The 144,179-nt window shown below is 39.7% G+C and overlaps 1 protein-coding gene across 1 annotated transcript; it reads left to right on the top strand.

Moving 5' to 3' along the window:
* The first annotated feature begins 27,813 nt into the window (after window positions 1-27,813).
* Window positions 27,814-131,702, top strand: Eea1 (early endosome antigen 1). Its single transcript, XM_013111903.3, has 29 exons — window positions 27,814-28,039; window positions 59,612-59,704; window positions 66,967-67,094; window positions 68,205-68,259; window positions 68,344-68,409; window positions 71,227-71,266; window positions 72,125-72,238; window positions 72,799-72,920; window positions 74,014-74,169; window positions 88,131-88,247; window positions 96,578-96,916; window positions 97,872-98,021; window positions 98,981-99,100; window positions 103,610-103,813; window positions 106,142-106,342; window positions 107,968-108,081; window positions 108,824-108,979; window positions 110,941-111,080; window positions 112,899-113,229; window positions 113,385-113,486; window positions 114,410-114,604; window positions 116,048-116,230; window positions 122,453-122,638; window positions 123,333-123,464; window positions 124,699-124,884; window positions 125,654-125,892; window positions 126,300-126,420; window positions 127,258-127,356; window positions 128,315-131,702. The coding sequence occupies exons 1-29, from the start codon at window positions 28,016-28,018 to the stop codon at window positions 128,435-128,437; spliced, it is 4,236 nt and encodes a 1,411-aa protein (XP_012967357.1). The 5' UTR covers window positions 27,814-28,015; the 3' UTR covers window positions 128,438-131,702.
* The last annotated feature ends 12,477 nt before the right edge of the window (window positions 131,703-144,179 follow it).

The following is a 144,179-nucleotide window of genomic DNA, read 5'->3' as shown; positions in this document are numbered from 1 at the left end:
ACTTTCAAGAATATGTTGGTCAGTTGCTTAGCACAGCTCTTTCATCTCTTCAAAAACAGCCTCCAATTGTTTAGAATGTAAGAAAGGGACAATCGATGAGCTGATATGACAGAAATATGCTCAAGTTCAACCAAAGGAGGATCTGATGAGATGGGATGGTAAAGCAGTCCCTCTGTGACCAGTGTCCATATGCAGAATGCCACCACTGAGGTAAACATAACAAATATTACCCCACAGATCACATCCACCTAGCAATTAAAACGGGAGTGCTAAGCAGCTAATAATTAACAGAAAGGGGATTGTTTCTCACTAACTCATGGCTGCTGATTTTTAGAACTGTTGATTGCTTTCTTGATGACTTGAAGTGGCTACGGACATGACTAAGCGGAACTCAAGGGATCTTTTGTCTGACATTTCTTCTTGGTCTCTCATCCTGAACTGGTCCCACTCCTTTCCTGCATCTTTAGGGACCAGAGATGGCTAGCCGGTGACCTCCAGTTCCACCTGCTTCCTTGACCTGGGTGGGGCTCAGGTCACTCTTCATAGCTGCAATCAGTAACCCAGCCCCACCTTTGAGTTCCCAGATCAGCCCAGACCTTCTCCCCAGGAAACCAGACCATGCTGGCTTCTTTGCTTCTCTTTCCACCCATGTAAGCCTCAGCATCTCAGTTTTATGTTTTTGAGTGTGTGTGTATGTGTGTGTGTGTGTGTGTGTGTGTGTTCCTGGTTAAGAAAAACCCACAACCCCCTTGTGTTCCGGAAGATTCCTCATATGATTTAATGCCCCAGTATACTGATTATTATGGCCAGATCAAGACTGCTAAACACCAATTCTTGGCCCTCTGCGAGATTATCTGAGCAGCTTGTTCTAAATGATCAAACAAAATATCTGTCAGTCATATTAGTCAGCTTCCCGATTCCCCGGGGAGCCTTCAGCTTGGGCACACCCTGAGCCAGCGTGCAGCCTTTAAGGACCCTCCCTGTAAACAAGCTGACTTTCAGTAAAACATCCTCTGACCGTCCTCCCATCAGGTTGCTCTCCCATCCTACCTCTCCACACCCATTTCTTGTGTATTCTGAAAGAAAGAAGAAAGTTCTTCTCCCCTTCCTCTCTCTCTCCCTCTCTCTGTCTCTCTCTCTGTCTCTCTCTCTGTATCTCTCTCTGTCTCTCTCTCTCTCTATCTATCTATCTCTCATGTGTGATATGCATGTGTATGTATATTGAGACATATATATTGAGACCAGAGGTCAATGGTGAGTGTCTTCCTTTAGCACACTCTCCATCTTATTTTTTGAAATAGAGTCTTTCACTGTGTCAGAGTTCATTGTTTATACTATACTGACCTCCCAGCAAGCTCCCAGGATCTGCCTATCTCCACCCCTTGTATGGGGTTTCAGATGTGCACTCAGCTTTTACCTGGGTGCTGGAACTCAGCTCCTCATACAGACACAGCAAGCAGTTTATCCATCGAGCCCCCTCTAAAGCTCCTGCTCTGTTTTTTGTTTTGTTTTTGTTTTTATTTTTGAAGGTCTTTTGGTTTAGTAGTTTTTGAGACAGAGTCTAAACTCTGTACCCAAGTTGGCAGAGAACTCACTGTGTAATCCAGCCTGGCTTCAAACTCATGTTTATGTTCCTGCCTCAAGTTAATGGATGTTGAGATTACAGGTACAACATGCCCAGCCAAGAATCCTGTTTGCTTTATTTTTAAATGCTTATAGACTCAGATGACAAAGCTTCCACCATGTCGAGGGAGTACCATCTTACCTTTGGTGACCTTTCTGCCCCTTTGTGACCATCCTTTTGGGTGGTTTGGAGTTTGTGTTGGACAGTTCCTTCAGGTATTGTCGAGGACCCCTTGAAGGACTGCAGCCCGTGTCTTGCAGAAAGTGGCACTTTTGTGCCTGCTCCATACTGTTACAACAATGAGACTTAATTTTTAAGATAAAAAAGAATATGCCTACATTTGCATACATCAAAAGTACCTATAGACGTCTTCATTAGCAGCACGTAACAGCATGTAAGAACAGTGACAGCGTGACAGCTAAATTCTGGGGAGTATGTGCTTTCTGTTAGCCAACAGCCATGCAGCATGATGCTGTCACCTTGTTGAGCCTTCACTCTCAGAACATGGGAAGCACAGGCAGGGGATCTCAGTGAGCTTAAGGGAAGCCTGGACTACAAAGTGAGTTCCAGGACTATTACACAGAGAAACCCTGTCTTAAAAAACCCACAAGAAAACAAAAACAAGGGGGCCTTCAGAACTGAAGATCCAAGGCCTAGAGAAAATTGCTTCTGTACCTTGATTATACATACTTGCACACACACACACACACACACACACACACATACACACACACACGTTTAGTGCAGAATTGACAGCAGTATTGGTCTCACCTGGAGGAAACCTAGGAAGGTCTGTCCACTCTGACCCTTCTTGGTTCCTTTGGGAGGCATTCCTTCCTCCTGGGTGCAGGGCAGGACCCCCTGGGACCCACTCTCAGACAAGATAGGTTGGAGAATTCCTATATTCAGCTTCTATGCAGGAAGGTGGAGGAAGGCCTGAGTTGTACTTCTGTGTTTTGCGGCTGCCTTGGGGGAGAGGCTTCTTCCAGTGCCCATGGCCTGCATTAGAAGGAGAAAGGAAAGATGAGGGGGAAGTCTTTGAGGCCTTTGGAGGGGGTGGCAAAATTCCAGACACTCAGCAAGCCAAACCAAGGGCCTTACTCTGAGGACCTAGTTTTTGTTTTATGAGTATTAATGTTATTCAAAGACAGAAAAGTGCAAAGTGGCTCCCAACAGATCTGGATGATTCTACTTGTGGATATTTGGGTTTGTGGGCTTCCATGAACTCAAGCATTTCAGTGTAATGTTTTGAGTGCTTTGAAAGATAGTGGATTAAAATACAAAAGGAAAACTAGCTGAATACCCAAAATGAAGTGATTCCTTAAGGGAAAGAAGCAGAGAAGTCTTGAGAAGAATGAATCTTGAAAACATGTTGGAAAGATAAATCCTGGTGTGTGTGGGGTGGGGCATATATCCTTGTGTGCACTAGACAAAGAAGAACTTATGTCTTGCTCTGCCTCCTGATTCCTTTGGTACAGGATCTCTCACTGTAGCTAGGCTAGAAGTCTGCAAGCCTGGCAGTTCTTTCTCTGTCATCCAGAGTGCTGGAATTACAGGTATGCACAGTTACACTTGGCCTTTTATGTTAATGCTGGGATATGAACCTAGGTACTTAGGCTTCTATAACAATACTTTGGAGGAGTAAAATTTTAGGCTATTACTTTATCTTCAAACAATCGGTTTAATCAAGGCAATTCATTGGGAAAATAGATATGTAACAAAAGATGTGTTTTGTTGATTTTACAGGTAGTTGCCTGATAGTTTAAAAGAAAAGATTCTTTTATCTTTATTGAGTTTTTACATATTCATCTATTAATTCTTGGGGTGGGGTGGGGTGTCAGGGTGGGTGTGCATGCCTGTGGAAGCCAGGGGACAACTTGTGAGCATTGCTCCCCTCCATCTACCCGTGCATTCCAGGGATTCAACTCAAGTTGTCAGGTTTGGCAGCAAATCCCTTTACCTGTGAAGCCATTCCGTTTTTTTCAACCACAATTTACTAATTTCTGTTTAAAGTTTAGCCACTGAGCATTACAACAAAATGACTGCCACCTTGAATTGACAAGGAGGTTAGCAAGTAACAGTTCTGTGTGATGATATGTCACAGCTTTAGGAATATTTGCCTTGAACTCTCCCTTGAGAGGTGTGAACATCACCCTGCACTGTGATGTCTGGAGTACATGTCCCGGTAACTCACTTGCTTCATTGCCTCTCTGAGAGGTGTTTCTCCCCACCCCTGTAGATCCAGATGTTATAGAACCAGCTTGTCCGTGATCACAAGCTCTGTTGTCCCTTCTGTGGCAAACTGCTCAACTAATCATCTCTCTCTGCCCCAACTGTGGGCTAGGCATGAACCCTAGCAGAACACGAAAGCCAAGAGTTGATTTCAGGGATAATATGCCTGCCTGAGCAGCACTTGGGGCACTCCCTGTTTACAGAGTCCACAGGCATCTCACACTTGGGTTTGAAGTTCCCAAGGTACTCATTTCCCAGGGTGACATAAGGATGGAATGTCAACCTTCTCTCCCTGCAGAACCTGCAACGTCTCAAGCCTCAGTCTTCATGTTCACAGAGCACCTCCCTCCTCTCCTGCATCTTCTCCTCTTCTGGCTTCTCCTTGCACTGAAAGACTCAGACCCGATGTCATTGCTTTTCCTCAGAAGAGGACTGCGTGCGTTTCTAACTTCACAAATAGCTTTATTATTTTACTCTTTCATTCACTTTGGTTTTAAAGCAAAATGTGAAGCTATAAACCTCCCTTCAGTTGTTACAGCTCTCTGATTGCCTTGCTCTTTCTTCCCAGCCTCCAGGGACAGTGCCTCAGCTTCTAATTGTTTTGAAGTGAGCTAGCACCCTCTGTAGGCCAATCTTTACAGAACACCTCAACTAAGTCGGGGATGGTGTTTCTAATGCCAAGAGTCTACAGCCAATCAATCCCATTTATCAAAACTCTCCAGGAGAATCCACTTAATTACTGAGGGTCTTAAAAGTTGAGAATTAGAGAATTAGCTGTTTTGGTTCAGTTGCTGCATCCTTCTTGAGGCAGTGGACTACTAACGGGAAAGAAGATTGAATAAAGGAGTAGTGTCTCTCTGCTACCACTCTGTTTCTGCTCACACCCACGTTAATTCTCTTCACTCCACCTGTGACAAATTCATTCATCCAGCAGAACTTGTTTGTACTAGGGTGCCAGTCTCCACCATAAGCTCCGCAATGGAGAGAGAGATCCTGTTTGCATTCTAATGAACAGGTGAGAACACTGACCTCTATCTAGTTTAAAAAAAAAAAAAAAAGCAATGCTTGGTTGGAGACAGTTTCACATGAAAATTCCTAGCATGTTTGAGGCCCTAGATTTGGTAGGTAGTTCCACAGAATAAATAAATAAATAAATAAATAAATAAATAAATAAAATTAAGAAGTACTCTGAAAATATGAAGCAGGTGATGTGGAGAGAGTGAGTCATCAGAGTAGTCGGGAGGGACTCGAGAGGGTGATACTGAACAGCGATCTGGATGAAGGCGGAACAAAGTTATCAGCAACATGCAATCCTGTGACCATGAGGAGTCCCATCACCCCCAACTCCTAATCTCTGTGCTTACTTAGTTGAACGCCACATGCTGTGTGTTGAGCCACCCCCAAGGACTCTAAAGAAGGAGTAAGCTGTTGCAGCTGCCCACCCTAGCCTTCTGGAGACGGCAGGCTGGAAGTCTGATGATCTGGAGGACATGTGGTATTACACAGTGGCAGGGTGTTGTATTGTTGTTGTTGTTATTATTATTATTATTATTATTATTGTGTAGAAGAGTTCCTGCTGTTCACAGCCAACTATAGAAGCAAGGCAATGGATTCTACTGTGTGAACAGATCTGGGAGTGAGGATCAAACCCAGGACTTTGCACATGCTAAGAGATACTCTGTCACTGAGCTGCATCCTCCCTGATCATGGTTGAGTGATGGATTCTGGGTTTATTCCTTGTATTGTGAAAGGAATTTGGATTATATATTTATATATAGGAACATACCTTTAAACTTATTTATTTCTTCTATTGCTTAATCTTTTCTTTTGTTCTGAGACAGTATCTTATATTGTAGCTCAGGCTTGAAACTCTCTATGCAATGTAGGGTGGTCTTGAAATAAAAATGCAATCCTCCTACTTTAGCCTCCCAAGGGACTTGGATGATAAGTATTAGCAATCATGTATATCTATCATCTGTCTACCTGCCTGTCTGACTGTTGATGCATCTACCCATTGATCTCTTCACCCATAATATCTCTCTCTCTCTCTCTCTCTCTCTCTCTCTCTCTCTCTCTCTCTCTCTCTCTCTCTCTCTCTCTCATCTATCTATCTAGCCCTAGTAGCCCAAGCCAGCCTCAGTCATGATCATCTATCCTCAGCCTCCCAAGTGCTGGGATTACATATATGTACTACCATGCTTAGCTAGGTTAAATTTGGGATAAAATGAATTGCTTTGACTATTAGGAAAGACTCAGAATATTAGTCCCTACAGTCTCATTCTGCTTGAACTGCTGGTTGAAAAATCCTACTATGCTACTGGACAACAAATGGTGCTGGGCAGTGTGGAGAACACTTCAAACCAGGTTCCTCCAAGATACTGCTAGTCCTATGGCAGTAGATGGGAGCAGTATTTCAAAGAGACATTGCTATCGGTTGGATGTTGAATGTCCCCAAGAGTGTCTACATGTTAAAGACTTGATCCCTACAGTGACACCAATGGGAGGTGGGATCTGGTAGGAAATTTGTAGGTCATCATGAACTTGAAGAGGATTGTGCGACCCCAGCTGCTTCCTGTTTTTCTGGCTTCCAGAGAGAAAGTTTGCTGTTCCACACATTCTCTACCATACCATCCATCAAACCCAATGGATCTGCCAGACTTTGTACTGGAACCTTAATATGAGCTTTACTAGTTAATTGTCTCTTCTCACTTATTATAGCAATGGAAAGCTGAGTAACATTAGGGTCATTATTTGGGCATAAGGAGTACAGAGAGAGCAAAGAGAGAAAGCACTTGGCAGATCAAATGTCTTTGAGAGCTTATTTACATACTCAGACTTGCCCATTGATGTTATGTGATAACATAATTGACTGTTGTCTGCAGTCTGAAAAGGGAGTGATAGAGCAATGCTAGATACATCATAGATGACTAACAAATGACAAACTAAAATGATGGAAAGCAATGGGGTTAGAAATAGTATCTGAGTCATTCTAGGCCATGCATCCCCATTTCCAAAGGGTGTTTTGAAGTTGTCCTTTAATGTTCATCAAAGCAAGAGCATTGTAGCGGGTTGAAATTGTGTTTCTAGGGGGCAGAACGCTACCCAGAGAGCATCTTCAAAGCATCATCTATGCCTAGAAGCTGTTTTCGGTATTTTTCCATACTTCCCCACACATTTTTGAGATTATTTTTATCTGAGGATTTCTTGAACTTTTGGTGACTATATTCCAAATGACCCCTGCCCTTATGTGAATCAGCATAACTGATTTCAGCTAATGATTAATAAATTCTAAGTTTTGGAACAAACTATATTGTAGCACTTAACTATAGCACCTAAATTATCCATTATCCATCTGTCTATCTATGTATCTATCTTCTATCTAACTACCCTTCTCTCTAGTCCTTGATGTCACTGATCAGGCATGTTTTCCTGATTTGATCATTCTGCTTTTGTACAATCTTTTCCTGAGAATAGTTGATCTCTATTTTTCCAGCAGCTGAACTGAACTTGAAACCCTGCTTGTCTAGAATGAGCATTGTGATTAGTATTCATAAGATGACCATATTATTGCTGACTGTATGAAAAAATATAGGTAGGATTGTCAGCATGGCAAATTGGCATATCTTGAAATTGTTATCCCTTATAGATTAATAAAGGGGGTTGGTAGTATTTATTTATTTGCTTACTGTTCTGTTTATTGGTTCTGGAGATTAAATTTAGGGCCTTACCTGTGCTAGGCAAGCTGTCTACCACATTTACAACCCTAACTATTCAGCTATTAGCAAAAAACTAAAGTATGCCATTGAGTCAACTAAGAATGTCCTTACCTGTCTTTTTTTTTTCTGAGACAGGTTTTCTCTGTGTTATTTTGGAGCCTGTCCTGGAACCCGCTCTGTAGACCAGGCTGATCTGGAACGAACAGAGATCCACCTGCCTCTGCCTCCTAGAGTGCTGGGATTAAAGGCGTGTGCCACCAACACCCGGTTGTCATTTTTTAAAAAATTTACAATTTGCTTAAAACTGGATTTCTATAAATGATAAAACACTAAATCCCAGTTGAATTTTAATTTCAAAAGAAATATGTGAGAGGTATTTATGCAAAACATTTAGTTGTTGTTAGCTGAATTAACTGTTATCCAGTTGGTGGTATGTTGCTCATGATTTCTAACTTAGCAACTCTACCTTAAAACTACTTGGTTATTGAAGTCAGTGAGGTGACTCAGTGGGTAAAGACACTTGCCACCAAGTCTGATGACCTGAGTTGACCAACAAGTTGTCTTCTGACTTCTGCATACACCATGGCACATATGTGCCTTACTCTTCACATACATAAACAAATATCAAAACCTAGGATGCAGAAGCAGGCTAATTGGTCTATATAGTGAATCCCAGATTATGTTAGTTAGAATTTCTATTGCTGGGAGGAGATAACATTTAATTAGTGCTAGCTTATAGTTTCAGAGGTTTAGCCCATTGTCATCATGGCAGGAAGCATGGCAGCATGGCAGCATGGCAGGCAGACATGGTGCTGGAGAAGGAGCTGAGAGTTCTACATCTTGATCTGCAGGCACCAGAAGCAACTGTGTCAAGCTATTCTGAGTGCAGCTTGAGTAAAGGAGACCTCAAAGCCTGTCCTCATATAGTGACACACTTCCCCCAACAAGACCACACCTATTCCAACAAAGTCACACATCCTAACTGTACCATTGTCTATGGGGGGCCATATTCTTTCAAACCACCACATCCCACTCCCTGGGCGCCATAGGCTTATAGCCATATCACAATTCAAAAATGCATTCAGTTCATCTTCAAAAGACCTCATAGTCTATAGCAGTCTCAAACTTATTTAAAAGTCAAAAGTTCCAAGTCTCTTCTGAGATTCATGCAATCTCTTAACTGTAATCTCCTGTAAAATCAACATCAAAAAGAAGATCATATACCTCCAACATATAATGGCACAGGATATACATTATCATTCCAAAACACAGGGAAGGGAGCATAGTGAGGAAATGCTGTACCAAAGCAAGACCAATAACCAGCTGGGAAAACTCCAGACTCTGTGTCTTCATGCTGATGTCAAAGTACTCTTCAGATCTCCAACTCTGCTCAGTTTTGCTGACTGCAACCCACATCTCTCTCTTGGGCTGGTTCAACTCCCTGTTAGCAGCTCTCCTCCCCAACTAATCCATGACTCTGGCCTCTCTAATGTCTTTGGTTCTCCAACTTCCCAGCTTCACTCAATGGTCTCTCTAGGCCTCCATTCAGGGACACCCCTGACACATGCCTGGCCTCAACTGCCACTGAATCTGAAGCAGGGTCATCTGTGGCTACGCATGGTAGGCTAGCTATCTCATTGAACTCTGGGGATCTTCTTGCTTCTGCCTCCCATCTAGGAGCACAGGCACTACAGACTCATGCCGCTGCATCTAACCTTCAGTGGGTGGGGATCCGAACGCATGTCCTCATGCTTGCATGGTAAGCACTCCATCCTATGAGACATTTTCTAGCCCGGCTTCTTTTTCATTAAACATTATTCTTAGCATTCAGGTGCTCCTTCCAGTGTATGGCTCTGGATATTCACCCTTGTTTACCTTATTTTTAGAAGGTCAGGCCTTTTGTGAGAAAGAGCGCTATAATATAAACTATACTGCAAGTTGTTACAGCCTTGTTGAGTTTGTCAAAAACAGCTTCCGAGATGGGCCCCCTTGTCCTGCACTTCATCATGTTTATGTAAAATGTCCTCCAAAACACCCTGTTCTAGATCAGTCCTGCCTCTGTAACTGAGAGAAAGGAGAACAAATGCTGCACCTTGAGAACTCAGAGAAACCATTTCAGCTACCCCAGTCATTTCTGCTAGACCGTGTGAGCCCATGATTGATGATATTAGCTTTGCTTGCTCTCTCATTCTGGTTATTGGAGTTGTTTCTGATGGCATTCTAAGCTCCTGGTTTGGTGGTTTGCTATCTGTTGCTTCGGTCTATCTGGTATTTGCTCTTTGTCCTTTCACTTTTGCTTTCTATATACTTAATAGATTCATCCACTTGAAATAGAAAACCAGTTATTATAGATCATTCTCCATACAGAAGTGTGTGCCTGCTGTCCTCCACCTAGGAAGGAAAAAATCCCATATGCCCTTTAGGAATGGCCCTCCATAGCTCATACATACTTTGAAAATACATAGATTTTGTTTTCAGTCAGGCATCTGGTCATCTAGAACATTTAAAAGTCCGCAACACACTTCTTCCAACACAGCCAAATAAAAAGCATATGCCACAAGCTGGATGTATGAATAGAACATAAAGATACACGGAGCTAAGGGCTGGGCTGAGTCACTCACTGGAAGCCGCTGAAGTATGTGTACCAATCCAGGAATTCCCAGTACTGAGATCCCTGGAGATTCTCTAGCATGGTTCTTCCTGGGATGAGTTAATTCATTTATTTCTTTTCAGTTTTGCATTTTGAGTGTCATTCCAATCAATTCTTTGAAAACAAAATCCTTATATTAGTTCTTTGAAAATTTCTCACAATGTATTTTGGTCAAATTCTCTCCCAATTCCCCCAAACCCCCAACTCCTTCCAGATCCTCCCCCAACACCACAGTCCCCTAATTGCATGCCCTCTGTCTCTCAACGCTTTCCCTCCCCTCCCCAGTCTACCTGGTGCTTCCTGTGTATACATGGCTTTGGTGCCATCCACTGGAGTATGTTCAGTCAATACGGGGCCACACCCTTAAAGAAAACTGACTCTCCCTCCCTGGAAGCCATCAATTGTTGATAATAGCTCCTGGGGTCTTGTTCTTGATTGGTGGGATTAACAGTGTGTGTGTGTGTGTGTGTGTGTGTGTGAGAGAGAGAGAGAGAGAGAGAGAGAGAGAGAGAGAGAGAGAGAGAATATCACGTGGTGTGATGTTTAACATTATTAGTGTGACAGGATCTTGAATCATCTAGGAGATTAACCTCTGGGCGCGTCTGTGATGGGGCTTTTGCTTTGGGTTAACTGGGGTACGAAGACCCACTCAAACTTGGGAAGGACCAGTCTATGGGCAGGTATAGCAGCTTGATAAAAGGAAAAGGCAAGCGGAGCACCAGAGTTCCCCCACTCTGCTTCCTGACTGCGGATGTAGCATGAGCACAGTGTCAAGCTCCTGCTGCCATGCCGTCCTCATTGGTGTGCGTTTCAATTGTGAGCCAAGGGAAACCCCTCCTTCTCAAAGTTATTTATTTTTGGTATGTTGTAATGGCAACAAGAAAAGCAACAGATACGAGGGGCAGAAGCACAGCAGGTTGGTAATGGCCCCCTGCACAGGTGGGTGGACCTAGCCTCTAGGTGACCGCAGGACCATAGCTGTGACCTCTTCTCAGCATTTTCCCCCAAGTCTCACCTGAAGACAGGGAGGGTTTTTTTTCCAAGACAGTGTTTCTCTTGTATAACTCTGGAGCCTATCCTGGAACTAGCTCTTTAGACCAGGCTGGCCTCGAACTCACAGAGATCCACCCGCCTCTGCATCCTAAGTGCCGGGATTAAAGGCGTGCGCCACTGCCACCCAGCCAGGGAATGATTTTAAAGCATACATGGATAATTATTAAGGATGATATTCTGTCTTGGGAAATTCTGTTTCATGAAGTTTCTTTTAAACACCTATTATATATTTTATTTATTGATGGGATGTCTGTGGTCTATACAAATGAATGTAGTTGTGGTTAAACACATTTATAATTAAATCCAAATAACTTGATGTCTTAGTTAGGGTTTCTATTGATGTGATGACAGTATGACCAAAAAGCAAGTTAGGGAGGAAGGGGTTTATTTGAGCTACACTTCCATATAGCTGTTCATCACTGAAGGAAGTCAGGATAGGACCTCAAGCAGGGTAGGAACTTGGACGTAGGAGCAGAGGCCATGGAGGGGAGCTTGCTCCCCATGGTTGCTCAATCTGCTCTCTTGTAGAGCCCAGGACCACCAGCCCAGGGGTGGTACCATCCACAGTGGACTGGCTCATCTTCCATTAGTTACGAATTAAGAAATGCCTTACAGCTGAATCTTATGGAGGTACTTCTCCATTGAGGTTCCCTCCTCTCAGATAACTCTGTGTGTCAAGTTGACATAGACTAGCCAGCACACTTGGAAAATAGGAGTTTTATGAAAAAGAATCAAGGGTCTGCTATTCTGCAATGTTACATTAATTCATAATGCCATCATTGAAGAAAAAAATCAACACTAAATCCTCAGCGTTCCTTTTCAAACACTTATTATGCTGCTATCTTTTCAGCTATTACCATAACATGTTTTTCTAAATTAAATGCTTATTTTTACTTAATTTGCACAATTAGGCTGAAAAATCAATGCTTTAGCCACACCATGAAAAGATTATTAGGCAGTTTATACTTACTCAGCTGTTGAAATTCAAATTAAAACCAATCTCTCTATTTCTTCCTTATTTCTCTTTTTTCCACTTTTTCTCTCCTTCTCTTTCTTCATTTCTTCCAAGATTATATGGTGTGAACTAGAAGCTCTAATTAATGTGCACACAGTTTGAATGTATAACCCCTAAATTCAGGCTTATACAACCAGCCACGTGCATGGTGAGTTCCATGTGACCCAGGTGACTCGTGATCACACATGGCTGGAAGAAGCAGCCAACACATTTCAAACATGTGGTGTGTGTGTGTGTGTGTGAGCACATTTGTGGGTATGAGTGTGTGAGTGTGGGCGCATAGATGCTGCAGGACACGTGTGTAGAGGTCAGAGGAACCTCTGCAGCCAGCTCTCACCTTGCTTCTTGTTGAGCGAGGTCTTCCTTGTTTCTGGTTTGCTGTAAGGGCCAGGCTACCTGGCTGCCAAGCTTCCAGTCAGTCTCCTGTCTCTGCTTCCCATTTTACCATAGGAGTTCTGGGCTTACTGATGTTTGTCATTGTATCTGGCTTTAAAAGAAAAACCAAAAAAAAAAAAAAAAAAAAAAAAACAAACCAACAAATACAACAAAGCAAAACAAGACAAAAGAAAATCATCATCATCATCTGGTCTGGTCTGACCCGTGAGTCACGTATTTCACTCTTGTCTTTTTGTCTTCACTTACAAGTGTTCTTTGCCATGGATCTATCGGTGTGGTTTGAAGCCTCTGCCACACCATCGACAATGGGCTCATACCGGGGCTGGCCCCACACATCCCACCACCGTTGTCCTGCGGTTTGGCCCCTTTTCGTACTCTAACAGGTAGATCATAGACGAGGTGAATGTTGGGGTGTGCCTGGGTGGCAGCTGAACTGCTCAGCCTCCAGTTTCCCCGTTGTCACCACCCAGGTGCAGTCCCCAGCACTGCCGTGGTCGCCTGCCCAACACAGCCAGGAGAGGGGCCCGGCCTCCTGCCCTTGCTCAGCTCGCTCACACGCCCAGGCAAGGGACAAGAGGTGCATGAACCTCTCTCCCCCAGTTGTAGGGAGCACAGCGGGGAGGGGCAGCTCTCCCGTTCTCATGCCCTCAGGCAGGCTTACCTTCGCCCCAGACAACAGGGTACTTAACTGCCCAGGCTGGATGCAGGGTCTGTTCTCAGGTGTGCTGCAGCCAGAGGGGGACGGGGCTAGTTCTCCAACTCCTATGATCCCAGGGCCAGCTCTCTCATCCGAAGCAGGTAGCAAGGGGCAGGGGTGAGGTGGGGAGGGCATGGCCAAAGAGGAGGGGTGGGGTCAGCTCTACTGCTCTCACTCCCTCAGGCCAGTTCACTGTGTCCCCGACTACAGGCACAGCTCTAGTGTGCTGCCCAGGTGAGTTGCATGCCGGTCGTGAGGGGTGGGGCCATCCTTTCCGAGTTCGTGGGTCAGCTTCTCCTGGTGCAGTACCCAGTGAGGGGCAGTACCCAGTGAGGGGCAGTACCCAGTGAGGGGCAAGTCCAGCTCAGCACCGCCCTTGGATTTCAACACGTGTGGTCCCTACAACCCCTTGTGGTACCACGGGCCATGGACATCAACACAGACCCCAGCTGAAGCAGGACCGTGGACCCAGACATTGCCCTCAACAACAGCTCATCCCAGATGCCTCCACGGTCCCCGCAGCAGCCCAGGCCACCTAGATCAGTGTGGCCTGGTGACAGGATGGCGATCAGATACCAACATGGTCTCAGGTGGCTGACTAGACCCTGGGCATCTGCAGAGCCCTTGGTGATGACAGGAGTCTTGGACATCACCCCAGACCCTGGCCACTGCAGGGCCACAGACCCAGTCACGGTTCTAGACAGCATCCTGGATCCAGATGTCACCATGGCCCCAGGTGACAGCTCAGGTCCCCCAGATCAGTATGGCACTAGCAGTAGCATGGCCCTTGGACACAAACATGGTCTCAGGTGACTGATCAGATCCCAGGCATCTGTATAGCCCTTGGTGGCAACAAGAGCCATGATGTCAACTTAGACCCTGGCTGCTGTAGTGCCATGGACCCAGACATGATCCTCTGCAGCAGGGCTGGAATGGACAACAACATGGCCCCAAGTGACAGTACAGCCATTCAGATCAGCATGGCACCAGTAACAGCACAGCCCTCCAACACCACCATGTTCACAGGTTGTAGCCTAGATCCTGGGCTTCTGTGGGGGCTTTGGTGGCAACATTGGCCATTGGACATCAATACATACCCCAGCTGTGGTAGGACCACTAACCCAGACATGGTCCTTTGTGGGTAACTACACAGGCCCAGATATCATCATGGCTCAGGTGGCAGTGCATGCCACTCAGATTGGCATGGCCCCCATAGCAGTGTGGCCCTTGGACACCAACATGGCCATAGATGGTGGCACAGACTACAGGCCTCTGCTTGTCCCTCAGAGTTGACAGGAGCCATAGACTTTATTTTAGGCCCCCTTGGCTCTTGGCTATAATCACCTTGGACTTGGGTAGCAAGCAGGCCATTCATGCTGGCCCATCCTAAACACCATCAACTCTTCAGATATGTCTCTCTTCCCAGCCCATGAACTCTCTCTCTCTCTCTGCCTCTCTCTCTCTCTCTCTCTGTCTCTCTCTGTCTCTCCCTCCTCTCTCTCCTCTTCTCTCTCTCTCTCTCTGTCTCTCTCTCCTCTCTCTCCTCTACTCTTCTCTCTCTCTCTCTCTCTCTCTCTCTCTCTCTTTCTCTCTCTCTCTCTCTCTCTCTCTCTGTCTCTTACCCTCTGGCCCTATACTCACTTGCCATAAGGGGCCTAACTGCTAACTGACTGGCATCAGGCACTATATGAGCTCCTGGCTGCAATAGGACTGTAGCCACAATCTTCTCACAGACCTGAGGCAGCAAGTGTCCTTAACCATTGAACCAATTCTCCAGTCCTCCACACATTTTTAAATTCTTCCCTTTGTCCCAGTTTGCTGTAATAAACTCAACTCTTCATCCACATCAACGGTCATTTATCCAAGCTTACTGTTTCATCACCTGTAGTTCTTGACTTACTGATTCTTCTCTCTTGGGCTAAGAACCAGATAAAAATGTTTCCTGACAACTCTTCAGCAAGTCCGCTTGTCATTTCCTTACTCTGGCTCTCCTTACAACCCCAGCAAGCAGGTAATTTTAGTTAAAACCATTAATTACAGAACACACACACAGATCTTAACACATCAATTACAATTCTTTCAGGTTGCATCCAATAGAACACACACAAATCTGGAATGTTAAAGAACACAGTGATCATCTCATTTCACCTGCATTTGTTAAGTGTTTATAAAGTTGCTATGTCACTGTGGCCTGCTTCTTTATCTTGTTTTGGTAAATGTTTTCTACTTCTTGCTTCTGTTGGTAGAATGTGCTAGGCTAGGTAGTACTTTCTGAGGAGAAACAGAAGATGAGAATCTGTTAGCTAACACCCCACTGATACCTGGCAAAGTCACCTAGGGAGTTTTGTGTCAGTTGGACTTTGTCTACACTCTTTGCTTGAAAACAAACCAGGAAATTCTGTATAATTTTCCAAACCACGAGGTGAAGTCAGGATCACTGTTGGTTGGTTTACCTTCTGTGATTCTGTGGTGCTGGGGATTGAAGGCAGGTCCTTGCCCACGCTATACCTTCTTTCTATCTACAATAATTAGATCTAGCTACACCCAGAGCCCCCAGATCTTACTAGACTTATGTGGATATAGATCAGAATTTTGCTGTTGTTCAAGAATTTAGACTCCATATCTGGTGGTGACAAAAATGTGTAAGAATTAACCCATGTTTCAAAGAGGGGCTTCCAACACATGCACAGGCCTTACTGCAATAGAGAGAGGGGCTTTCAAAACATGTACACATCTTAATACACGTTTTCTCTTGTTTTCATTTTCAAGACAGGGTTTCTCTGCGTAGCCTTGGCTGTCCTGGAATTCCCTCTGTAGACCTGGCTGGCCTGGAACTCACAGAGATCCGACTGCTTCTGCCTCCCAACTGCTGGGATTAAAGGCATGCACCACTACTGCCTGGCTAACAACGCAACTTTGATGACCACGTATTGATTAGTTTTATGTCAACTTGACACAAGCTAGTCATTAGGGAAGAGGGACTCAGTTGGGAAATTGCCTTCATAAGATTGACCAAGTCTGCTGGGTATTGTCTTGATGAGTGATTGATGTGAGAGGGTCCATTCCACTGTTCAACCCTCAGAGTCCAGGGGATCCCCTTCAAACTCACATGCCTCCTGTAGTAATCCAAATGCAGACCAGAAGGCATCTCATGAGGAGGAAAAGTCCGGCATCTGATACAGGAGTGCCACCTGTGGTCAGGTCCCTGGGTGCCTGAGAAAGCAAAGCAAGCCAGGAGGAGCAACATTCCTTTGTAGCCTTTGCTTCAGTTCCTGATCCCAGGTTCCTGCCATGACTTCCCTCAGAGATGGGGTGTGACCTGAGAGCTTTAAGGTAAACTAAACCCTTTCTTCCCCAAGTTGCTTCTTGTTATGGTGTTTTTATAACCACAACAATAGAAACCTAAGACAGAAGGCAACCACCATTCCAAACAACACACAGCAGGCAAGACTGAAATTCATTAGGGCAGATACATTTAAAAAAATTTTAAATCTTATTTTACAATACCGATCCCAGTTCCCTCTCCCTCCTGCCTTTCCCTCCCCCTCCCTTTGCCCCACTCACCATGGGGGTGAGGCCTCCCATGGGGAGTCAGCAAAGTCTGTCACTTGAGGCAGGACCAAGGTCCTCCCCCCTGTATCTAGGCTGAGCAAGTTATCCCTCCCTAGGGCATGGGCTCCAAAAAGTCAGTTCATGCATTAGGTATAAATACTGCTTCACTGTGAGCAGCCCCACAAACTGCCCAAGCCACTCACGTGTCACCCACATTCACAGGACCTAGTGCAGTTTTCCGAAGGTTCCCCAGCTGTCAGCTCTCATTCTGGAGTCAGCGAGGGCCCACTGGGCAGATGCATTTTCAAGGGTACTTTGCTGAAAGAGTATGTGGGGACATTCCTTATCTGTCTAGATAGAACAGAGACTAGTGAAAGCAGTTGAACATTTTGTTTTGTTTTTCAAGACAGTGTTTCTTTGTGTTAATAGTCCTGGCTGTCCTGGAACTTGCTTTGTGGACCATGCTGGCCTTGAACTCATAGAGATCTGCCTGCCTCTGCCTCCCGAGTGCTGGGATTAAAGCCATGCTTGACCTGCGCCACACTACCTGGCTGGCTGGCACTGAGCATTTGGAAGCACACAGGGAACTGTCTAAAATGGGATGCTGGACTTTTCCTCCTATTGGGATACCTTTTGGGCTGCATTTGGGTTACTATAGGAGGAAAGGGAGCTTAGAAAGATGTAAAGGGTCTCCTGGACTTTAAAGCCTCCAAAGAAAGCTGAAGAACAGGCTGGAACTTCTCCTGCTGCAGGGGTGGAACAAAGGATTGACATAAGGGCAGGTTATTCCACCTCTGGGCAGAACAGACACAGTTTTCCCTGTGGATCAAGAAGACACCATAGAGACTGCCCAGTAACTGGAATAAATGCAGGTGGGTCCCCTTTCCTCCATATTGACCCCTGCCTACCAAATGCAGTAGGAGACCGGGAGAGAGGACAGATAATCTGAGTTGGATGACAAATTAAAACTTAATTTGAACGGAACAGAAATGTTCCACAGTTGAAAGTGAGAGTCTTCTTACATTCGAGGGTGACACCTCAGAGGAAGGATGGATCTGAAACACCATCCAGGAGGTATTTTGTTTGTTTTTGGTTTTTGAGGAAGGATTTCTCTGTGGCTTTGGAGGCTGTCCTGGAACTAGCTCTTGTAGACCAGGTTGGTCTTGAACTCACAGAGATCTGCCTGCCTCTGCCTCCCGAGTGCTGGGATTAAAGGTGTGTGCCACCACTGCCCATCCCATCCAGGAGTTTTAAAAGGGAAATCTGCTTGTTAGAAGGCAGGTGGAGAGAAGAAAAACAATGTAGTGTCTGCACAGATTCAGCATGTCTAACAAACCAGTTATAGTTTCCCTTAATAAACTAAGCTGTAGTACCAGATCTACCTATACTTGTCCTTCCCCAAATTTATTTAATCAGAACCTGAATCAAATGATGCCTCATAATCCACTCATCAGCATATAGGAATGTATGAGCAGGAGGAAGAACTTGTTAATAATCCCAAGGAGATTGTTAGAACAATCCAGACTGTGAGACATTTCACAGAGACACAACTCTACTTCTTCAAAAGATGAGGTTTGTCATGAAGTTAATTCATGACTCCAGATTTAAAAATAAAAGGGAGAGGATGAGCAAATGAGAAGTGCTGTTCCTTCTCCCAAAAGTGCAATTCTGTTCCCATGATGACATATCTGACAAAACCTATTTATTTGGCTCATGGTTTGAGAAGGGACCGTGGTCCATCATAAGGGGAATGGGTGGCAATAGCTTGAGGCAGCAGTCACACTGTTGTATGCAGACAAGATGCAAATATACAAAGAAACTGGAAATAGAGCCAGGGCCAGGCTCTAAACCTGTGGTTCTCAACCTTCCTAATGCTGTGACTCTTTAATACAGCTCCTCATGTTGTGGTGACCCCAACCATACAATTATTTTCATTGCTACTTTTTAACTGTAGTTTTGCTACTCTCATGGATCATATGTAAATATCTGATATGCAGATGGTCTTAGGCAACCCTTGTAAAAGGTCACTTGATCTCCCAGGTGGTCAGACCCACAGGTTGAGAATCAATGTTCTAAATCCTCATGGGTCACCCTGCTTCCTCACATAAGGTTTCACTCCTAAAGGTTCCATAGTTTTCCAAAGCAGTGCCACCTTCTGGGAAACAAGTGTTCAAGTACGGGAGCCTATTGGGGATATTTTACATTCAAGTCACAACTGATAAATTGAGAGACTTCTATGAACTATATTTTGGAACATATCTATCATTTTTTTATTTGAAAAACTCTAAAATGATACATTTGCAATAACCAAGGAAAGTTGAAAGTCAAGTGTATACCTTTAATTACAGCATTGGAGGCAAGCCTGGACCACATAGTGAGATCTTGTCTCATGCAATTAAAAATTGAAATTCATAAAAAGGAAAGTTGATTCCATTGTCCCCCTCCCCCCCCATGAGTAGTACTCCATTGTGTAAACATACCACATTTTCTCTATCCACTCTTCAGTTGAGGGGCATCTAGGTTGCTTCCAGGTTCTGACTATTACAAATAGTGCTGCTATAAACATAGTGGAACAGACGTCCTCAATATGGACACTTGGGGGAGAAGAGGAGGGGAGAGAAGGACATGGGGGAGCAGGAAGGTTGAGTTGGGGGAAGAATAGAGGAGAGCAAGATGAGAGATACCATAATACATGGAGCCATTCTAGGTTTGAGGGGAGATCTGGCACTAGTGAGATCTCCAGAGATCTATAAGGATGACACCAACTGGCAAACTAAGCAGTAGTGGAGATGCTACCTTAAATGCCCCTCCCCGATAATGATTTTGATGACTATCTTACATACCATCCTAGAACCTCCATCCAATGACAGATGGAAGCAGAGGCAGACACCTACAGCTAAACACTGAACTGAACTCCTGGAACCCAGTGACAGAGAGGGAGGAGTGATGAGCAAAGGGGTCAAGACTGGGTTGGTGAAACCCAGAGAAACAGCTGACCTGAACAAGGGGGGAGATCTTGGACCCCAGAATGATGGCTGAGAAACCATCATGGGACTGATCCAGACCCCCTGAATGTAGGTGTCTGTGAGGAGACCTAGGAAATCTATGGGGCTTTGGGGAGTAGATCAGGATTTATCCCTGATACACAAATGGACTGTGGGTGCCCATCCCACAATGAGAGATAATCTCTCAATCTGGACCCTCCCTAGAATGAAATGACAGACTCTAGAGATCCCCCATGGAGGGCCTTATCCTCCCTGGGGAATGGAGTGGGGATTAGGGGGGTGTTGGGGGGGTGAGGGGAGTGGGCATGGAGGGGAGAGAGAAGAAACTGGGACTGACATGGGAAGCAAGCTTGTTTCTAATTTAAATATATAATAAAAAGTGTTTTAAAAAAGTAAAATTGAACTTGAATTGAATATATTTTAGGGGCATATTATTATTATCGTGTTTTCTTTAAATTTGCATTAGAGAAACATTGATTCTTTAAAAAGTTGTAACTAGCAAAAATACATCTGGCTTAAAAAAAAACTCCAGGAAAAAATATTATAAATTTCAGGGAAGAATTTTTTTTCGAGACAGAGTTTCTCTGTATTGTTTTGGAGGCTGTACTGGAACTCGCTCTGTAGACCAGGCTGGCCTTGAACTCACAAAGATCCACTTGCCTCTGCCTCCTGAGTGCTGGGATTAAAGGTGTGCGCCACCAACACCGGGATTCAGGGAAGAATTAATGAAAATAAAATAGCAAAATATAAATAATTATTGAAGCAAGGTTGTAGGTATGTGAGTTTTCATTTTATAATTTTTCTATTTTTCCATGTGAAAATTTTCACAATAAAAAGTTAAAGATGCATAAAAATGGAGAAAGTTGTTCAGATACAGATGTCTTTATTTACTTTTTAAGAGGGTAGATATGATGCTGTATGATGGCATCAAACTTAGTCAGAATGCTGTCTCCACCATTTGCCATTTATGTAGCCTTAGGAAACTCACTCAATTCCATATCTGAGCTAGTAATAAGAACACTTCTACTGTTACAAAGAGGGATTCGTGACATAGGTGGAGATACTCAGCAAGGCCTATGGCTCAAATAAGTGAGACAGCCTATTTGAATCCAACTTTTTTTTTCTGTTTCCATTTCAAGTAATTTTTTTTAATGTTAGTTTCCCTTATGTTAAGCTTGAAATCTGTAATTCAGAAGTGGAAATAAACTGTATTAAGAATATTACCATTTTGTCTAGCCCATATTTTATAGCTATTCCTCATATTTGCATGCATTTATCTTTTGTCTTTTCATAGTTCTTTTAAATACACTGAATTTTTTCCTATTCCTGGAAAAGGCAAATATACCAGCTTTTCCTATGAACATATTTCAATAATATATGATTAAGATAAAAATCTCAATTTTTTTTAGCCTTTCTCCCTTTGAAAATAGCTGATAACAATTTGATGTGTCATTACACAAGTGTATCAATGGTCACTGTATCTTCTGTTGCCTACTGTTGTCATTACACAAGTGTATCAATGGTCACTGTATCTTCTGTTGCCTACTGTTGTCATTACACAAGTGTATCAATGGTCACTGTATCTTCTGTTGCCTACTGTTGTCATTACACAAGTGTATCAATGGTCACTGTATCTTCTGTTGCCTACTGTTGTCATTACACAAGTGTATCAATGGTCACTGTATCTTCTGTTGCCTACTGTTGTCATTACACAAGTGTATCAATGGTCACTGTATCTTCTGTTGCCTACTGTTGTCATTACACAAGTGTATCAATGGTCACTGTATCTTCTGTTGCCTACTGTTGTCAGTCTTAATTCTCATTTTGGTTTGTTTTTGGCCCAGTTTGGTGGTTTGAATGAGGTAGCCCACATATTCTCAGGCATATGAATACTTGGTTTCTGGTCAGTAGAGGTCTCTCAACCAAACCAAGGTGTCTGGGTAGGTTTAGGAGGTATGGCCTTGCTGGAGGAAATATGTCATTGGGGGTAGGCTTCGAAGATTCAAAAAACTGGCCATTCCCAGTTAACTCTCCTGGTGTCTTGCTTGTGGCTCAAGATAGGAATTCTCAGCTTGCTATTCCTGTCACCTGGCTGCCCATTGCCATGCCTCCCCCTCTCTACTGTGATGATGACAGACTCCTATCCCTCTGGAACTGTAAGTCCAAATAAAACCTTCTGAAGTTTCCTTGATCATAGTGTTTTATTACAACAATAGAAAAGCAATACACCCAGGTTAGTCTCAAATACGATCTCTTCCATAGCTTGAGCTTAACGAATTTATTTACTTATTGATCTGGGGTTTTTGAGACAGGTTTTACTATGCAGCTCTGGCTTTCCTGGAAAATGCTATGTAGGCCAGGCTGCCCTAGAACCTACAGAGATCTTCTTGCCACTGCCTCCTGAGTGCTGGGACTAAAGGCATTTAGCACCATGCTCCACACCCCATTCTTTTTGAAACATAGTCCCATGTAGCCCAGGCTGGCTTAAACTCTTTAGGTAGCAGAGAAAGACTTTGAACTCCTGATCCTCCTGCCTCCACCTTCCAAGTGTTGGGATTGCAGGCTTGAATCACTATACTGGGCTAATTTAAGTATTTTAATTGCTAACCTAACAGAAACAACAGCACAAAAGATAATATTTAAAAAATGTGTGTGCTTATAGAAAACCCCGAGTTACAGTGAGTGGCGGGATTTACCATATTGAGACAGCTGATGCTTCTTATTTTGGGTTCCTGTCTTACACTAAGGATGGAGTGAACAGACAGTAAAAGAAAAACAATGGGAACGTTTTTCCCCACGCAGGAGAAATTTTAATGGGGAAGTACAAACTTTAACAGGAAAGTAGAAATGGGCTGTCAACTGACTGGGAGATGGGGAGTGTTACAGACCTACATTCTTGGTGGGCTTTGGGTTGCCTAGGCAAGAGACCATCAAGAGGTGTTACAGCTCTATGCTCTGAGGATACTGCAGAGCAACTCTGTTGATAGCAACTCACCAATAAAGGCAGGGAGTGGGTGGTGGTGGTGGGATGTCTCCTGTCCTGGTAGGTCTCAAAGGCCAAGGCAGGAATGGTACATACCGAAGCAGAGGTAGCCATCCTTTGAGGCCTAGGTAAATTCTCTGCCTGGAAGGAAGCAGTGTCTCCTGGGGCAGGAGCTGTGGACGCTGGAATGCATTCCTCTGCTGGTGGACAGGGTACAGAGGGTCTGTCTTGGGGGGGGGTGTCTCAGGAGCAGCCTTCTTTCTCCTAGGAACACCTAGAACCGACCTGGCCAGAGCTAGGTGCTAGCTGGGAGTACCATTCTGTCTAGGAGGCTGACTGAAATCTTCAAGCATCTTCCTCTGAAGACACAATGAGCACCAGGAGGCCTGATAAGAGTGGTTCCTGGGATGTTTGAAACCTTGATGGTAGATCTAGACATACCATAGCTCTTTGAATAAAAGCAGGTTCTTTCACTGTGGATCAAATCTAGGTCAAGGGATTTGATAGTTGAGTGAACTAGTTCCCACAGGCAATTTGCCCAGGCTGAGGGAATGATGGAGGTTGGGTCCCTATGTACACAGTGTTTTCTTTCTTTCTTTCTTTCTTTCTTTCTTTCTTTCTTTCTTTCTTTCTTTCTTTCTTTCTTTCTTTCTTTCTTTCTTTCTTGTGGTGGAGGGTGATATATAGAACCAGCAGCCAAGTGTAATATTTGGGTTAGTAGTATTTATAGGTTGGTATTCCAATCCTATCATGGTCACTAGGAATTGTAGGGAGGTCAGAAGAGTGGGGTTAGAAGAAGAGGGAGAGAAGGTGCAGTGGTCGGAAGTTGCTCAAACTGGTGAGTTCTGCTGATGGGGCAGAGGTAGGAATAATGGCAGCAGGGGTGCAAAGCAGGTCTGGGGTAGAAGAGTTCTGGTGGGTGGAATTGTGAGTGAGATGGGCTGGGGAGGAAAAAGTGCCAAGTAGTCTCAGGCCTTTTTCTTGGGGGATAGAATCAAAGAAAGGCATATATTTAGCAGATTCTAAAGACCAGTATTTTGGGCCCACCAGAGGCATCAACCTATCACCATCTAAAGGAAGCACTAAGGATCCATTTCCCATCTGTTGTCCTACGGGTCAAGAACTTCATAGGTAACTCTACTACACCCATCTCCAAATCGAGGATGGACTTCTGTGGTACTTGCAAGGCCCAGTGTGGACAACCCTTGTAATTAGGGTCCTTTTAGTCTGGGTGGGTTTGTTCATACATGACACTGACACACATAAACTAAGTCTCAGTACTTTAAGTTTGGGGGTCAGATATACATTTCTCTGGACAGTGTCCCTGATATTAAAAGTGAGGTGTTGAGCCGGGTGGTGGTGGTGTATGCCTTTAATCCCAGCACTCAGGAGGCAGAGGCAGGTGGACCTCTGTGAGTTCAAGACCAACCTGGTCTACAAGAGCTAGTTCCAGGACAGCCTCCAAAACCACAGAGAAACCCTGTCTTTGAAAAACCAAAAAAAAAAAAAAAAAAAGTGTACAACTTCCACACAGCTTGCTACAGGGCAGAAGGCATAACAATAGTCTTGTGGTTTCCTACAGCATTTAGATGAAACTTCAATGCTGTAGGGGTCAGCTTTGTTGGTATAGGGTCCAGGGATGGTTATTCGGATCCCAGGAAAAAACAGGAGGGAATATAGTCAGATAAAACAACATCATTAGCGTAAAACCCATGTCGGTCTTATCTTTAGTGGATCCTCACAGGTCTTGCTGACCATTTCTTAGGAGCTGTGTCATCATTTCCTGTGACAGGCTTGACCTGGGAGTGATGTATCCAGGTATGGATGCTACCTACTTTGACAGCAATGAGGGTGGTCAGGATGACCAGATGTGTCCCCTCAGCTTGATGTCTCTTGATCCACACTTTACGGCTTGGCCGAAAGGGGTGTGGATGAGGCAGTGGAGTCTGGAAAGCAGTTTTAAATGGAGGCAGCCATGGTTTGCTAATTTCAGTAGCAAGTTCTAACCCTATTAGAGAGAGAATGGGAGGAGGTCTCCCCAAAATAAAATTTTATGTAAGGTGTACATCAAGCCCTATAAAGGGCAAATGGAAGGAGGCCCACCCATTCTTCTCCAGATTCCGAGGTTAATTCAGTCAAGGTGACATGGAGACCATATTCTTGCTTCAGCCGCCAGCAGGTCAGCCACATATTGCAGGAGAGTTACAATTTCAGTGAACGCCTGCAAATCTCTGTGGAGCATCCCATCAAAGTTGGGAGGTTTTGCAACCTGTCTCTATGTCCATGTCCACCTACTCAAAACTGACTATCAGTAGACTTGATCTGGCCAGCAGCATGCTGAAGAAAGCATCTTTTAGATCTAGCACAGTATGAATCAGCTTCTTGGGAGGGACTGAACTCAGGAGTCTATGTATATTGACTGGTTTTGTGCATCAACTCGGTAAAAGCTACAGCTATTAGAAATGAAGGAGCCTCAGGTGAGGAAATGCCTCCATAAGACCAGACCCAGCTGTAAGGCATTTTCTCAAACAGTGATCAATGGGTAAGGACCCAACCCATGGTGGGTGGTGCCATCCTTGGGTTGTTGGTTCTGGATTCTTTAAGCCAGCAGGCTGAGCAAGACAGGAGGAGCAAGCTAATAAGCAGCATCCTCCATGGCTTCTGTATCAGTTCCTACTTCCATGATCCTGCCCTGTTTGGGTTCCTGTCCTGACTTCCTTTGGCGATGAACAGCAATGCTGACGTGTAAGCCAAATAAACCCATTTCTCCCCAATTTGTTTTTGATCATGGTGTTTCATCACAGCAATAGAAACCCTAGCTAAGAAAACATGGGTTTCGAACTGTTGGGTGGGTGTCCTGTTCTCTTCTGCTCACTCCCTGGAGTTCCTGGACTGGCCTATAATCACCTGTTCCCAGTTTTTTTAAAGAGGTAATAATGGAGTGGCAGGGACTAACATACCAGCTTCAAGTTTCTATCAGTTCACACTTCAATTTCATTTTGCCTCTAATGTCATAACATATTCCTTTACCTTGACAGGAATAGCATTGCTTTTTAGTTCCATTATCACTGGGGGGATTAGTGGGCTGCAAGTCCTGGGGTAGGTTTGTCTCTGCCCAAACAAAGGATTGTAGGTCTTATAAAAGTTCTGATTTTTTTTCTCCAAAGGATAACAGTTTGATAGGATATATTCTTCCCCAATGGAACATTTAGTAAAATTTTGTCTATAATTTTAGGGCTTTTAAAGTCCAATTTAGTGTCATCCTTTTGAAAACATATTTCTGTTCTTAGTTTGTGTGGAAGGTTTTCAAACAAAAACAAAAACAAACCGTAGGATTTGGACTCCTCTACCAGAACCCTCCAGGCCAGGATGTAGGGGAGCTGGTCTGGGTGCCTGGTTAAAGACCACATGCTACACTTTGCTTAAGCAGAAGGTTTAAGGATGCTTCTGTTTGCCAGTCCATCTGAAATGACGAGCAATCAAGGGGAAAAAAAAGTAGTTTTTTTTTTCCTATATGGGCCCATTCTCTGGACTCCTGGGTTTTTCTCTGGAAATTCTTAAAATGAGACTTCATCAGGTTCAGGAGGGTTGTTTGGGTAGAATTTTGAGCCATCGTTTCACTTTTCTCAAGAATGATAAACTATGCAACAAACAACCTACACACTATAAAAAAGACTATGTTCTACGACCTGGTAGGCACCCAGAATCCTGAGCAAGGGCTAGTATTGTCTAGGCGGTCCCTCTGATTCAGAAATTGACACTGTATTCAGCTTTTCCACAAGTTTCCAGTATTGTGAGCTACAGAGAAAACTTACCCCCGGGTTGTTAAAAAGTGCCCCTATTTGCACAATCTAGGCTTTGGGAACCTGCCATAGGCATCCCCCAAACCTGGGTCTATCACAGTTCCCAGGTCACCAGGCACTCTTAGGATCCCAAGTCTCCCTTGTGTAGTCTAGGCACTGAGAACCTGTCAAGAAGCCTCCCTAGCTCTGGGATTGCCTGGACTTATCAGAACAACCTTGAATGTATATTACTGGGAGTTTTTGAGAGACAATACAGAGAACTCACATCTCAGTTGACAGTTACAAGGGGGAAGCAAGCAAGCAGCTTAACAGGAGCCAAGAAAACGAAGTTAGCTGGGGCATTTGGACCACAAATTCCTACAACATGGTTGGGCTCTTTCCTACGGGCAAGGGTAGAAAAGCGGAGGCTCACTTTCAGTTTAAACCAAAGACGGCCCTAGCTGAAATAAGATGCAGAAACCTTTGCCCTCTCACAAGAGGATGAACCCAAACTCTAGCTAATTCAAAACCCAGCCTCCTCCCATGCTTTACTGTGGCTGTGGCTGCCATCAGGAAGGCAGCGGATAACCTGGGACTGAAAAAGCAGAGGGAAGCCTAGCACAGTGAAGGTGATCTCGGATTCTCTGGCCCACGTTGGCCTGGCGCTTGGCGGTCGCAATCAGCCTTTCCAGCCCAGATAAAGATTCGGCTCCGGGTCAGCGCGGTGTCTAGAGCGCTAGCAAACTTCCATCTCAGGCTGGCGCTCGTCCAGGAACGCGGCTTTGGGGCCAGTTTCTCCAGCCCCGGGTAAGGACACCTCCAGGAGTGACCCACAGGTCGCGACCCAGCTTCTCTGTCCGGACGCAGCCCTCTGAAAGTGCCAAGCGCGGTCCAGCGCCCGGGCGTCCACGCGCACGCCGGAAGAAGCCGAGCTACCAGCTTCCTGTCTGTCACGCTAGCCCCGCTTTCGATTGGTCGGAGCTTCGGGCCCGGCCCTCCTCCGGCCCCGCCCTCCCCGCGGACGGACAGGCCGAGGAGGCGGGGCGGCAGCGACTCCGCCCCTCGGCTACGGGCGGGCCCGCCCAGCTGTCAGTTACGGGGGCGGCCCGGCAGGCGGGCGCTCGCTGCCTCGGTGCTCGCTGGCTCGTGCTCGCTCGCTGCCTCTCCGTCCGTGTGGGCAAGTCGGGGCCGCCCAAGCAGCGTCCACCGCCGCCTCGCCCCCGCCCTCCTCCCGGCTCGCCCGCCGGCTCCCGGTCGTGAGTAACCAGCATAGGGCGCGGAGAGTCCCCGCGGCGGCGGCCGGCCAAACCATGTTCAGGAGGATCTTGCAGAGGGTGAGTGTGGAAGCGTCCTTCCGGCAGCACGTGAGTGCGAGCGTCTCCGAGCCCGACCCCGGGCAGCCGAGGCGGGCTTGGGCTCCGGGCTCCGCTAGGCCCGGCAGTGGCGGCCGCCGAGGCCTGCTGGTCCTGCCGGAGCCGGGCGGCGGGTGGGGCGGGGCGCAGACTGGAGCCCGGAGGCCCCGGGGCCGGCTCCCGCGCCCGGCTGTCACCGCGGGCTGGAGGGTGTGGTGCCCGCGCGTCCCTCCCTGCTCCCCGCCTGTGGGTGCGCGGCTGCGGGGGGCTGTGGGGGGCTGCGGGGCCCCTCCCTGTCCCCTCGTGCCTCCACCTCCCCACGACACGCACCTGCCTCAAGCCCTTACTCCCCTGCACCGGGCCAGAGGGTAGTGGGAGACCCGGCCTAGCGCGGGCCCGAGTCCTGGGACTGAAGACGCTTAACTGGCAAAGTCAGCAGACAAGGAAGATATTACTCACTGTTGGAAACTTTGAAAGAATTACAAGTGCGTTTTCCTCTCCAAGCCCCAGAAAAACCTTATTTTAGTTTTCCAAGAACACATGGATCGAACGGCAAACGCACTCCAGTTTAGTTTCTACCAGGGCTATCTCAATTTAAAATCCGGAAAGTCACGAGGGTAAAAAAGGTTAAGAGCTCTGGAAAGCTGTAGGTGTTTTGTTTAGGTATCAGTTCCTAGAATAACATAATTAAAATCTCTTCTAATAAGAGTTGCCTACTCAAGTTTTTTTGTTTTGGATAGCTTCCCTTCGCTGCCTTCTGAGACTGGTAAATGTGAAGAGATGTTATACCCAGAAGGTAGGAGAATTAGTTCAAAGGACAAGAACTTAGTGAATTTGTAGTATTTAGTCAAGGAATGTGCCAAGCAGAGTTGAGTCACCCAGGGAAGATTGCTGCTAAGCCCGCTGCTGTGAAAGGCCTTCAGCATCTGAAACTTGGTCCTACATCAGAGGAGAAATAGTTAACTCATGTCTCTAGCCCTCTGTATTGACATTTGATTTTCTTTCCCTTTTGCAGTTGTTTTGTCAATTTTCCTTCTGTCCTTCCTTCCTTCCTTCCTTCCTTCCTTCCTTCCTTCCTTCCTTCCTTCCTTCTTTCCTTCCTTCTTTCTTCTTTTTTTTTTTTTATGCAGCAGTGATTTGGCAGCAAGGGCATGCATGCCCTGTTACTCTGGCTCTTACAGTTGCTTTGTTCATAGGAGCTTCTGTGTGTGATGATCCCTCGATTTACTTAAGGGACTTTTTTTTCACTTTTTAAAATTTAGATTAGAAACAAGCTTGCTTCACATGTCAATCCCAGCCCCCCCCCCAGCCTCCAATCCAATCCCCACTCAGATCCCTAGGGAGGGTGAGGCCCTCCGTAGAGTCTGTCATTTCATTCAGGGCAGGGCCTAGGCCCTCCTGCTTAAGGGATTTTCATTAGTCCTGGTGTCACTGACTATCTCGTGCCTCAGATTGTATTTTTGTCATAGTTACACAAGAGGAAAGGAGTCTGCCCATGGTTTGCTTTAAAGCAAACAGCGTCTTCTGATTTAGGAGTTGTTCCTGGTAGCTACAATTTGGCTTTGAAAAAACATGGGATGCTTTGCAGTACTGTAGCAGATGCTATGAAGCACTAGGATTATGTGAAGGTTGTTTTTAGTGTTGTTATGTATCTATCTGTTCAAAAATGGCATTTAATGGTTATTGCTGAGATGTGTAATTGAATCATCATATTTGAATAAATCAGATGACAACTGGGCTTCCTAACATTGGAATGAGATATTTTTTTTTGTGAACAAGTGACTATTTGTTGTAAGGGTGCATTTGTCAATGGCTAACCTCATCCCTGACTTCTATTTCGTAAATGGCAGCCACATTCTTTCCTATACTGTACCTGCTTTGAGGCAACCAAATACATCTCCAGACTTTACTGAATGTCCTCTAGGGGCTAACTTGCTACTGGTTGAGATCCACAGTGCTATTAACTGTGCTTATTCTCCAGTAGAAAAACTTGGATTAGTTCTCATAGTTAACTTTGTCTTCTGCAGTGTATATGTTGAGCGTCACTAGAATTCAGGCCTTGTGCTAGGAGCTAGGATGTGGTTTAATAAGATGTGGCCCTCCCTTTAGAACTCGGCCCCTGGTTGGGGGGGTGAACATCAAAAGGTGATTCCAGTGGTGTGAACTGGAAGACTGAGGAATGCTGTGGGAGCCACTTTGGAGGGGGTGTTAGGCAGTGATGATAAGCTTCAGGAAGGAGGGCGTACTTATAGCTTGAGAGGGAAGGACATATCAGGCGGAGGGAATAGCCTTTATAAAAGTGTGGAGTCATACAAGGAACAAATGGCCCTGGGGGAGCTGAACAGTTGAGTGTAAGTAGCGAGACGGGAGTCAGGGATGGGTGGAAGATGAGACTACTCTAGTGGGCAGTGTCCATGTTATGAGAGGCTCTTGAATCTCTTTGAAGGAGTTGAAATTTGCCTTGTAGAGGTGTCTATTTTAATGCTTAGCATTTAATAGTGGTATTATGATGAATCTTAAAGCTTGTTATTTATATTACTAATTTATATCCTAGAATGGGTTTTTTAAAATTAACTCTACAGGTGGTTTTTGCTAACAGGCATAACATGAAACTTTAAATTATGTAAATATCAGTTCTTTTATTTCCCTTACCCTGTCAACGTTTTTCTCAGCACTAAAATTAAGATATAAAATTAAAACTACACCTACTGATTTAGAGGTTTGTTTGAAATGGTCTCCATGCCATTGAGTTATATTTTACTTCTGTAACATCTGTTTTTAGATGATCTTTCATTTTGACTATTATAGTTTTCTTCTGATTGGATTTAGATCACATTTGAAGAAAGAAGAAAAGGACATTGCATGTATAATCAGTTGTAACTCAGTCTTTGAACATTGCCAGTAAGGCCTTGGGTTCCTTCAAGAAAGTTTACTCCTCCTCTTCCCCCTCTCTTCTTTCTTATCTTCCATTAGATTACTAAAAGAAAGGTGTTGTTGAGGCTTAGAAAGGTCTGGGAAAGCAATAGTTGTGATGGAGGCATTCAATATGTATGTATTGAATATTTTGATTAATGGCATTAGCCTAGTTACATTTGTAGTGCTGAGATAAAACACCATGAACAAAGTGACTTACAAAAGAAGGTATTTAGTTGGGTCTAACCATTTCAGAAGTTATAGTCCATGATGGTGAAGCAAAGGTGTGGCGGCAGGAACAAGAGTTCAAGCTTGGCGTACATAAAGGGAGTTTGGAGGCATAAAGGGAGACAATGGACATGGCTTGAGTCTTTTGAAACCTGAAAGCCTGTCTCCAGTGACACATCTCCTCCTAAAAGGCCTCGCCTCCTAATCCTTCCCAAACAGTTTCATCAGTCAGGGACCAAGTATTCAAACCTATGAGTCTGTGAGGGGCATATTCTTACTCAAACCATCAGGATGCTTTGAGAAATACTTGAACTTAAGGCACTCAGTGGCCAGAAAGATGATCAGCGTTTACTACATTAGGCAGTTTGCAAACTCTGTGCCATTTCTTTCTTAAAGAACATACACAGCATGATTTAGTAATAGAGTATTAGATTTTCTTTTGCTGATAAATATGAAAACATTTCTGAGAAGAGAATGTATTGAATTCAGAATTGGAGACTTGGAAGGACTGTTTTGCTGGTCTTTTGGTTTGTCTCTCTGGTTTCACAAATCAGGAAGTAGAAAGTGAATGAGATGTTATGATTTATCTACATCAATGAAGTTAGTAGATTCCAAAAACTACTAGAGACTAGAGCCAAATTAAAAAAAAATACTTATTGGGCTGGAGGGATAGCTAAGCTGTTAAAGGCTAGGCTCACAACAACAACAACAACAACAACCACAAAATGCTTACTTTATGTGTATGTGTTCTGCCAGCATGTCTATCTGTGCCCCACTTTCATACTTGGTTCCAGTGGAGGCCAAATGAAGGCTGTGGATTCCCTGGAACTAGAGTTAACAGCCAGTTGTAATCTACAATGTAGGTGTAGTGACAGAATTCTGATCCTCTGTAAGATAAGCAACTGCTCTTTTTTTTTTAATGAGATACATTAACCATAGAGTTCATTCCAGGTGGGGGAGGTGGGAAGGGGAAGAGGCGAGAAGAGACATAGAGGGTAAGAGAAGAGAAGAGAGCAAAGAGAAGCAACTGCTCTTAACTACTGAGCCATCATTCCAGTTCCTACAGCCAGATTTTAGTTTCCCAGTCTGTTCTCTTTTCCTGGAACTTTGCTCCTTCCCCCTCCTTACTGCCCACTTGGTGTGGTTAGCACTGTGTGGGATTCAGGATAAATGTAGATCCAATTTCTGTTTCAGGGACTGTGTGAAATGCTAAAGTAAATGATAGAGTCATTAAAGGCTCTAATGTAGTAGCACAGAGGAAAGGTCACCTTGGAAAATATTGTCAGTAGAGGGGGTCTTGAAGAATGCTCATGAAGAGGAAGTTTTATGGCAGAAGAGCAGTTATGGTGTAAGCAAAGATTTAGAAATGGTGAAGATTCATTCCCCTCTTGTTGGTATTTCTCTCTTGGGCTAGTACCTTTTAACACAGTAACAATAAGTTGCAGTACTTGTAACACTAGCTATGTGCTAGATACTCAAGACAGCAGTGAATAGGCATAGTCTTTATATGTAAGTTGCTTAAAACCACGTGACTTAGCGATAGAGGTGTACTTAAATCGGAAAGGTTCTGAAAGCAAGTTGTAAAGTAATGTGAAACCCAACACTGGGTTAATGGTTCGACTTTGTTCAGTGCATTTGTAGAGAGAAGCTTTTTCCTTGCCAGCCGCTTTGGTTTTCCCTCACCAGTCGCCTGGGCTCTGCCACGTTGTAGTCCCCAAATAACACACAAGACGCTGTATTAATTATGAAGCTGTTGGCCTTGCTTGTTTTATACTGGCTACCTCTGACTTAATAATTTACCCCATAATTGTTATTTTAAGTATTTCTCTTACCGGAGAAAAGGTCTGGACTTCTTACCCCTGTGCGGCTATATGGTGACTCCCTGTGTTTCTCCTTCCCAGAGTCCTATCTACCTTGCTTCCCTGCTGGCCAACAGTGCTTTATTGACATATACACAGGACTTCCCTATCATCTCCTCTTTTTTGTCTAAACAAAAAGAAAGGTGCTAACTTTAACATAGTCAAATTATATATAACAGAACAGCTATCAAGAACACAGTTACAATATTTTGTCTATCAACATTTAGCAAGATTTAAAGAAAATATCATCTATTCCATCCTAGTGAGTTCAAAGTCCTATATGTAGCTTATCTTTTATCATAACTAAGGAAAACTATGATGATAACTATCTGTCTTCAACTCCATCAAAGACCACAGAAGGTTAATACATAAACATTATGATTGACAGAGACATCTTACTGCCTGGACAGTCACCCAAAGTTTCTCTGTAACGTTGGGGCATCCATCTTCAGCCCATAGGCCACAATGTGTCCAGAAGATTTCTCAGCAAAGCAGGAAATTTCAAACTGTCCATCTGCATTGGCAGTCTGTCAGTCATTTTTCTGTGTCCTGCAGAAAGTCTCGTAGATTCTTCCATGAAGCAGGAACCCTGTAGGACTGTTTGAGTTCAGCAGTCACTTTCCTGTGGGTCCTGCATGTCCAGATTATACAACAACAGTCAAGCAGTCCAGGCAAGAGCAGTTTCTTTCCCAAATGGCTGATCTTGCCATGTTGAAAGCAAACTCCATAACGAGTTTCTTTGATGCCCATCTTCCTCTCAGACGTAATTGATATGCTAGGAGCAGACATTTCTCATTGTCAAGAAAAATCCTAAACCATTTAAATGCCATATTTTCTGAAGGTCTTTGAAAGGTTTGAAGACTGTCTATCTATCTTAAATATATTTGTATATCTAGAAAACCTAACTTACCTAACTATAAGTTCTGACTATTATAATTAACTATCTATAGTCTGTATTTAATTATGCATTATTTTTAAAATATCAGTATAAGCACAATACTTAATCAAAAGGAAAATATACATATCACAAAATTGATCTTGAATTTGTATCAATAAATGAAAAACCACACCAGTACAAAGTACTATCACCATATAGCCGCATGGGGTAAGAAATCCAGACCTTTTCTCCGGTAAGAGAAATACTTAAAATAACAATTATGGGGTAAATTCTTAAGTCAGAGATAGCCAGTATAAAACAAGCAAGGCCATCAGCTTCATAATTAATACAGCGTCTTGTGTGTTATTTGGGGACTACAATGCAGCAGAGCCCAGGCGACTGGTGGGGAAAAACCAAAGCGGCTGGCAAGGAAAAGGCTTCTCTCTACATGCAATCACGATCATTTGTGACCTAAGATTGATAGTAGTCATGCAAGTTGAAAGTATTCGTTTAAGCTAGTATATTTGAACTATTTCTATGCATGAACCATATAAACTTTTTAAGATTTTGCATTTTTCTTAAGTCTTTAGAATGTTGTGTGCACTTAACTCTAATGGCATATCTTAACTTGAGAAAACCACATTTCAGCCATTCTGGGTTCTCATGTAGGTAGGGGCACTGTTTTGAACAGAACAGGTAGTTGGATGTCTGCATACTACATTAACTTCTATTATTTGAAAGTAGTTTTGAACTTAGAAAAAGTTGGGAGAATAAAGTAATGCAAAGAGTGCTCTTATATTCTTTACCCATGTGGTGGTTTGAATGAGAATGGCCCCATAGGCTAACATTTTTGAATGTTTGGTTCCCAGTTGATGGAGTGTTTGGGAAGGACTAGGAGGTGTGGTCTTTGGAAGAGGGGTGTCACTGGGGGTGGACTTTGAGGTTTCAAAGTCAACACCAGGTCCAGTCTCTGCTCTCTGTCTCCAACTTGCTGATCAGATGTGATCTCAGCTATTGCTCCAGTGCCTACCCATTGGCTGCTGTGTCCCCACCATGGTGGTCATGGACTCACCTTCTGAAATTGGAAGCAGGCCTCCAATTAAACATTTTTTAATAAGTTGCCTTGGTTGTGTTGTCTGTTCAAAGCAACCCATATCTGACTATTGCTAATATTTTACCCCATTCACTTTAACCTTTGCTTACCTCTTTTACTTTTTCTATCCCCTCAATTTTTGTCTTACTATTTTTTTCTGAGTCAGTTGAGGGTCATTCTTGGTTCATTGACTCTGAAAATTTCAAAGAAGAAAATGAGTATTTCTTGATATTGATCCTCCTACTCTTGTTACTGGAACTGGAGTAAGATTTTATGTTTCAATCGATTTAAAATTATTTGTCACATTATATTGATCTCTTTTATTTAACTTTTACACTTATTTATTTAGTGTGCCTTATATGGAGGCCAGAGGACAACTTGTAGGAATTGGTTCTCCCCTTCCATCCATGTGGGTCCTCGGGTTTGAACTCAGGCCATTAGGGTTGGTGGCAAGTATCTTTACCTACTGAACCATCTTTGCTGACTCTTTGATCTTTTTAAATCTGGGCTATTTCCACAGTGTTTACTTGTATTTATACCATGTTTTAATGACACATCTTCCCATCTTAGTTGTTTTGTGTTGCTGTAACAAAATAATTTATAAAGACAAATTTACTGAAAGAAATCCTTTAAGTTCTGTAGCCTGGAAATCCAGGATTGAGGGAGTCAACATCTGATGAGAGCTTTTTGTCTGTGCTGTCTTGTGTAGATGTGGAGAAGGAAGAGAATGAAAGAGTGAAGGAGTAAGAGGGGGAACCTACATTTTGTAACAATTCATTCTTTTGTAGTAATGAAATCCATTCCATTCATGAAGACAGCCCTCATGAACTATTGGCCTCACCTTCAAGTATTGTACTGGGGATGAAGTTTTTATGTGACCTGTGGTGAATACATTCAAGCCATAGTACCTTCTTGTATGTTTTTCTTTTCTTTTCTTTTTTAAAAATAGTTTATTTAACTTTATTGTATGTACACGAAGATATTAGATCCTCTGGAACTAGAGTTACAGACAACTGTGAGCTCCCTTGTGGGTACTGGGACTTGAACTCAGATCCTCCAGTGGAGCAGCTAGTGCTCTTAACCACTGAGCCATCTCTCCAGCCCCAGTGTTTTTCTTTTTCTCCTTTTTTAAAACTGGAATGTTTTTCATGTTGTATTTAATATTTGTTTGTGCTTAGATTTAAATTTGCATTCTTGGCAAGGATACTGTTATGCTAAGGAATGTTATGTCTTTGGGTTATCACATTTGAAGGTTCATAATGTCCCTTTGACATTCACAGGCAATGCTAATTTTTTTTTTTTTTTACAAAAGTATTTATTTGCTGTTAAGGATCTAGAGGCAAGTGTTCTACTGAGCTATGTACATCTCAAGGCTCAGGTGATTTTTAATTTGGATTTCTGGTCCAAAGTGTTGCTTAGTTCTTCCACTACACAACACTAATTATCATTATTTTTTCTTCTTTTGCAACCAATAAGTAGTTTGGGGGATACTTTGAGACTTGGAGAGTATTCTCCTCCTAATCAAAAAATTTCCTCTAGACTTAGCGTGTATTGTGGTTCTTGCATTATCTAGTTAAGTATGATGATACAAAGTAATAATTTGTCCTCTCCAGCTTTTTCCCACATTCCCCACTTTCCTTTCTGCCTCCCTTTCCTTTCCTTCCTCTCTCTCCATCCTTCCTCCTCCTTTCTTTTGGATGTGGGGTGCTGCACTTAACACTGTAGCAGTTGACATGTCATCAGTGTACTACCTACTTTAATGTTTGTCCTGCTCTAGATCTGAGCGTTTGAGTTTAGCACATGTTTTTGAGTGCTTTGACTTCGTGGCTTAGAAGACATTGCCCATTTTCCCTCTGTCTGTCCTTTCCCGACAAGGAAGCCAATGCCTTCTCTGATGATACTGGGTTCTTTTGAATGGGGAATTCTCTTTGAGTTCGAGGTCTTGAGTTTCTTTGCTTATTCCTTGCAGCATACAACTAACTGAAACCTTCAGTTTTATTCTGTAAGAAGAGGAAGTCAATTTTCCTATTAAATGGAAAAATGTACTTGGGAAATAGTAGGAAATTAATATTGGTTGAATAGGCAGTGAGAGGATTCTTTTAAGAACATGGACTTGCCAATGTTGTGTACACATTAAAGCTATGGGAAAACAGAAACAGAAAAGGACAGGAGAGATTGATTCATTTTAGGCAATAAGTAGTTATCATTACTTTAGGATGATCACTGTGTGAAGATAGGTGATGAATTGGGGATACCTTCATCAAGCAAAGCTGTTTCTTGTACATCCACTGTAGGCCTACTGTATGTACCAGACATAGTGATGACTGAAATAGCTGTTGCCTGTATATCCACTGTAGGCCTACCTTGTGTGCCAGACATAGTGATGACTGAAACAGCTGTTTCCTGTACATCTATTGTAGCCCTACCATGAATGCCAGACATAGTGATGGCGATGACTAGAGCAGATACAAACCCTTGTGGGATTTGTTTTGCAGTGGAAGAGAGGATTGCCTGAAGAACCACTAACTGTGATATGACATACTTGGATAAGTACAGGGAGGGAACACATGGGGAGCCACAGGAGTACACATTTGGGGAACCATATTTAAAGTGATATGCTGGGAGGAGTTTCTCAGATCAGCTGGGGGCTTAAGTCAGATGAAGTTATTACTAATTTATTGAGGTGAATTTTTTGAAAAGCAGTAACTATGGAGTTGTTTTCTTTTTGTGTAGTTTTTGATATGTTTACCATTCGATTTTTTTTCTTTTTTGCTTTGAGAGAGGGTCTTGGTCTGTGGCTCAAGCTGGTCGGGTTCTTGTTCGTTCCTTATATGTTTTTCCCTCTTCTTCCTCTGTATATTTAGAATATAGAATATATATGATCCAGGGCTACAACAAAGTTTTTTCTTTGGTCTGTTTGAGTAGTCTCCAGCCTACAACTCAGCATGGTTTTGGTCAGGTTAACTTAATTTCCTGGAGCTCTTTGTAAATATTAGCTATTGATAACAAATGGCTGTGTTGTTATTCTAATTACACATTCCAAATTTCTTAGGGAACACTTAAATGGTTCTGTCCTGTGGTTTGGATGTGCTTTGTCCCTACCAAAACTGATTTTGAAATTTGATTCTTACTGTGTTGGTATTAGGAGGTGGGGCTTTGGGAATGTGATTGGGTCATAGGAATACTGCCATCAGGAATAAGTTAATGGCTTTCTCAAGAGGCTGGGTTAGGCTATTCTTGCAGGCCCAGACAGGAGGACAGAGTTTCAGGTCAGCCTTGGCTACATACTGAGTTAGAGGACATCCCTATGTTACCTAGTAAGAGCCTATATCAGAAGCGAAGAGCCTATATCAGAAACGAAAAACAAAACCCAGGAGAATGGAATTGGTTTGCTCAGAGTGAGCCTGGAGCTTTCCTGGGTGTAGTTCTCATGTGGCCTTTGCTGCAGGCAGGTGGGCACCTGCATGGGTGCTGACAGTTTGTTCTTAGACTCCCAAAATCTCAGGGCAGATTCCAATCTTACTCTTTTTATTAAAGTAGGTGTGTGTGTGTGTGTGTGCGCGCGTGCGCGTGTGTGTGTATACTCAAGCACCATAACACACATGTGGAGGTCAGAGGACATCTTTTTTGTGTAATTGGGTTCCAGGATGGAACTTGGGTTATCAGGCTTGGTAGCAGGAACCCTTCCTAGCCTCTGAGACATGCTTCTGCAACCCCAAACTCCTTTAAAAACATTTTTTCTCTTGTTTTTGTACCATCCTCAACTATATTAGCAAAACATAGACTAAGGCATTATTATTATTATTTTTTTGGTGAACCCTTAGACCATTGGCCATTGGCATTTCTGTAACTTCTGTTAAACATTCACTCTTTGCTCTTACAACTATACTAAGGCCTACTGATAAACCTGAGATAAAGAAATTGATTTTTAATGGAGGCGACAGACAGTTTAATAGTAACAAAGCGATGTGTGCAAAGTGAGGCTACCCAGAGGAAGGTTCTGGAAGTACGAAAGACAAAGTAATAGTTATGTGTTCAGGGTTAGGGTGGGCAGGGAAAGGAGTGGAGGTTGTTGAGGCTTCCCTGAGACTGAACTGAATGGCTTAGGAAAGGGAGAAAAGAGCATTTTGGAGACAGAATCAGGCATTTTCAACAGTCTCACAGACTAGAAGGACTGCATTTCTGCATGTAGAGAGAAGTAGTTATATACCAGTTAGCCTGGGAACATGAAGGAAGGTTTTGGATCTTAGACTGGGCAGTAAGGAACCACAACAAGGAAACTTTCCAAGATGTTTTTCCTAGCCAATTTTATTAAAAGCAAATCATTCTCCTATTTAAACATGTTAAGTGACTACTCAGCACCTAGGTTAATCTTTTGTCAGGGTGGCAACCTGCCTAAGAAAATCATTATCAAGAAGAGAAGATTTATTTTAGCCCACAGTTTCAGAGGCTTAGGTCTTGTCAGTTGGCCCCATCACTGTGCATCATGGCAGAAATGGTTTGTGGAGCAGAGCTGCTTGCTTCATAGTGCACATTCAGGTCAGTATGCAAAGAGAAAGAGAGACAGCAGTGCCAGAGACTGAAAGAGCTAGGGATAAAGGTCACCTATCAGAGCTCATCCCCAGGAATGTATTTCAGCTGTCAGTTAATCCATTTATGAAGTTAGTGAGTGACTTGATTTAATCACCTCTAAATACTACCACCTGGGGACAAAAGTGTCTTTTTGTAAGATGTTTCATATCCAGATCCACAGCATGTCCACAGGAGATGTCTACTTTTAATCTTGCACACAGGACCTTAGTATTCTGGTTCCTTGCTATCACTTTATGCCTCCTGTCTGCTTATCTCTGTACATATGCAGACCTGACCATTTCTCACTAATCATGTTTCTTTCAACTTACATCTTTTCTCAGATACTCTTTTATTTCAGTTAAGTAATGCAGGTATTATTTATTTTTTGTTTTATTCTCCAGAAGCATCTCATAGTACTTAACTATTATAAATAGTAATAATTTAATTTTGGGGTTGCATCTCATGAAGGTAAGTTTATGTAAAAGTTCATACTTTCTGGTAGCTAGTTGATGTATCTGTAAACTTGAACACACTATCTACCAACAGTGTTGTTTAGTACTAGATGAAATAATGTTCATGAAGCACTCACCATACTATCTGACATTTTGACAAATATCATATGATCTTAATTATGTGTTTTTAGCAAATCATTTCTCCTTTCCCTTTCCTTCCCTCTTTTCCTTCTCCCCCACTTCCTTCATGTCTTCTTTCTTTCCTTTATGGTTATAGAGCCGAGCTGGCTTCCTTTTGAGGTTTTATGCCTCGTCTGCTTAACTGCTGGACTACATTTAACTCACAGTGGTACTATACTGCTTTTGTAATTTATTTACCTCCTCTCCCCTCCTAAATTTTGGAGTGCCTTAGTCTGGGGATTTCTCTTTCTTAATTCATGTAGATCTAGCAGAGTGCTTGATGGATACTGGTTCAATAATGTAATGTGAGTATTTGTTGGTTGTATAGAGAGGAATAAGAGAAGGACCAGCTAGAAAGTTATAATATTTCCTAAAATGGGAATCATTTGAGATTCTTTTTTTTTAAATTATGAAGCTGCTGGCCATTTGCTTGGTTTCTTATGAGCTAGTCCTGACTCAATTATTAACCCATAACTTCTAATCTGAGCATTACCACATGATCTTCTCTTACCAGAGGAAGAGTCCCGACATCTAACTCCTTTGGTGTCCTACATTGTGACTGACTGTGCCTCTGTTTCCCAGACTCTTCCTCGACTTCTAGTCCCACCTATCTTGCTTCCCTATTGGCCAACAATGCTTTATTCAACAACCAATAAGATAAGTACATACACAGAAGGACTTCCCCCATCACCTCCTCTTTTCTGTCTAAATAAAAAGAAAGGTTTTAACTTTAACAAAGTCAAATTATATATAATAGAACAGTTATAAAGTAAGAACTACAGTTATAATATTTAATCCATTAACATTTAAAGAAAGTATTTTATCATTTATCCTATCTTTGTGAATCTAAAGTCTTTTATATATATGTATATATATACATATATATGACTTATCTTTTATCATAACTAAGGAAAGCTATAACTATAACTATCTGTCTTCAACTCCATCAAAGACCACAGAAGGATAATATATAAACACTAGAATTCACGGAGACATCTCTCTACCTGGACAGTCATCTGAAGTTCCTCAGTTACATTGGGGTATCCATCTTCAGCCCATAGACCACAGTGTGTCTGGCACATTTCTCAGCAAAGCAGGAAATTTAAACTGTCTGCTTTAATTGGCAGTTTGTCAGTCATTTTTCTGTGTCTTGCAGAATGTCTGGCAGACTCTTCCATGTAGCAGGAACCCTGCAGGTCTGTCCATTTGTAAGTTTAGGAGTCACTTTCCTATGGGTCCTGCATGTCTAGTTTATACAGCAATAGTCAAACAGTTCAGGCAAGAGCAGTTTCTTGCCCAAATGGCTAATCTTGCCATGTTGAAAGCAAACTCCACAACGAGTTTCTTTGATGCCCATCTTCCTCTCAGACGTAATTGGTTTGCCAGGAGTAGTTGTGTCTCACTATCAGGAAAAATCCTAAACCAATTAAATGCCATATTTTCTGAAGGTCTTTGAAAGGTTTGAAGAATATCTATCTCAAATACATATCTGTATTTCTAAAAAACCTAACTAACCTAACTATAAGTCTTGACTATTATAGGTAACTATCTGTAATCTGTACTTAATTATACATTATACTTTTAAAAGAGCTGTATAAACACAATATCAAAACAAGAGGAGAAATATGAAATATATATATCACAAAATTGATCTTAAATTTGTATCAATAAATGAAAATCCACATCAATACAAAGTATTCATTTCTATATCATATTCCCTTTTTTACCTTTAGAAAGAGATTGACTGTGATCATTACCATTTATAACCAACCCTGTAAAATGAAAACAAACATTTAATATTTGGGAATGTGGGTGTTGTTTATTCTAAATTGCTTCCTGCTGGTTGGGATGCTGTCCATGCAATGGGGATCATGACAAAACACAGAAACCTGGCTAAGTCTTTGTTTTTTGTAGTATGTAAGGTTGTATCATCTCAGCTGTTTTAGATGCTGGACTGCCTGGGACACTGCTTCAGGAGGTCTTGCTTCATCAAACCATAGAATCCTGGAAGGAATCCACAGCTTTTCATTTTCTGTGGAAACACAAATAAAATCTCTTTTCCAAAGTAACATATCCTTATACTTAAAATCTGAAGTCAAGGCATTCAAAAGACATATGTTGGATTAATTCAGCAGCATTGATAATCAAGTGTATTTCAGCAGTTGTTGTTCCTTCCTTAGCAATTGAACAACTGAACGACACCGTAGCATACAGTATCCAGACTCTCTGTCTATTTTCCATCTTTACAGGGCTTTTCTATTACTCTATTTCTTTTACTTTTATTTATTTATTTATTTATTTATTTATTTATTTCTCTGAGACAGGGTTTCTCTGTGGAAATCCGCCTGCCTCTGGAATGCTGGGATTAAAGGCATGTGCCACCACGCCCAGCTATTCTATTTCTTTTTTCCTTTTTCTATTCTCTCCCAAGCCTGCATATATTTTTAAACACACTGTAAACCTTTTAGACATTTTACTTTATCTGAATCTGACTTTACTGTAAAATCACATGTCTTTTATCTGCTAAACAACATTGCTAAAATTAAAGTTGCGGCTGTTTTAGTCTCTGGCTTTCCAACATGGCGGGTGTAAGTTTACTGCTGGCACTGGGAGCTGTGCTCACCACCTTAGTCTGTGCTGACATCAAACAAATGCTGCTGGCTTGGAGATGTAGTCACTGCCACTGCCAGTTGCTTATACACACCATTCTCGTTTGGTAGTGGGGCCTCTTAAAAGATCCCTGTGTTTTTTTGCCACTTATGCTGAGTCACATGGCGACTCCTCATTTGGCATTCTTGAGGAAATTCTTTCTGTTTCCTCTTTCCTTTCATTTCCTTCCCTCTTCCCGCCCTTCCCTCCCCCTTCCTGATTTTGTCATTAAAGGATCAAATTCCAGACTTTGTTCATGATAAGCAAGTACTTGCCTGCTACTGAACTATATACACTTGCCAAAAGATTCTAGAGTCTCTTCATTGAGTAAAGACTTACAGACTTCTGATTGTCAAGTCTAGTGAACAGCAAGAACTTAAATTCAGGGAGTGACTTGGATAGAGAAAGACTGACTTTTCAAGAAAATTAAGCAATAGGATTGATGGTGCTTTTAATATTGTATTTTATTATTAATTTAATTATATGTATATGTCTGTGTGGCTTGGTTGCTTGTGAGTGCAGTACCCATACCCAAAACAGCATTGGATTGCCTCTGTAACTGCTGTTGTGAGCAGCCTACGTGGGTGCTGGAACTCAGGTCCTCTGAACGAACAGTATAAGCTTTTAACCACTGACCCAGCTCTCCAACCCTAGAATAGCTGAAATGATGCTTGAATAGGCACAGGTTAAGGTTAGAAAGCAGGGAGAAAGATTTAAGATGAAGATGACTGTAAATTATGGGTCTACACATACTTGTGGAAAGATGATCTGTGGACAGCTAGAAATACATGTCTTGCATTTTGGAGACAAGTGGAGGCAAGTATTAGATGCATATGAATGTTGAAGAGAAGTTAAGTTCAATAAGGACTGAGAAATGCCACTGAGATAATTAAATCATACTCAGATCACTTTGAAGAGAATCTTAAAGAGAGATGACAAATGAGTAAGGAAATAGAAGCAAGCATACTTACTCATCCTCTAAACACTAATTGGCCAGGCAGGATAATAGGTAGGAATAGGAGACAAGGAGGATTCTGGCAAGAACAGACAGAGAAGAGTCGTCATATGATCCCAGGAAGTGACGTAGCTGGGCAGAAACTGCCACTAGGTAGTCTGTACAGACAGGCAGGAAATGACATAGCTGGGCAGAATCATGATATAAGCAGGGAAAAACAGGAAATTGCTCTTTTCTCTGTGGAGACGAATAGTCATGGTGTAGGATGTGAGAGGAGTAACAGGTTTGGACTCTTTCTCTGGTAAGATAAGACCATGTGGAAATACTTAGATTAATAGAGATGGATTAATAGTTAAGACAGAGCTATCCAATAAGAAACCCAAGTCACTGACCAACAGTTTCATAATTAATATAGCATTCGTGTGTTATTTGGGGGTTTTGAGGAGACTGCGGAATCGAGTAGGAATTTCGTAACAGCTCTAAGTATGTGTCTGTTGTCTGAGGGTGTCAGAAGGTGGTGTCAGTTATAGACAGTGGTGAACTGCCATTTGGGTGCTTGGAGTTAATTCTGGATATTCTGAAGGAGCAGAGGCTTAGACACAGGTTTCTAGTCTTTAAAGAACATTCATCCTCAGATATTTTGTGACAACTAGAGTTCATTCATGAAGACTACCATCATGACCTTTTCATCTCCCGAAGGCCCTAACTTTTAACCCCCCCATCATAAGTTTCACCATACAAATTTTCAGCTTATTCATTCAGACCATGATAATATCTGACACTGTGCTTGTCAAATTTTTTTTCAAAATTTGAAAATTTAGTTTTATCATACTTGCCTTTTTCTATGAAGTTAGTTTGTCTTTCATTAGCTTGACTTTTGATGGTTTCCTTGTTCTTTAAGATGATATGGGTGGTGAATTTGTTTAACTTATCTTTTCTGATTGATAAACACCTTTTTAATTACCATCACAGTCAGTTTCATTGCTTTAAAGTAGGAGAGATTTATCTAGGAGTGCTGTATCCAGGCAGTTCTGTATTGTTTTAGTAATTAGAATAATTTCCCACTCAAGAGTTTGCTTTTTTCTGCTTGATCTTCTCTAGAGTCATGTGCAGAGTTAGGAGTGCCGTGTGGAGACTTAGGAAATCATGGCTCAGAGAATTACCATCTAGTAGGAAAGCTTTTGTTTTATATCTATAAAATACTTGTATCCTATACTCACACACTACTAGATATTTGCTTTGTTTCTGTTAACTCTTTGCTATTAGATGAAGGTTTTCAGTTATGATTGGAAGCTGTAGCCATTGGTTTCTTTTATTTTATTTTTTATGACAACTGCCATCCTAAACAGCAGGCAGATAGAGTCTCCACAGAATCCTGATCATTTCTGTGAGAGAATAACATTACAGTGGGAATACATGTGCTGTAATAAACTATAAATACCTCCAAAGAGGTAGAATTTTAAAGGTAAATGCATTTAAAGATCATATAAGATATTTTGAAATAAGAATTATTGGCTACAAAGATTAATCACAAGGGTGATTTCAGTCCAAGTTGCTTGGCAGATGTTCATGCAGAAGTATTTTTGTTTGTTTGTTTGTATGTATAAAGCTGTGCTGATATTTGTGCGAGGTTGTTGTTCTACCACTGGGTGTGTGAGAATTCTTTAATAATTTAACAGCTTACTTGATCATGGTGTATGATTTTTATGACGTATTCAATTTGCCAGTATTTTATTGATCATCTCACTAAATACTGAAAAACCCTTAACAAAATCCAACACCCCTTCATGATAAAGGTCTTAGAGAAATAATGGATAACAGGAACATACTTAAATATAATAAAAGCTATATGCAGCAAACCAACAGCCAACATCAAACTAAATGGAGAAAAACTCAACGCCATTCCTCTAAAATCAGGAACAAGACAAGGCTGTCCCCTCTCTCCATATCTCTTCAATATTGTACTTGAAGTTCTAGCTAGAGCAATAAGACAATAAAAGGAGATCAAGGGGATAAAAATCGGAAAAGAAGTCAAACTTTCACTATTTGCAGATGATATGATAGTTACATAAGTAACCCGAAAAACTCTACCAGGGAACTCCTTCAGCTGATAAATACTTTCAGCAAAGTGGCAGGATACAAGATCAACTAAAAAAAAATCAGTAGCCTTACTATATACAGACGATAAAAGGGATGAGAAAGAAATCACAGAAACATTCCCCTTTACAATTGCCACAAACAACATAAAATATATTGGGATAACACTAACCAAACAAGTGAAAGACCCCAGACTGATGGCAGAGAGGCCAGCCTAGGACTGATCTAGAAGCCCTGACTGTGGGTGTCAGTGAGGAGGCCTTGGCAATCTATGGGCCCTTGGGTAGTAGATCAGTATTTATCTCTGGCACACAAATGGACTTTGGGAGCCCATTCCACATAGAGGGATGCTCTCTCAGCATGGACACATAGGGGAGGGCCTAGGCCCTGCCCCAGATAAATACCAGACTCTAGAGATCCCCCATGGAGGGCCTCACCCTCCCTGGGGAGTGAAGTGGTGATTGGGTGAGGGGCTGGAGGGGCTGGTTGGGGTCAGGGGAGGAGGGAGCTGGGATTGACGTGTGAAACAAGCTTATTTCTAATTTAAATAAAAAAGATTTTAAAAATATAATGTATAATTAAGAAATACAGAATTGCAAAAATACAGTTAGCCACCTATAATAGTCAAGTTTAACGTCATATTGGTTAGGTTTTCTATATATACAAAGATATATTTCATATGGATAGGCTAATCTTCAAATACTTCAAAGACCTACAGAATATGGCATTTGAAATATTTTAATAACTTAAAATTCTTTTGATATGAGACATGTTTACTCCTGATATCAATGAAATGCTCCCGAGAGACTGATTGGACACGGAAGATACCCCATATGGAGTTTCTTTTCCTTTTCGCAAAATTGGCCTGTTTAGGCAAGACATTGCTCTTGCCTTGATGGGTGACAGTAAACGCTGTTCAATCTGGATCAGCAGAACACACAAATATAGTGACTGTCAAACTTTGCTAAGACAGAGTAGGAGAGTCCTTCAAATTTCCCTGCTTCTGAAAATGCTCTGCCATATATTCTAGGCCTATAGCCAAAGGTAGATGCCCCTCTGTTGCAGAGAAACCTTGGGTGACTGTCCAGGCAGCCAGCTCTTTCTGTCATTTCTTGCAGGTTTTGAATGTCGCTTGCTTGCACTTTCTGCTTACTTGGGTAATATTATTCCTTCTCTTCTCAAAGAGTTGAAGACTATATAATTATAGTTATATCCATAGTTTTTTCTTAGTTATAATGATACATTTGATAGGAAACTTTGGACTTACCAAGATAGGATAATTAACTATTTTCTTTATTTTCATCAAATAAAAATAAATTAAATATTATAACTGTATTTCTTACTTAACTGTTTTATTGTGTGTAGTTTTACTATGTTAAAGTTAAAACCTTCCTTATTTGATTAGACAGAAAGGGGAAAAATGATGTGGGATAACCCTTTTGTATGCTGTGAATATGTTTTATTCCCATTGGTTAATAAAATAGCTGATTTGGTCCATGGCAAGGCAGGATAGAGGGAGAGGAAGGGCAGAGTCATGGTAGATGCCAACCAGTTGCTGGATCAGCAAGATGTACTAGACCATAGGTAAAGCCATGAGCCACATGACAATACACAGATTAGTAGAAATGAGTTAAATTAAAAGTAGGAGCTAGTTATCAATAAGCCCGAGCAATAGGTCAAACAGTTTGCAATTAATATTAAGTCTCTGAGTGATGATTTTTAAAAGCAGCTGAGGAACCTGGCAGAACATAAAAGCCTATGTTTTTATGCTGCATTATCTTAGCTTTTAGTAATACCAGACAACTGTAGATTACTAACAATCTGGGGTATTCTGTATGTTGTAGACCCTCCCTTATTTGAGTATCATACATGTTTTTGTTTCCTAACTGCAGTTATTGATGTGATATTATTTATAAGAAATATATGGTTGAATCCTTTCTAGTTTATGGCACAGACTATTAAAACCTCTGGAATTTCCTACAGTAGGAGTGAAAGCAGCTTGCTTCTTCCTTTTCAACTTCACTTCCAGTTCACCTTAATGACGTGACTCTGTATGTATGTGTACGTGTGTGTGCATATGCATGTGTGTGTGTGTGTGCGCGCACACGCCTACATGTATGTGTGTACTGGGAATTGAACCTAAGGTCTTGCACATGTCAGGCAAGTGCTCTTCCACTGATGCACGCCTTTAATCCCAGCACTCCACTCGAGAGGCAGAAGCAGGCAGATCTCTGTGAATTCAAGGCCAGCCTGGTCTCCAGAGCGAGTTCCAGGACAGCCTCCAAATCAATACAGAGAAACCCTGTCTCGAAAAAAACAAAGAAACAAACAAACAAACAAACAAAGAGAGGGGGGAATATATCTTCAAACCCTGCCCTTATTTTTTGAATTTTTATTTTGAGACAAGGTCTTGCCTAACTGCTCAAGTTGGCCTTGAACTTGGGACAGTCCTGCTTTACTATCAGGTCTAACATGGGTGATAATTGATTCTCCCCTAATAGCTTCAGACTGGGGACTGAAATGAGTCTGGCTGCTGGACACAAGGCAGGCTGGGTGGAAAAGTTGAAAGGAAGGCAACTTTAGTGGAAAGCTGATGGATGAGAAGATACTCTCGTTACTGAAGTCTTGCTACAGGATGAGCTGAGAAGCTGATTTAGGGGTGGTTTGCATGGGGTAGTCAATTCCCTTCTCATGGCAGGTGGGCCAGGTGAGCCATGTCTGACCCTTATAGCCTAGTCGTGAGATAACTTTCAGTTTTGCTTATTTCAGGAACAAAAATCTTAATTCCTCAGGCTGTTCCTGTCATTGGTTCGTGTACCCATTGTGCAGTTACATATTATACAAGGGGTAGGCTGAATGGGGAGTTGCCCTGAGGCTCTCCTGTTGATTGCCAAACTAATAAAAACACATAATTCTATGCTTCAGTTGCCAGAGTTGCTAATCAAACTCCAACCTCAGGATCAAGAGGGGCTAGAGGTTGAGTTAATAACCAATGGCAGTGATTTAATCAATCATGCTTAAATAATGGAACTTCCATAAAAATCTTAAATTTGGAAATTTTGAGAGTGTCTGAGTTGTTGAACACTTCCATTACTTGGTAAGGAGTCATATTCCAAGTTCCACTGGGACAAGAGCTTCTTGCCTTAACCCCCTCTTCATTGGCTGTTCATTTGTATCCTTTTATAGTAAAATGTTTCTCTGGGCCCTTTGAGCCCTTACAACAAGTTTCTGAACCAGATGGTTGTGGGAATCCTTGACTTGACATTGGACAGAAGTTTGGAAAACTTAGGTATTGCAGTGACAAAGACTGGGAATCACCAGTCTCCTTCTCCAAACATGTCTCTGAAGATTGGAGCCTGTCATCAGATACTCAAATAGAGGATAAATTTGATCAAGGGATAATGACCCTCTGGAGAGAGGCTTGGGATCATCGTTAGAGCCATTCGGAAAATCACCCATCATGAGGCTGAGGTTTAACAAGACCAGTCTAGACAGAAAAAGCTTGACCCATCCCCATACAAACACAGGCACCTCAGAAAAGGTCACAAAGGCAAAAAGAATGAGACAAGCAAGAAGGAACAGGTGCAGACCTACTGTGCCTTCTCCCATTATTTCAACTCCTTCACTGTCTCTGCAAAGTGAAGACTATAGATTCAAAATCTGACCCCGCTCCAAGGACAGATCACAAAGCCATCATGATGGAGTATTAGTGTGGTACGTCAGAAATAATCAGATTGATCCCTGTGGACTTTCAAGAGTCCAAGACTCTCCTCTCCATAGTGACATCATTGTCATTAGCATCACTCTATTTTGGTGGTTTCCTAAACTGTACTTAGCTGACTTTCTCAGGGCAGTTTTCCAGTAGAAAGGACAACCACCACACTGAGGACAGAAGATGATGCTCAGGCTCTCAGATCTGACCTGCTGAGCCATATAGGCGAGAGAAACTAGTAAATAAAATAGATTCAGATGTGCTTTGTGTTTTGTTTTACAGTTTCTTCCAGTATGTTATTAGTTTTTTAATAGCTGAGTTCTCTGTCAAAGAGACAGCTGTTTTTATTCTGAGACATACAAGCCTGAAGAGAAAATGAAAGCACAGTAACTTGGAACCTCAGTTCTATCCTGTGCTAGAATCAGCTCTCTGCCTCCTTCCATGCATGTCTGACTTACCCTGTTTGCCTGTTTATCTGAAGCCGCAGTCTTCATTTTGGATAGTGTGTCTTTGTACTAATGACTAAATGGGAATTCCTTATGTCTAGCTCCTTTCATATTCATTTATCTTTTACCAGAGATTAGCTTTTACATATAGCATCTTTAACATTTTTCAGGATTCTGGTTTTCCTCAATCAGTTGCATAGGCCACAGGGTACAGTAGCAGCTGTTCTTGTATGACTTACTACTGCCCCTCCATCTGGAAGAATGCTGGCTCCATCCTTTGTGCCACAGTTAATGACTTTTTTTTCTGAATTGTGCTTCTGGTATTCTCTAGATTTCTGTGTTAAAACAATTGTTATACACAAGATGATATTTCTTCCTTGTCATTCTTTAGCCAGACTGTCACAGAACCTTGAATTTTTCCTGAGGATACTTCTAATGAGGATAAGTAGAGGTTGAATATTAACTTCTTTATGAAAATGCTTTGCACTGGAAGTATTTCAGATTTGCTTGTATGAAAATGAAGTATCTTAGAGGAGAACAAAGCCTAAACATGAAATTAATTTATATTTCATATACACATTATGCATTTAACCTAAATGTAGTTTGTATGTGGAGTTTTTCGTTGGGACCATGGGTCAGCTCTGCCCTTCCAGCCTGTGCCCAAAAACCACACAGAGACTTATTTATTATTAATGCTTAACCTATAGCTTAGACTTGTTTTTAACAAACTCTTACAACTTAAATGAACCCATTTCTATTTATTTACTTGCTGCCACATGGCTCATGGCTTGGTACCTCATTTTGTACATGTCCTGCTTCTGCTGCATCTGGCTGGTGACTCTCAAGACTCTCATGACTCTGCCCTTCTTCCTCCCAGCATTCTCTATTCCCGAAAGTCCTGCCTAGCTTTTGGCAAGTCAGCTCTTTTTTAACCAATGATAGTAATACTTATTCATATTGTATTAAAATGATTGTTCCACGGTAGTTTTATGTAGTATTTTAAATAATTCTGTGCATTGGACAGTTTGTTGTGAAATTTTATGCTTTCCTTATCCCTTTCTATTTAGTTTCTCTTTAGACAGGATCTTGTATAGCCTAAGCAGGCCTCCAACTCATGATCCTCCTGTTCCAGTCTCTCCATTGCTGGTATTATAGGCTTATATTACCAAGCTTGGTGAATTTTTTTTACTTGTATCATGTTGGTACTCAAAAAGTGTAAGATTTTGGAACATGCTAGATTTTAAGAGTAGGGGAGTTCACCTTGTATTTTTTTTAAGTTAAAAGTCATTCAGTTTTCTCCTTGTTTATTATGTTTATTTTATGTGTATGAGGGCTGCATGTATGAATGTGCACCACATGTGTGCAGTGCCCATTGAGTTGCACATTGCTGTGAGCTACTTTGTAGGTACTGGAAACTGAACCCTACTTCCCTGCAGGAGTAGCAAGTGCTCTTATGTGCTGAACCATCTCTCCACCCCCAGTTTGCCCATTGTTATCTGGTATGTTTGCTTAATCTCTTTCCAGCACAGAAAATGAAATATTCATCTTAAATCCTCCTTTGAGGACCATGTTTATGAAGAGTTTGGAATTCCCTTGTAACTTCAGTTTCCTGTTGTGATTTACTACTTGTCCCAATTTCCTAATTTATGTGAGAGCAAAAACTATAAATAAATGTGTGCAGTGTGTAAATAAGGAAATAAAAAGAACTGTGGATTAACTGGTCAGTCTTTTTAAGTGTAAATATTTTAAAATATAAAATAATGAAAATATGATTAAAATTGTGTGAAACACAATAGCAAAAGCAAAAACTGAAGAAAACTAAAACTCAAATTTCCTGTAATTGTGTCTTGCTGTAGTAATCATTATTTGTGCTTTGAAGTGTTTCTTTTTAATGTTTTTGTTATATAGATCTTTTATAATTATAATGCATATACATATTGTATTATAAGGAAACAATATATATGTTATATACATATATATGTATACACACATGCACACACCCAAATACACATATGCACACATGCGCATGAGGTGGATCTCAATATGTAACCAAGGCTGTTGTGTAACTTGCAGTAACCCTACCTCAGCCTCTTGTGTGCTGTAATTTCAGCTATTTTATACTTTCTAATATAATTTTAATGTTTTAACTGGTAAATTTAGGTAAGCAGGGGCTCATTTTAGATTTGGTATTTACATCAAGTTTACTGACCATATGAAGTACATAAATAAGGAAACAAAAAGGAATGTGGACTATCTGATGCCTTATTTTATTTTGGATTCCTTTTTTTTCTTCATTTTTTTAAAATTTATTTTTCAGATTAAATTTAGATTAGAAACAAGGTTGCTTCACAAGTCAGTTCCGGGTCCCTCTCCGTTTCCCTCCTCTCCTCCCGTGCCCTCCCCCAACCCCCCATTATCCCCTTATTTCCCCAGGGAGGGGGAGGCCCTCCATGGGGGTGTCCATAGTCTGTCATTTCATACAGGGCAGGGCCTAGACCCTCCCCCAAGAGTTCAGGGTGAGAGTACATCTCACATTGTTGGGTGGGAGTCCAAAGTCCGTGTGTATACTGGGGATGAGTACTGATCTGCTGCCCAAGGCTCAATAGATTACCTAGGCCTCCTCACTGACACCCACATTCAGGGGGTCTTGATCAGTCCCATGCTGGATTCCCAGGCTGATGCCTGGGATTCAAGAGTTAATCTTTGTCAGGTCAGCTGTTTCTGGGGGTTAAACCAGCCCAGTCTTAATCCCTTTGGTCATCAGTCCACCCTCTCTGTTACTGGCTTTCTTGAGTTCAGCTCAGTACTTAACCGTGGGAGTGTGCCTCTTCTTCGATCAGCCACTAAATGAAGTTTCCCAGACTCTCTGGCCATAGGATTGTAGGCTGGCACTCCCCAGATCTATGTCTAAAATCCATATATGAGAGAGTACATGCCATGTTTTTCTTTTTGTGACTGCATTACCTCACTCAGGATGGTTTCTTCTAGTGTCATCCATTTGCCTGCAAATCTCAGGATTCCATTGTTTTTTTCTGCTGAATAGTACTCCATTGTGTAAATGTACCACATTTTTTCTATCCACTCTTCAGTTGAGGGGCATCTAGGTTGCTTCCAAGTTCTGGCTATTACAAATAATGCTGCTATGAACATAGTGGAACAGACATCCTTGTTGTATGAATGGGCATCTTTTGGATATATGCCTAAGAGTTGCTGGGTCTTGTGGTAGGTTTATTCCCATTTTTCTGAGGAATCTCCATACTGATTTCCAAAGTGGCTGAACCAGTTGGCACTCCCACCAGCAATGGAGGAGTGTTCCCCTTTCACCACATCCTCTCCAGCATAAATTGTCATTGGTGTTTTTGATTTTAGCCATTCTGACAGGAGTGAGATGGTATCTCAGCGTTGTTTTGATTTGCATTTCCCTGATAGCTAGGGATGTTGAACACTTTCTCAAGTGCCTCTCAGTCATTTTAGACTCCTCTATTGAAAATTCTCTATGTAGTTCTGCAGCCCACTTTTTAATTGGATCCTTTGGTGTTTTGGAGACTTGCTTCTTGAGTTCTTTGTAAATTTTGGAGATCAACCCTCTGTCAGATGTGGGATTAGTGAATACTTTTTCCCATTCTGTGGGCTGCCTTTTTGTCTTGCTGACTGTGTCCTTTGCCTTACAGAAGCTTCTCAGTTTCAGGAGGTCCCATTTATTAATTGTTGATCTCACTGTCTGTGCTAGTGGTATTATGTCAAGGAAGCTGTCTCCTGTACCAATTCGTTCAAGGGTACCACCCACTTTCTCTTCTAAGAGGTTTAGTGTGGCTGGATTTATGTTGAGGTCTTTGATCCATTTGGACTTAATTTTGTGCATGGTGATAAACATGGATCGATGTGCATTCTTCTACATGCCAGCCTCCAGTTATGCCAGCACCATTTGTTGAAGATGCTTTCTTTATTCCATTGTATATTTTTAGCTCCTTTGTCAAAGATCAGATGTTATGTGTGTGGGTTAATATCTGGGTTTTCAATTCGATTCCATTTGTCTACCTGTCTATTTTTGTGCCAATACCAAGCTGTTTTCAGGACTATAGCTCTATAATAGAGCTTGAGGTCAGGGATGGTGATGCCTCCGGACGTTGCCTTGTTGAACAGGGTTGTTTTGGCTATCCTGGGTCTTTTGTTTTTCCCTACAAAATTGATTATTGTTCTTTCAAGGTCTGTGAAGAATTGTGCTGGGATTTTAATGGGGATTGCATTGAATCTGTAGATTGCTTTTGGCAGGATTGCCATTTTTACTACATTGATCCTACCTATCCAAGAGCATGGGAGGTCTTTCCATTTTCTGAGGGCTTCTTTAATTTCTTTCTTTAAAGACTCAAAGTTCTTGTGATACAGGTCTTTCACTTGTTTGGTTAGTGTTACCCCAAGGTATTTTATGCTGTTTGTGGCAATTATAAAGGGTGATGTTTCTCTGATTTCTTTCGCAGCCCTTTTATCATCTGTATATAGTAGGGCTACTGATTTTCTTGAGTTGATCTTTAGCCTGCCACTTTGCTGAAGGTGTTAATCAGCTGTAAGAGTTCCCTGGTAGAGTTCTTTGGGTCATTGATGTAAACTATCATACCATCTGCAAACAGTGAAAGTTTGACCTCTTCCTTCCCAATTTGTATCCCCTTGATCTCCCTTTGTTGTCGTATGATAATGGCTAGAACTTCAAGTACCATGTTGAAAAGGTATGGAGAGAGTGGACAGCCTTGTTTTGTTCCTGATTTTAGAGGAATTGCATTGAGTTTCTGTCCATTTAGTTTGATGTTGGCTGTTGGTTTACTGTATATAGCTTTTATTATGTTTAAGTATGTCCTTGTTATCCCAGATTTCTCCAAGACCTTTATCATGAAGGGGTGTTGGATTTTGTCAAAGGCTTTTTCAGCATCTAGTGAGATGATCATGTGATTTTTGTTTTTCAGCTTGTTTATATGGTGGATTACATTGATGGATTTTCGTATGTTGAACCATCCCTGCATCCCTGGGATGAAACCTACTTGATCGTGGTGAATGATTTTTTTGATGTGTTCTTGGTTCTGATTTGCCAGTATTTTATTGAATATTTTTGCATCAATGTTCATGAGGGATATTGGTCTGAAGTTCTCTTTCTTAGTTGTGTCTTTGTGTGGCTTGGGGATCAAGGTTATTGAAGCCTCATAGAAAGAGTTTGGCAAAGACCCTTCTGCTTCTATTGTGTGGAATACTTTAGGAAGAATTGGTATAAGCTGTTCTTTGAATTTCTGGTAGAATTCTGCACTGAGGCCATCTGGACCTGGACTTTTTTTGGTTGGGAGACTTTTGATGACTGCTCCTCTTTCCATAGGTGTTATATGTCTATTTAAATTGCTTATCTGTTCTTGATTTAGTTTTGGCAAGTGATAGCTATCCAGGAAGTTGTCCATTTCCTTTAAATTTTCGAATTTTGTGGAGTACAGGTTTTCAAAGTATGACCTGATGATTCTCTGGATTTCCTCAGAGTCTGTTGTTATGTCCCCCTTTTCATTTCTGACTTTGTTAATTTGCATGTTCACTCTCTGCTGTTTGGTAAGTTTGGACAAAGGTTTGTCTATCTTGTTGATTTTCTCAAAGAACCAAGTCTTTGTTGCATTGATTCTTTGTATTGTTTTCCTAGTTTCTACTTTATTGATTTCAGCCCTCAATTTGATTATTTCCTGGCGTCTACTCCTCCTGGGGGAGTTTGCTTCTATGTGTTCTAGAGCTTTCAGCTGTGCTGTTAATTCTCTAGTATAACTATTCTCCAGTTTCTTCATGTGGGCACTTAGTGCTATGAACCTCCCCCCGTAGCACTGCTTTCAAAGTGTCCCATAGGTTTGGGTATGTTGTGTCTTCATTCTCATTGAATTCTAGGAAGTCTTTAACTTCTTTTTTTTATTTCTTCTTTGACGCAGGAACGGTGCAGTTGAGCATTATTCAATTTCCATGAGTTTGTAGGTTTTCTGAAATTTGTGTTGTTGTTGAATTCTAATTTTAAAGCATGGTGGTCTGATTAGATGCATGGAGTTATTCCAATTTTTTGTAGCTGCTGAGGTTTGATATGTTGCCAAGTATGTGGTTGATTTTTGAGAAGGTTCCATGTGGTGGTGAGAAGAAGGTATATTCTTTTTTATGTGGATGAAATGTTCTATAGATATCTGTTAATCCCAGTTGGGTCATTACTTCTATTAGACACTTTGCTTCTTTGTTAAGTTTCTGTCTGGAATTCCTGTCTAGTGGTGAGAGTGGTGTGTTGAAATCTCCCACTATAACTGTGTGGGGCTTTATATGTGATTTAAGTTCTAATAATGTTTCTTTTACAAATGTGGATGCCTTTGTATTTGGGGCATAGATGTTCAGGATAGACACTTCATCTTGGTGGGTTTCACCTGTGATGAGTATGTAATGACCTCCATCTCTTTTGATTGATTTTATTTTAAAGTCTAGTTTGTTAGATATTAGGATTGCTACCCCTGCTTGTTTCTTGGGTCCATTTGATTAAAAAATTTTTTCCCAACCTTTAACTCTCAGGTAATGTCTGTCTTTGAGGGTGAGGTGTGTTTCTTGTATGCAGCAGAAGGAAGGGTTATGTCTTCGAATCCATTCTGCTTGCCTGTGTCTTTTTATGGGTGAGTTAAGGCCATTAATGTTGAGGGATATTAATGACCATTGATTGCTCATCCTTCTTCGATTTGCAATGGTTGTTGTTGGTGGAATTTCACCTCTTTGTTCTTTTGGCTGTTGGTAGAGAGGGATTCTCTAATGCCTATGTTTTTCTGGTTCTAGTTAGCTTCCTTGGGTTGGTGTTTTCTTTCCAAAACTTTCTGAAGGGCTGGGTTAGTGGGTACATATTGCGTGAATCTAGTTTTGTCATGGAATATCTTGTTTTCTCCATCTATAGTGATAGAGAGCTTTGCCAGGTATAGTAGTCTGGGCTGGCATCCGTGGTCTCTTAGTGTTGGTAGAAAATGTATCCAGGACCTTCTGGCTTTCAGAGTTTCCATGGAGAAGTCAGGTGTAATTCTGATAGGTCTGCCTTTATATGTTACTTGACCTTTTTCCTTAGTTGCTCTTAATATTCTTCTTTATTCTGTATATTTGGCGTCTTTATTATGTGGCGAGGGGACTTTTTTTTGTGGTCCACTCTATTTGGTGTTCTGTAAGCTTCTTGTACCTTCATTGGCATGCTTTTCTTAAGGTTGGGAAAGTTTTCTTCTATGATTTTGTTGAATATGTTTTCTGTCTCTTTGAGGTGGTTTTCTTCTCCTTCTTCTATACCTATTATTCTTAGGTTTGGTCTTTTCATGGTGTCCCATATTTCCTGGATGTTTTGTGTTAGGGATTTGTTGGACTTAAGGTTTTCTTTGGTTGATGAATCCATTTTTCCTAGTGTATCTTCAACACTTGAGATTCTCTCTTCCATCTCTTCTATTCTGTTGGTAATGCTTGTATTGGTAGTACCTGACTGTTTGCCCAGCTTTTCTATTTCCTGCCTTTCTTCAGATTGTGTTTTTTTTTATTGTCTCTATTTCAGTTTTCAACCCTTGCAGTGTTTGCATTGCTTCTTGCAATTTTCAGTTCATCTTTTCATCCATTTGTTGCCTTTTATGTATTTTTTGGTTTGTTCTTTCTTCCATTTCTTGCATTTTTTGGTTTGCTTTTTCTTCCATTTCTTGCATTTTTTGGTTTGTTTCTTCTTCCATTTCTTTCATTTTTCCTTTGTTTTTTCTTCCATTTCTTGCATTTTTTGCTTTGTTTCTTCTTCCATTTTCTGCCTTTTTTGGTATGTTTCTTCTTCCATTTCTTTCATTTTTTGCTTCGTTTTTTCTTCCATTTCTTGCATTTTTTGCTTTGTTTCTTCTTCCATTTCCTGCCTTTTTTGTTTTTTTTCCCAATTCTTGCATTTTTTTTTTGGTTTGTTTTTTCTTTCATTTCTTGCATTTTTTGCTTTGTTTTTCTTCCATTTCTTTGAGGGATTTTCCTATATCCTCTTTTAGGGCCTCTATCATTTTCATGAAAGTGCTTTTAAGGTCGTTCTCTTCTGCTTCGTTCGCATTGGAATGTTGGGGTCTTGCTGGTGTTGAGTCTCTAGAATCTGGTGATGTCATATGTGTTTTTCTGTTGCTGAGTGTGTGTTTGTATTGTCTCTTTCCCATCTCTTCTTCTAGTGGGTGCAGAAAGAGCCCCTTACTGGTCTGGTGGTTAGGGGACCAGAGTTCCCTTTTGGTGGGTGCTAGCAAGTCCAATAATCTGGTTGTTCTTCTGTTCCTTGTCCTCGTTCTGATCCTGCGGCCGGCCAGAACAGCTGCTCCCCTGGTCTCCCTGGCTTCTCTGGTTTCCTGGTCTCGTTGGTGGGAGAGAAGTCCTGGAAACTGGGGTGTTTCGCTCCAGCAGGGATTGGAAGCTCTGTGCAGTTCCCAGGCGATCCCCAGGCACTGGAACACAGGCCCAGAAGCAGGGCCTGTTGTACCTGATGCCGCCTCCAGAACAGCTGCTTCCCTGGACTCCCTGGCTCCTCTGGTTTCCTAGTCTCCCTGATGTCTTATTTTAAGTATGTTTTTGTGTGTTGAAGAAAACTTTTAGTGAATTGGTCTCAGTCTTGGGTGCCTGTACATTTCTGCAGTGATTTCTAACAAAGAAGCAGCATTGAACAGCGATTTGGAACCACATAGTTCCATTCCAGTGAAAGCATTTCCCACTATTTGTTAGTCATGTGCCTTTCTTTAGTCTTGGATAAAGTGGGGAGCTTGCAGTCCCCCCCCACCGTCTGTGGGTATCTGAGGACAATTTTATTATTGAGTTAGTTCTTGTACTTTGAATCTCTTTTTAGTGTTTTACTAGGTTTCAAATTAATTTACTGTAACATGTAGCTATTAATAAACAATAATGTTAAGGGAAAAGTACTGCTGGGGGCACAAAAGACATTTAATTTATGAGATGTATTCTTGGTGGTATCGTAGCAAGTGTTGGAGATAGACTGGTAATGGTGGTCTGAATGATAGACGAATGGGTAACTAGATAGATGATTTGAGTAGCATGTTATTCCACTCCTGCATTTAGAGTCTATGTAGTGAAGAGAGCACTGCAAGAGGAATCAAGATCAGCATTTTAGTTCTGCTTCTCTTGTGGTTTTTTCTGTTTGTTGTTGCTGTAGTTTTGGTAGTGGTTGTTAACAGTCATAGCAAGTGTCATAAGCAAGTCACTTAGCAGCTTTAAATATTTTCTCTATAGAGACAAGTTGTTTCACCTGTCACAGAGATATCATTATGACTAAATCCACTATGAAAGTGGATTGAAGGTTATGAAATACTGTAGTTAAAAAGAATGAAAATTGAAAAATGCATGTGTAGAGATCCTGATATGCAGAGAATGAAGGTCAGTATTCCAGAAGAGACACTGTTGGTACTGCTGGCTGTTCTGAATCATTGTTTATTATGTTGCACAGCTTATGAATATATTCACATGTATTTTTTTTCTCCTCTCTGTTTCAGACCCCTGGGAGAGTTGGCTCTCAAGGTTCTGATTTAGATTCATCAGCAACTCCTATAAATACTGTGGATGACAATAATGAAAGTTCCTCAGAGGTATGAAAATATAGTAGAGAATAAAATTCACTGTTAAAATTAGCAAATATTTATAGTAATGATTGGAAACTTAAATTATGTTCACAGGGAAATTTCTCATAAGTTGTATTATTAAAATGTGAGTTATAGTTATACAAATATACCAACATTTAGTTGTAATATTGAAAAACTACATGTTAAGATTGAAACTTGAAATATTACTAGTTTATCTTTTATGTTGTCACCCCAATTTAATGAAGAATATTTTAGTCTTTTTTTTTTAATTTTTCTAGGCAGGTTTCTCTGTGTAGCTTTGTAGACCAGGCTGGCCTCAAACTAACAGAGATCCACCTGCCTCTGTCTCCTGAGTTCTGGGAATAAAGGCATGTGCCACCACCACCTGGCATATTTTAGTCTTTTTATAAAGAACTTACACATAATGTGTATGTGTGCACCATCATAAACCATGTTAATTAAGCATTAGAAGTTGTGCCATAGTTTTTGTAGCATTTTATGTTTTCATTTCTGACCAGTTAAATTTTATTTTATCTTTGTTAGCTTACTAAAAACTAGTGAAAATGTGAATAGGCCTGATTTCAGTTACAGAGTCTTTTAAGTTTATTGCTATTTTTATTTTTAAGAAATAGAGATAAAGAAAACCTGTGGTTACCATCACTTAAATGTTAAGGTAAAAGCCTTAAATGTTAAGTTAATCTTCCAAGCCCAAGAACAAAGCAGGGTGCCTGCTGTCCACTATTCTACTAAATACCACACTGGTGTATATGCTGCCTTGCTGTCTGCCCCTTTCTCCCTTCCCTTTTCCCTCTGAATGGATCTTGCTTGTGTAGAATGTTTTTTCCACATGTATTGACGTTTTGATGGGAAATTTTCCTTTGTACATGCATTTAAAGTACATGCATTAAAAATAATACTGCTATACCTTTGTATTCTTAGGGTATTTGTATTCTCACTTGACAATGGCTAGAGCAAAGTAACCATATAGCAAATGTGTTTTAATGAAAGACTAGATGATAGGGTGGACATTTACCATCAACAGGTATGTAACAGCAGAGTAAAGCATACTCTACCTTTAGTGGCCAAAAGAAAGCAAAACAAACAAGAGTCATCTTTTAAAGAAGTGCTGTTCTGTAGTTCTAAGAGTTGGGACTTGGGTGTCTGGAAGATAACTCTTTGACCAGTTAAAAAAAGGTGAATTTGTGTTTCTTGCTTTTATCCTCTGGATAATTCGCTTAAGGGATATAAACAAAGGAATAATGGAATTTGGAGAGATACCTCAGCTGGTAAAGTACTTTCAAGGAGGAACTGAGTTCCATCACAAGAATATTAAATAAAATTGAAGTCATGCATGCTTGTAAATCCAGCACTAGGGAAGACAGGCAGTCCCAAGAGTATGCTGGAGAGCCAGCAAAGTCTGAGTCTGCATGGCGAGTTCTAGGCTAGTGAGAGACCTTGTCTCAAAAAAGAAAAGAAAAGAGGCAATGATGAGGAATGACACCTAAGGTTCTCTTCTGATTTCCACATACACTTGCACATACATGTATGTGTACCCACATACATGTACCACACATGCACCCCTACACATACACGCATGCTAATTACAAGCACACTCACATGCACAGAATAATGATGGTGGAACTAGATAATGTTTACCAAATGTTTCCTTTGTACTGGGTAATATGTGCATTTTCCATGTTGTGTTAGCTTCTCATCACCTGAAATTAAATAAGAAAAGAGAGAAATGTCGTAGTGTTGCGTTGCTGTGAAGAGACACCATAATCAAGGCAACTCTTACAAAAAATCATTTAATTAGGACCTGCTTATATAGTTTTTGAAATTTAGTCCTTTTTCATCATGGCAGGGAGCATGGTGGCATGAAGGTAGTTATGGAAGCTGAGAGCTCTACATCCAGATCCTCAAGAAGCAGAGAGGGAGAGAGAGAGAGAGAGAGAGAGAGAGGGAGGGAGGGAGGGAGGGAGGGAGGGAGGGAGGGAGGGAGGGAGGGAGGGAGGGAGGGAGGGAGGGAGGGAGGGAGGGAGGGAGGGAGAGACAGACAGACCAACTGACCGACCAACCGACCTGGTTTGGGTCATTGAAATCTCAAAGCCCACCCCTGGTGACACACTTCCTTCAACAAAGCCACACCTACTCCAACAAGACCACACCTTCTAATCCCTGTCAAGTAGTGCCACTTCCTGATGAGTAAGCATTCAAATATCTGAGCCTATGGAACCATTCTTATCCTAATAAAAACAAACTAAAAGTTGTTATTTCACAGGGTTTCATCTGCCCATTGTGTATGAAAAGATGTGTAACTGCTATTGACTTGTCGGAACATTACCAGGAAGTACATGCTGAACAAGAGACAAGAGGACAGGAACTTCTTAGTGACTCCAGTGTGACTGTGGGTCCTCTATATTTTGTTTTGGCAGCTTGGTTCTGGGTTGCTCAAAATAGCTTTGTTTTCCCTGTCCTGGTGTTGGTTCCCCTTTGTGCTGGAAGGGAATCTGGACTGCTTTAATCATGCATGCTTAAGAGAAGAATCAATAAGGTAAAGGCTCTGGGATAGTCTGCTTTGTCTCTCCTATTGTTTCCAGCTGCCCTGTTGTGAATTTGTAAATGAATGTAAATGCTTAATATGTTTACATACATTTTGCCATGAAACTTGAAATTTAAGTGGTATTTTAGTATTTGTAGGATTATCTATTATTTATGTGTTATTAATGAATTATCAAAGCATTTAAGTTAAAATGGTTCTTGCATAGAAAAGGGTATGAACAGCATTTGAACCTGATTCTAAGACTGTTTCCATCTTTGTTTTGCTCTACTGGAGATGTTGAAATGCACATCATCACACGTAGTGACAAGTAAAACGTTCCTCCACAGCACCAGTTCCCATCGTTCCTGAGAACTTTAATACAGTTCCTCATGTTGCAGTGACCCCTAACCATAACATTATTTCATTGCTACTTCCTAACTGTAATTTTGCTACTCTTATGAATCATAATGTAAATATCTGTATTTTCCAATGGTCTTAGGCAACCTCTGGTGAAAGGGTCATCTGACCCCTAAAGGGGTTGTGACACACAGGTTGAGAACCACTGCTCTATAGTGTTGGGCTGGTGCATATCTAAGGCTGGGTGGGCAAAGTTTTAGGGGAAATTATTTTTAGGCTGGAAAGAATTTCTCTGATAATCTTGCTAATATGTTTCTTTTTAAAATTTGGTATTAAAACAAAAAAAGCATAACTTTTTTTTTCTTTTTGGTTTTTTGAGACAGGGTTTCTCTGTATTGTTTTGGAGCCTGTCCTGGAACTCACTCGGTAGACCAGGCTTGGTCTTGAACTCACAGAGATCCACCTGCCTCTGCCTCCCGAGTGCTGGGATTAAAGGCGTGTGCCACCACCGCCCCGCAAAAAAAGCATAACTTCTTTAGTTCTTTTACATATCTCATAAATGAATGAAATTTGGTACTATGAAAGCCTATGAAGTATGACTGTTTTTCTATGAAGCAATCATATGTAAAAAAACAAGCAAGTAAACTCACTTAACATGTTAATGCAGTACTTTACGTAGAGCAGATATTGTAGTTGTAAAGGAGAGAAAAGATAAAGTGGGCACATCAGCAAGTCTGTATGATAGATGTTATGTGTGAAAAGGACAGATGGCTAATTCAGGTGGGGGCAGTCAGAAAAGAGTTCACAAGAACGCTTACATTGGTAAATGTGGGATGGCACAGGCTAACTGATTGAAGCAGGGCAAGCAAAGATGGAGGCAAAGGAGGTTTAGACATATGTTCAGTATGTTGTCAGTTGTCTAGTAGATGAGCCAGGTTTTCTTCTTTGTATTTAAGTGGAAGTGACAGTCTCAGGAACTTGCCATGTAAGAGCTTCCCTTATGACCTAAAAGGACCCTGTTCAACAGGAGTACCTTGACTTTCAAGTTAGGGTAAGTTCCTAACTGCATTGGATCCAAGAGAGGATTGCAGATAGCATTCTTGAACAAGGAATTTATTGCTTTTAATCTTAAACTAGTGTTTGAAATTTGATGACAAATTTGGAAAGATGTAGTTGGCTATTTTTAGCACTTTTTAGTGAATATTTCCCTGTTTGTGTGTCTAGCAAACTTGGTGCCTTGAGTATAGTTTAAAAAAAAGGTCTCATATTGAGATTTAGTATCTAATTCCATGAGCTAACAAGTTCACTTGCTATATTCATGGGCAATTAGTAAAAGCTAATTACATTTTAAAATGGGTATTGTAGCTTTGATAACCTTTTTTATTACCCACTATAACATTACTATATATATCATACTAATTATTTTTTACAAATGATTTTGAAATGTAAAACAAAGTAAAAAAGTAGGTATAGGAATTAAAGAGTCTTGCTGGAATTAAGAGCAGAAGATACTAATTGACTAATTAAATACTTATACTGTTATGACTCATGCAAAGTTTAATTACAATTAAGAAGGTGATTAAATATATGTACTTTACAAAGATTTAACAGCTTTGCCAAAATTTACTTAAATATTCAAAATCTAATCACAGGAACAGTTCATGCATTTGGAATATTGCTTGTAAAGTTTTCTCGTAGGAACAAATTAGTTCTTTCTGAGGTACTAACCTGGTATGTAGAAGTTTTAGAGGTACAGTGGTACACCTCAATGTCGTCATTAATCTTCTGACATGCATGGGTATCTAGAATCAAAACTCTTGATTAGAGACAACAGTTAAAAATCTATGGTTCACACATGTAATCCCAGCGTTCAAGAGGCTGAGGCCTATAAGTTTAAGGCCAGTCTCATCGACAGTGTGAGAATTTGTCTCAACAATAACACAAGCAACAACAACAACAACAACAACAAAAAAAAACCTAAAAATGTACAGGGTAAATAATGTAATAGGGGTGTAGTTTTTGAGGAACACTTTATAACTTGCTTATTAGTTATTAGTAGAAGTTATGATACAAATAAGAAATGTGGCAAGGACTCTTTCTCCAAAAGGAAAGTGAGTTCTGAGTAGCTATCGTGGGGAGAGCAATGCACTGCTTGAATGAGCATACTCATGGACATGGTGATCTTTACAGGGAAGTGTTTTAGACTTTATAGAATGAAGAAAGGATGGCCATTCCCACATCCCCATAAAGCAAACCCTAGTTTCATAGACTCTTCAAAGTCATAATTTCCTTTCTCGTTGCTTACAATGCAGATGTGTCCTGAACCACCACCCTCATATGCATTCTGTTTCACCTTTGCATCTGAAATAGAGGATATTTTAGAACTGCATGCTCTTACTTAACGCAATACAAGTTTATTTATCCCAACCAAATTAGCAGAATCATGTAAACATAATTACTTCATGAGGTATTCATTGATATTTTATCTTTGATTCAGTGAATTTAAATATTTTAGAATATGATGTACCCCTGCAAAATAGATTGCATGGGGATATTCTTATAGTTTAGAGTAATGGATAGGTTGGATTGGTAGAATCTGGGAGTGTTTTCAGAATTGACATTCTTTGGTAGTTTTTAAAAGAGTAAGGCAGCCTTGGAGCTCTTTGTGGGAGTACATGGGTGTGCAAAGTGTGGGTAACTATTTCTTTATTATTCATAGAAAACCTGGCAAATTTTCAGAGATTAAAATTTGAGTGAGACTTCTTTTGTATATTGATTATGCTGAAATAAAATAAAATATAATACTTTGTATGCTAGTAATAATTTATATTCTTCTCAGACAAATAATTCTTAAAGAACCATGAGAGTGTTAATGAGAGTTCTTGTAGCCTTTTACTTGCTCATACAGTTTACAGTTAAATAGTTGTACAGTGGTAAATTTAATGACATTTGTTTAATAATTGATTCAGTTCCATGAAAAGATACTTTTCCATGTGTGTCATTGATCTTTTGTGTGTGTGTGGGCTGGGGCTATATTTTACCATTTGAGTCTTCCACAGAACTATTTTTATACTCAAAATGATAAGTAATACCTGTTGACTCAAGTCACTGTGAAGTTAGAGGATAAAAGGACCTGTTTTAAGGGTTAGGTCATCACATTCAAGAGGTAGTATAATGTATTGGAAACATAGGGAAAGGCCGGCAAAATTATATCTTAGTCTTTTAGCTTTTCTGAATTTCCTGTCCTACAAAATAGGGGTTGTAATACAGTAAATAAATAGGCCTGAGCTTTAAATGAGATTGTGTAGGACATATGGATCCAATAGAAAAATAGTTTTTCATATTCTAGCTACCTCTAACAGTTAATCTGTAAGGATGCTTCTCAGATGTTTTTGATGACACCCACTGTAATAAATATGTTGTTTACTGTTAGTAAAATAAACTCTCATATATTCTACTGTGGAATAATAAAGTTACAACCTAGTATGTTGACTTTAGTATTCATTCCTGAATTGTAACCCAAACACAGAAAACATGGGTCTAAAGCAGCATCTTGAACACCACTATTGATGATTGTCTCAATCATGTATTACATGTTATATTAGCTTTGGACTTTTATAATGTTAGCTTCTGGCTAGCAGGTTTTATTTTATTTATTTGTTTATTTTGAGGTAGGGTCTCATGTAGCCGGTGTTGGTCTTAAATGCATTATGTAGCAGAGGATGACTTTGAACTTCTGAGCCTGTTGCCTCTGCTTTCCAAGTGCTGAGATTACAGGTGGGTACCATCACGTAGTTAATGGTATTCTCTGATTACAGCACTTCTCTAATAGAGCTTTGTGTGAGACACTTACAGTCTTGATTTTTTCCCTTGGTGACAAGATTACTTCATAATATTACTTTTTTCCCCTAGTCCTATGAAATAGATTAGGACAAATGTTACTTAACTAATGGGCATATACAGAGAGTGGAAGATTGTGGTGGAAATTGTTCTCAGCTAATCTAAAGTAGAGTCAGTGTTCAGAAGGCAGAGGCAGGTGGATCTCTGAGTTCAAGGCCAGCCTGATTTACATAGGGAGTTCCAGGCCAGTCAAGGCTATGTAGTGAGACCCTATCTTAAAAAGAAAAAGGAGGAGGAGGAGGAGGAGAACTGATGTCTCACATTAGAATTCATTTCTTTGGCTATTAGTTAATACAACCTAAAAAATGGCCGTGTTTTGTGAAAATACCTTTCTTTGCTTGATATGAATTGGGGCATAACATTATAAATTACAGTTTATTTAATTACATTTGATCATATTTCATAAATGCAAAGTGTTATTCTTCAAAATTAAATATTTAAAAATCTTTTTTTGTGTTTCTTTTTATAGGGCTTCATATGTCCCCAGTGTATGAAAGCTCTTGGCTCTGCAGATGAACTTTTCAAACACTATCAGGCAGTTCATGATGCTGGTAATGACGCAGGTCATGGTGGAGAGGCTGATCTTGCTTTGACACGGTACAGCATGCTGGTTTGGAAATGTGATATTGTCATGGAACGTGCATGTGCTGTAATCGCTATGTGAAGATTTATTACTTTCTGAAGTGTTCTCATGTTACCTAATTTGGAGTTGTCCTCATGCAGCATGGTCTCCCTCCCTTGTCTAGCCTGTCTTGCTTACCTTCTTGTCAGTTGGAGTTTAGGTGAGAGTACCAGAATGTGAGAAGGAACAGAAGCAAGTCAGTGATAGTACAGCCAAGTGAGTGAAGGGAGAGTGAATGGTGAGGGGCAGATTGTGCACACTTCATAGTCCTGCAGACAGCATTAGATTTTATGCAAACTGTACTAGGGAAGTTGATAGAAGATATTTTGTTTCTGATCCAGGCACTTGACAATTACCTGATTATTTTCATGAGAATTGTTCTTATTTGTAAAGCATGTGCTTTAAGAATGAAATTGTTTTTCGAAAGGCTTCAGTTTTTTGGTTTTTTGAGACAGGGCTCTCTGTGTAGCTTTGGAGTCTATCCTGGCACTCACTCTAGACCAGGCTGGCCTCAAACTCACAGAGATCTGCTTGCCTCTGTCTTTCTGAATGCTGGGATTAAAGGCATGCACTATCATCACCTGGCTGAGGTGACGCTGCAACGATAAACGGCACACTTACTGAAAGTAAAACTAAGTATTTATTGTAGAAATTACTCACAAGATACCAAACAAGTAACCCAGATGAGCCCAGTAGTTTTCCGCCGCCGAACTGGAAGCCGAAAGCTGGAAAAAGATACCAAGACTTCCGTTGTTCAGTCTTTTATACTATTCCCCCCCCCCCCCGTAACGCCCCTAGCCATGCCCAAAAGTGGGCCTGGCTAGTGATGTAGTTGACCGCTTATGTCCGTATACATCTTTATGTCCGTCCGTATATGTCTTTAGTCATGCCTAAAGTGGGTATGGTTAGTGGTGTGGTAAACCGCTCTTTTATTATCTCATCTGTATGCGCCTCTAGTAACATTGTTTTCCTCCTACACTGAGGCTTCAGGATTTTTAGAGTACTTGAGGAAGCTGTAACATTAATAGATAGTTACTGTTTATGACTTGTAACTAAGAGATGTTTCCTCTCCCATGCACATTTAGAGATGACATAACACTACTCAGACAAGAGGTCCAAGACCTACAGGCCTCACTTAAGGTAAGAAAACATGGTAATGCTTGTTTATTCAGAGTTTCAGATTAAAAACTTTTAAAATTTACTAATTAAAATCTTTTTTATTAGGAAGAAAAATGGTACTCAGAAGAATTAAAGAAAGAATTAGAAAAATATCAAGGGCTACAGCAGCAAGTAATTGCATTTTAAATTCTTGAAGCATGCTTAGTAGTTGTTTGTTTTCATTGTTGAAAATTGAGCTTTATATTCTTTTGTAAGGGGCTTTATATAAATGACTTCCTAATTGATTTCCTTGTTTAATAGTTTATTAGATAGCCTGTATAATTTTAATGAATAGAAGCAAATATGGAAAGCAAAGACACGGCTTCTTAAACATGTTTCATTAAGAATTTGTTATGCCAGGTGTGATACCACATGTCTGTAATCCCAGCACTTGGAAGGTTGAGGCCAGAGACTGTGAGTTAAGGACAGCCTAGACTCCATAACAAGACCCTCTTTCAAAAAGGGACCGGTGTGTGTGTGTGTGTGTGTGTGTGTGTGTGTGTGTGTGTGTGTGTGTGTGTGTGTGTGTGTGTAGAGGTGGCTCAGCTACTAAATATGCTCGGTGCATTTGCAAAGGACCCTGGTTCAGTTCCCAGCGTACACATTAGGCAGCTTACAACTGCTTGTAACTCCAGGACTGGAGGATCTGCATCTATAATTAAAAAAAATTGTCTGTCTGTCTATAAATCATCTATCTATCTATCTATCTATCTATCTATCTATCTATCTATCTATCATCTATCAATCATGTCTGTCTGTCTGTCTATCTATCTATATATCCATCCATTCATCCATCTATCTATCCTTCCAAAGCGGTGTGTGTGTGTGTGTGTGTGTGTGTGTGTGTGTGTGTGTGTGTATGTGCATTGTTTTAAAAAAGAATAGGCAGTTTTTTAAAAATCAAGCTTATGTTATTCTATTTTTTGGCAATATATTTAAGTGGCTAAAAAATTTAGCTCAAACCAAAATATTGGCCTGTACTTCCACATTCATCCCACTGAAAGTGTATAAGGACAGTAACAATGGAGTGCCCTATTTTTGTGATAACAAGTCCTTCTTGGAATTCCCTTCAAGACTTGCCTGGTGCGTTTTCACTCTAAACTTTTTTTTCCAATTAGATAGTATATTCTGAAATACCAATAAAATATAATAAACACATTTGCTAGCCACAGTGGCTTATTACAATTATCAAATCTTAAATACTATATACAATTGTATATCAGTGGTATCACAGTAGTTTTGTTTTACTGGGATCATAAATAAGCATGGACAATACATGATGTCATTTTGTCACTGGATCCTAGAAGTTTCTGCTTCATTATCTTCAACACCTAGGTACCTTATCAAATGTGATTTTATGTAAAAGTCTACCAGTTATATTTTAGAAAGAAAAAGAATAATGAATTTTTGTAAGTACAGAGATAGTCTTTGTTTTTAAAAATAAAGTAGATGTCCTCCAACAGCCTTTGTAAGTGATTCATAATCTGCTTACATAGTATCTCAGCACATTGTAACTTTTGGCTAGCATTTTCCTTTTGCAATTTAATCTTTGTACCAAGAATTACTATCTGGATTGAAAAGGGGAGAAACAAGCAGTGAATAAAAAGATACCAGTCTTGTTACTGTTTAAAGGGGCTTTAGTATTAGTCAGTATTTATAGTTCACTTGCCTGTCTAACATGGAAACTACTGCATTTGAGATGACTCTGTGTGTGTGTGTGTGTAACAAGGTCTCAATTATTTAGCCAAGCTGAGGCTAGCCTTGAATTCCTGATCCTTCTGCCTCTGTCTTCAGAGTGCTGGGATTATAGGCATGTGGAAGTGTATTGTATTTCATTAGTTTAAATAAATTCTCAATAGTGTAAGTTATAACTTGTCTTTGCAGCAACTTTCCATTTGGAAACAAATGCATTTCAAATACTGATGAGTATTAGCAGTCAATATGTCTAAAACTAATGGGAAGTGAAATTAAAAAAATGGTTTATTGGGAAATCCTTTATTCTTTGAGATGGGTTTAACCCTTTAAAATATAAAAACAATGTATAAGAGATACTAATTTTTGTTTCTAGTTCAGGATAGCGTTGCCCTTAAGGATTACAATCTTTGTTGTTTGTTTTCTATTTTTATTTATTTGTTTGTTTGTTTGTTTTGGAGACAAGGTCTATACATAGCCCTGGTTGTTCTGGAACTCACTATGCAGACCAAATTAGCCTCAAACTCTTAGAGGCTTTTCTTCCTCTGCTTTTGCCTCTGATGGGATTAAAGGCATGTACCACTATGCTGGGTTTTCTAAGGGTTAAAATGTTTATTACTATGCTTTAAATTTATAGTGTGTGTGCATACATGCATATATGTGGGTTCCTTCTTTTTTTTTGGTGTTTGGAGACAGGGTTTCTCTGTGGCTTTGGAGTGTGGGTTCCCTCTTATATGTAGAGGTCATACTTCAAACAAATCTTACAGGGAATACACTCAATAGATGGCTTACATTAACCATCCAGTCAATGCCACAACTACTAAAATCTATTAATAATTTCTCAGCTGTTGTAGAATCACATTAAATTAGGTGTACTTTATGAATGGTTTCTTAAGAGTGATGCTTTCCAAAGAGAGTTGTGATGAAAAGGATCCCTTACTAAGAGCACTTCAGGTGTTGATGCCAGCAGCTTACATATGGAATATGACAGAGCTGATACTGTATTCTGGAGGTGGCAGGGAGTTCTGTTATTAATTTATTACTGATGTTATGAAATTCTGGCTGTCAATTAATGCATAACACTAAGAGTTTTAGAAGAATATAAAAAGTTCTTGGACTGGCCAACTGCAGTGAAATTATGCTCGCCATCTAATGACACCTTATAGATCCAAAAGTAGAAGAACCCTCAGATTCTTCTACTTAACCTTACAGACGTGGCAATTGTACTGTTTATTTATGTGTTCTGTTTTAATTAAGGAGGCTAAATCTGATGGATTGGTGACTGATTCATCTGCAGGTAATTAAAGACAATTTTTTTCAGTTTTCTTTTCCTTCTTTTTCATTCTGTGTTTTATTTAATACCTGATAAAGGAATTTGATATTTATAATTGATGTTTGTGAAACAATAAAAATATTGTTTATGCTTTGGGTTTAGGTAGTTACCTGTGTCATAATTTAGTCAGTTAACTAGTTCATTGTATTCTGAAGTTAAGGATAAGCTTCTGGAATATTACTACAATTTGATTGCTTAAAGAAAATTCAAGTCTATATTAGGAATGATATATCTGTGCCTCTTGAAGTAAATGATGAGACTAGCATTTTTGTAGCTGCTGTGATGTGGATGGGTGCTCTGTGAATAATCCAGATTAAATTGGAGATTATATGTTATATTTAAGGAATTTATGTAAGAATGAAGTGGTAGTACTAGGCATTGACTGCACACTTTTATTAATGTGTTTTACAGCCACCGTTGTTCTAGATTCACTTTATAACTTTGTCTGAAACACAATATATTTTAAAGTGGCTTTGATGGTCCATGTCTGTGATCCTAGCACTTGGAAGACTGAGAGAGGCAGGAGAAACACAGGTTCTCTTCTAGCTTTTAGTTGTAAAGATTTGAATTTTAAAAGGCAAAAGCAAATTTCTGAACACATATTTGTAGATATTGTAGGCTGTTATTTTTATTTATAAATTATGTTTTTGACTTGTGCTCTAAATGAATTGCATATGCTCCATATTTTGAAATGTGAAAATATTCTTATAATTAGAATTGGATTCACATTGGTTATCTATGCCACTACATGATTGTGATATAATAAAAAATTAGCATATGTAACTGACATTACATTTAACACATTGCTATGCTCTCTTTTAGAACTAAACTCTTTAGAACAACAATTAGAAGAAGCCCAAACAGAAAATTTTAATATTAAGCAGATGAAAGATCTATTTGAACAGAAAGCAGCCCAGCTTGCTACTGAAATTGCAGGTATATTAAATCTGAATTTTTTAGCCAATCAATAATTCTTACTATCTTTTCATCATTATATGCCCAAGAAAACCATCTACTATTTTAAGTGTGATAAAACATTTGTTGTAGGCTGTGGAAGTTATTAATGGACTTTAATAATAGGAGTTTCTGTGTAAATTATTTTGCTTGTCCTTCAATGGTTTTTTTTGGTAGATTCTTCTTGAAATTTAAAAGAAGATACATTTTCTTTTTTGATAATTAAGAAGTAACTTCTAAAGTAAATTAATTATACAACATATTAAAGAGTTTATACTTGGTTATACTATCAATTATTCATACTGTATTGTTTAAAAATTATGTGCTTTTTGGTAAAATAATATAAGCATGTATGTTAAAATGCTCAGTAGTATAGTATTAGGTGGAATTTAACGTAATCATTCAGTATATTTATGGGTACGTAAGGAATGTAAATTGAACTTAAGTGTGTATAAGCTTGCAGATAAATATATGGGAATTTTAAAACTTTCCTTCAGAGTTAATATTATGCAACTAATATTTGTATTGCTATCTTTAATTAGATATAAAGTCAAAATATGATGAGGAAAAGAGTCTCCGAGAAGCTGCTGAACAAAAAGTGACACATTTGACTGAAGAATTAAACAAACAGACAACTGTAATTCAGGATCTGAAAACTGAACTGGTAATTTAGGAACATTTATTATAATGTTAATTTATAGCTTCCTAATTAAGATGAACTATATATGATTGCCTAGGATATTTAAAGCTTTGAGTTGATTATACAAAAGAAGAAATATTTAAAAAATAGTTTCATGAGCTGGAGGCAATAAAATTTTTCTAATATCCTTCCACCTACATACACTCTATAATTTTTAAAAAGAAAAAAGATGTTATGAATGTTGTGCATTTAGCTCCTTTAAATACTATTGTTTCTGTCTAGATGTAATTGTTCTGTTTTTTTAAGTATTTCTTATACCCACTTCTATGGTGCTCTCATTTCTTCCTACCTTATTTGTTCCATTGAGACAGTATCCCACTATGTTTCCTTGGCTGGCCTGGAACTTGATATGTAGACAAGTCTGGCCTCCGACTCATAGAGATCTTCCTGCCTCTGCTTCCTGAGTGCTAGGACTAAAGGCATACATCACTATACCAGATATTTCCTCACACTTCAATTATATAATTCCATGTAGTTTTCTTGTTTTCATTTCAAATTCTACAAGTATAAAATTCAAGTCATCATATTTCTTCCCTGATTGTATATATCAGTGGTACCATGTTCTCCTTAGGCTTTACCACCTTAGACCTGTCTTTGGCATCTTTCTTTATGTGGCACTCGGTAAATACATGGATGAAATACTGAATCACAAGCATCTGGCTGAAAACCCAAAACAGGCTTGCATCTTTTCTTCTCTTTCCATGCTAGGCAGGAGCTCCCCCAGCTAGAGCACTTCTTATGTTCACTGCCACTTTCTCAGGGTAGAGATGCACCATGTGTCAGCCATTGTCGTCATTAATGTGCACAGGTTGTTGGGGAAGGCAAAGAAGATGAACTGATAAGGGTACTTGTGAATTTGTTAGAGTGCAGCTTGTTACTGTTAAATAGAAGGTAAAGGCAGGGTTAAGCTATTGGGCGATGGTATCAGTGTTTGAAGTTTGGAGTCTAAAAATTGAAAATAATTGTTGTTTTCATTTTTATCTCTTTTGGGTGAATTATAGAATGCATATTATTTTAGATTTTTAACCTCAATATTTAATTAAAATATGTTTTGCAGCTTCAGAGACCTGGTATTGAAGATGTTGCTGTATTAAAGAAAGAACTGGTCCAAGTTCAAACACTAATGGATAATATGACTTTGGAACGTGAGAGAGAATCTGAAAAACTCAAAGATGAATGCAAAAAGTTACAATCAGAATATGCTAATTCAGAGGTAATGAAAACACTCAGAGAGGAATGTTTATATAATAGATTGCTGTTTTACCTAATAAATTATATATATATATATATATATATATATATATATATATATATATAGTTAAATAAGGTTAGTTGGTGTTGATTGACTTTATCTTAATTTCTTAATTTGATAGGAGCAAGCAAAATATGTTAGCAATTTTGTTTTGGAAAAGTATTTAGAAATAATTTCTTCTTTCTTTTTGGTTTTTAAAAACTTTTTTGACCGGCAGTCTTACTGTGTTGCCCAGGGTTCTTCTTTTTTTAATTTTTATTTTTAAATTTAAATTTAAATTAGAAACAAGGTTGCTTCACATGTCAATCCCAGGTCCCTCTCCCTTTCCCTCCCCTCCTCCCACGCCCTCCCACCAAACCCCCCAAGATCCCCTCCTTTCCCCAGGGAGGGTGAGGCCCTACATGGGGGTGTCCATAGTCTGTCATTTCATTTAGGGCAGGGCCTAGACCCTCCCCCAAGAGTCCAGGCTGGGAATACATCTCTCACTGTGGGATGGACACCCAAAGTCCATTTGTATGCCAGGGATAAATACTGGTCTACTACCCAAGGCCCCATAGATTGCCTAGGCCTCCTCACTGACACCCACATTCAGGGGGTCTTGATCAGTCCCATGCTAGATTCTCAGCCATTAGTCTAGGATTCAAGAGCTACCCCTTCTCAGGTCAGCTGTTTCTGGGGGTTAAACCAGCCCAGTCTTAACCCCTTTGTTCATCAGTCCTCCCTCTCTGTCACTGGGTTTGTTGAGTTCAGCTCAGTGTTTAGCTGTGGGAGTCTGGCTCTGCTTCCATCAGCCATTGAATGAAGGTTCTGTTTCCTAGACTTTCTGGCCATGGGATTGTAGGCTGGCACTCCCCAGATCTCCGTCTAAAATCCATATATGAGAGAGTACATACCATGTTTGTCTTTTTGTGAATGGGTTACCTCACTCAGGATGGTTTCTTCTAGTGCCATCCATTTGCCTGCAAATTTCAGGATTCCATTGTTTTTTTTTCTGCTGAATAGTACTCCATTGTGTAAATGTACCACATTTTCTCTGTCCACTCTTCAGTTGAGGGGCATCTAGGTTGCTTCCAAGTTCTGGCTATTACAAATAATGCTGCTATGAACATAGTGGAACAGATGTTCTTGTTGTATGAATGTGCATCTTTTGGGGTATATGCCTAAGAGTGGAATTGCTGGGTCTTGTGGTAGGCTGATTCCCACTTGTCTGAGGAATCTCCATATTGATTTCCAAAGTGGCTGTGTGAGTTGGCACTCCCACCAGTAGTAGAGGAGTGTTCCCCTTTCTCTACAACCTCTCCAGCATAAACTGCCATTGGTGTTTTTGATTTTAGCCATTCTGACAGGAGTAAGATGGTATCTCAGAGTTGTTTTGATTTGCATTTCTCTGATGGCTAGGGATGTTGAGCACTTTCTCAAGTGCCTCTCAGTCATTTTAGACTCCTCTATTGAAAATTCTCTATGTAGTTCTGTAGCCCACTTTTTAACTGGATCCTTTGGTGTTTTGGAGACATGCTTCTTGAGTTCTTTGTAAATTTGGAGATCAGCCCTCTGTCAGATGTGGGGTTAGTGAATATCTTTTCCCATTCTGTGGGCTGCCTTTTTGTCTTGTTGACTGTGTCCTTTGCCTTACAGAGGCTTCTCAGTTTCAGGAGGTCCCATGTGTTAATTGTTGACCTCAGTGTCTGTGCTACTGGTGTTATGTTCAGGAAGCTGTCTCCTGTACCAATTCTTTCAAGGGTACCACCCACTTTCTCTTCTAAGAGGCTCAGTGTGGCTGGATTTATGTTGAGGTCTTTGATCCATTTGGACTTAAGTTTTGTTCATGGCGATAGACATGGATCTCTGCGCATTCTTCTACATGCCAGCATCCAGTTATGCCAGCACCATTTATTGAAGATGCTTTCTTTTTTCCATTGTATATTTTTAGCTTCTTTGTCAAAGATCAGATGTTCATACACATATGTGTTATTATCAGGGTGTTCAATTCAATTCCATTTGTCTACCTGTCTATTTTTGTGCCAATACCAAGCTGTTTTCAGGACTACAGCTCTATAATAGAGCTTGAAGTCAGGGATGGTGATGCCTCCATATATTGCTTTGTTGAATAAGGTTATTTTGGCTATCCTGGGTCTTTTGTTTTTCCATTAAAGTTGATTATTGTTCTTTCAAGGTCTGTGGAGAATTGTGCTGGTATTTTAATGGGGATTGCATTGAATCTGGAGATTGCTTTTGGCAGGATTGCCATTTTTATTACATTGATCCTACCTATCCAAGAGCATGGGAGATCTTTCCATTTTCTGAGGGCTTCTTTAATTTCTTTCTTTAAAGACTCAAAGTTCTTGCGATATAGGTCTTTCACTTATTTGATTAGGTTACCCCAAGGTATTTTATGTTGTTTGTGGCAATTGTAAAGGGTGATGTTTCCCTGATTTCTTTCTCAGCCATTTTATCTTCTGTATATAGTAGGGCTACTGATTTTCTTGAATTGATCTTGTATTCTGCCACATTGCTTAAGGTGTTTATCAGGTTCAAGGGTTCTCTGGTAGAGTTTTTTGGGTCACTTATGTAAACTATCATATCTTCTGCAAATAATGAAAGTTTTACCTCTTCCTTTCCAATTTGTATCCTCTTGATCTCCTTTTATTGTCATATTGCTCTAGCTAGAAATTCAAGTACAATATTGAAAAGGTATGGACAGAGTGGACGCCCTTGTCTTGTTCCTGATTTTAGCAGAATCGTGTTGATTTTCTGTCCATTTAGTTTGATGTTGGCTGTTGATTTGCTGTACATAGCTTTCATTATGTTCCTGTTATCCAGGATCTCTCCAAGACCTTTTATAATGAAGGGGTGTTGATTTTTGTCAAAGGCTTTTTCAACATCTAGTGAGATGATCATGTGATTTTTATTGTTCAACTTGGTTATATGGTGGATTACATTGATGGATTTTCATATGTTGAACCATCCCTGCATCCCTGCGATGAAACCTACTTGATCGTGGTGCATGATTGTGTTGATGTGTTCTTGGATCCGATTTGCCAGTATTTTATTGAGTATTTTTGCATCAATGTTCATGAGGGATATTGGTCTGAAGTTCTCTTTCTTAGTTGTGTCTTTGTGTGGCTTGGGTATCAAGGTTATTGAAGCCTCATAGAAAGTTTGGCAAGACCCTTCTGCTTCTATTAGAAGAATTGGTGTAAGCTATTCTTTGAATTTCTGGTAGAATTCTGCACTGAGGCCATCTGGACCTGGGCTTTTTTTGGTTGGGAGATTTTGATGACTGTTTATATTTCCTTAGGGGCTATAGGTCTATTTAAATTGCTTATTTGTTCTTGATTTATTTTGGCAGGTGATAGCTATCCAGAAAATTGTCCATTTCCTTTAAAATTTCAAATTTTGTGGAGTACAAGTTTTCAAAGTATGACCTGATGATTCTCTGGATTTCCTTGGTGTCCGTTGTTATGTCCCCCTTTTCATTTCTGATTTTGTTAATTAGCATGTTCACACTCTGCCGTTTAGTAAGTTTGGATAAAGGTTTGTCTATCTTGTTGATTTTCTCAAAGAACCAAGTCTTTGTTGCTTTGATTCTTTTTTTTTTTTTTTTTTTGGTTTTTTCGAGACAGGGTTTCTCTGTATTATTTTGGAGGCTATTGGTCCAGCCCGGCCTCGAACTCACAGAGATCCACCTGCCTCTGCCTCCCGAGTGCTGGGATTAAAGGCGTGCACCACCACCGCCCGGCTGTTGCTTTGATTCTTTGTATTGTTTTCCTAGTTTCTACCTTATTGATTTCAACCCTCAGTTTGATTATTTCCTGGCATCTACTCCTCCTGGGGGAGTTTGCTTCTTTGTGTTGTAGAGCTTTCAGCTCTGCTGTTAATTCTCTAGTGTAACTATTCTCCAGTTACACTTATTGCTATGAATTTCCCTCACAGCAATGCTTTTAGAGTGTTCCATAGGTTTGGGTATGTTGTGTCTTCATTCTTATTGAATTCTAGGAAGTCTTTATTTTTTATTTCTTCTTTGACCCAATAATGGTGTAATTGTGCATTATTCAATTTCCATGAGTTTGTAGGGATTCTGTAATTTGTGTTGTTGTTGAATTCTAATTTTAATTCATTGTGGTCTGATAAGATGCATGGAGTTATTCCATATTTTTGTACCTGTTGAGGTTAGATATGTTGCCAAATATGTGGTCAGTTTTTGAGAAGGTTGTGTATGGTGCGGAGAAGAAGGTATATATTCTTTTTTATTTGGATGGAATGTTCTATAGATGTCTGTTAATCCCAATTGGGTCATAACTTCTATTAGTCCCTTTGCTTCTTTTTTAAGTTTCTGTCTGGTATTGCTGTCTAGTGGTGAGGTGGGGTGTTGAAGTCTCCAGCTATAAGTGTGTGGGGCTCTATATGTGATTTTAGTTTTAGTAATGTTTTTTTTTTTACGAATGGGATGCCTTTGTATTTGGGGCATAGATGTTCAGAATTGAAACTTCATCTTGGTCCATTTCTCCTGTGATGAGTATGTAATGACCTCTTTCATCTCTTTAATTGATTTTATTTTAAAGTCTAATTCGTTAGATTGCTACCCCTGCTTGTTTCTTGGGTCCATTTGATTGGAAAATCTTTTCCCAACCTTTAACTCTGAGGTAATGTCTGTCTTTGAGGCTGAGGTGTGTTTCTTGCATGCGGCAGAAGGATGGGTTCTGTCTTCAAATTATTCTGTTAGCCTGTGTCTTTTTATGGGTGAGTTAAGGCCATTAATGTTGAGGGATATTAATGACCATTGATTGCTCATTCTTCTTTTATTTGGAATGGTTGGTGGTGGTGGAATTATGTGTGGAATTCCACCCCTCTTTCTTTTGGCTGTTGCTAAGGTGGGATTATCTAATGCCTATGTTTTTCTGGTTGTTGTTAACTTCCTTGGGTTTGAGTTTTCCTTCCAGAACTTTCTGTAGGGCTAGGTTAGTGGATATGTATTGTTTGAATCTAGTTTTGTCATGGAATATCTTGTTTTCTCCATCTATAGTGATTGAAAGCTTTGCTGGGTATAGTAGTCTGGGCTGGCATCCATGATCTCTTAGTATTGGTAGAACATCTATCCAGGACCTTCTGGCTTTCAGAGTTTCCATGGAGTGTCATTCTCATGGGTTTGCCTTTATATGTTACTTGACCTTTTTCCTTAGTTGCTCTTAATATTCTTTCTTTATTCTGTATATTTGGGGTCTTTATTATGTGGCGAGGGGACTTTTTTTTCGTGGTCCACTCTATTTGGTGGTCTATAAGCTTCTTGTACCTTCATTGGCATGCCTTTCTTTAGGTTGGGAAAGTTTTCTTCTATGATTTTGTTGAATATGTTTTCTGCCCCTTTGAGGTGGTTTTCTTCACCTTCTGTACCTATTATTCTTAGGTTTGGGCTTAGCAGTGTTCCATATTTCCTGGATATTTTGTGTTAGGGATTTGTTGGACTTAAGATTTTCTTTGGTTGATGAATCAATTTCTCCTAGTGTATCTTCAACACCTGAGATTCTCTCTTCCATTTATTGTATTCTGTTGGTTATGCTTGTATCTGTAGTACCTGGCCATTTGCCCAGCTTTTCTATTTTCTGCCTTGTGGTTTTTTTATTGTCTCTATTTAAGTTTTCAACCCTTGCACTGTTGGAATTGTTTCTTGCAATTTTTGCTTTGTCTTTTCGTCCATTTGTTGCATTTTTTGGTTTGTTTTTTCTTCCATTTCTGGTATTTTTTGGTTTGTTTTTTCTTCCATTTCTTTGAGGGATTTCCTATATCTTCTTTGAGGGCCTCTATCATTTTCATTATCTTCTGCTTCATTTACATTGGAATGTTGGAGTCTTGCTGGTGTGGAGTCTCTAGAATCTGGCGGTATCATATTTGTTTTTCTGTTGCTGAGTGTGTTTTTGTATTGTCTCCTTCCTATCCATTCTTCTAGTGGGTGCAGAAAGAGCCCCTTATTGGTTTGGTGGTTAGGGGACTAGAGTTCCCTTTTGGTGGGTGCAAGCAAGTCCAATACTCTGGTAGTTCTCCTCTTCCTGGCCCCAGTCCTGGTCCCATGGGTAGAGAAGAAGACAGGAATCTGGGGTGCATAGGCTCCCACCTAGAGGGGAGACTCAGTGGCAGTCTCCAGGCACTGGAGCACGGGCCCAGAAACAGACCCGGAAATGCTTGGTCCTGTGGGTAGAGGGGAAGACCAGGAGACTGGGGTGTGTAGGCTCACTCTGGGAGGGAAGGCTCACTGGTGGTCTGCATGCACTGGTCCAGTGGTTGGAGAAGAAGACCAGGAAACTGGGGCGTGTAGGATCCCACTGGGAGGGGAGGCTCTGTAGCAGTCCCCAGGTACTGGGATGCAGGCCTGGTACAGGGCCTGGTTTACCTGCCCAGGGTTCTTTTAACCTCCTTGGCTCAAGTCAGACTCAGACCCCTGAATAGCCGAGATGACAGGAGTGTACCATGGTACCTGGTAAAAGATTGATTTTTTAATAGGCCTACTTCTAGTTGATAGACATTGAATGGCATGAATAAAACGGTCTCTGCATTGTTCTAATTGGGACTGGAGAGATGCCTCTGCAGTTAGAGCACATACTGCTTGTGCAGAGGACCAGCATAGGATCCTCCCAGACCCCCTGAACATGGGTTAGGAGGCCTGGATTTGGGTCCATCCTATGTTGGTTTCCCAGCTATCAGTTTGGGGTCCATGACTCCCCCTGATTGGAACATTTTTTAAAGATTCATTCACTTCTATTTTTCATGTATGAGTGCTTTGCCTACATGTTTGTCTGTGCAGCACATGTATGCCAGATGCCCTTGGAGGTCAGGAAGAGAACATCAGGTACCCAGAAGTAAAGTTACAAATGGTCGAGAGTCACCATGTGGGTGCTGGGAACCAAGTCCTGGTCTTTGAAGACCCTCCATGGAAGGCCTCACCCTCCCTGGGGAGCATAAACGGGATGGGAGAGGGGGACGGTGGGGGACAGGGCAGGAGGGGAGAGGGAACTGGGATTGACATGTAAAACAAGATTGTTTCTAATAAAAAGTATAAAAAAATGTCCACTCTACCACCATAATGATCTAGTTTATTGTATGTGGTCACACACACCTAGAATTCCACCATTTTGGAGGCTGAGTTAGGAGTATCATGAGTTTGAGATCAGTCAGTCTCGGCTGTATATAGTGAGAGATCATGCTTGAAGAAACAACAACACCCCCCCCCAAAAGGAAAAAACGGAAACGTTTGTTTTACTGACAATTTATTTTGTGTGTTTTTTTAAGTTGATGTTCAAAATGCCACTCTGTCCATAAATAGTAACATGTTAGTAAACTGCAGTAAAATTACTACAGATATCCTGCATCTGTTTCATCCTTACTTTTCCCTGCGTCTTAGCAGCAGGGGACTTATGAAAGTGTGTAGTCTTAACATGCATGAGACTATGAGGCTCTATGATGCTTGGCACTAATTATGATGCTTTTATTCAGATTTCCCAAATGCCACTTCACAACCCTTAGCACATAATTTTACAGATTTTCAAATATTTTCAGGGGGTTCAAACATTACCATCACTAGTCTGTAGCTATAAGTGTGTAATCAAGAAGTTTGGGGGCTAGAGAGATGGCTCAGAGGTTAAGAGCATTAACTGCTGTTCTAGAGGACTCACGTTTGATTCCCTGCACCCACATGATGGCCAGTAACCATCTATAACTCCTGGTCTAGTGGATCTGATATTGTCTTCTTGACCTCCATATAATGCATAGACATATATGCAAGCAAAACTCCCATACACATAAAATAATAATAAATAAATCTTAATAAGTAAGATGTGGAATCAAACATTGATAATGAAAAATGTGTTTTAGATTATTTTGAGTGTGCCCAGTCATTTTTTTCTGTATTCCAGTAAAGAACTTGTGTTGATTAGATCTCTGTGTTGACTGATAATTTCTCAAATTAAAAAGTAATCTCTTGATTTAAAAATGCCATTGATGGCCAGGCATTGGTGGTGCACGCCTTTAATCCCAGCACTCAGGAAGCAGAAGCAGGTAGATCTCTGTGAGTTTGAGGCCAGCCTGGTCGTCCCAGGACAGCCTCCAAAACAATACAAAGAAACCCTGTCTCGAAAAAACAAACAAAAAATGCCATCAAATGTTTTTTGACATTTCCATATAAATGAACATGGTGACTAAATTTTCATTAAAGCAATGATGGATATACGTATCTAAAACTGTAGTTCCCTCTGACTTTTTCCAGTTGAGTATTATGGGAATCACACATGTTTACTAAGAATATTACCAAAAGCTGGGTGGGGGTGGCACATGCCTTTAATCCTAGCACTTTAGGAGACAGAGGCAAGTGGATCTTTGAGTTTGAGGTCAGCCTGATCTACAGAGAGAGTTCCAGGGCAACCTGGCCCCCACAGAAAAATCCTGTCTCAAACTTAGCAAAAAAAGAAATCTTTACACTTATTTATATTTTAAAAGTATATACAGAAACATGCTACAGTTTGATAATTGGAAATATTTATGAATAGTATTTATGAATTACTCTAAGTTTAAAGGTTTTCTGTAAATTTGTCCTTTTATTCATTTAGATTAAATAGTCTGGAAAGCAGTGAAGAAAGAAAATTCAAGGTGAAAATGTTATAACTGAAATTAAAAGACTTGGGGTGAAGGAATTTAGTGTCTCCTCCTTTGCCTCAAGTAAACAGAGATAATTGTAGGAAGCAATGAAGTTGTATTCTAGAAAAGATGTGCCTGGGGTGAAAGGAAAGTGAAATTGGGGAGGCATATAGTAGTGGAATATGCGTTCATCCCTAGACCTCAGAGGCAGGCAGAATTTTGATGTTTGAGTACAGCCTAGTCTAGTGAGTTCCAGATCAGCCAGGACTGCATAATGAGACCCTGCCTGTATAAAAATAAAATTTTAAAAGAGGAGGAGGAGGAAAATGAGTTATAATTTAGTTCTTTTCACTCAACTTTGGTCAAGTTTTCACAAAAATTACGTCAGGCAATTTGAGATAAATTTAGAACATTCATTCTTTTTGATTAATTGAAGAAGTTATTTACTAATTAAACTGTATATTTACTTAGAGAATCAAGTATAACATTTAATCTCTACTTATTTGATAAATATGCAGTGCTTAGTAAGAAGCTAAGATATTTTAAATATTTTTAATAACTTTAGGAGTCAGACTATTATTACCATTAGAAATGGAGTTTTTGGACACCACTAGATTTTGGATACTCCTAGGTCATTTTGGATACTGTGTTAGCTTTAAAAATGTGTAATTTGATTGTGTAAAGTTATCAGACCTATTTTACACATTAGGAATCTGAGGTTCAATGAGGTGTAACTTGCGTTCAGGTCACATGTCTAGAATAACCTAGGCCTTACTCAGGTCCAGTGTTCCTCCTGTAGCATCCTGTCTTTCATTTTGATTTATCTCCTAATTGTCCTATAAGTGACTTTGTACTGCTAACCTTTTTGTTTCCTTGTTTTTTGCTTTCATTTTGAGTCATGATCCCATTCTATCCCAGGCTAACCTGGAACTGACTGTATATCCCTGGCTGTCCTCTGTCTCATATGCAACTCGCCTCCTAAGATAGAATTAGAGTGAGCCATCATGCCAAGCTTTTTATGCTACTAATTTTGTCCTAGTGTTTTGCCAAAATTGTATGTTGTTTTGTATTGAATAATAACTGAGGATATTTATCTATATGTATGTATGTTTGTTTTGCTTTGGTTTTTGTTTGTTTGTTGTTTTGAGACAAGGTTTTCTCTGTGTAATGTCTCTGGCTGTCTTGGAATTCACTTTGTAGACCAGGCTGACCTCCAACTCAGAGAGATCCACCTGCCCTTGCCTCCCTAATGCTGGGATTGAAGGTGTGTGCCACCACTGCCTACCTAGCTGAACATATTTTTAAATTGTATCCAATATTGTTTCCATATGAAAAAATCAGCATACGTTTTTCATCCTATATATTTGTTTGAAACATCATTTGTTGTTTGGTATCTGCTTACTATGATTATGTGACTTTTTAAAAAATTCCATTCTATTATTCTCAGTTAAATATTTTCTTTTAGGCCACCAACCAGCTCCTAAATCATGACATGGAGACTTTCTATTAGTGTTGAATGCTTGGCCTAGCTTAGGCACATTTCTGGCTAGCTCTTGTAACTTAAATTAACCTATTTCTCTTTATCTGCCTTTTGCCTCCAGGCTTTTTACTTTTTGTTACTTTCTTGCTGTCTCTGTGTCTGACTAGCTGATGGCTACCTGGCTTTTGGCTCTGGGCATGTCCCTCATTTCCTTCTCCTCCTCCCTCTCTTGTCATCATCTTTTTTCTTGAACCTACATTTCTCCTTTTATTCTCTCTCCCTGCCAGCCCCACTTAGTCTTTCTCTGCCTAGCTATTGGCTGTTTAGTTCTTTATGAGACTAATTATGTGCCTTAGGCCGGCAAGGTAAAACAGCTTTTCATAATTATACAAATACAACATAAATAAAAGTGACACACCTTTACATAGTTATAGTAATATTCTACAGCATACATAAATATAACACATTTTTGCCTAATTAAAATTATATTCTATAACAAAGTATATTAATGAATTATGGCATTTAAAATTTTACTAGAAAAAATTATAGATGTGGTTACTTTTACTAAGTCAGAATAAAAACACATCAAAAAGCCATTAAGGAAGCCAGAAGGACAAAGATTTATCAAATGTTTTCTAGTTGGGATTGATGATCTATAATCTGGAGTATTTTATTATTATTATTATTATTATTATCATTACATTATTATTATATATACCTTTGGTTTATTTTCATTGAAGCTTACATACCTTATGAACTCATTACATTTTGCCTATATATTTATGGAAGTATATTATTTTCATTCTAAAGCATTTGAAGTGCTTAGTAAATAGTTGGATATTTTAAAGATATAAAATTATTTCTAAAAGTCTTCATTGACATAAATATCAAAGAAAGCTGCAATAAGCTTAGATACAATGTGGTATTTCATGGAAATGATTTTTAAAGAATCTTATTTGTATTCCAAATAATCTTAGTTTTAAGAGCAAAAATGTTTATGCAAGTATGGAAAAAGTATGATTATAATCCTATATAGCTATTTAAGAGTACATTTTAATAGAGATCATATTTGTATGTATGTTTGGATGTTTTTATTGTAATCTCATTGTGCACTTTTGTCAGTACTGTCCTCCACCTTTCATCCATCATTTTGTTATTTTTTTCTGCTTTCTAATGGAGATGCTTAATTTGGAGGTAATGTGCTTTGGGACACTTGTTAATTTTGGTAATTTACCACTTTCTATTGTCATTTGCAATTTTGTTTTTTAAAGCAATCTTAGAACTTCACAGACATGCTCATTTTGTTTTGCTAAACAAGTTTTTATCCATTTTCAATGATTATTTCTTGGCAATAGAATATTTAAGCGATAATTAAATTCTATAGAATAGAATATCTAGTCAAAATATTGCTCCTTTATTATTTGTAACTTAAAGGTTCTACTAAAAATTCAGTGTTAAGCCCAATGACATAGCATCAAGGAAAATAAAAATTTTGTTAGGGTCTCATATGCTGTTCTCGTGGGAATAAATGTTTATTAAATCTTTCAGGGGATGATCACTTATTGAATATTTTTTGAATACATATTAAGCAGCAGAGACAATCTTAGGTGTTAGGAATACACCACTAAGGCAGTACTTGCTCTCATAGGGCTCATTCCTTTGTGGGAATCAAATAACATGTGACAAAGCCAGTCTAGACTTGCGCGTTAGTTAGCTTTCTGTTGCTGTGACAGTGCCTGAGAGAAGCAATTACAAACGGGGAAACACTCTTTTTTCTCATGGATTCAGTCCAGTTTGACTGGATCCTTTGCTTTAGAATATCATGGTAGCCATTACTGTGGCAGAGGCTGCTTACTTCTGGTAGCCAAGGAAGCACAGAGGGGTAACTGGATCAAGATGCCCCTAGTGACTACTTCCAACTTTACCTCTGAAAGTTTGCATCATGATCGAATCATGAATTAGTCAATGGATTAATCATTTGATTAGGTAAGAGTCCTCATGATCCAATGACCTCTTAATGATTAGATCTACTGGATCAAGGCTTAACCAACGAGCCTTTTGAGATGTCTAGATGTTTTTATAATCAAACCACACCACACTAGGAAGTGAAGTGACAGGTTCTTTGAAGAAGGGGGTTGGGAGGCAGGATGTGTGCTGTGGTAGCACTGGGAATAGTGTGGGGCAATTGTAGCTAGCATGGTGGGGGAAGATCTTGAGGATGGTAGTAAGGAGGATATAGTAAGTGGGAATTAGCATGACGTTCTGTAAAGGGGAACCCTGGAAAGTGATTATAGCATGTGTTGAACAGCAGCCATAGATGAACTTGGGCTATTAAATGGCAAGGAAAGTCGGCACAGGAGGAAAGAGGCCTTGGTATGTCAACTGTGCTACTATCTGAAGAGAAACATATTTATGTCCTTCCCATTTTCTTTAATCATTATTTTCCCCAAAATCAGAACAATGCATTATCATTTTAAAAGATGGAAATGATTGATAATGTGCAGCAGGGAAAGGGAAAGTCTCATATAATCCTCTTCCCTCCTTTTCCTTGTAACTCATGTCTACCTTTTGGTGTGCACTCTTCCCACGTGTTTTTCCTAGTGATCACACTTAAACATTAAATCAAACTTGTTTTCTTAATTTATGCTTATTAAAATAAGTCCAAGTGCTTGATCATCCAATATAGTCATTAATGTGTTTAATTGACTTCTGAAATTTGAAACCATTGTTTTCTAAATGGATGAAGATACAACACTACTGAAAATACTTAAAAAATAAGTTATGTGTACTATGGATTCATAAGAAAGTAGTGAGAAGGTCTGGGGTTCCTTTATTGCTACCATAGCAAACCAGATCCCTCCAGAGTTTCTTCTTTGTGATGTAAGGACTACTTTGTGTTCTTTATACACACACACACACACACACACACACACACACACACACACACACACACACACACACGCTGATATATATATATATGTACTGATGATGTGTTAAGAGCAAAAATTATGATTATACATGTTATAAAGTTTATTCATCATAAAGAACACATGCAATGGAAATTACTAACTTTAAGTATGTAAAAATAGAGTCAGCAAAAAATACTAGACATGCAAATTTCATAGTATCAGTTTCTAAAGTTTGAGCTTTGTGTATTACAGGTGTGGCTTTTAAAGATATTTGCCCATCTGGTTTTCTCTTGTTATTTTTAAGTGAACAAACTATCTGAACAATAAACATTGTTTTGTTTTTAAAATGTTTAAGTTCACTAAGACAAGTTTCTATTCAACTGTTACACTTGACTATAGAGTGGTCTGGCTTAATGAAACTACATATGACCTTAGCATGGTAACTTGTTTGGATAAATACACTATTATAATCAGAAAGGTGATTTACACAAATCAAACCACACTGTATATTTGAATATGCATGTCTTGAAATGAATGGAAAGGTTTCTGATGCGGCATCTTGGAGAAACTCTAGACATAATTTGTTTTCCTTTTTAAAGGAGGCTCAAAAAAAAAAAAAAGACCATGAAATTGAAAATTGCAGTTTGATGTTAACCAGACAGATAAAGATGTCAGCATTTCAGTTGACTTTATCATTAAATAAATGAATTTACATATCTTGATGGTATTTTTAAAATTAATTTTAAGCAAAAAGTTTTAGGTGGGACTGTTAATGGTGTTAGAATAAAGAATTAAGTTGAAAAGTTTCAAGTATTGCTTCAATTTAACTGCACCAGCAAAAGAAAACATACTGTCTTCAAATCTTTGTGTACCTCCATTTTGTTTGCATTAATTTTTACTTTACATTTCAGGCTACAATAAGCCAACTAAGGAGTGAGCTTGCCAAAGGCCCCCAAGAAGTTGCTGTGTATGTGCAGGAAATACAAAAACTTAAAGGTTCAATTAATGAATTAACACAAACAAACCAGGTAAGAATTTTAAAGCTACATATGGTGATGAATAGATTTTATCTTCACTAAGTATTATTTATACAATAGGACAAGATGATTCTCTTTCTCTCTGTGTGTATGTGTTTAGTATATTAACACAGTTGCACAAACCAACCAGTATCCAAGAACTCTTCATATTGCAAAACTTCATCTTATATCAAAAGAGGGACATTACTTATTGTCCCTTCCCTAAGCTCCAGGCAACTACCATTCTCTTTTTTATTTCTATGACTTTTACAATCCCAGGTTCCTTATAAGTGGAGTCATAAAGTATCTGTGTTTTTGTAACTGACATTCTTTAGCATAAAATTCTGAAAGATTCATCCATATACCTTATGTCCTTCTTTATGGTTGAATTATAGCTGCAAGTTGAGTTGGATGACATACATTCATCTGTCAATAGATACTTGAGTTGCTTTCATCTTTCTGGTTATTATAAATAATATGGCTTAGAACATGGATTTACAAGTATATTTATAGCCCTGTCTTTAATTCTTTTGTCTATATATCCAGGAATCAAGTTACTGGATCATATGGTGCTTATTTATCTGTAATAAATATATATATATATTTATAAGGTTTATTATTTAAAAACCTTACAAATAAATAAAAACATCACACACCAAATCAACCAGACCCAAAGTTTATACAACTCAGGGAACTACCATATAGTTAGAGTAGGCTTTCAGAATGCAAGCTGTGAAGCCTCATATTAAATTTTACACATTCAGTGTCAAATATGTTTTATGCACTTAATTCACCACCTAAAAATCCTTGATGGAATTAGAACTAGAAAAACAGTTAGCTTTATATCATCTTTTACAACTTGCATTTTCTTTCATATGTTGGATTTAATCAGTAATACATATATATGTGTTTGGGGGCATGGGGTAGACTATAAAATTAAGACAAGAAGAAAGGCTAAATGTAAGAACATGAGGATAGACTGAATGCAGGTATATATGTATTTGTGATGATGGGGATCAAATTCAGGTCCGCATGAATGCAGTACTAGATAAACATTTCACCACAGAGCTGTATCCTAGTTTTATTTTCAGGTGTTTTTGAGAACTACTATATTGATTTCAGTTGACATTACATATATTCTTGTACATTCCCATCTACAGGTTACATAGGTTCATCATAGCCTCACTAATACTTGTTTAGGTTTTACACTTTTACTTTTTTTGCCTGTGCTTTAGGTAACAAATGGAAGAGATTACTGACAAATTCAACATCATAAATTTTTCCTCTGTATTTTCTTTAAGACTTTTATCATCTTAGGTGTTATGTTTATGTCTTAGCTTTGGGCTAATTTTGTATACACATAAGACAAAAGTCTTGTTTCATTCTTTTGCATGTGGGTACTAATTTTTCCTGATACTGTTTTTTGAAAACTGTCCTTTCCCTATTGTGTGGTTATGGAACTCTCTTTAAGTCATTCAACCATTGCCTGAGGCTGTTTTAGCTCCTGTAACACAACACCATAAATTGAGTAGCCTATAATTAGCAGAAATTGATTTCTCACTGTTATTTAGACTAGGACATCCAAATTTAGGCACAATATTTTATATCTACATAGAGTGTGCTGTCTGGTCCATAGATGGTGCCTTCTTGCTATGCCCTTGCACGAGAAGGAACAAGGGATCTTTCTGAGTCATTTTCTTTTTTCTTTTTAATAAGAACATTAATCTTACTCATGAGACTTTGGTCTGAACTCTAATAACCTCTCTGAGGCAAAAATCTCCTAATACCTTTGCCTTGGAGGCTTAGAATTTTAAATTATGATTTTAGAATTGCAGGGATACAAACTTGTGACCATAGCAACCATATATACGAATGTTTATCTCTAGGCACTCTGCTCCGCTCATCTTTGTTTCTCTTTATGCCAGCACCACTGTGTAATTATTATCTTTGTAGTAAGTTTGGAATTAAGAAGTATAAAACTTTCATATCTTTTTTTTTTTGCTATTTTACTGTATTTTTGAGGCAGGTCTTGCTATGTTGCTGATGCTGTCCTAAAACATGCTACATAGTCCAGGCTGGCATCAAACTCATAATCTTCTGCATTAACCTCGCAAGTGCTGGAATTATAGTCATATACCACTATACCAGGCAATTTTTGGTGTGTGTGTGTGTGTGTGTGTGTGTGTGTGTGTGTGTGTGTGTGTGTGTGTGTGTGTGTAGATGTAGGTGCGTATGACTTTGTTGGTATGTACTGAGGACAGAGGTTGGCATGGTTCAGAGATCTGCTTGCCTCTGACTTCCTAGTGCTAGGATTAAAGACATACACCACTACACTCAATTTTGTTGCCCACCTTTTAAAAATATTTCATCTATTTATTTTGTAGCTAGGTATTTGTTACAGGTAGTTCCTTTTAAATACTAACCTGTTTTTGAAAATTTTATACATTCATACATTAAATGTTGATTATATCTATTCCACTTCCTAGTTTGGTCTCCTCCTAACCCTTTGACACCCTTTCTCCCTTCCAAGTTACCTGAGTCCAGTTAGTACTGCTCATATGTGCAGGGGTGTTTGGCCATCTACTGGGACATAAACAGTCTGTCGGTAGTGAGGGCCCTAAAGAGAGTGGTTCTCCCTCAGCAGCTGTTAACTCCAATAGCTCCTCATCTGGTAGTGGGGGGCCCTTGGGAGGCTTATAAATCCACGCTGGAATTTTGACAGACTTGATCTTGCACAGGTCTTGTGCTGATACCCGAGGCTGCTATGGGTTGATGCATGCATTAAGCCATGCCATATCCAGAAATCATCCTTTCATAGCCCCCCTTCCCATTTGCTAGCTCTTACATTCTTCTTTTGTCCTGAGATGTTCTGGACAGACCCATCTATAGTTGAACATTCAGTTATTTACATTTTGTATGTTGGTCAGTTATGACCCTCTGCATTAACTGCTATCCACTGTAAACAGAAGCTTCACTGACTAAAGTTGAAATAAGCAAAAAATTATGGGCATAAACACAGACTGCTGTTGATAACATGGATGTTTATTGAAACAATAGTATTTACCACCATAGGGCCTATGATCTTCTCGGTCATAGGCTTTTTAATGGGATTAGAGTACCAGGCATGAAATACTTCTGTGGCATAGGCCTTATATCTAATCAGGAAGTTGTTGGTTACCATTGTATCATGCTATTATTGTACCAGTGAGCACATCTTGTTATCAGGTAATTATTGTAGTTTGTAAGATCCAGTGATGTGTAAGACCGTTGATGTCTTTTCTCTCCAAGTAGCCTGCATAGTACTTTCCAGCATGTGTAAGCTAATTAGCAGGGAACATTTACACTTATAAGTTGATTTCTCTATGTCATGCACAAGGGTGAGTGGTAGCTTCAGCAAAAGGGTCTTACCATATACTTTTGGTGGGTAACCCAAGAGTGTTGGCAATAGCCTTTGCTGTCCCTGACTCATAGGGAGGTATTATGTGTCTGACACTGTAATTTTCAATTATTAACACACCAGTGAGTGGATTTCCTTAAGGTTTCTATATGCATCCTTAGTCTGGGTTCTTTGTGTGTGTGTGTATGAGAGAGAGAGAGAAAGAGAGAGAGAGAGAGAGACAGAGAGAGAGAGAGAGAGAGAGAGAGAGAGAGAGAGAGAGAGAGAGAGAGAGAGAGAGAGAGAGAGAGGTGGGACAGAGAGTGTATATGTGGAGGTCAGGGAACAACTTTGTGAACTTAGTTCTCTCCTTGCACCTTTATGTGTGTTCCAGGGATTTAACCCAATTGGTCCAGCTTGGCAGCAATGTTTTTACTCTGAGCCATCTTGCTGCCTCCTCTACCTTACTTTTTTTCCATGCCACTGAACCTGTAACAGCTACATTAGCTGGCCAGTGAGCCTCCTCCAAGCCCCTTCTGTATCCAGCTCTGAAGTTTAGGATCCACGTGTGCGCTACCACACCCAGCTGCATGGATAGTAGGTTTACATACTCAGGGCCTCATACTTTGTCCGCTGAGCTATCTCCCCAGCTCCTATTAGTGGCCACTCCTCAACCAGGTCTTTACTTTGTTAATACTAGTCGAGTAGAGTGTGCTTGTCTGTAAAGATGTGATGAAAATATTGACTTTGATTTAATAACTTAAACCTAATGTTTTTGTGAACTGTAGCAAGAGAAAAGTCAAGAAAAAATAAAATTATCATATGAAAAAAGAGATCCTCTAATTGGCTGTAAATCTTAAGACCCATGGCACCTGTCATGAGCTTGGAAGCACCTCCTCCAGCCCTAGCCAAGTCTTCAGAAACTGCTGCTCTGGTCAGGAGCTCCTTACAACTTGAGGAGAGAGCTGCTGAGCCTCCAAAGCGATGGGAGATGACAGATGTCATTTAAGTTGGTGCCACTAAGAGTGAGAGTCACTGGTTGCATGTGTCCTTTACAAGCGGTTCTGTTTTACTTTCTCAAAATCATGAAGAACTCCATGGAGTTCACTTGGGAGGTGAAAAAGAGAGGTTTTATCTGTGTGTAGTTATCATACTAGGCCTTACATTTTTAAAAATAATCATTAATTTAAAAATATTGACCCATTAAATATTAGCATAACTGTTCTTAAAAATGGTTATTTGCCCAAACACATGAATTCATTAAGAATGGTGGTGATATGTCTACAAACCTCTTTAATATTTGACTTAATGTTGGATAATTGGGATCTCATGTCTGTTTTTATATTTGTAGTCTGCTATGACAAGTAGATCAAGGAAATTTACTCTCACACAGTTACGTAGTTGAAAAGGGAGGAATACTTTAATAGCCTTTCTGATAGTCAAGGCTTATCTTATTCTTGGTAAGTGATGGCTTCTCAAGGGTTTGTCACTATGTAGGATCTTAAACCAGAACAGTGAACTTTCTGTATATGTGACATCAAAATTCACCTATCTCTCCTGCCTTTTGAGTAGGTCTTTTCATGTATGTGATTTCATTGCATCATTTGTCATGTTAAAAATACCAGCTCACTAAGTGAATCGGATCTTTCAAGTATTGACACATTTCATTGTATAGTATATAAGCTATCCATTCATCAGCTTTACTTTTAGTGTCAGAATAGATTTGAAGTGTAAGGAGACTCAAGGTCATGTAGTGGATCCAGTTAAAAAACAAAAACAAAACTGAAGGTTCATCTATCTCTTTCATTTGTCTACCAATCCTTTATGTCCTTGCTGTCCAATTCTCACTCGAACCATAGTTATTGGCAGTAATAATATCCAGGTGTTTTAAGTTTGTAAATCTCTGCATGTAATCTTTTTTGGTGTTTCTAGAGATTAAACCTAAGGCCTTGTGCATCCTATGCAAGCATCCTGTAGTGAGCTATATTCTAGGCCTTCCTGCCTTTAACTTCTTACTTTAAGACAGGGTCTTGCTAGGGTGCTCATGCTGAAATTGATATTCTCCTGCCTCAGCCTTCTGAGTAGCCAGGATTGCAGGCCTGTGCCACCTAGCCTGACTTGTGCATTATCTTTTGATGGATGGCATGTAAAATAACATATGCAGTTTTTATGGGTATTGACCTCATCAGTGTAGACAGATACAATGTATAATAGATGGAAATTATTAACTTTTGCTGTTTAAGTTTTCAGTTTTAATCTAGTGTTTATTAATGGTCTTAAAATATTAAAATCAAAGTGATAAATGGAAGTAACAGCCTTGTTACTTTTTAATAAAATTGTATTTAAACATAATTCTGTACCTTAGATTAATTATTTTCATATAAATTGTGACCAGAATCGCATTGTTTATCCAAGGCTACTCATATAACAGGTGGTTTTAAGAGACTGAGTTATATAGAATCTCTAACAATGAAGCCAGTATTTATTCCTAGGTCACTAATGGACTTTGGGGGCCCATTCCCTATGGAAGGATACATATTATAGGGAAATTGTTACCTTTAAGAAACTATGATGGGAAGACAATTCATGAGAAAATTAAAAGGGAGGAAAGGAAGGATCTCATTACACAAGTGATTAGTAGTCAGGCTTCATATGCACCTTATAATTTAAAGTTGAGTAGGACAAATTTTAAGGATAATGAATTGATTTACTGTCTAAATTATGTATTTTAAGAAGTTAATTTGCTTTAGAATCATAATAATGACTCTGCTCCTAGGTTAAATTGTATTAGGTTCTTTCGATTTCAGATTTGTCATCTGTAAATAGGAATCATATCTATCTCAAAATTGGTTGTAAGGATAGATACAGAGAATTGAAAGAAGTCATTATTTTCTTTAAAGGATTCCACTATATTTTTTAAGCAGTATTAAAAGTTGAGTGTTGGGATTATAGGTGTGTGCTACCACACCAGCTTGATAGAGTTTGATGAATACTTGAGGACAGGTGACCAAGCCTACTTTCCAATAGAACCCAGGACCACAGTGGCCTGGGCCCTCCCCCAAATGCGCTACAGGTGTTCCTACAGCCCACTGTTACAGACATTTTCTTAATTGAGGATCCCTCCTGTGTGATATCTTTAGCTTGTGTCAAGTTGACATAAAACTAGCCAGAACAACCCTCTCCTTCTTATATACACTTACTGTTCTGGATGCTGGTTTTTTTGGCAATGTGTTTTCTGATAATCACCTTAACTTGCTTTTTCTCAGGTAGGTGTTCAAGAGCCTTCACTATGTGTTGGTTCCTAAACTACTGCCTTCCTTTCCCCACTGAGGCTCTAAGGCTTGCGGTTACCCCCCTGTAGCGGCTTCTTTCCTCCTGGGGTTTAACAGCTCTGAAAACAATCTCTTATTTTCTTTCTTTTAGCTTTACGATTTAGCTCATTTTTAAAAATTATTATTTGGCAATCCCCAATTGATGCATTTTCAGCACAATCCCTACACTTAAGGCTCAGGGAATATCATGAAAGAGATGGCAGAAAGACTGTAAGAATCCATGGACCAGGGCATCCACTGCAAGGTAGTGAGTGTCTTCTGTATCACAGTGCCTGCACCCATGAAATCTTAACAACATGGTCACCTAAACAAGATCTGCATGATGACCAGTTGACAGCCATCATGGATGGGGAAATCTCACAAGACCCCACTGCTAGAATAGCTACAACCAAATAATGACTGCTGAGAGAGGAAACCAGTCTTTTCCAGATTCGAGCCCCCACAAGGTTACCCAATCCCAAGGGTCAGCACTAAGCACATGTTCATCTGAGCAACAGGAAATGCACTCAGTGGTGTGTGTGTGTGTGTGTGTGTGTGTGTGTGTGTGTGATGAAAAAGCCATGGATTTGAAAGGGAGTGGGGGAAGACTTTGAGGGAGTTGGGAGAGAATGTGGGGTGGAAACAAGTGATGTAAGTTCAGTACTCATGTAGCAAATTCTCAAGAGTTGCAAAAACAAAAATGGTTCTCAACCCTTTCCCCTCCCACTATAGGTCTCCTTTATATCCCTCTTTCATTTCTTCCCTTCCCCTCACTATCAAACTCATGCTAAAACGGTGTTTGCCTGCTACTGGTGACATCCCCAGCCCCTTTAAATGTCCCTGTAAATTATTTTAGCTGGTTTAGAAGGTGACTTTAACCATACTGTCTTACTTATACAGTAGTCTCTTTAAGATATGGAGGGTCTGGTTGTCCTCATTTCTGTTCCATCCCTTCCTGCACAGTGTAAAAGGAAATGTCCCAATGTCCATGACAGATCGGTAGTGTCTCCAGTGCCTTCTCAGCATGTGAGATTTTCTTAGGGAAGTTAACATTTTGTTCATATTTTACTTGTTGTAACAGTAGTAGTGAGACCAGCCTTTAAATTCAGGTCAATTGATCCAGATCTGTGATTGATGGTGTTATTTTTGTGTTTATTTTGCTGGTTTGAATAAAATAAAATACAAGACAGATAAATATTATCTTTAGATCATTTCTTTATATACCCAGAAAGAAATTTGAGTTCACTTTATACTGTAACTCTAAAGAGATGGTCTTTATCAGAAGGAATGAAAAAATGCAGCAGTAGGGTCAGACACTAGCAAGGCAGGTGACACTTCTGTGCTGAAGCGGTCACTACCCTGGAAACTTCGAAACCCACTTTAGAGCTTTGAAGCACACTAGTGTTTTAACTGAAGTAGGACTATAAACACATTTATACCTCCCCAAAGAATACAAAATATGTGTTTTCAGGTTATGACAATATTTTCTTGGTAAGTTTTGTATTGAATTGGTCCATTTTAATCATGATGATCAATAATAAAATTTCCATAATTCTTTCCTAAAGTATTTTCACTTTTACTGCTACAAAGACAAAAGTTTGAGAAACGGAAATAGTTAGAGTATTAAAATGCAAAGTTTTAAATTGACATTTCAGAACTTGACAGAAAAGTTGCTGAAGAAAGAACTGGACTACACCCACTTGGAGGAGAAGCACAGTGAAGAGTCAGTGAGTAGAAAGAATGTCCAGGCGACCCTGCATCAGAGGGACCTGGACTGTCAGCAGCTTCAGGCAAGGCTGGCTGCCTCTGAAGGCTCCCTGCAGAGGGTCCAGGAGGAACTCAGTGAGAGGGCGGAGGCTGCTCAGAAGCTCAGAGAGGAGCTGCGGCAAGCGGAGAGCAGGCAGCAGCAGCTCAAGGCAGAGTGTAAGCAGCTGCAGCAGCAGCGTGAAGAGAAGGAGCAGCATGGGCTCCAGCTGCAAGGGGAAGTCAGCCAGGTGAGCACTGCTTAGTCACCGCAGCTCCTGCTCGCGCTCGCGCTAGTCTGATGGCCATGCGCCAGGAAGCCGTTCTTGTTTAAAAAAGATGGTCTTCCTTACAGCTGGGCTCTTAAAACCTGTAGTGTTAGATCCCATTCCGTTTCACTTTAGTTTCCCTTAAGAAAAAACAAACAAACAGACAAACAAAAAATCCAGAGATACCATTCACATACAACACCATCATGAAGTGCTTATTAATTAACCAAGATTGCTGAGAATGGTGTCCAGTATGGTGTCTATAGTAGGTTTTAGTTATTACAGTCCATTCAAATTGTTCACAATTCTTTACTTAAAAATTCTTTTTGGTTTTTTGAGACAGGGTTTCTCTGTGTAACCTATCCTGGCACTCACTCTGTAGACCAGGCTGGCTTCGAACTCACAGGGGTCTGCGGGCCTCTGCCTCCCAAGTGCTGGGATCAAAGGCATGCGCCACCAACACCCGGCCACTTAAAAATTCTTGGATTGCTTGAGATGAGGCTTTATTATTATTTTGTGTGTGAGTTTTTGCTAGCACATGCATGCCTGGTACCTGCAGAGTCCAGAAAGGGAAGTCAAATCCCATAGAACTGGAGTTACACATGGTTGTGAGCTGCTGGGAATCGAACCAGGGTCCTCTGGAAGAACAACCACTGCTCTTAAACTGCAGAGCCATCTCTCCAACGCAAGTCTCCTGTGTTTTTTAAGGGAAAATAAAACAGGCACGAAATATGCAATGCTTACTCCTAACTTTATGTGATTTATAATAATTTAAGTGATTAAAATTCAGTTGTAGTTTGTTATTCTGCAGTATAAGGTGTGACGGGATATAAAATGAAAAGGTGGCGTACAGTTAACTGTGGAAACACAGTGAAGTAGGTGGTACTGTGTGTGTTTACACTCACATGCACAGGCATACTTGGTTTCTGTCTTAAAGTTACATAGCAAACTTCTGGAGACGGAGCGCCAACTAGGGGAAGCTCATGGTAGGCTGAAGGAACAGAGGCAGCTTTCAAGTGAGAAGCTGATGGATAAAGAACAGCAGGTGGCTGACCTACAGCTCAAGCTCTCTCGTTTGGAAGAGCAGGTAAGCTAGCATCTGAAAGTGCACGGTTTAGACGTGGTGTGTCTTAAACACGGCAACTTTAAGTGTAATTGCTTTATTTAACATTGGAGCATTTATTTCTCCCCAGTTAGAATATTCTACTTATTTACTACATTTTAAATTTGGTATGTTTTACTGTTATTACAGTCCTCAAATTCTCAATGCAAATGCACAAAGTACATTTTTAGCTTTCATCAGGAAGCCTTCTTGGTCTGATCCTACCCAAGGCTGCTGTGCTTCTCATACCCAGGAAGAACTGCTTCCTAAACCAACACACAGCCGGTGAGGATCATGAGCAGCGTGTAAACGTTGCTTTTACATGCACTGAGGACTTCAGTTTTCATAAATAGCCATATAGGACATGTGATCTAGCTCCACAGACAGATGCCTTCAGGCCATCTCATCAGCCTTTTCCTCAGAAGAAGCTGTAGTCACTCAGGTGGCACCTTGTGTGGTTAAAGGAAATACTATGATTGAATTATGACTTACATTTGAATTGAACAAATGCTCTGGTTAAAATCTGTTAATTCAGCTATACATTTTCTACTAGAGGTAATGTCTTAAATATGTAGCAGATTGGAGTCCTTCCTAGTATGCCACAAATATAACTGTTAAAAAGTAAGAGAAATGTAGACACTGTGGTTTAGATTATCATTACACATAAATTGCATATTAATTGCTTTAACTTATTGGGATACAAAACTACAATGCTGAACTAATGCCAGTCTGGAGAAAGATTTGTTTTCTTCTTAGGATAAGATTTAATGAGTAGAGGATGGCTTCTTAATCATGAAATTAAGAGTCTATAAGTAATGGGAAACTGCTTTAAAGATGTTTCCCATATGGTTTGAATTTATTTTTTCGAATTGACCTAGTGCCAGATATTTATGAATGATCACATTATGTCTTAAATTCTCAACTAACAGTCTACGTTTTTTAAGTTGAAGGAAAAGGTAACAAATTCCACCGAGCTGCAACATCAGTTAGAAAAATCAAAGCAACAGCACCAAGAGCAGCAAGCTCTTCAGCAGAGCACTACAGCCAAACTCCGAGAAGCTCAGGTGAGCCTACTGCAACATGACTTTCCAAGCGAACGCAGAAGAGAACCTCTTTCTTTGTTGTGATAGAACTGCGTAGTGCAAATGCTTGAAGGTACTTTTGGTGATAGTCAGAAAATCTTATTTCTTTTGATTTTTGTGAAAAAAATCAAAGTACTTTAGAATTATTGCAAACACATTTGTTTTATATATAATTCACATATTATTCAAATAAATTTATCTATTAAATGGCCTAGGTATAAAGTTGGGGAATGACCCAGCTGATAAAGTGATGACTGTGCAAACATAAAGCAACTCATGAAATTTGGGTTCATATCTCTGCTACCCAAGTGAAAAACTATGCATGGTAGCATGCAATCACCCATAATCCCACACTGAAGAGGTAGAGGGCATGCTGGTCTGCCAGTCATTAGCCAAGAGAGATCGTGTCTCACAAATGTAGTGGAGAAGTAAAAGAGGAAGACTCCCAGTGTTGATTTCTGGCTTCCACATGCGTGTGTAAATGCATGCATGTGCATACTCATGCACACACTATTTCATACTTCTACAATATATTGTAGTGTTCAGTGGTCATATCCTTACCTATTAACACTGCCTAAACACTGGACTTATAGATATAGAAAATATAGTTGATTGGGTTAAATTAATACAGATTACATTATTACATGGCTTAGGAAGTAAGAGAAGTTAGTTTTTTTATGTAAGAGCAGGATACATGTTTGGAGTGAATTTGCCTTTTGTATTTGTTTATTCCTCTTTCTGTCATTTATTGGCCATTTCTGAGCACTGGGTGTCAGGAATTGCTTAGTACTGAACATAAAGAGACACAGTGCCTACCCTCTGGAAAGCACAGTCAGTGGTATGTGCATAGGAATTTTGTGGTGTCTGGGGTAGGGACAATAAGTTATTTCTGCAGTAAGCAATCTTTCCTTCGGAGTTTGAAGTGGCACAGGAGTCAGACAAATAGAGATAAAAACCACTGGATTCATTTATCACTTCTTTTGTTCTATTAGTGAACAGCATTATGTCTGGTCTCAGCCAAGGAACTAATTTGTATTTATTTATGGCAGTAAGTAAAATACACAAAGCTGTCTGCTGTTATGGAGTGTTTACTGAGGGAGGCAAACAATAACCAAGGTGAACAAGCAAATGCAAAGTTATCTAAGTGCTGTAGTCATATACAAAAGGAGGGCCAAGCTGGAAAGCATGCATAGGGCTGAAAGTATTAGGGTTGTGCAGCTTCTCTGAGAAGACAACCTGAAGCAAGGGAGGGTGTGAGCTATGGCAGCACCATGGAGAAGACCATCAGTGGTGAGTTAAAAACTCCCGAGGTAGCAGTAAGTCTCAGAACCAGGAGGAGCTGGTTGGAATGGTGTGAGCAACAATAGTTAACAGGGACACGATCACAGAGGATGCACGGCTCAGAACATGTAGGACTTCACAGGTAATTTCGAGGTCTCAGTTTTGTTTTTGTCTTTTTGAATAAAATTAGAAAATAAAGGTTCTAAGAAAAGGAATGACATGGTCCAACTGACTTCTCAGGATTTTCATAGCTGCTGTATTGTGAGTAGACTGAAGAGAACATTAAAAGAAGCATAGAAATTAGCTGGGAGAGTACAGTAATTCACACAAGGCGTGTTATTTGGACTGGAATGTAAATAGTACAGATAGTGAAAAGTGGTCAGATACAGTGGTCTAGGTGAAGCTGATCACTTTGCTGATAGACTGATGTAGAACCTTGAGAGAGAAGACAAGGAAGGCTGAGCATTTTTACCTGGGTACCAAACTAAATGAAAACTGAGGATCTTGTTGGATTTGTCAATAGGAAGGAAGGAAGGCCTCTGACCTTGGTAAGAGAAATTTGGATAGAGAAGATGGAATGAACACCAGACAGGAGATTTCATTAGAGAGAAGACAGAAACTAGATTATGTGACTGTAGGTTATGCTGGGATTTTACTGTTGGGAGTAGGAAAGAAATGGAGCATGAAAATTTTTAGAGATGTCAACAGCTAGAGGACTTTCTTATGGTGTCTCCAAATTAATTTTATTCATGTAGATATATAGACCCAGCTGGAAATGACAGGCTTTCACTTTGCAGGTAGGCTGACTCTCTGTCAAGGAGAGAGCAAAGGGTTCAGATGAACTTGCTTAGTTTCTCATTCAGTACTCACAGTGCAGGCCAAGGAAAGTCTCGTGGGAATGGGAAAAGTCTGAAGAACTAAATGCAATGGGAAAAGAATAGGAAATCAAGGTAGCTCATATATGGAAGTTTTACATATCAGGGTATAATTGCAGACAGAATAGCTCTGTGTCAGGCAGGCAGGGATTGTGAGTTTGGGGAGAATGCTGAAGCTTTGAGGAGTTAGGAGAATTCCAACAGAAAAGATTGAAAAGATGATTTTAACTGTTTAATGGAGATTGGAACTCAGGCGCTTTTAGTGGCACGAATCTATGGAGATTTGCACTTTTATTGTAGAGATGTTCAGAAATACAGGAGTGCAGAAACAGATCACAGTAGAGCTGGTATTTTGTGGGGTAAGGTTGCCTGGGATATTTTAAGGTGACAGGAAATGGAGGATGTGGCTGCAAGAATAGTTTATTTCCATGTATTAGGTCTAGAAAGAAAAGCTAGGCTACAGTAAATCATCCAGAAACTGAAGTTACTGGCATTGGAGATGAGGTCATGGAATGGGAAGATAGGAAGCTGTGGTCAGAGTAAGACAGCCATACTGTTTAGCTTTCATAATTTCAGGCTGTTACAAAATTCTGTGTGTGGGTGATCACAGTATATAATGAGTTCAGCCCCGGAATGAAGGTGATGTGGGTGTTGAGGTTGTGTTCTTAATTCTGTGTGCGTTTTATATTTTGTAGAAAATGAGCAGAAATTGAGATTAAGACTGAATTTGATTAAGACTAGTTTTGACTAAGTCTGGTCTCAAGTCTTCAGGGAATTGGATAGGAATTTACAGATAACAGTAGAGGGTAGAATAAAGAAAAATAGCATACTTCCAAACCAGTACAAGGCTCTTATAAGAGGGTGATGGCAGCGGGGCAGTGGTGGCACACACCTTTAGTCCCATCACTCGGGAGGCAGAGGCAGGCAGATCTCTGTGAGATCAGCCTGTCTACAAAGCTACACAGAGAAACCTGGTGAAAAAGCAGGAAAGGGTCAGTCTTCTGCCTTGCTGGTGGAATAGCCTGACTGAGCAGAGACAGAGAAGGGGAAATGGAGTCTGCTCTGCTCAGTGGAAACCAGATTTCAGTGCTGAATGGAAACAGTGAGCTCTGCAGAAAGCTCTACCCTGGAACTTGAATCCCAGAAAAACAGTAAAAAAGAGTGAGTGGCAGAAGAGAAACTGAGAGCAAGCAGCAATGTGCTTTTTCACTGCCAAAGCTTAGAGGAATGAGAAGCACACTTGAAAGTGACTGATTTGAATGTTTTAATACTGACACAAATCGTTAAAATGCTGGCTGTCCACTTGTTATTGATATTACATAAGCTACTGTAAAGCTAGGGCTTCTATTCTGGGCAAAACTGCCTGACTGTTAAAAAGAGGGAGGCCGAGCTAAAACCATTGGAGCCAGGTAGTTAATAGAAAGTGGATGTTGAGGATGTGATCTGTTTCAGGATGCTCTTCATAATATTTAGGAAGAAGAGGACTTTGTTGATTTAGAAGAGTCCTTCTGGGTACACAAGTGAGTTTGCATAAGTGTCCATGTGTGAGAGTGCAATGATTTTTTTTGGGGGGTGAAGAGTGGCTGAAGACAAAGTTTCTTTGTGTAGCCCTGGCTGTCCTAAAATGTACTCTGTAGACTAGGCTGGCCTTGAACTCAGGGATCGACTACCTCTGGCTTCCAAGTGTTGGGATTAAAGGTGTGTACCACCTTACACAGCTGCAGTGGTCGTTTTCACTCAGTGTTTATTTTAGAACCTCTGTGTCATATGTCTTGGACATATATCAATGAATAATAAAGGTATTTATGTTCTAATGGGAGGAGTAAGGAGGTAAATAAAAATGAGAGAAGTAAGTAAGCTATAATGTGTTAGAGGTAAATGAAATGCAGTGACAAAAACAGCATATAGAGTATTGGAAATGTAATGGTCAGGGCAGCTGGATGTAGAAGGTGACAACTGAGCGAACATTGAACAAGAGGGAGGGAGTCGTTTGGCTGCTAGGGAAGCATTGAAGACAGCAAGATTGTTAGTGCAAAGGCTCCGAGATAGGAGTGCACTTGGTGCAGCCACTGAGTAAGTTCCAGTGTCTGAAAAGGATCAGAGTGTAGGCAGTAAGGCCAGAGTGAGTATTAGGAGAAGTGTAATGTAAGCACGTTTGTTAAATTCATTTATGTTATTAAATAGGTTACTTTAATTAATTTGCCACAATATAGTATAATAGTTTTTAATATGTAGGACCAACATTTTGGATGATTAAAATTATTATCAGTCATTTCACATTTAAAGAATAACTATTGAAATCTTTCATCCTTAAAATGGTTTTAATTCTTTACAGAATGATTTGGAACAAGTCTTACGTCAGATTGGTGATAAGGATCAGAAGATCCAGAACCTTGAAGCTTTACTGCAGAAGAGTAAAGAAAATATTTCTTTACTAGAAAAGGAAAGAGAGGACCTTTATGCAAAAATCCAAGCTGGTGAAGGAGAGACTGCTGTTCTTAAGCAGTTGCAAGAGAAAAACCATACACTACAACAGCAAGTACGTTTGTAAACTGTTATTATAGTTCTAAACTTTACTGAAATCCCTGTGGATTGTATTACATGTTTTATAAAAACAATTCATGACCCTAGATTTTTTTTGTTTTAAAAAGTTATTTTTTATATCATCATATTTATCATCAAGGTAGGTCACCGTGTGTTGAAGGCCAGTACAATGTTTAGATATCCCAGGAGGTATTTTACTGCCTGTGTGATGTGGTGATACATTGTTTATGATCTAATAAAGCTTGCCTGAAGATCAGAATGCAAAGCTAGGCAAAGCTATAGAGGCCAGGCAGTAGGGGCACACACCTTTAATCCCAGCAGCCACACCAGTTAGCCACAGAGGCTGGGCAGTGATGGTGTATAGCTTTAATCCCAGCACTAGAGAAGAATATAAGACAGGAGCTTGGGGTCTCATGCAGCATTCAGTCTCCAGCCACTCTGAGGCTTCTTGGAGACAGGATCTCCCTTTTGGAGGTAAGAGCTAGTGGCTGACTGTTTTGCTATCCTGATCTTCAGCTTGAACCCCAATATCTGTTTCTGGGTTTTTATTATTTGTGCTATAGTGTGACAACAGTTAAATCACTTCACCTAGGTCCCTGGAAAAGTAGAGATGTGACTGATGCTACATATTTGTCTCCTGACCTTTGTGGTATTTAAAAATAGAAATAAGTAACAAATTAGTAAGTTAAATGTAGTAATCAAATATTAGCTATTACTGAGTATTATGTAATATTTCAAACTCAACAGTTATTTATATTTTGGTAATGTATTTAAACTGATGAATGTAGGTTAGGGAGCTTCATGGAGGTTAAGGCAGCTTAATTTGCATGGCTAAGTATGAGGTCATAATTAGCTTTATAGAGAAAAGCCTCACAAATCTCACTAGGGGTCTGCTGGGGGCTTTGGTTGAATTCTAAGTTTTGTACTTAGACAGTGAACTGGAGCTCACAAAAGATCTTCAAGCATAGCCAGTCAGAGATGAAGGTCACCAGACATACCACACCTTACATGAGAAGTAAATATAAAGAGAGTAAAAGCTCCTATAGGCTGCTTCTAACAGAAGGGAAAGCTGAATCCTGATAGGGCCCATGTGAGCCACAAATGCATTACCTACTGCTGGAACAAAACACAGCATTCTTTGAAAGAAGACAGCACAATTCTGATTGGTTACAATAAATGACCAAAGGTTACTGGATATGTGAAGCATCAGGGGAGTGTGAGCCTTCATCAGTAGAAGATCATCCAGTGGAGGCCTTGAGGTTCCTTCCACAGCTCTTTAGTTCACTTCCGCTCTTGAGAGCGCTTCTTTCTTTCATGGTGAGCTGTCTGAAAGGCGTGAGTCTCTCTGTTATCTTCTGGTGGTTGCTGGGATCTTCACCTAGTTTATATTATACTTTTCTCTTACATTCTAATAAAATTAGTCTTGTGCTTAAAAACAAAACAAAACAGCAACAGTAAAAACCGTGGTGGAAACAGATCCTGAAATGAAACATGGTGGAATCACCAGATGAATACTTTAAGTACCCCCTTGTGCCTATGGGCGTAAAGTACAAACCTTAATATGACAGGAGGAGTGGGAATGACACAAAACACCCATGGAGAGCTGCTAAAGATAAAATAGTTACTTGAATTGAGAATTGACAGAAAGAAATTAGTGAACATAAAATGAAATGGTTGAAAACATTCCAAATGAAGCTGAGGCAGTCTTCTAGGTTAGCAAAGACCAATGAGCTCCAGCGGGGAAGATCTACTAGAGTAGAAAGACTTAAAGACTCAAATCCCATGCATGTGAAAAATATCAGATGGATTGGATTTCACCTAAATTTTAAAAATGGATGGTTTTGAAAAGATAACATTGCAAAAGTAAATAAAAACATATAATTTGTCTGACAACTTGGAGACACCTGCAGTGTACAAGGAATTCTTTGTTAATCAGATCAGTGGGGAGTTCTGGACAGAAAGATATTGCAAGGTACATGTGAAAATAGTTTGTGTAATGAAGCTATTCTTTACCTTGATTGTGTTAAAAATGTAATGAGTGTACACCTTTGTCAAATCTCAGGTTTTTATACTTACATTAGATGAATTTTATTGTGTGTAAATTTTAACTGAATAGGAATTTAAAAATAATATATCTGAATTTAATGTTCTTATGATTTGGGATATTAGATTGACTTGTTAAGAAAGATGAATATTTTTACTAAAAAAACTTGAAATTACTTATTATAGAGCAGTTCAGTATTCTGATGATGCTTAAATTTGAGTTTCTTCATTTTTGCTGTGATTTTCAAACTTTGTAATTACACTCTTGCATATGTAATAGCTGATTCAAATAATGGAGAAGCTGAAGAATCAGTCGGAAAGCCACAAACAGGCTGAGGAGAATTTGCATGATCAGGTACAGGAACAGAAGGCACATCTTCGAGCTGCACAAGACCGAGTTCTTTCCCTAGAAACCAACATCAATGAACTAAGCAGTCAGTTAAATGAAAGCAAGGAGAAGGTCTCTCAGCTTGACGTACAGGTAATGCGTTGTTTAACTCGTGCGTGTGCATAGAGCATCAGTTGTAAACCATACATGGTGCACGTTCTTTTCTCTTTACCTGTCAGTGGAAAATGAGAATACAAATTAAATTACATAGTTTCTTGAGGTTTCCTGTGTCCACAGGTATTTTTTGTTCTTTCTCCCTATGCAAAGGTGATTTCTGTAATGTAACTTTTGATTCCTCCTTCCAAGGTACTTCCCCGTAGGATGGTCAGCACAGTGTGAGGGTAAAGTAGCACATTCAGTGTCCCAGTCTGCTATTGGTGCCTTACTGTTGTAAGTGCAGCTTGCAGCAATGGCAGGATCTCTGATCTTCATGCATTCGAAGGGACTGGAGATGGTTGTTTGTTTTGCCATTGGACCCTTCTGAGATAATAGTGGAGCTATTAATCATTTCCCTCAAATCTTCACATATTATATGACTTTAGAAAATATGTTACATTTATTTTGGAACATTTCATGAATTTTAAGTTCCTCGTAAAGATAAACTGCTACATGTAAATGAAGCTGATTTACACAAAAATAAGTTCTTCACAGTCTGGTATATGTTTGTTAGTGAATGTTTACTTCCTGTTCTTAAAGTGTAGATTTCTTGACTTTTCACTTTGAACTCAAAATAGAGAGACCAGCCTGGTCTACAAGAGCTAGTTCTAGGACAGTCTCCAAAGCCACAGAGAAACCCTGTCTCGAAAAACCAAAAAAAAAAAAAGAGATATACCTTATCAAACATTATTTCTGTGAAGATCAAGTATTGAGTTACTGAGAAATATTTGGAGAAGATTTTCCTTTCTGCTTGAAATTATGGTTATTGTGTATTTTAAATTTTTTATGCTCACTAAAGTTAAATGAGTATCATTTTAACTATTCTAAAAATATTTTAATTTCAGATGTATTAATATTTTTCTACTTTTTGCTTTTCTTAATAGAGATGAATTGTGCTTATAAATGTCACTTTTTATAAAGAAGGCACAACTTTTAGCTCATTTGACTGTTTCAAAACTTATTGTGGAAAGCCTGAGGTTTTAAATGTGTAATTTGTAGGCTTTTAATGATAATCAAAAATAAAACTTTATGAGAAGTTATCTGGAAATAATGAATTTTAAACATACTTCTGGCTTATTTTATTGTTTGGGCTCCATGTTGAAGTACTTGATTTAAGGAGCCATCATTTTCTATGGCATAGTTTAGTTTATTGTGACACTGATAAACTTTGACATTTCTTTCTGGTCTCCCCCAGGAAAGAAAAGTATACAGTTTATTTGGCTTTTAAAGATAGTGTCTAAGCACGTAGCATGGACTGGAACTCACAGTCCTTTTGCCTCTTAGCTGTTGGGTCTCAGACCTGTATTTCCAGTCCTGGAACCATTTTTTCCCCTCACAAAGGGGCACACCATGATGTGTTGGTGTCACAGAGGAAGAGCTCGTTTTGTTATCTAACCATTACCTTCTCCCTTTCCTGCTTCTGTTTGGGAGATTTTCACATATGTATTTTTCAGTGTCTCAGCTATCACTTTTCTACTAAAGAACCTAATTTTTGAATAGTTTTGTGACAAAACTAATGTGTCTTAAATATGGAGTTCAGTAATTTGCAAATTGTGTTTCAGATTAAAGCCAAAACTGAATTGTTACTATCAGCAGAAGCAGCAAAAACTGCTCAGAGAGCGGATCTTCAGAATCATTTGGACACAGCTCAAAATGCACTACAAGATAAACAACAGGTAGGGGACCTGGTATTATCACAGTATAGCCTCCTGTTTTGTAGTTAAATTAGTTGCTGACTTGTTAAAATGGTGACTGGCTTTCTATAATCTTGTGATAGGCTTTCAAACCCTCTTTTTCACAGTTTTTAGAATCAGTTGAGTGGGGTACTAAGGAGCCAGAGAGATGAATATAAAAATATCATCTATTTTTTTAAAATAAAACTAGTGTGCAGGTGTGGTTGGGTTTCCAAATATTGTATTGTGTGTCCTACGTAGCCTAGACCATAGTAAGAGATGAAATATTACTTTCAAGTATGGGATTGTTGCCTTTTCACATCAGGAACCAATGGTTGGGGAAGTGACTCAGATGTACTTGCCACTGAGAAGGAGGAAATGATGCTGTTTTCTCTCCCAGGTCTAAGAGGCACTCATTGTCTTGGCTGTAGGAGAGGTGAGGACGTTTAGATGACAAGCTTCTTAGAAGCTTGTGCTTTAGGGTTACTGTCAAAGTGCTGGTAGCCTTCCTTCCCTTTTAGAATATACTCATTAAAATAATACTGGCGTTCCAGGCCCATTTTAAAAAGAAATTCACAAGTGTATCAAATTCTAAAAGCAAAACCATTTCCTATATTTACCCTTTACTCTAATTCAGTCTTTCTCCTTAGGTAGAATGTTTTATTATATGAAATAGGAGTTTTCAGTTTCACTCTGGCTGAATATCAGGGTGCTACAACTTTTCTTTAAATGTGCTTTTCTGCAGGAGTTAAATAAGGTCACTGTGCAGCTGGACCAGGCCACTGCAAAGTTACAGGAGAAGCAGGAGCACTGCAATCAGCTGGAGAGCCATCTAAAGGAGTACAGGGAGAAAAACCTCTCTTTAGAACAGAAAGCTGAAGAATTAGAAGGCCAAATTAGGGTTTGTATACAAACAGTTTAATTTGTTGTATTTCCTACTCAGCAGCTTTGGAGTCTGAAGACTTCCCAGAGTCAGACTTAAGTGGCAGAGAAAGGTGAAGTGGTGAGACTCCAACAGTGACTTTATCAGTTAATCTTGAACTCCATTCTTATTTTCCATTCCTTCATTGATGGTTGACTTTTATAAATAACAATTAACATGGTGCTGGTTTTATTGGAAAGGGTAAGCCATTTTCAGGAGACACCAAACCATATAACTCTGATGGTCTAGAAGTTCTTCTCCCCTTTGATTTCCCATTTCCCTACATATTATTCCAATACAATATCATGTATGGTGACATTTTTCTTTTTATGCTACTTTTGGATTTTGCTTCTAATTTAGTAATGCATTTAAACCATTATAAGCTGAACCTTACCTTAAGATAATTCTAAGTGAGGTGCTGATTTACTAAAAAGATGAGATAATTAGACATATCAGAGAAAAACTTAAATTTAGAATTATCAACACTTACACAAAATATCCTTAGATTTCCTGTTACCTGCACTTCCATAATCAGTTGAAGATTGATATATGATTACAGGGTTATGAGGTGACTGTTTTCCATGAACATCTATACAGTATAATATGAGAGAATGACTACAGCTCTACAGTTCTGTTTATGTTTTTTTTTAATGCCAATGGTAGTCATAATGACAAATTAGATGTGGTTGAAAGGAATAGGTAATAATGTGTTACAGAAAAGTGAGCAGAAAGAACTCTTATTTGGGAACCTTTCTAAAATAGTTGTAATTGGAACAAGAATTTCTGGGGTGCTATCACATGACACATGATTTTTAGATAACACCTTACACTGTACATTTCAGAAAGCTAGAAAATGATTTTTGAAAGTTTTAAACACAGAGAAAAGGCAAACGAAGATATATGTGTAACTCAATTTAAGCGTGATATTAGGTACCCCATTGGCACATGTAATGTCTATGTTTTATGTTTCGTTTAAGAAAATAATTAAATGGGGGCTGGGGAAATGATTGAGTCAGTAAAGTCCTCAGTAAAGTCCTGCCGTGTAAGCATGAGGACCTGAGCTTGGAGACATGGTGTCCCTGTAACATGCCAGACATGACAGAAAGGGCCTGTGAAGTTTATGCTGGGCAGGCAGAGAAAGAAGGACCCCTGGACTTACTGCTTGGACAGCCTAGCTGCATCTGAAAGCTTCTGGTTTAATGATCAGCCCTGCCTCAGAAAATAGGATGGAGAATTAAAAAGACACCCAGTTTTGACATGTGTCTTCCACATGCACACACTCCCCAAAGGTATACACATGAACATGCACACATAAATACACAGCAAGAGATAATAGAAAGCATGTTTCTGCCATTTAAACCTATGTGTAGTACTTTGATTTTATAAATTTGAAAAATCCGATGCATATTACTATATATGAGCTGCCTGGTACACTACAAAGAGCAGTGACAAAAATCTAATAAGACACTAATTAAGCAAAGTCAAGAATTTTAGGTGCTGTATATTTAGGATCAGTAGATGTCAGTTCAAGGACTACTCAACTAATTCATTTATTTTTATGTTAAGCATCTTGTTATTCATGGATGTTAGCTGCATATGCACAGGTAATGTATTTTAAGTAGGTACAGGAATGACCTGTTACTTTGTTTTTTTTTTTTCAGACTTGAATTACCAAACTTTTGCTTTTAAAATAAATATTTACGTATAAGTTGATTCTTATAGTTAATTTTAAAAATAACTGCTGACTTATATAAAGTGCCTATTCTAGATTCTCTGACAGATTTTAAGCAGAACAACTTCCTCATTTGGTATGGTGTCAGAAAGGGTTTCTGTAAATGTAGCTATTTTGTTAATAACAATTTGAATGCAGTCCAAATGTTATAATTTAATAGTAGGTTAGATATTGTCAAATTCAAGGGCATGCTGTACTTTACCCACAGAAATTAGAAGCCGATGCCCTAGAAGTTAAAGCAAGCAAAGAGCAGGCTTTGCAGAGTCTACAGCAGCAGAGGCAGCTGACCACAGACCTCGAGCTGAGAACCGCAGAGCTGAGTAAACAGCTTGAAGAGGAGAAGGAAATGTAAGCTGACTGTCCACTCCATACCCTGGGGTCTGTGTGCTCTCACTGTTCTTAGAGACGCCAGTGTGCCTGTGCATGTGTGTGTGTGCGTGTGTGTGTGTGTGTGTGTGTGTGTGTGTGTGCGTGTGTGTGCGTGCGCGTGCGCATGTGCGTGCGTGGTTTTATATACTACTAAAGTTAATGTCAATGAAAAATAAAGCTATTATTACTTAAAATTAATATCATTTTCCATTGTTTACTTAGTTCTGTAAAGTTTGGTTGAGTCACTTTTCAGCAGTGATATGGTAGCTGTTTCTCTTGAGCATTCATTTCGAGCTGTTCACCAGTTTGAAATAGTTAATATAAAATTTTAAATACTGGAATGTGTATATGTGTCATTTAAGAACAGTCATGTTTCTGATCTGTGATACTATACTAAGTACAGAATGGGTTTTACTCATTAGGAATAATTTTTCTTTTTAACTTTGTAGTGAATGTTTTCAGCTTTGATGTTATTGAGTGCTTAATTTGCTTTCTCTTGCTGTGATGAAACACTCAAGAGTTTGGAGAGGAAAAGGTTTATTACATCTTACGGGTTAGAGTACATCATCAAAGGGAACCAGGACTAGAGGTCAAGGCAGGATCCTGGAGGCAGGAACTGAAGCAGAAGGCACAGAAGGGTGCTGCTTACTGGCTTGTCCCATGGCTTGCTCATCTTATTTCTTCAGACTCAGGACCACCCGCCCAGGACTAGCACTGCCCACAGTGGGCTAAGCCTTCATATATCAGTCAAAGAAGTGCACCATAGGCAGGCCTACCCACTAGTCAGTTAGTTTGTGTTGAGTTGACAGTCATTCACTCAGTCAGTCAATCAGGCAATCAATAAGCAGCATGCATTGAGCGGAAGGAAAACTCCACAATCAGTGTACATTCTTAAAGCTGGATTTTCACTTCCTGGTGATGTAGCTTATTCATTCTTGCAATAAAAATCTGTATTAAAGGGTCAATGATAGGAAATCCCTTTATAGTCTGATATATTTGGAGTTAGATAAATCATTTGTCTTTATTTTTTGAAGAAAATTGATTCCTTTAAAAATACCTTACTATATTATGTTTAAATGATTTGAGATTCAGATTCTTCAACATAAAATGTTTATATCTTTAAGGGAAGATGCATAACTGTGCATGACTAGGTTCTTTAGGGCACTGGAAAACCTTTGCTGGTTGTTGTAGACTGTCTAGGATTTATTTATTATCTGAATTTCTCTGATGACCTACTGTGGTGGTCAGGACTGGATTAAGTTAGAAAGTATAAATAGTTTGGCCCTTGCTAAGGAAATCATGTTCATCTGATGAAATGTTTTAAGGTAATTTTCATGGTTTTAAATTTTGTTAGAGATAAGTAGAACACAAATAACATTTTTAAAAAAAGTTTTGTTTACTATGTATACAGTATTCTTTTTTAATGGTTTATTTATTTTTACTTTATTGGTATTTTGCCTGCATGTATGTCTGTGCAAGGGTATCAGATCCCCTGTAGGTGGAGTTACAGACAGTTGTGAGCTGCTGTGTCATTGCTGGGAATTGAACCCAGGTACTCTGGGAGAACATCCAGTGCTCTTAACCACTAAGGCATCTATTTCTTCAGCCCCACAAATAGCAATTTAAAAATAAATGTATGAACCATTATATTTTAGAGAATTAAACATTTTCTTAATTTCCTGGTTATTTAAATTGTTTCTTCTGAGATATATAAAACATTCAAGACTTGGTAATCACATAGGAACATTTTTGAATGGTAAATTTTCTATTTTAAAAAATTCTTTTTTTAATACCCAGAGTATCAAGTACGAAATTGGATCTGCAGAATAAATCCGAAGCCCTTGAAAATATTACACAAACTCTTACCAAGAAAGAGGAAGAAAAAGTTATCTTGAAGCAAGAATTTGAAAAGTTAAGTCACGATGCAGAGAGGCAGCAGAAAGAGCTGAATGAGCGAATCCAGGCGACAGCCACAGACCTGAAGACAGTGGAGGCGCAGAAAGAAGCTCTGGTGGCAGAGCTTTCAACAGCAAAAGAGAAATTGTCGCAAGTTTCTGATTCTCTCAAGAACTCCAAAAGTGAATTCGAGAAGGAGAACGAGAAAGGAAAAGCTGCTATATTAGAGTTGGTTAGTTCTTTACATTTACTTTCTTAGGCAGAAGTCATTCCCTTATTAAGATGCCCCACTGGTATGTGTTGGGGGGTTAGGGTCTATTTCCTTCTAAACTCTTAAGCCACTTGTAAGTTACTACAGACATTTTCTGTGTAATGTTCCTTACTTAGGAAAAAGTTTGTAAAGAACTAAAGCATCAGCTCCAAGTACAGACAGAAAGTACGCTCAAGGAGCAGAATGAACTGAAGAAGTCACTTGAAAAAGAGAAAGAGGTACGGTTTTCTTTACTATAAATATGTGAAGTACAAGAGGCCTTTGTACTTTCCAGTTGCTTTTATCCTGATACGGAAATCAAGGGAGTGTTTTATTTCTCTAAAACATAATGGCTCATATGTTTATTTTAAAATTGTTATTTGTGTTCTACTTACTACTCACAAGATTTAAACTCATTTAAAATGCAAAGGCCAAATGTGGGAATATAAGTAAGAAAAGGAGAAAATAGAATCAACTAGCCATGAGGGCTTTAATTAGATAGGGTTAAAGAATGTTATAGTTGATAAAATAATAGCTTCTTAAACATGACTTATTTCATAGATGGCCCTAATTTTCTTTTTTATTGCTGTGATCAAACACTGAGCAAATACAGAGTTGGCAGGAAAAGATTCATTTGGTTTCACATGTCCAGATTAGAGCCCATCCTAGAGGGAAGCCAAGGCAGGAACTCAAGTAGAGACTGTGGAGAAAGGCTCTTCACTAGTTGCTTCCCAGAAGTTTGCTCAGCTAGCTTCCTGTATGCTGAGGACCACCTGTCTAGGGGTGGCAGAGCCCACCGTGGGCTGGGCCCACTCACATGCACCCTCAGTCAGGAAGATGCACACACACAGGCTTGTCCACAGGCCAGTGTATAGTCAATTCCTCCTCTGCAGCTGCTCTTCCCAGACAACTCCAGCTCAGCTCAAGTTGACAAGAACTAACCACCACACAGACACACATAGTATCTGCTGATGACCATATTGTGGCAGATATTTCTGGACTGCTTGCTACCCCGTTTTCAGATGATTAATTGTCTAGAAATGAGTTGTGTTTGGAAGGTGACCAACAGGTTCAGTAATGTCTGCCAAAAGTAGTATGTTACTTGTAGCAGATAGTCAGAAAATGTGTTTTGAGTAAGTCAACAGGTTTCCATTTCTTTTAGACTTCTCAACAGTTGAAGGCAGAACTCAGTTCACTCAAGGGAGAAGTCACGCGGGCTCAAGATACATTAAAACAAAAGGAAAAAGAAGAGCAGCAGCTTCAGGGCAACATAAATCAGCTAAAGCAGTCGGCTGAACAGAGGAAAAAGCAAATTGAAGCACTTCAAGGAGAAGTAAAAAATGCTCTTTCACAAAAGGTATTAATAAAAAATCGTTTAATTTTTTATAGGAAGAAAAAATAGAAGTTAAGATAATATTAAAATGAGAGTTTTATAAGTTTTGATTTATTTTTGAGATGGATTTTGCTAGGATATCATTAGGGCTGGAAGTTGCCATCTTCCTATCTACTCCTTTCTGTCTCTCATTAGAAATCAGGTTTCTAATAAATATAATGTAATAAGATAAAAACTATATCATTTTTAATCATCAAATTAGAGAAATTAACATTTCTGTTTCCTTTAAGTATCATTTATTCATTTTGAGAACCCACTAAGCTCTTACCTTCTAGCTCTTTGTGAAACATGCAGTAAATTATTATAAATCACAGTCTTGGAGCTTATTCCTTCTAGTAAATCCTACTTGATACCCACCCTTGGGTCTCTCTATTCTTCCAATGCTCCCATCTTTCTAAAACCTCTGTCAGAACTGTTTCACTCTATGAAAGATATGTATTTATTTAAAAGCCAAGCATATTTTTCTGTTATGCAGACATTTTAATACATCATATTTTTATATATTTCCTAAATATTGTTAAAGATAAGTTTGTATCTTAGTTATGATTTCTATTGCTGTGAAGAGTTACCATGGCCACTGCAACTCCTATAAAGGAAAACATTTAGGGGTGACTTTCAGTTCAGGGATTTAGTCCATTCTCATCATGGTGGAGCATGGCAGCATGCAGGCAGACATGGTGCTGGAGAAGGAGCTGAGGGTCTGTATCTTGATCCACAGGCAACAGGAAGTGAACTGCCTGACTCACTAGGTGCAGCTTGAGCAAAGGAGATCTCAAAGCCCACTCCCACAGTAACACTTCCTTCAACAATGCCACACCTGCTCCAACAAGCCACGCCTCCTACCAGTGCCACTCTCTCTGGAGGCTGTTTTCTTTCAAACTACCACAGTTGGTTTTAGAATAATTCAAACTTATGTGAAATTTTCTTTTTCTGTCTTGTTATTAATAATGATGACTTACAGAAATTCCCAGAATTCCTCTTGAGTTTTCAAGAGTAGAAGCCACATGCTCAGTTCATGATTTAGTAACAGCTTCTTAATTTCTTTTATGCAGAAACTCCTCTTAGTTCAGCTTTAAAATGCCATGCTAGAAATCTAGCACTGTGTCTTCTGTTACACATCGTTGTTACTGGTCCCTGAGATCCAGTACCCACTACAAGCTAGTGGAATGTCTCTCATTTCCTTTGATTGCTTTTGCATTTTAAATTGGGAATTGCTGGTTTTATAAATCTTTGACATTAGAAATTTAAGTACACCACTCTTTATCAAAATACAATTTTAGGACATAAATGCAGTTTAGCTGGTTTTCCGAAATTTTAGTTTTCATGCAACTAAAATTTATACTTTTGTTTTATATTTGAATGGCTTTTCATTTACATTCTCCTCTAAACAACTGCTGCATGTTTTAGACAGAGCTGGAGAATAAACTACAGCAGCAGTTATCTCAAGCAGCCCAGGAACGTGCAGCAGAGAGAGAAAAACTGTCAGCGTTACAAAGCACCTATGACAAATGCCAGGCGAGCCTGAAACAGCTTCAGTCCGACCTCTACGGCAAAGAGTCTGAACTTGTAGCCACAAGACAAGACCTTAAGGTATGGGCAGCTGTGGTGTTAGGGATCACAGCAGACTGTCTTTAGATGCCCATTAAACAGCTCCCTTGCCTAATGGGCAAGGAAGTTGATATTTGTGAAGTATTATACTTTTTCTGTTAAGTCATTACTTTGATGTTCTCTTTTAAAAGTTAGATTGTTTTATAACAAGTCATGGTATACATAAATAAAAATATACAGAAAGATTCATTTTAAAATGAGTTATAGTAAAATATTTTGGGTATATGTTATTACACTACCAGCTTTTCTAAGGATTTTGAAGCCTTTATTTTAAAATAACTTCAAAGATTGGCTTGTTATTAAGCCAGTTATGAAAAATGCAAGTGGTTTTACTGTTTTCAAGCAAAACTGGCCTGTAGTGTTATGTATTTGTCAACTTTCTAAACTTACAGGAATGCTTAATGATTATAATTGGACCAGTTATGCATAGCCTTAATTAATAATACTATATGGTCAAATAAAGGATTGTGCTTATTAAAATAAAGGGTGTAAATTAAAAGGTAAGCAAGTTTTATACAACAGTGGCACATTGCTTCCCTAAAGGAAAGCTAATAGTGTGCTCTTGCATACATATGGCGTTCAGCCAGCACCCCTGCCTCTCTCCCTTAGTTCCTGTCTCTGTCCCTATCCCTGTCTCAAGTGCCTTTTTTTCTGTCATGGTAAAATATGCCCATTTCTATATTTGGGGGTTCTCTTACTATAAAATTTTGTTGAGAATCACCAAACATTTATATATATAATATATATAGTATATGTATTATATATAGTATATATTTTATATTTTATTCATGGGCTCCTGTGGGGATGGATTTATGAGGAGAGCTAGGCCACTTAGATATGGGAGTGGGTCCTGGACTATAGGTAGAATTTGGAAATGCAGTCTTGACAAAGATCATCTAGTGATACAGTGGAAGTGAGCAGAGCGAATTGGGAACTCTGGGTTACATTTGGAATTTAGGGCTAAAAAGTAGGATCTAGGTGGTGGTGGTGCACCCCTTTAATCCCAGCACTCAGGAGGCAGAAGCAGGGGATCTGTGAGTTTGAGGCCAGCCTGGTCTACAGAGCTAGAGAAACAGACAGAACCAGAGAAACCCTGTCTCAAAAAAACAAAACAACAACAACAAAAAAGAAAAGAAAATTAGGATACAAATTGTAAAGTATATTAAATGCTTAGCAAAAAAAATGGATTTTATATTTGGGTCTTAAATAGAAAGAGTCAAGCAGAGGGGAAAATGAAAAACCTAACCTGGAGCAATTTTAAAGATGCTTGCATCACTTAGTAAGGAGCTCAGTTAAGAATTTTCTGTCCTCCAAAGGTCTGGTGCCTTCTTCAGTCTTCCTGCTTGTTTGTGATGCCCATTAACCCTGCAGGCACATGCACACACATGGCACTGTGATGCACACTAACCCTGCAGGCACATGCACACACATGCACTGTGATGCACACTAACCCTGCAGGCACATGCACACACATGCACTGTGATGCACACTAACCCTGCAGACACATGCACACACATGCACTGTGATGCACACTAACCCTGCAGACACATGCACACACATGCACTGTGATGCACACTAACCCTGCAGACACATGCACACACATGCACTGTGATGCACACTAACCCTGCAGACACATGCACACACATGCACTGTGATGCACACTAACCCTGCAGACACATGCACACACATGCACTGTGATGCACACTAACCCTGCAGGCACAAGCACACACATGCACTGTGATGCCCATTAACCCTGCAGGCACATGCACACACATGCACTGTGATGCACACTAACCCTGCAGACACATGCACACACATGCACTGTGATACACACTAACCCTGCAGGCACATGCACACACATGCACTGTGATGCCCACTAACCCTGCAGACACAAGCACACACATGCACTTTGATGCACACTAACCCTGCAGACACATGCACACACATGCACTGTGATGCACACTAACCCTGCAGACACAAGCACGCACATGCACATCAATAAAATTAATGAATTAAGATCTCTCTTTGTAAATTCTGGCAGTCACATGATGATTAAGACTAGGATCAGAGTTAGAGAATGGAAGGGATAAAGGGCAGAGTTCATAGAGGGCCCAGTGGAGGGCAAGGGATCAGTCAGAAGAACTTGACACTGAAAAGGAAAATTAGGAAAAAATTTTCACAGTGATAGTGGGGGAAGGAGGGGAAAGGAGGCTGGTTAACTCCCCAGTCCCACAAAAAAGACAAGGAGGGTTCTGGAGAGATGGCTCAGTGATTAAGAATATTTACTGTTTTTCCAGAGGATCTGAGTTTGATTCCCAGCACCCACAATGACAGCTCACATGCCTGTCACTCCAGTTCTAGGGAGTCTGATGCTTTCTCTGACCTCTGTGGGCACTGCACACATGTGATGAACAGATAAAACATGTAGACAAAGATGCATACCCATGAAAAATAAAAATAAATATCTCTCTCAAGAAAGAAAAACTATAACTGATCATCATTTGTTTATTTTACACGTAGGCAGACTTGTGGGACATTTGGGTTTAATCTAACGGCTCCTTTTGCAGGTGAGGCAGGCCCAGTCATGCAGCAGAGCAAACCCATGGTTGGGGAAGCTTCTTTTACTCACAGCCCCTTCTTTCCCCACTGTTTCTTGAAGAACAAATTCCTAAGGAGGCACAAGTATCTGTAGACCAGAAAGAGAGATGTTGTTGGCCATTACTGTCCTTCTGCTTCCATGAGCTGATGTCACATGTAAGAGAAGGAGAAGAATGAGAATGTTCTGTAACAGGACACTTAACTGAGGGAAGGTATCCTGTTGTAGCTATGCCAGTGTATACCTCAGGCTGACAGTGTACTCAGACAGCAGCAGGGTTGAAGAAGCCTGGCCTGGTCTGTGTTGTGAGCCCCATCTGCTGGATCACTTAGGAAATACTTTGCGCATTGGGTATTTCTGTTATCTACAATCTGTGCATCTACAATCTGTGCTATTTGTTTAGAAAGAATAGAAATGGAATTCACTTATAAATTTATGTCCAGGTAAAGTGAAAATTTTAGGGCTATTCAGAATTAAACCTAACTCTTCTCGTCCCAGTACTTTCTCTTATGCCATTTTAGCAGATATCAGAAAAAACTGAGAACTGACACTGTAAAGGTTTTATTTGGAAAAAGTGTGGGAAAGCTTGCCTAATAAGCAAAGGAAACTACAAGGGACTATATTTTCCCACCGGGATGCTATAATTGGTGTAATCGCTGTCAGGGTTGGTAGTTGATACACTCAGCCAGTGTGGCTGGATTAAAGACAGTTAAGGAACAAAGAAATGAACCAGGAGGAGGGTTCCCAGGGAAGCATTGCTGAGCAAGTGAGGCAGGCTTGGCAGTGCTCTGTGGGAGTGTATGGTGGATGCTCCAGCAGGGCAGAGCAGTAGCATTTGGCACTTTAGTGATGCAGCCTTTCACCTTACGTCCAAAGAGCTGACTCATGGATTTCATTAGTTTTAAGTTTTTAGAGGCCATGCCTTTGAAATCTTATAGGCCAATGACATGTGGAAGGGTTTGTGGGTACTACTGCAAGCCTGTTGGACCAGAATCTCTATTACCCAATTATAGTTGCAGTAGATGTATGCAATAGGCTTTGAAAGTCATTTGTTTACTTCAGTGCTGAAATCAAACTCATGGTCCTATGAATGTCAGTCAAGTACTCTAAACTATTACCCCCCCAAGACCCCACCCCCTCACGAGAAATTTTGATATCTAGGCCAGTTGCCACATACACGTCTCACTTTATTAGGGTCTAACCCGTTGTTTCCCACCGTGTATCTGGTGGTGAGCGTTTACCCAGCTTCCCTGTTGAGTTTCTGCTTTACATGCCGCTCTTTTAAGGACCATTTTATGCAGGCACTCAGTTAATGATTAACTGTTTTGTTATTTTAAAAAATATGATTACTCGGCATTACCTGACAAAGTAAGTCTGAAAGGGTTTAGACTTCTACTGACTATTATTAAAAATTGAGATTTATATCTGAAAAAATTCTGAACAGAGTTACTGGTAAGAAGTACCCTTCCTTTCTCAGAAGCAAACATAATCTTCAAGTTACATCTTACTTACTCGTTTAGTTGTGTATGTGCGAGTCAGTGTTTCACAGTGTTTCTAGGCTGCATGCAAACTCATGTACAGTCCTTTTGCCACAGGCTCCCAGTCACTGAGGTTATAGACATCCACGCCCAGCTTTACTTACATGTTATTAACACGTGTGATGTGCAGTCCTAGTTGTCTGAGATCCTTCCTTGGGTTGCATTATCTGCCTCCTCTTCAAGAGAAGTGTTTCTCTAGTGAGAACAGGCTCTTCTGTCAGGTCTGGTGAAGTGTGTTAGCTAGTCCCCACTCTCTGCAGATTCCTGGCCAAAGTAGCCCAGGGTGGCAGTCCCCCTTTTCCTAGGGCCATATCTACTCCCAAATGTAACCTAACAGGCACTTGAGCTTTCTTCCACCTCAGCTTCTCGAAACGTGTGAGCCTCAGAGCCGTCAGTAACTATGATAAAAACGGACCTCACTCCTGAATGGTTATTTTCCTCATTGTTGTGACAAAAGCAGCTTGAAGAAGGGAGGGTTTAATGACCCACAGTAGAAAGCAGTGTCCACCATGATGGGAAGTCCTGGACCTAAGGGCTCAGGCAGCAGGTTGCTCTGTGTGTGTAGAGACGTAGGAGTGCTACTGCCCAGCCCTTTCTTTTGTCCTTGTCGTTCAGTTCAGGGTCCCACCCATGGGATGGCACTGCCCACATTTAGGCTGGGTCTCTCTGCCTGAATTAACCTAATTTAGAAATCCTTCACAACATACTCAAAAGGTTTGTTTCCATAGTGATTCAAAATTTATTTAACATGATAAAATTCACTACCACATGAGGGACTTAGAGCAGTCAGTAATTGTGACATTAACTACATCATTTGTTATACCACTGAAACAGGAAGCTCAGAGATGGGTCCTTGGTTGGTCAGTATACAGCTTTAAATATAAGGCTAAATTTCTTGATCAGATTCACAGCTGTGAAATATCCCCTATGACAAACTCTGTCTTGTTTATTAAGGTGTTTACCAGGTCAGGGAGGGTATCATAGATCCTGGAAAACGTATATGTGTACATGTATTGCATCCAACTGTCTTTCTTTTTTTTTCTCTTTGTGTAACAGTCCTAGCTGTCCTGGAACTAACTCTGTAGACCAGGCTGACTTTGAACTCACAGAGATCCGCCTGCCTCAGCCTCCCGAGTGCTGAAATTAAAGAAAGGCATGCACCACCACTGCCTGGCTTTCACCTGTATTTCTTTTTAAATTATTTTCTTTCATGTCTCCACTGGTTTTCTTTCCAACCATATATTTTCTCTGAATATATTTAATATGGTTGCTACTTATCTAATATTCCTTCCTATTACAAGTATTCAGTAATGAGTTTAGATTATTTCTAGTGGTTCCAGAATAAACCTTCAGCTTTGCCTTCCTACATCTCTCTCTTCCCCCCTCTCTTCCCCTTTCTCTCTCCCTCCCTCTCTCCCTTCCTTCTTCTCTCTTCTTCTCTCTCTCCCTCCCCTCTCCCCCTCTCCCTTCCACCTTCACTCCCTTCCTCCCTGTCTCCCCCCCTTCTCTCTCCCCTTCTTCCATTATCTCTCCTGATACAAGGTCTCACTAAGTGGTTTTGAGTGGCTTAGAATGTTCTGTGTAGACCAAGTTTGATATCCAACTCACAGAAAGCCAAAATCCTCTGGCTCAAGAGTGCTGGGGTCAAAGGTGTGCACTACCAGGCCCAGCAGCCTTGGTCTTTTAAGATCCTAATGGGGCTTTTTTTTTTAAGTCCTATTGCCTAGAGCTTTTGCCGATTATTTCTACATTTATCTTAAGTTTAGGTTCTTAAAATTTCACCCTATGTTGCACCTGTGTACGGTATTTACTGCTTTGATCCACTGCAAAGGCTTGTGACCTGAGATCATTAGGCTATTCCACATAGCCCAGGTATAGAGTGGGCTGCCATGTAGTTTGTGTCTCTACCTGCTTCACTGTTCTCACGATGGATCTTCTAACAAAGATGTCCACAGCATGTCTTCCTCATTGGCATGTGATTATGTGCTGTTTGCCATTGTACTTTTATTAACTGTTACACTTGTTGAAATCTACTAATCATATTAATTTGAGGAAATAACTTTTTGTAAGTCTGTAGAAGAGAAGCTCGCTCTGGCACAAGAAGACTTGATTTCAAACAGAAATCACATTGGAAACCAAAATAGATCAATTCAAGAACTGCAGGCTGCCAAAGCTGCTTTGGAGCAGGACTCGGCAAAGAAAGAGCAGTTGCTGAAGGAGCAGAGTAAAGCATTGCAGGATGTGCGAAGAGAAAAGGTACCTTGTCAGGGTCTGAGAGTATGCGAGTGTGTGCGTAAGTGCGTGCATGCGTGTCATCATGGAGGTTCTGTGCTAAGAAGGGATTCTTCGCCGCTTCTTGTGGTGCCCACCCAGGTTTCTTATTGCTTTTTGAGGGTTTATAAACATGGTTTTCACACCATAAACTTTTTGGTATATTCCAAATTGAAAATTTCCCTTGAATTATAAAAATTGTGAGTGTTTTTAAGAGTGGGGATTGTGAAGCAGGGACAATATTCATGATTTATGTCTCAAGTTTATGCTGTTATGACAAGCAGCATTTAATTGGTGCTTAACTGTAAGGACTTTAGCTCAGACATATCTTGTTTTAGTGTTAACTCTATCCCTAGTAAATGTTTAACTTTTTAAATTATTTTTATTCATTTATAAACTGTAGATTGAGAAATCTACCCAAGATGTGGTGATGGCAATAGAAGTTGTAAAAATGAGTAGTATTTCTGTAGTTCATAGTCACTTTATTCTGCCTAGGTTCCATTCACTTTTCAGTTTCTACTGTGACTCTTTCATCTCAGTAGTGTAGGAAGGGAGATGCACATTCTGCTCTAGTTAGCTTCAATAGAGAGGTGCAAGCCAGGGTCATAAACATCGACATTTTAGCATACTGATTTTCAAGAAAGTGGATGCTTTAAATTTATTTATAATTCCTCTACAGTCAGTGAAGGAAAAAGAACTAGTAAATGAAAAGTCTAAATTGGCAGAGACGGAGGAAATTAAGTGTAGACAAGAAAAAGAAATCATTAAACTCAGTGAAGAACTCAAGTCCCACAAACAAGAAAGCATAAAGGTAGGTTAAAATAGCTTTTGCTCTTGTCTGTGTTGCACATTTGACTTTACATTTACCTATAAGTGTATTGAATTATAGAGATTGAGAAAGAACTCACTATGTGCTAGACACGTTATTTTATTGTTTTTGGCAAATACTATGGTTAGAGTTCTTTATTGCATGATGTCCATATCCTATTGAAACTACTTTTATTCTCTGATTACTTAATAAATAAAGCAAAGCAGCTACAGGATAAGTTTGGATATGAAATGATGAAGTGGGACACTGATTTGGAAAATTATGTTTATAATTTATAAACATGTAAGACTTTAGATTTAAGGGAATCTGTTTGTTCAATTATTTTTCTTCTTTAAAATCCCTTAATAATCTTATGGTTTTAACATTTTTCTCTTAGAAGTATTAGGTAGGTTGCCAGTTGTAGAAACTTTCTGCCATTTGCTTTGTAAAGTGAAGCAGCCTCGGGAGAAAGCTGGGATGCGCCTGCAGGGTTCTTCTCTCAGGTTCTCTTCTAGCATGTGTGTGATTTTGTAACTCAGAGCATATCTCATTCAGTATATACTCAGAATGTAACACTGTTTGATTACTAAACGATGACCCAGTAAACACATTAAATGAGCAAACTGAAAGGTGTAGGGATCTTCTTCAGATAATGTCATTAAAACGCATTCATGTAAAGTACCACCCAGATGAAATACTAGTGAGTAGTAAGTAAATAGTCTTGCACTTTAAGGCAGTGGTTTGACACACTGAACTGAAAGACTTGTATCTGGTGTTGTGAAAAGTTGCTTAAATTTCAGCTGTCATTTGACATATTGATTAAAATTGTCTTAATGTGCTTTCTGTCGTTGTGATGAAACACCATGACCAAAAGCAACTTGGGAAGGAAAGGGTTTATTTCATTTTATTATCCTCAGGTCACACTCCATCACTGAGGGAAGTTGTTAGGGCAGGAACTTGAGGCAGGAACCTGGGGATAGGAACTGAAGCGGAAGCCATGGAGGAATGCTGTGTAGCGACTTGCTAACCTGCTTTCTTATAGCACCCATGGGTGGTACCACAGTCAGCTGGACCCACCCACATCAATCAAGAAAATACCTCCCAGGTTTCCCACAGGCCTTCTGGGCATGGCATTTTCTCAATTGAGGTTCTTTTTCCCAAATGATGTTAGCTTGTGTTGAGGTAACAGAAAGTTAGCCTGTGTGTAGGTATGATTTGTTTCTGGCTTTTTCACCAGGAAGTAGCCAACCTCCAGGATGCCAAACAACTTTTGATTCAGCAGAAATTAGAACTTCAAGGCAAAGTGGATTCGCTGAAGGTGGCTCTGGAGCAGGAGAAGGAACATCAGCGCTTGCTGCGAGAGCAAGCACAAAAGGAGGAAGAGATGCGGAAGGAGGAGTTTTCTGAGAAGGAGGCGAAGCTGGTCAGTGAATCGACTTCATAGCAGGGAATGTACTTTGAAGAGGAGCTTTGAATCAGTCCAGGGAGATTTTCTACCTACAGACTATGACTGAAATGGTTGTTAGTACTAAAATTAGAAAAGACAGAAAACTTTTTTAAAGTAGTAGGAAATGTTTTCTTCTATATCACATTTTAGGTTAGATAGGTGAGAATCCAATTAGAAATAATAGTGAAGCAACTTTAGTGTAGAAACAAATAAACAAGCACGCAGCTATCAACACGGAGAGGTGCGTAAGTGACGCATTCATTTGCTCAAAGTGAATGTTGGAAACTGGGAGCAGAAACTTTAGGTTGGAATTATTATGGCTGCAGTCTGCTTGTCCTTCCCTGTATTGTGTTAACCTCAAAGATAGCATCTGGTTTTATTGGACAAATCTCACCAGATAATTCTGCCAAATGTCTTAGTGGATCTGGAGGGTTTGTTGACGGCTTTGGTGGCTTGATGAGACAGAGACTGTAGCCCTGTGGACAGGACCACTGCTTTCTCTTTGCATGTGGGCGCTCCCTTGTTCTGGTGGACTGCAGTCTCAAGTTGTGTCCCTTTGTCTTGTCTGCCGCGTGTCTTGATGATTCCCATTGCTGTGTTATGACATTTGAGCAAACCTATTTCAACTGCACATATTTGCTGAGTCCAGATTTTAATGTATGATGAAATATGATTTATATCTTTGGTATTTTAGTTTCAGTACCTGCTTATGTAATAACTTCTCTCTTCCCCCCTTCCTCCTCAGCATTCCGAAATAAAAGAAAAGGAAGCAGGAATGAAGAAGCATGAGGAAAATGAGGCTAAGCTTACTATGCAGGTCACAACATTAAATGAGAACTTGGGTACTGTGAAAAAGGAGTGGCAGTCTAGTCAACGGAGAGTCAGTGAGCTTGAGAAGCAAACAGACGACTTACGGGGTGAAATCGCTGTCTTAGAAGCAACGGTTCAGAATAATCAAGATGAAAGAAGAGCACTTCTAGAAAGGTGATTGACGTCTGATAAAATTAGTTTGTGCCTGATGGCTGTGGCGGCTGATGCACACTTAATCCTAGCACTCAGGAGGCAGAGGCATGTGGATTTCTGAGTTAGAGGCCAAACTGGTCTGCAGAGTGAGTCCAGGACAGCCAGAGCTACACAGAGAAACCCTGTCTTGAAAAAAAATGTTTAATTATTATAAGTAATAGAGTGTCATTTGCCACATTTTCCCATTAGACAAAGAATGGAGGAATGTAAGCAGCCATTATTTTTTTTAAAAACCCACATTTTAAAAGAAATAGCTGAAATTAATGTATTGTATTTAAAATTACCAACGTAGTCCATTACCTCTATTCCAGAAAGGTTCTTAATGGTTTCTTAACTATTAATGATCTCTTTACAATCTATTCCATAAGGTGTCTTAAAGGAGAAGGGGAAATAGAAAAGCTTCAGACCAAAGTTCTAGAGTTGCAGAGGAAGCTGGATAACACGACTGCGGCTGTGCAGGAGCTGGGCAGGGAAAATCAGTCCCTCCAGGTAAGACGCTGGTGGTGTGGGCTACTTTATCTCCTCCCGTTAGAAAGCAGCCTTCAGGGTTGAGAACGGAGCTCAGTGTAGAGAATCTGCCTGTCATCTGCAAGGATGTGCGTTTAGTCTCTAGAACTGTAGGACACACAGAAAACCAAGACAGTAAAGCCCATGTTGAATAAATACTTTCAGATAAATACTATCCATGTAGAGATTTTTATAGATTTTATGGGTAATTACATGAAAGATAAAAAGGTAGTTGTTTCAAATACCTCTCACTTGAGACTGACATCATGTATGGATATTTACAGAGAAAGAAATTAGAAAATTCGGGACACAAAGTATTAAATAGTAGGTTGGTAAGTATCTAAAGAAGTGATCTCAAGCAGGCATGGTGGTGCATACTTTAATCCTAACACTCAGAAGGAAGAGGCACAGAGATGACTTCAAGTTGGAAGTTAGGCTGGAAGAAAAAAAACAAAAACAAAAACAAAAAACAAAAAAAAACCGGAAGCAAGCAGAAAATAAGGTGATTTAGCTTTCTCTCACAATTATGGGAAAAATTGATTATTGCAATACAATAAATGTGAAAGAGAGGGACAAAATTGACAGAGCTTTGTAATTGCCAATGCCTCCGAAGAATAAGAATGTATTAATTTTATTTTGCCATTCAGATTTATGAGAGTAGCTAGTCTGACAAATGGAAATTGAGTAAAGGACTTCTAAGATTTCATTTCATATGACAAAAAGTTAAAACTCTGTAAATCTCTGACAACAAATTAGAAATAACCAGTTCATCATTGTGTGGAATGTTGTATAATTTAACGTGTAAAACTGTTTAAACAGATCAAGCACACGCAAGCACTCAACAGAAAGTGGGCAGAAGACAATGAGGTGCAGAACTGTATGTCCTGCGGGAAGTGCTTCTCAGTCACAGTGAGGCGGGTGAGCCATTTCTCTATGGAGCTACATTTGGAGATGCCCTCTTGTGGGAGATCTGTTCACTCTGTCCCCCGAATCTCTCGATAAACTGAAATTGATTCAGTGGATGGAGTCCTCGCTCAGCTGACCAGAATAAACCATGGAGCTTTTGGTGGGCTCAGATGGGGAGAGAGGGACTTAGGAGTTCCTCAGACCCTTTTGGATCTTGGAAAAGCAGAGAGGGGGGTCAGCTGGGTTCTTCTCCATCACTTTTTGGATCTACTAGGTTCACGCCCTACTATGTGACTCCCGAGTTTTTATCAATAACAGATTACTTTAGATAATTGTTACAATTCCTTTTCTTAGTGACATGTTTTAAACATCAGTCAATGTTTGCTAGTTTTTGGCTATCATACATGCTTGAACTTCAGTTTTAAATTCAGTCACTGCTTTCTATTGATCATTCTCTGTAACAGTTGTTTTCTGAAGCAGTAGGCAGATATTAAACTTATGTGTTTAAGTTATGTTTAAGTTCTTCTTTTAGTTTTTGTTTTTTTGAGACAGAATTTCTCTGTGTAGCCTTGGTGCATTGTCACAACCCAGCATATGTGAGTTCTTTAAGTGAAGCAGAAGCAGAGAGATAACGAAATGTATTACAAATAATCCTGCTATGTTTAAACTCTAAGTGAAGATAGAGATCCTGAGACTTTTGGAGACTAGGAATAGTCATTCAATAGGGGTGCTTTAACACTTTAAGAGAAGGATTTCCCACAGTTCTTTATGGAATTCTAGCAAAGGCTACCTAAAATGTTACCATAGTGGTCATTCAGGTTAAAGGGTTAAATTACATAGGTCAAAAAGTCGCATACTGAAATCAGTTAGCATGTTTACACAGTGTGGCTTGTAACAGTCATGTCGTTTTATAATGCTCTTTTTTGCTATGACTTTTGTGCTTGAAACTGTTTAATTTTTATCTTAACAGCATCACTGCCGACAGTGTGGAAATATCTTCTGCGCTGAGTGTTCAGCCAAAAATGCCTTAACTCCTTCTTCGAAGAAGCCTGTTCGTGTCTGTGATGCATGTTTCAATGATTTGCAAGGATAACGGGTTATCACAACTGCAGAGTAGTGTCACACTAACATTAAACTTATAATAAATTTGATTTGGACTCTGGTTGCATACTAGGCCAAATTGGAATTCGTATATTTTGGAATGTTACCAGTATCAAGTAAAACTCTTCTATTTTTGTGAGACTTGGGTTCAGTTTTGATTACTTTTCTCCATTTAATCCCTAAAACAGCTTTCACGCCAAGGTCAGAATTTGACAATGAAATGTAAATAATCTTTGGATGGAAAATAGCAATGTATTTTTTTAAATATAATTTAATTATTCACAAATGATGAATACAATTCCTTAATTTCACCCTTTCAAATATTATGTGCAAAATGTGTGGGTGGTTGTTAGCATTGTTGTGTCTCTGTTGCACAACAATAGTGATTATGTGTTCTGCTGGAGTCATGCACAGGAGTGTAACACCCTCTGTTATACACGCTTGTGGCTCAATGATGTTGTTATGTTATACTCTGATTACTTGAGTGTCCTAAATGCAGTTTATGCTAAAATGATGTGCTAACCATGAAGTCAAGCATGGTTTTTGTTTTGGCAGTATTGATTAAATTCTCAAGTGGATTTGATGAACTCCTATGTAAAACTAAATGGTTTACTTTATGGTACTTCTGGGGTTATATTGCTAAAACTAGAGTTGATTTGTATTTCTTGTCTTATTTTAGACCCCCATGCACAGTCTCCTAAAATACTGTATAAAACTTCCCACCCTGAGCTGGAGGGTGAGTAGTAGATCTGTGTGGTGGCCTGGTCTTGTGTTTTTGCTGGTGGAAAGTCTTCTGAAGTTAGTTCACACTACAGCCTTACTGTGTCCTTCCAGAATCTTCAGGAAGTTTGCTTTCTAAATGGATGTTCTGTTCCTTATCTGGCTCAGTCTTCGTTAGTGTAGCTCAGCTTCACTGTAATCATGCCTGCAGTTTAGCCTTTTTAAAGATAGGAACCGATACTGCTATTGTCCTGCCTGTGAAGACAATATAAAGCGGTAGGGAAATATTAAAATTCTACTTTACATTTTCTCTAGTGTATTAGGAAAGAATACTTGGAGAGGTGGAAAGTTGACTTCATGTGAAATGTTTTAACTTTGCAAACGAGTGCAGTGGAATTACATTACAGCTAAAGAATAGAGTATGTATAGCCCCAGAACTCCTACATTATGATAATAATGGAAACCCGGTTGCTAGACCCTGTTGCCAAGGTCATTTGTCTGTCAGTGATGGGACTGAGCTTTAACTTCATAGTCCTGCAAGCCGGAGATGGGGAGAGCATCCGAAGACTGACCTTACTGCATACTAGTTGTTAAACTGCCTTTCTGAAGAAATGCAAAGTTACACATTCAATCAGTGCAGTCATTTCATAACAATAGCAGAGAAAAGTAAGAGCTAATACTTCATTTACAAGAAAGAATTTGTAATACACACTTTGCTGTCAGGATTATGCTGGGATTTTTATGCTTCGGACATACTTACAACAGGAGACTGACATGTATTTTTAATTACTAAACAAAGTTAAACCTTGCTGTCAGTAATTACTAAGGAGACTAAGTCCCACGACTTGGATACGTATATATCCTTGAGCTTATATAATGAAGTGATACAGTGGCTCCTTATTAAAATAACAGTTGGATAATATACTGCTATTTATGCATTTTATATAATTGTAAATCCTTTCAAGTAGTCCTCCACTTTTTTTTGCATATGAGTCCTTTGAGTATGTTAAAAAATCCAATAATCACAGCACTGCTTCATGAGAATTCTGGGTTAGAATGCTTGTTCATTTCATCTTTGCATTGAAGACTTCCCTTTCTTCACCTCCCCTTCACAAAAAATGGGGAGTGGCAACAAATGAAACAATATGTGCTTTTATGTAGTTTTCTTGTTTCCCCACAGCTAATCTTATGTCATAGGTCCCAAATAATTCCCTACCACATGCTGCTATACCAATGACACAAATGAAGCCAAATGATTTTTTGTTCTAACTATTACCAATTTAGTATGTATTAGAAACAAAAATTTAACGTTTTTTCTCATTTAAATAAAAAGTTCTCTCCTGAGTTCCTTTTTTGGCTGTATATTTTAGATGTTTGCTAGTAGTGTTGTATTGTCAGTGGGTTAGAGCTGGCACATACAGAATCCCAGTTCCTGGCTGTAATGCAAAATATATTGTCATCAGGTATTGGCAAGCTGCAAAGCCCAGCACAGAAATGTGAGTTAAAATCAAGTTGTGGTGGGTTTGTGTACAATAAACTGTATATACAGAATTGTTATCATAGAAAGCAGGCAGAACTGCCAATATATGACATATTCCTTTTGAAGAAAGAAAAGAATGAAACACAAAAACCTCAGTGCAGTGTACAAATAAACATTTTGTTCAACTACCTCTTAAAGTGGAATTAGCTAGTGTAATAGTTCCTTATGGTAATATTAAATATCAACTGCCAAATTTATGTTCCCATCCCCCTTTAAAGGTCTTTATGGTTATTTTTTATAGTTTTGAAGTCTTTGTGACTACTTTTTTACTCTTGCATTTGCATAAGATGTTTAACCTAAAGTGGAAGGCAAATGACAGTTGTATATTTTGATATTTGTGACCTGTTTAACTCTAGGGTTTTTTTTAATGCACTTTGGCTATGAAAACCACGGATAACTTATCTATAAGATTTAAATGTGCCATCAATTTAATACTCCCAGAAGTAAGCTTGGTGAATGATATTCTATAATTATTATGTGCCACACATTGCTGTGTCTTAATTGCCCTTTGCCTGAATTTTAATGGTCAAATTGTAATTGTTGCACATGTGAATAGTGTGTATAAACTTGCTGAATTTATGCAAAATTGTATAAAATAGAATTGAAAAACCACTGTGTTCTTTCTGTGAGAAGTAATGAACTTCCTGTAACATGGTCCAGCCACAAGTCTGACATTCTGTGTTTCTCTGCGTTGGATCATATACCCATAGCCTTTGTACATACTTTTGCATGAGTATTTTCTCCTCTGGTTTGGGGTTCATTATTTTATTGTGTTTACTACTTGTGATCATGTAGTCGTGCCTTATTTTCTGAAAGAGTTTAGCTCGGTAAATACTGTAATTTCCAATCCCAGTGACTAGAAGGTTACTGATTATAACTGGTATATTACAAGACAGCATTTAAATCTGTGTAAAGAATAATGGAAGGATCCTTATTGATTTGCCACTTGTGTTTTTTTTAATATGTTAAAGATTATATTAAAGACCATTTCTTTCTAGTAGGTGTTATCCTATGACTATGATTGTTTTGCTTGCTTTAAAAGAGAACATGCTGTTAGCTGTTTTTTTTTTAAATAAATTCACCAAATACTAGGACTTTGCACTTGGATACAAAGAGTGGCCATGTTTTAGTGTTGTCTAACTTTAGATACTAATTAAGTTCCCGATTTCAACAGAATTCATTAATGTCATTTTGGTTGAGAAGTTCCTTCTTTATCCTTCAGACTAAGTTTGTGGAGAATTAACAAAGCCAAAACGAAATACTAAAAATACATATTTGATTCCTCCTTTCATTGTGTATATACATTTAACAACCACCTAGACAATTAAAGATACTTTTGTGAAGATCCAATACCAAATTGTTTTTGGTACCTTTTTTCCTGTATCCTACTGTTCCAGGATGAATTGCTTCCCTATTTAATTCTTGTGCTTTTTAAGCCCCAAGGAATTGAATGTGCACATGCTTAAGCATGTGATATGTCATGTGTTAGATGTTATTTTGTGTGCTTTATACAATTGATGTCTCTATGTGGCCTGTTGTTGAGCTATTTTTATCTTTTCTCCTAACTTTTATGCTAACATTCCCCTTAAAGATATTCACAAAGAAAACATATGCCTGTAAATGTGTAGTTTCTGGGCTAAAGTAATCCCAAAAGTTACCTCATCTGGTTTATTGCTGTCACTCTGTGAAGAGTGAACATCAAACTTCCTTCCTAAAGTCAATTTATATAACCAGAAATTTCCTCATAAATCTTACCTTGAGGAAGTTTATTTAGCCTTCTTTTGGACATAATTATTTTCAGTGGCCTCCAGATGCCGTCTCTAGAAGCTTACTAGATGTGTGGTCTCCTCACTCATTTTTTTCTGTTTAATTTTTAAAGCTAGCTTGACAATTAATGGGTTTCATTATGGTGCTTTCATACAAACATGTCCTTATACTTGGTTCTTACCCATCCATTTCGCTCCCCTTCCCTGGCTTACTCTAACAAGTCACTGTTTTCTTAGTGTTCCTTTTGTTTTCCCAGATTTCTCAGGACTGTTGGGCACTCCTGTAATAGTGCATGGCTCTCACACAATAGCCTTTGGGCAGCACTGGCAGGTGGATAACAATCATTCCGTTTCCTCAAACATCATCACTATACCCTTTACTTCATGCAGCTCAGTTAAATAAACCAGTTAAGGCTTTGGCTGTCATGAAATCAAATTACAAAAGATACCATGCCTGAAATTGAAATTTGTAGACTTTCTTGGCATATCTGACCCTAATACCCATTTCCTTGAATGAAATTAATAGTATATGCCTTCATGATATGTATATCCATTCAGTTGGGTTTTTTTCATAATTCTAGTCAAGTTTTAAATCCTGCCAGATGCTAGTAACTGACTGCAGTGTTAACATGTGTATGCTACTCAAATCCAGAAAATAGTTTTCTGACAAATATCATTCTTCAAAAAATGAAGTTAAGACAACATTACCTCACTGTTTCAACTCTTGTGGGAAAGTGCTAACTGGTAAATGGAAAATATTTTCTTTCTTAAAACAGTTTAGTTTTCCCTTGGAGTTGTCTACTTCCAAGTTAGAACCTTTTAAATATACCTAAGATAATTAAACTGACTTGGAGAATAGATTTAAAGTGTGCCTAAGATAACTAAACTAACTTGGAGAATAGGAATATACTAAAATAGACATTTATTTCTTGACATATTAAAAGAAATGAATCCTTGTATCAAACATTCCCATTCTGTCTGACGTAGGACTATAAAGCAGTGGTTTACCAGTGATGTGCAACACCTGTCATCATCCGTGTACATCTGCCAAGTAAGGAGCTAGAGTCTACTGGACACAGCAGTAGGTGTGTTTCCTTTGTGTATTTTAGCACCTTTGTCACTCACGCCTCTTAGACTGAATAAGACTAAAGCTTTAGAAGAGTCTGGATAGAAATACACATTTGTTAAGAGATGCTATGCAGAGTTGTAATTTGTCACAGTCATTCTTCTAGATTTAGGACTCTCCTGGCTCAAACTCTCAAGCTGTAGAGTGCATTTAGAGAGTTATCACTAAATAGATAAGTATTAAAAACAAAGTTTGGGCTGGGCAACAGTGGCGCACACCTTTAATCCCAGCACTAGGGAGGCAGAGGCAGGTGGATATCTGTGAGTCAGAGACCTGCCTGGTCTACAAGAGAGAGTTCCAGGACAGCCTCCAAAACCACAGAGAAACCAAAAAAAAAAAAAGTTTGAATGAACAAATATCTTAATACCTAACCTGCAAAAAAGTTTACCACTTATTTTAGGCCCCTAAATTTCAGGGCATTCTGACAGTGATGTAAAGAGGAAGCTTCCTTGGCTCCTTGACTCCTGGTAGAACCAGCCAGTGGTACTGCTGTTATCTGTGCCATCATGTTTTCTGTGGAAAAGAGAAAAATATGGATTAACAGATTTGAATTGTAATTGAAAAGTTCTCACGTATTTGTATTAATAGTACTTTGTTGGTTGTACTTGTTGGTTTTCTTTTGGACAGCTACTATAAACACGCTGAACAGACAGGAAATTGCAAATGGACTAAACTAGTTTGGTGTGCAAATTGAATAGACAGACTTGGGCAATAGCATGGGAGCTGCATAATTCAGAGAGTAATTAGAAAAATTAGTACTGAGAACAGAAATCATTGGAAAGCTGACTTTCTTGAACACCAATGAAAAAGTAGTTTGTTAATTAATGCTCTAATTTTTAAAACTCTCTGGTGTGGGTGAATTAGCAGATTGAATTCTTAGGAATAATGCCAGCCAGGAATGGAAGGGCACTTGGAAGTCTGAGGCCAAGAGTTTGATGCCAGCAAGTTTCCAATCACTTTGGCCACATGATGAGGCTAGGTCTTAAAAAAACAAAATAAAAACTATAATAATATATTGCACTTATTATCTGGCCATATTGTTGCCTTGATGGAAAACTTAGCAAGAAAGACAATGACAGGAACATTTACAATTTACAAGATGACGAAGTCAGGGTTAGGCAAGGGCTCACTCCTCCATAGCTGTAAAAACAATGGTCTACTTTGTGGCACAGCTCCTGACTGACGTGAAGCCTCATGAGCAGAGTGTACATTATTTTCGCTATAGAATTGGTTGTGGCATCTAAAAGTAGTTGTGTGATCCAAAGCATTTATTTCCCTTAAGAAAAGAAACAGAGGAGTTGAGGCAGCTGTTGGTCCTGTGGAAGGAGAAAGTAAAAGCCTGTGTGTCTGTGAGTGAAATGGAGTGCATGTCTTCCTTCCCCTGCTCCTCTCAACATCTCTCCTCCTCATAGTTGGGGTGGGGGCGGGGGAGGAATGCACAAAATATCCCAGTTCACCTTTAAGAATCAATAACTTGCAAAATGAAGATACATACTCTGCTGCTTTCCATTTGGGCTTGTAACAAGAACACTGCTATACACTGCCCATACTTGTTTTCATGTTGTATAATAAAAGAGTTTCTCTGTTCAAAGTCTAGAAAAAGATACTACAAAGACTGGAAATCATTTAATATGAACTCTAAGCAATTTCTTAGTACAAGCACCTGGGGTTTCCCTTTTCTTTGTATCTGTTTTGTTTTGAGAGTGGGATGTTACATAGTCTGCGTAAGGATTGCTCTTTAATTTGGTATTTGCTTTAATGAGAGTAACACTTGACAAAGCAATGCAACTGGATTCAGTGTTTAAAAACGGTCTCATAGAGCAAGCTAAGCATGATCAGGTGAACTCCTGTTTGCATGTATAAATTTATGCAGTGGAAGGATGGTTATGCTCCAAAAATTAGGAAAATTATCTTCTGGGAATGAAAAAATAGATTTATTTGGTTACAGTATTACTTTTTTAAGATGGAAAGAACCTTGGAGTCACAATCTAAAGTCTCAGGGTTGAGCCAGGACTCTGCTGTTCACCGGCCATGTGACTTTTCATGATGTGAGGCCTCCCTGAAGCTAAGGCTCTTTACCTGCTGATGATCTCTGAATCCCTGCCAGGAAGGAGACAGGTACAGAAACTTCTTTGATAAGAGACACTGAGCCTCTCTGTCCTCTGTATAAGTATTGATACTAACGTGTTAGTGCTATCCATCCCCAAAACACAATAGGCCATCAGTGCATGTATTGAAAAAGGAATTACTCCCAGAACCTTCACATAGGCACTCATAAATATGCACCATCGTATCCCTGAAGGCTTCACTAGTATGTGCCAAGATTTTGTACCGAAATGAATACATAGAAAGTACATATATTTCTGACAGGCAGCCCTCTCTTACCGTCACACTGCTTAGTGGAACACAGACTTCATGTCCATAACTCTTTGAGATTATTCTTTCCTTGCAACAAAGAGGGAGTTGAAGCAGGGAAGGCTGTAAGTAAGAGCAGCAGAAAGGCTGAGGTGTGGGTGGGCTGGGCAGGCAACTGTGCATTCCCTGGTCTGTGCACTGTTAAGTCTGTTCTCGGTTGACGTCTACCTAGCGTCTCCTGCTGCGTTCCTCATCTTCATGTCTTATTTCTTGTCTTTTGAACAACCCCATGCTTTCTACTTTTCAAAACTCACCTCTACCCCCATGTTTAAGCCTAAAGCCTTTGCCAGGCATTCTAGAGTGAAGACTGTTGAAGTTATACTGCAGTCTAATAATTAGGACAGACTTCCCAACTAGAGGGAAAGGATCATACAGAGTCAGAGATTCCCACTCAGTCCAATGTGTTGTATTTAAAGGGTCCTCAGCAAACTCTTGGTAGCTTGATTGTCTCTGTCACTGGGGGAGGTAAATGACAGTAATGATGCTTGCTGACACAGAATGCAAGTTTGCTATATGCCACACCTTGAGGTGAGTTCTTCATGGATGCCATTCTCTTTCATCAGTGATTTAACAAAATATAAGGATTTTGCTTTACAGGGGTAAAGTGGAGTGTACATAGTTAGCCACAATGTGACATCTTTTTTAGGTTGACTGTGTCTGATCATGCCTTTCATCACCTTGGAACAAAGTGCACACCAGCTTACAGACATTGAATAAGCTAGGATGGCAAAGACGCTGGGCTTTAAAATAAACCATTTATTTACCCATGAGAGTTAATTTTCCTTCATAGAGAAGGTACCTGTTGGCTTGGTGACAAGAGGCAAAACAAGGGAGAAAATAGAAGAGATTGTTAGTAAATGAAAACCAACATGTTCAAGGAGCTGGGCCAGTGAATTCCATCTAAAAAGTCCCAGATACTTGGATATTCTGGCAGGTGGATATGGAAATGGGATAGAATGGGAACCTCTCAGGTCTCTCCCAAGAATGGCATGATGATGTCACTGTCCGTACATCTAATACTACTTGGATGAGTTAAATTAGACGGTTATGCAGGTGCACAGCTGAGGACTTTCAAGGACTATTTTCACCTGAATGCCAGACATCAGAAAAAGGACAGGAGTTCTAAATGATCCTCTTTGTACATCTGGAATGAAAAAGCTTTTATCTCTTTCCCAAATTGGAGGTCATACCATAATCTCTTGTAGATGTTGAAACTTTTGGAAATTGTCAAACCACTTCGGTTTTCCTTCAAGATCTCCCAAAGTGCAAGACATTCCCAATGTGTTTTTGAATGCGTGTATCATTGGAGTATTAATTCTAACACATATGCACAGTCATTATTTAGAAGCACTGCCTGCCCCTAGAGACAAACCATAATTTAGATTCCTTAGCATTTTTTTGTCACTTAGATTTCTTAGGAAACTTAAGTAAAAACCAGCTGCTTCTGGAAAAAATACAATACCAATAAAACAAAAAAAAACTTTATTGATGTCACATCACAAACATCCTGAAGGGCGATTAAACAAACAATGGACTAAGAGATACAAACATACTGTTCTTAGCCTTGGAGATGCATTCCTTTTATGACAGCATTTTCTTTTTGATAAGAACTCAAACTTTTCATTTATTTTCCAAAACTTTCTAGCAGAATGTTACTTTGAGGTTTGATTCTAGAAATTTTAGGAGTAAGCCATCAATCTATAAAATCATGGACAATGAAAGCCTTCAGAATTAGTTACCTTTAAGACTGCAAACTTAAACTAGGCCACCTACAGCTTACTCTTCAACAATGAGATTCTGTCATTGAGAAATATCCAGAGAACTTGCTTTTGTATGCCTCTCAAACCTAACCAAATTCACAATATTAACATTTGTGTTTTATTAAATGATAAAGTCAATTCCAAATCCTTAGAGCATTTTGAAACTTGAATTAGAGATTGGAAGAGAGAAAATAATCCCCTCCCTAAGTAAGTAGTCATTTTACTTTTAAGTTTTTAAATATCTGTACTACTGATATTTATCAAGTTGTTCCCTGTTGATATTCAGTAAGAAATGTTGCTTTCTGGGTCTAAACCATCAACCTCTTGGGTTTAAATTATGAAGAGATACATAAATAACCTGTTTGTCATAGGACTTGCTCAGTTCCTGTCCCCAATTTTAGTTCGAAATCTTGAGTTGGCATTGTTTTTATAATGACCCTTGATTCTAGAGAATGTTTTAAAAAGTGAATGGCAGTTTATCATCTGTATAAAGTTCTAGTGTTATTTACTCTTAACTTGCTTTCGTGGTGAATGAGTGCTGGTGTTAAAGACAGAATACCTTCAGTCATATTATTAAAGGTACATTTCATTGGACTCGCTTGTGAAAATCTTAGAGATGAAGCTGCATCCTGTATGAACTTGGTGCTAGAATTTCCTCCAAATGCCAAGATGTGATTGGAGTGCATCCTTGTTATGTTTGGCTTATTGTGGGATAATCTTTTTGTACACTATGAAGATGTGTCTCTGCTAAGGCACCTTTTTATTTATTGGTTTAATAAAGAGCTGAATGGCCAGTAGGTAGGCAGGAAAGGATAGGTGGGACTTCTGGGCAGAGATAGGAACCCTGGGAAGAATCTGAGGTGCATGAGATTTGCCATTGAGGCATGGAGAGGGTCAGACATACAGTATGGATGAGTGGTCATGAACCACGTAGCAGAATGTAGATTAATGTAAATGGATTAATTTAAGTTATAAGAACTAGTTGGGAGCATGTCTAAGCTAAGGTCAAACTTTCATAATTAATAATAAATCTTTTGTTTCATTATTCAGGAGCTAATGACCCAAAGAAAGACTCACTACAATTTATAATGCATTTAACATTGAATCATGACCTCACATCAATGGAATTACCTTCTGGGATGGAAAGCCATGTGGGTTCCAATGACCACAGAGCACCCTGACATTTCCCCTCAAGGTCACACGTCACAGGGATTTCCCATTGACTTCTCTGCCTTTTCCTAATGGAGTAGATCATGATCTCAGTGGATCTGTATACCTTTTCCAGACATTGCTCGGCAACAAGGGCTATCAGGTAAGCCTATACAGTGGAGCCACTAGCAGCTCAGGCAGATAAAACTATCTGCATTGCTCATTCTGTTCACCCCACTGGGGAAGGCAAAAATGGGCACATGATGACATCACCTCTCCTGAAGAGGCACTGAGAAGCCATTCTGTAATCCAGGGTGACCTGGAATTTATGTAGACCAAAATAGTCTTGAATTTAAGAAAATCTTCTCAACCCTACTTCCTGAGATTACTAGAGTTTACCACCACACAAGGTCAGGGAAAGGTCTTCAGATCATCAGGATACACCTATGAACTTGGTGAGGAAGTTCCTAAGTCATAGACTCACTTTTTATCTATTGTCTGTCTGTCTGTCTCTTGTCTGTCTGTCTGTCTCTTATCTATCTATCTATCTCCCTGTCTATCTCCCTACCCACCTACCTATTGAGAGAAGGGTTTCACCATATAGCCCATTGAGGGTTTCACCACAAACTCAGGCTAGTTTTGAACTCTCTATGTAGCCCCAGATTGTCATTGAGATCTTCCTGCCTAGGGCTCTTGAGTGTTGGTGTCCCAGGTATGAGTACTGTGCCTGTCTTGTCTTTGATTTTGAAAATTCCACGTTAAATGTTAAATTCAGAGTTTTGCATTAGGTATTTGGATATGAGTAAGCAGCATCTATGCTTTAAAGATAAAGAATGGATGTTCTTCAGCTGCTTCGTCTTCATGAATGATGAGACATTCTCATCAGAACTACCTTTGATACTACCTCTCAGTCCCCATAAAGGGGGAAATCAAATCAAAACTTAATACATACAACAGAAAACTCAGTAACCCCCTGCAAATTATTCTTTATGTGTGACAGTAATATGATTTATTAATACATAGGTGCCAGCCTTGTTTACCCTTCACACTGAACACTTACCCCTGCTTCCTCCTTGGGGGTTTATTCCCATTCTTACTGTGATGTACAATTAGGAAAGGTGACAGCAGGGAGTTGAGAGTGGGAAAGGCAAGAGAGGGATTTTGTTCATTGGATCAAGTCCTTACTGGGAAGAATGAGAGTGATGATAAAAAGGGAAAAGAACGGGAAAACTAAAGTCCAGGCAACAAGGAACACCTTCCCTTCTCTGGACCTCTTCTTCTGTGAATTGGTGAAAGGTACTAGAGGATCTCATATTGCTATACCCTTCCACATGGTTGTGCTGCTTGCTGCACTTGCAATGAGGAAGAAGCAGCAAGAGCTGCAGGTTGGAAAGACTGATAGGGACAACAGGTGGGAAGTAGAGGGGTTGTTGGGGGAAGTCAATTGAATGTTTGGAGACTTAAGGAAGAAAGTAAGTCTGTTCCTTGTATCATGATAAAGAAGTCATTTGCCATTTCCCCCTTTTTGGTTTGGGTATACAAGAATGTTGAAGAATAAACTTGGAGCATTCAGCATTGCCCTCCCGACTCTATTCTGAGTCTACCTTTTCCTTATCTTCCCCCCCTTTTTAAATTTAAATTAGAAACAATTAACATGTAAATGCAACCTGCTGAGTCCATTTAGTGTTGTTTGTACATATATATTTTTCCTTTTTTTATTTAAATTAGAAACAAGCTTGTGTCACATGTTAATCCCAGCTCCCTCTCCCTCCCCTCCTTCCCCACCTCCCTACTAGCCTCCCAGCTCCCTACCCAATCCCCACTCCATTCCCCAGGGAGGGTGAGGCCCTCCATGTGGGATCTCCAAAGTCTGTCATTTCATTCAGGGCAGGGCCTAGGTCCTCCCCGAAGAGTCAGCTGAGAGAGCATCCCTCATTATTGGATGGGCACCCAAAGTCCATTTGTATGCCAGGGATAAATCCTGATCTACTACCCAAAGCCCCATAGATTGCCTAGGCCTCCTCACTGACACCCACATTCAGGGGGTCTGGATCAGTCCCATGCTGGCCTCTTAGTCATCAGTCTGGGGTCCATGAGCTCCCCCTTGTTCAGGTCAGCTGTTTCTGTGGGCTTCACCAGCCCAGTCTTGACCCCTTTGCTCATCACTTCTCCTTTTCTGTCACTGGGTTCCAGGAGTTCAGTTCAGTGTTTAGCTGTGGGTGTCTGCCTCTGCTTCCATCAGCCACTGGATGAAGGTTCTAGGATAGCATATAAGGTAGTCGACAAACTCATTATCAGGGAGGGGCATTTAAGGTAGTCTCTCCACTATTGCTTAGCTTGCCAGTTGGTGTCATCCTTGTAGATCTCTGGAAATCTCACTAGAGAGCTCTCCTCAAACCTATAATGACTCCCTCTATTATGGTATCTCTCATCCTGCTCTCCTCTATTCTTCCTCCAACTCAACCTTCCTGCTCTCCCATGTCCTCCTCTCCCCTCCTCTTCTCCCCATCTCTTTTTCGACCCAGCTCCCACTCCCCTCCCCCCCCCATGCTCCCAAACTGCTCAGGAGATCTTGCCTCATTCCCCTTCTCTGGGGTACCATGCATATCTCTCTTAGTGTCCTTCCTGTTTCTCTGGCAGTGGGATTGTAGACTGGCACTCCCCTGATCCATGTCTAAAATCCATATATGAGTGAGTACATACCATGTTTGTCTTTTTGTGACTGGGTTACCTCACTCAGGATGGTTTCTTAACCTGCCATTTCTCAATCCATACTCCCCCTCTCAGGTACAAACCGGGCAAGTCAACTGGATCTGACTGAAGCCCCCAAAGATGGGTTCCCACAGATGACCCCCCCAACATGGGTCTACTACAGATGGTAACTACACTTCATGGTCATAAGGGTGCTCTGACTGTATGAACCTAAGCAAGTAATCTCTACAAGATGCATGCGCTTTTTTTGTATCTTTTTTTTATTATCTATTTTTCAGATTAAATTTAGATTAGAAACAAGGTTGCTTCACAAGTCAGTTCCAGGTCCCTCTCCCTTTCCCTCCCATCCTCCCATGCCCTCTCCCCAACCCCCCCCCCCATTATCCCCTCATTTCCCCAGGGAGGGTGAGGCCCTCCATGGGGGTGTCCATAGTCTGTCATTTCATCCAGGGCAGGGCCTAGACCCTCCCCCAAGAGTTCAGGGTGAGAGTGCATTTCACATTGTTGGATGGGAGTCCAAAGTCCATGTGTATACTCGGGATGAGTACTGATCTACTGCCCAAGGCTCAATAGATTACCTAGGCCTCCTCACTGACACTCACATTCAGGGGGTCTTGGTCAGTCCCATGCTGGATTCCCAGGCTGATGCCTGGGATTCAAGAGTTAACCTTTGTCAGGTCAGCTGTTTCTGGGGGTTAAACCAGTCCAGTCTTAATCCCTTTGGTCATCAGTCCTCCCTCTCTGTTACTGGCTTTCTTTGAGTTCAGCTCAGTATTTAACCGAGGGAGTGTGCCTCTTCTTCCATCAGCTACTGAATGAAGGTTCTGTTTCCCAGACTCTCTGGCCATGGGATTGTAGGCTGGCACTCCCCAGATCTATGTCTAAAATCCATATATGAGAGAGTACATGCCATGTTTCTCTTTTTGTGACTGTGTTACCTCACTCAGGATGGTTTCTTCTTGTGTCATCAATTTGCCTGCAAATCTCAGGATTCCATTGTTTTTTTCTGCTGAATAGTACTCCATGTGTAAATATACCACATTTTCTCTATCCACTCTTTGGTTGAGGGGCATCTAGGTTGCTTCCAAGTTCTGACTATTACAAATAATGCTGCTATGAACATAGTGGAACAGACATCCTTGTTGTATGAATGGGCATCTTTTGGATATATGCCTAAGAGTGGAGTTGCTGGGTCTTGTGGTAGGTTTATTCCCATTTTTCTGAGGAGTCTCCATACTGATTTCCAAAGTGGCATGCTTGTAAAGAAGATAGTATTGGGGGATAGAGAGATGATTCCATGGTTAACACTAGGGGCTGCTATTACAGAGGACTGGGGTTTGGTTCCATGCACGTGGTAGCTCACAATTATCTGTAACTCTAGTTCCAGGGGATCCAGTGCCCTCCTCTGACCTCTGTTGGCATGCATAGATGTGGTGGTATACATATACACGTGCAGGAAAACACTCATATACATAAAAATATGGTGCTTGTATAATAAAAGCAATGTCTCAATTGCCTTTCCTCCTGCAATGAAGAACATACTCTGATTAAAAGACATTAGAACATAAACATGAAGTGGGACAGTGAAGTAATGACCTCACAGCAGATGGCTGTGGCTACCTACAATGGGCCTACACTAGACTGAGCCTGTCAACAGTCAATCACAGACTGCTGTCCCTACCTGATAAACTATTAGCTCCTGAAGGATTCCTGAGGAAGGGCAGTCATTTTCTTTACTTGTATACTCACTAAGGAGTTCCTCAGCCTCCAGCTGATAGGCCCAAACCCATGTTCACACAGATGATCTCAAACTAAAATTAAAGGAAACGACAACAAACCCAAGCCATGCATGTGGGAAAGGGGCTTGAGGGATATGGATAATAGGTGTAGGATGTATCTTAGTTTGGTTTGTATTGCTGTGAGGAGACACCATGACCATGGCAACTCTTATAAAGAAAACATTTAATTGGGGTGACTTGATTGTAATTTCAGAGTTTCAGTCCATTGTCATTGTGGGGAACGTGGTGTTGTGCAGGCAGACGTGCTGCTGGACCTGAGGGTGCTACATCTTGACGCAGAGGCAACAGGAAGTCGACTGACTGTCACACTGAGTAAAGTTTAAACAAAAGAGACCTCAGAGCTTGGCCCCACAGTGACACGCTTCCTCCAACAAGGCCATACCTTCTAATAGTACCATTCTTCTTTGGGGGCCATTTTCTTTCAAACCACAAAGGGAAGATTAGAACTGATAGGGGTTATAATAATCAGAATGTACTCTGTGTGTATATGAAACCATCAGAACAGATGTTTTAAAAATCCATTTCCAATTCCCACTAGCTATGTTATCTTAGCCAGATTAACCAACTACTCCAAGCCTGTTTCCTTGTCTGTAGCTCCTCAGCTGGCTCACATGTGATGACAGCATGTCCCCGTTTCCCAGTGAAACACTATGGTAGACTAGTCATTGTTCATTGATGACCCCATGCAAGGAGGATCATGCACACTGGCGCCTCTAAAGGTGAACTTAACCTTGCATCTTTTTGTGC

Source organism: Mesocricetus auratus, unplaced genomic scaffold, assembly GCF_017639785.1.
Source record: "Mesocricetus auratus isolate SY011 unplaced genomic scaffold, BCM_Maur_2.0 Super-Scaffold_100011, whole genome shotgun sequence".
Lineage (NCBI taxonomy): Eukaryota > Metazoa > Chordata > Mammalia > Rodentia > Cricetidae > Mesocricetus > Mesocricetus auratus.
The sequence above is the reverse complement of the archived record's forward strand: the minus strand, read 5'-3'. Positions and strand labels throughout refer to the sequence as shown.

Coding starts and splice junctions, on each gene's coding strand:
- Eea1 (XM_013111903.3), top strand. CDS start 28,016: ATGTTCAGGAGGATCTTGCAGAGG. Junction 28,040..59,611: donor TCAGGAGGATCTTGCAGAGG/GTGAGTGTGGAA, acceptor TCTCTGTTTCAG/ACCCCTGGGAGAGTTGGCTC. Junction 88,248..96,577: donor AATTAACACAAACAAACCAG/GTAAGAATTTTA, acceptor TTGACATTTCAG/AACTTGACAGAAAAGTTGCT.